This window comes from Mytilus edulis, chromosome 9, assembly GCF_963676685.1.
Source record: "Mytilus edulis chromosome 9, xbMytEdul2.2, whole genome shotgun sequence".
Taxonomy (NCBI): domain Eukaryota; kingdom Metazoa; phylum Mollusca; class Bivalvia; order Mytilida; family Mytilidae; genus Mytilus; species Mytilus edulis.
Genome location: NC_092352.1, coordinates 54,645,729 through 54,762,687, shown reverse-complemented (window position 1 = coordinate 54,762,687; position 116,959 = coordinate 54,645,729). Strand labels below are relative to the sequence as shown.

The window sequence follows — 116,959 nt, the reverse complement described above, 5'->3', positions numbered from 1 at the left end:
AGCGATGCAAAAAAAAAAATGTACTTAGCTTGTTAAAAAAATATGTTTATCTCGATCCAAAGAGGCCTATATGCAAACGTCTTCTATGCCCTTACTGAGCAAGCAAACTTAGTACACAAAAGGGTGCATAAAAACTGCAGTGTTGCACGTGAAGATTACATTTCACGCAAGATATGTGATATTGATAATTACAAAATCACATCGACGAAAAAAGAGATGAAAAATTTAAGTCAAATTTAAAAAAAAAAAAAAGGTCTTATATAAATAAAAATGGATGACCCTCCCCCAAGTGACTATGTAGCCAAGATGCCATATACGAGATGTGTTTCTCGTTTCTCGTTTTTTATATAGATTAAACCGTTGGTTTTCCCGTTTTACACTAGTAATTTTGGGCCCTTTATAGCTTGCTGTTCGGTGTGAGTCAAGGCTCTGTGTTGAAAACTAATTTTGACCTATAATAGTTTACTTTACAAAATGAGAGTAGGATGGAGAGTTGTCTCATTGGCACTCATACCACACCTTCTTATATTTAGTTGAAAAGCAGATCTCAAAACTTAGATGCACCTCACATTAAACAACGATTGCAACAACTCATTCAGGGACTCGTTATAGACATGCTCATGAAGGAGGGGGGGGGGGGGGGTGAGGGGTCATGAAAAACACGAAAGCACGAGGTCCAGATTTTAAATAAATGTAAATCCCGACATCCCGAAATTCGAAAAACGAATTCCCGGATCCCGAAAGGGTCAAACCCGAAATCCCGCTTAAAAACACCCGATCATGGAGTCCTGATAAAGGTCCTATCCCCCTCATGAAACAGAATGGTAAAGTTATTGTTATCCTGAGCATGTATGAAATATTTGTCACCGGACAACAATCGATTAATCAGATAACCATTAAGTCGATCACCGACATCATAAATTTTCAATACCTTGATTTAAATTGTGTTAATACCTAAAAGTTTAAAAGTGTGTCGGATAAGGTATTTTTTCCATATAATTTCGATTCTTTCTGATGCCTATATCGTGATCGTCTATTTGCTATTGGAGTTTTTTTTTTATCATAGCATAACTTTACTTTGAACAGTTCAAAAATATAATCCATATTTTCAATACTTAAATGAATTTTGGATATCCGAATACAAAAAGTTAATAAAAGCAAAACAAGCCCCCTCGGTATAGATAAAACTTTTAAAAACAATATTAAGATTCTTAAGACCTTACAGAGTGATAGACTCTTCAGGGTGGAGTCTATAAATAGAAGTATACTATACAGGGCAAATATGGTAATAAATCATATCTTCAAAAATCACAGTGCCGCGGTTGATGATTATATCATTGTATATGTTGAATATATTAATAATTTACAAGATATTTTTCCCCTGATATGTTTCTCTTGGAGATTTAATACGAAATTTCCATAATCAGCTTATATAATTAATCACATATTGAACAAACAATATATATACATAAGATGTTCCATAAATGGAGCCGGGTGATAGATAACTTACACAGCTGCTTAGCGAACGTGGATCAGATTGCACGGTGCTATCTCGCGCATGAGCAGCGGATGTTGATTGCTCTTCCTCGCAAACAAGATAATATTGAAATACCGTCAAATATTTGATCATATCAAAAAGTGGGAATTAAAGCCATATCAAAATGGTAAGTTATATTTCTGTTATGTTTTGATTTGGTTTTTTTAACCATCACACATGTCCATTGCCAAATTGCTGTCTAATAAGCAATACAAAACAACTTTTTTTCATAATAATTTAAGGAAGGTAGGGGATATACATGAAGATTTGATGTGGGTGTTAATGGCTACAGAATAGAAAGTTCATCTCCAAGTAGTAGTAACTGCATGAACATCTTTATGTTCAGGTTCACGAACTTTGAAATTAGTTTTAAAACCATAGTCGGAGAATTTCACTCAAATTGTGTCTATATACTTTTTCGTTGGCCCTATACAGATTTCTTCTTTATTGACATGCTATAAACTTTATGTTTCAGTCCGACTTCAAGGTTACGGAAAAACAGTTTAATGGTAAGTGTTCTTAAATCACAAGACTTCAAATTAACAACTCAGACTCTGTCCCCTCCCTAAGAAATGATGTTCCCTGCGTGCTGAACATCTTTGATGTTTGCCCTTGTATACAGTGGCGGATCCAGGGGGGGGGGGGGGTTCCGGGGGTGCGCACCCCCCTTTATTTTTGCCGATCAATGCATTTGTATCGGGACAAATGTTTTGCACCCCCCCTGCACCCCCCCTTTGCCCTGGGTTAGCACCCCCCCCCCTTTCGAAAATTCCTGCATCCGCCCCTGGTATAATGGTTATCGTGATAATTACGAATATTGAAACTGAGTATTATAGACTTTTGGTTATTCGTGGAAACAGAAACCGGCAAATCGGCATTTCACACATTCATATTTACTACAAGATAAGCAAAAATACGTGTGTTATTCATCCATATTATTGGCATAATTCCAAAAATAATGAGAATGTTGCATGAAAATATCCTGAAAAAAATGTTCTGGAATAAATTGTTTGAACAAGAAGCCGATTTAACCATCTGTTGACAAGAATACGATAATTCATTTATTGAAAGCTAGTATCAATGTTTTTAATTATAAAACATTAAATCGTCTGCATGCGATACATATGTTGCTGCCAAATTTGGGAGGTCACGTGGCAAGACGTGGAATGCGCGTGTTGTAATAATGAATAATAAATTGCAAAATGGAACTATTTTTAAACATTTTTTATATATTTTTTTGAAGTTGATGAAGCGATAAACCTGAAAAGAGGTTCACGAAGGTCTACCGCATACATAAAGTCGCGGAATGTTCTTTTACATTTAAGTCTTTCTCTTTGTGTTAAAAGATGAGAATAAAACGCGTAAATTTTCTGATAGTAGTACGTATAGTTGTAAATAAATAAATTTATCGATAAATGCATGCTGTGTGTTTTCTGCATCAGAGATAAGGAGAAACCGAAAAGTAATACACAATATGCATGATACGCGCACGATAAGCTTCCGTTTGCTGATAAAAACCAGACGTAAACCACTACATGTTTACAATACATAATTATGTTTAGATTATTAGCAATTAATGCAGTCGAAGGCCATTAATTATTCCTGTACATAATAAATTACACAGTAGATTGATTACTGTCGCTTATTTTCGGTATTACTAATTATCCCCAAGTGCGTTAAGATCACCAAAGGCGGTGGGGATGGGTTACGATTTTGTCCTCCCTTTTTAGCCAAAAATATTATTATCTAGATAAAATGAAAATGAACACTGACTTACTTTAGACTATTTGACTACAGAAAAGATCCGAAGAGCCTTCGATGCTACTTTAAAAGAGGGGCGAAAGATACCAGATGGACATTCATACTCATAAATCAAAAATAAACTGACAAAGCCATGGCCAAAAAAGAAAAAGACAAACAGACAAATACTAATACAAACGACACAACATAGAAAATTAAAGAATAAGCAACACGAACACCATGAAACAATTGAAAAGGAGTGCCTTATATTAGTTAATTAATAAAAGATAACAAGGGTGATAGGATAACTGAATTAAAACAGGAAAATAATTACTTCTAAACTTCTAGAATCTGGATTATCTCATAACGTGAAGAAGAAAAAATGCAGCTGTCAGTGTGAAACCACTGCTGCATAAGGTGTGAGAATGAGCGATTTTCCTTTCTATTTCAATATCTGTAATTGTAAAAGATATATCTGTTTTTTGAACATTGTTTAAGGCTTTAAGTACAATATTTCACATTTGAAAATGTTCTGTTCCATAATCGTAGTTTCTTTTGAATGCATGAAAATCTGTACACAATCATATCATGGCAAAATAACAAAACTTTTGCCTCGATCCTTGTTAAATCGAGAATTTTTAAGTTGCAGATGTCTTTAAAATGAACCAATACTATATCAATTACTGCTTACTCTTTGATTCTACAGTGAAGTTTGTTTTTTCATGTCACCAAATTTTCAAGATTTTAAGACAGCTCCACTTCCACTCAACACCAAAAGGGATGTGTTGTTTGTTTCAAGTAATGTTTGTAGCCAGGGGTTGGATTGGGTCTCTCACAATTCTGTATTCTTTAATTTTAGACCATTTTTTCTCTATTCTTAATTTATTCTGAGCAATATTGTCTTGTCAATATTGTTTTTCCTCTTTTCTTTACCCCCCCCCCCCCTTTTTTTTTTAAATTTTTCACCATTTGTTCATAATTCTCTATTCTCTTGCTATTTTGTAATCCCCATCCAGACCCTAATGTGTTGGCACAGTTAACGGTACGTAATATGTCAACTTGTTTAAACAGATAATTCATTTTCATACAAAAAATGTCAGGGTAAAAATAACCTATGGACCCGCAATTGCTGTGGTGCAACATACGCGATTATGGAATGTATACCGAAATGATGTAATATTACAAAGAAAACAGAGATATAGAGATAAATATAAAACAGATGTTGAAGTATCATTAGATCTCCCGTTGATAAGAAAATACTCATATTGTTTTAATCTTCCAATTCATAAGATAGGTGAAGCTAATTTTACAAATGAAGAATAAAAAAGTTCACATTGACAAAAAACGGTTACTAGAACTATTTTTATGAATGAATGAGATATATTAACGATATTAAAAAAAATGAACACTATAGATGTAATTGATGTATGTATATATCTTGAAAAAATACTTAACCCCAAACCGGAGTAATCACAAAATATGATATCACTCGTATTTGTATTTTCCGGTAATTTATACAGCACGTATTAAGAATGGGTGACCTTCAAATCTCCATGTAAAATGCATCTTTTTACGGCAAATGCATAAGAAAACCAACTTGCATGCATTGCTTTAAAAATATTCATGAGTTGACTGAAGAATGAATAATAAAAACCACACTAGATGTGGTCCGATGAAATTGATTTTATGGTGAACAGTATTATTTTCCAATCAAAGGAGGGTGGGCTTACGCCCTCTACGCCATCCACGAATCCTCCACTGTTTTAAGTATTATTGTTTATTCCCTTATACTGGTAAGTGCCCAAGGTGACAACACATGCAATATCCGGGGAACCAAAATCAAATTGTGTCTCGGATAATAGCACTTGTATGGTAGTTTCAATATAAAAGTCACTTAGTGATGTAATAAATTTTAAGTTACCCATGATACAACCTAAAATAAAAAGTTTTTCGACTTGTATCTGTTCATAATCTATATCAATTTTATTTTCAGATGCTCACAATACATTCAATTTATTCGACAAAAAAGGAAATGGACATGTATCAACAAAAGAATTAGGAAACATCTTTAAAAGTTTAGCTTTACAAATTTCTGCAGACAAATTAAAAGAATGGGCAGATGAGGCCGACGAGGAAGGTTTGTTTTTATAGTTACACAAAAAAGTAAGCCTATACATATTCCAAAATAAAATTAAACCATGCAAGGTTTTGTGGTATTGACCTCGGTGAGGTTTTGGAATTTGTGCCAGATGTTCGGACTCCTTGTTTTCTCCCATACGAAACAGGGTAAAATATTTTGCCCCTTAACACCCATTTTCTTTTCAAATAAGACTTCAATCGTTCATTAAATGTAAAAAAAAAATAACAGATTCTTGATTACTTTTCTTTCGTTTTGAGACTAAAAGAATACCAATGCAAATGTAAGGTAAAAGTCCGAGTCAGCTTTTCCCCTTCATTTTTTTAAAACTCAAATATCTCGAAAAGGAGCTTCATAACCTATCAATATTTTTAGCTTATTTTGTTCCATAAATAATGCTCTTTCGAATAATAGTATCAATTTTATATTGTTGATTTTTCAAATTTCACCTAATTACATCCTTAAAGAGGACTGCATCGCCCACCTGGCTCCGTGACTATATGTATGGCCAACTGAAATATCTGTCATGACTTGGATGATGTTATGACTTATGAAGAAAATGTACTTCTCATTTCTTTTTCTTGAAGTGCTGATATTTATATGTTTAGTTTTCAATTTTCCATTATGTTTTACCCAAGGGTGACAGGGGAATAAAGATTTGGTTCCATTTAGTCTTTTTCAAACCCGCAGTAAAACACTTTTCAGAGGGAGCGTCCGTTTGGTTGTGCGGGATGAACGAGTACACTGCCACGTCCGGTCAGGGGACGTTAATGACGATAGTGTCATGCTCTATGTACGTTAAGAATTCCTTAACAACTCTTTTAAGGGGTCCGTAGGAGACCGGTTGTAAGGCACAATGTCTGTCCCTATATATCCAATATAGTACACAAGTTTCCAGTGGTAATTCAAATTTACCAACCTGCATCCCGGACGGTCTCTATTGCAGAATCTACCCCTTATATTCATTGTAATTTGTTTCTGGTTCTGAATATGCATGAAACATTTGCCACTGGATATTAAGCAACCAAACAATATCAATTAGTACATCACAGGTTATTTTTTTGCCTTATATATACTTATATATGATATAATTACTCTGTCAGCAAAATGTTAGAACTAAAAAGAACCATACCAAATTAAAGCAACACGTTATAAATTTGATGCGTCAAAGGCCCTTGTCTGGATTTACCTTCATTAGGAACGCACAAAGCCGAATTTATGCGTATCTGATAATATAAAACTATTGTCTGTAGCCAATGTTCCCAATAAAACGATGGCATTTATATATTTAACACCATTAAACACATATGACAATTTTACAAAAAACAAACTGAATTTTTGTAATTACAGCACTTGGTTACATGGAATGGGAAAATTTTAAAATACTTTTTGAACGAAAATTGAAAGAAGACGAAGACGAAAGAGAGTTAAGAGATGCCTTCCGAGTATTAGATAAACAAAATAAAGGAACAATTCCAGTAGATGATTTGCGGTGGATTTTGAAAAGTTTAGGAGACGATATAACGGAAGAAGAATTAGACGATATGATTGCTGAAACTGATACGGACGGAAGTGGAACAGTAGATTATGAAGGTAAATCTTAATGCAGTCTGCTAATTCAAGACAAAATAAAACTTAAATAAGAGCTACTATCTACATTTAAAGAAAAAAATTGTCTGGAAGAACAAGTGGCCATTCACCCATATAGTATTCTCTCAGTTAAGTAGTTTTGGGTTCGCTGAAATGCAACTGTGTGATCGATACAGACATTTGCGGTGCCGATTAAATTTTTTATGTATTTTAGTGTAACGTTTTTATATGTAATATCTATATTAAATTTCCATGATTTTCATCAATATTCATCACGGGTGACGTTAAACAATCATGAAAATGGAGAACACGTTTATAGGTTAACATTTAATTCTGAAAACGTAAAATCAGAAACACAGAATTTATAACGTGCATACGTTATAAATACATAAACATATAATAATGAAACATAAACATACAATGACAATGTGAACACGTTTATACATAAACATTTACCAAAAAAATCAAAAACGCATAATAAAAATGTGAATACGATTTACCATACACATATATAATGCTAAAACATAACAAGTGTGGACACAGATCAGTGTGGATAGTATGGTTGAATGTTTGACCGTGTTTTCTGACAAAAAGAGTTCTCTGTTTTTTCCCCCATATGGTTCTTTATTAAACTGTTGATCAATGACAGCCAACCTTAACCAAGCATTAAACATTAGCAGTGTTGTTTATTTAATATTTTGCTAAAAGATAAATACATACGACAACGTGAATATATATGTTATTGCTACATTTTTTAAAAACGTAAACCATTATTCCATCGTGATTACACAAAAACATTAAAAACACTTATGGCAACTTGAATGCATTAAAACATAAAAATAATGACAATATGAATTCCCTAAGCATAAAATGTGTCAAAGGTCACGTCACGTCACGTTCCCTGTTGGCTTATCGAGCAATGAGGTTCACATAATCCAGAAAAGCTCTATTTCTTGCTCTTGCTCTAGAATTTCAGTAAAGGACGAAACAAGTTGAATAAACTTTTTTCAATATTCCATACCTAGAAACTCAAAGGGGGTTTGGGTTGTCCTATATCCTTCCTGTTTTATATCAAATCCTATCTGTTGTGAATATGTAGTTTATCCCAGAACCAGAGCAGGAATGACATTAAATTATTGAATTAAATGTACCATCAAAAACACTAACGGTTAACCTCTGTAAACAGAGGAACCAATTAAAGCTGCTTCTGTCTAGGTTTCAATAACATTAGTAGGTTCAAAAATATGCGATAACTTTGTTGACAACCATGCAACTGAAATCCATACCATTCCCCCTCCCAAATGAGAGCTTAGATTGGCACATTCGAAACTTTAATACACAACAAATACAGTTTACTGTTATCTAAATGATTATAGAAACTGCAGAACAGTAGAATGCTGTTTTACTTTAGTATCATCCAATCAAAAAAATAGAACTTTCATAAATGCGGGGAATAAGTTTTTTTTTATATTTTAGTTCAGGTTCCAGAGAAACACATGTGTGGTTTTTTTAATTCCATCATCTTCACATCTTATTCTTTGTGTGCTCTTGCCATGTTAGCAGAAGTAGAAATTATATTTTATTTATACCCTAGAAGTTCTATAGCGTTTCAGTTTGGTTTGTTTTATAGAAAAGTTGTAGAGTTATATAGACAAACGTTATTAGAAATTTGATTTCACAAAGTCAAAGTTCTCTTGGTCTTATTACTGCTTATTATAGCAATCTCTAAAAATAAAACATTTTACAAAAAGAACCATTGTAAATTTATAATATAGATATATATTGTTTGGTATTTGAATTTTAAGTGAAAGAGAACCTTGACGTTTATTTTATTAGTTCTTTATTCAAACTATAGTATACCTAATTAGAAAATATCACTTTATGATTAGTTGTGCATTTGCATGATTATTTAGTATATTCATTTTTGTTTTTTACAGAATTCAAAAGTCTGATGACCTCTGATTGAATGATTGTCACATGAGGGAGGGTACAAGTTCCGGTTGTTTGCTACACATGCACGCATGCGTGATTCCAACTGGTCGCCATATATCAATATTTCGTAGAAGGAAGTCATCCTGATCAGTAAAAATATCCCACGTCATATTTGAGCAATTGTCAGCTAGAGACACTGCTGCGTGCCCCATCCTCATGTATTTCAAACAATCTACCTTTTGTATGAGAAAAAGTCGATGTTTATATCTTTAAGATGATTGTGTCTTCCCATCATTCCATATTTAACATGCGCACTAACTGCCTGCTTCATTTCTTGCTCTATATGTCTGTTAGAAAGTCTACTATTGCTTTTTGCATTATGAGCTAACAAGTTAATAATTGCTTGACACTGACTAGTGTAATATATACAAAATAAATTAACATGAATGATACTCATCGGCAGATTCCGTATCGTAGCAAAACGGATTCAGCCGAAGTTTTCCAAATAATTATTTCAACACCGCAATACATTGTCAGGCTAGTCTATCCAGCGTTATCTGCAGCTTGTCTTTGGCGCTGCTGAAATATATTATTTCTTCTATTAATTCCAGAGTTTTATACACTGATGATGGGTTGAGCCGGACGATGGAGAAAAAAATCCTTGCCACTTAATTCGACGTTCCATGGAAACGGAATATTTCGAATAGATTTAAATTGGTTCTCTGAGATTGATGTATATTTTTAAAACATTTAACGTCAATTACATCTAATTGAATCGGATTGTTTCTTTTTCCTTTTCACAGAAAAATTGAAAATTTTCATACACAATTTTTGGTTACTTGTTGAATGATTGAAATTCAGTTGTATACCGAACAGTTTAAAGGGTAAAGGAGTTATCTAGAATAATTACTAACACGAAAAAATTTGATAGACTTAAAATATAGATTTAGCAACAGATACATGTATGAATTAAGAATAGAATAAATAAACATCTTTCTCTAAGGCCAGTTTTTTGTAAATGTTTGTTAAAAGACGATTAAGTGTGTTTTAATTGTTGTTTTATATTAAAATTTATATTTACTTGATTGTATATATATATATTTAAAAAAATTTCCCATCTACTTGTACATCAACCATTTTCACTTGTATGTATTAAAAGTCTTCATGTTCCAATAAAAATGCATTTTGTATATCCAATTTAAGCTGAATTAACCATGCCATTTGATGCTTGGCGTTTAATTATCAGTGATAGAAATCTACTTTATAATTGCACCAAAATAATTTCACATCTTAAACACAGAACGATGCACTTTGCATGAACAAGTACTGCAGACAATTCGCACGAAATCTTTTACTAATGCTTTTTAATATATATGAAAATTACTTCATGTCCGTGTTAGTCTTTCAGAGTCTCTGTAAATCTGGAGAAAGTTCAGTGCATCTTATTGGTCAAAATACCTTTTTAATTTATAATTTTGACCAATCAAGATGCATTATGAGTTAAATTTTGATTAGTTGAATATTTCATGATGAACATATTGCACCAATCAGAATGCTTGTAATTCCACCTTAGAATTCCAGAGACTCATGCAGATAATTGGTGATGTTTCTTAACGTAGTTGTATTTTGTTAATTTGGGAAGACCACAATAAATTCTCAGAGCAAATGTTGTATAACAATGATAATTTATAAAGAGTTCCAAATATATTTATGTCATGTTCTCCTGTGACATTATAATAAAATTACCACGATGATAATATTGTTGTCTTTCTATTTGAACAACATTGTCAAATACTTCAGAAAGAATGTATGTACTGGTAGATTCCTCCGTTATTCTGAGAACCCCTCGAGAGCTGCGAGGGTACAGTGGAATCCGTGTATTTGTGAACAGGACTTTAATAGCTGTGATGTAATTGCACATATATCAGTTCAGACAAAATCCCGAAAACTGCGGATCAATTTCTTGTAACTTAAAAAAATACAAAAAATATAGATGGATCCAATACATCTGTCATTTTCGAAATTGATGTAAGAGCCAACCTGAAAGTAAAGACATGATGGATAGATTTATTTTTAAATGATCATTAGCTTATATTTCAACAATCGTCAAGCCAAGAGCAATTTGTGATATGCATAACAACCATATTTTATACTAAACCTATTCTCTACGTCTCATTTTGAACGCTCTAGCCCAAAGAATGAGTCGTTAGGAAGACATGTTAATGGTGTTATCCTAAACAAATATTATTGTGATTCAGATGCTCTTTCTCCAAAATGACACATGTTTAGCTTAAATGCAGCCAACGCCAATTTTAAAGTCTGGTTTAACCTTGTATGGGAATATCCATAAGCAAGGCTACATTGAGCCCGACAAAGGCAGTCTAAAGGCAATGTACTGCTTTTTAGGTCTGCATGTATTAGGGTTTGAATGGGGTTAAATGATTAAAGAATAATGCCCTTAAAAATGAAGATTAGAGAATAACGGGCAAAAAAAGGAAGATTAGAGAAAAAAGGGGTTAATTTTTTGAAGATTAGGGAAAAAAGGGGTTATTTTTTTAAAGATTAGAGAAAAAAGGGGGTGAAAATTAAATGTTTACAGAATAACAGACCCCCCCAATCCAGACCCTCATGTATCTTTTGACAATTGAGGTTCATGAAATGTTTTGTTTTGTTTGAGTTTCTCTGTATTATTAATAGATGTACAATAGACAAGCAACTGAAAGTTAAAGACGATAGGTTTAAAACAGGAGTGCCCACTTTCATGTTTATTGATATTTCTGTTTGTATTCGGAATTACAGGCACTTGTCTCAGAATTTGTTTCACTATATAGATATAGGAAGATTGGTGTGAGTGCCAATGAGACAACCCTCCATCCAAATAACAATTTTAAAAAAGTAAACCATTATAGGTCAATGTACGGCCTTCAACACGGAGCCTTGGCTCACACCGAACAACAAGCTATAAAGGACCCCAAAATTACTGGTGTATAACCATTCAATCGGGAAAACCAACGGTCTAATCTATATATAAAACGAGAAATACCTTAATATAACACGAACATTTTTTTCTGAGACAAGAACCTGTGTTCGAAAAAAAGAAAATATAGGATTAGCGCAAATGAAACCGTCCTCAAATACCAGTATACTTCTTTGAAGTGGTGCATTTATACATTCCGCGCATCAAAACTGGCACTCTCTCAGCATGGGTTTTACTGCATGGTGAATCTTATACAATATCTCTGTCAACGATTCGGGTTTGACAAATAGAAACACATGTGTGGTATATGTCAATGATACAGCAATCCAACATCAAACGGTAACATATGACGTCATTGATTTTGGATGAATTGATTGGTAATTGTTTTACACCGCAGAGGCACCAAAGGGCTACATCGCAGCGGAAACTACCAGTTTATCATTTTATATATCTTAAATACAGCCATTGAATACACTAGTGTGGATCTAGCCGGCGTTAATATTCATGAGGCTAGCCGTCAATAATATTCATGAGATCAAAACCGCGTTCGATGAAATGTTTTGGGTAGTTATTAGATTGTGACAATAAAATAACTTTTGCTGTTAATATCCATTATGGTTATGCTATTTATAGCAATATAAAGTAATTAGGAAATAGTAAGCCAATAGGTGTCTTCTGCAAGGTCCGCGTCATTTAAAATGAAAGTAAATAAAAAGTTTAATTGCATTGCCTCACACAACACAAAACAATTATGAACATTAAAATGTTGTTATTATTGAATCAATGTAAACTATAGTAATTAAAACAAGATGATTAAATATAGGGTAATAAAATGGAATTAATTGTCATATGGGCATTCCATAATCTGTTCGTTGTCTACAAATATAGTCCAATTCTAAAACTAAAATATACAATACATACGATAGTATCACACAATTAAAAAGATCAGAAAAACAAGAAACATAGTTTATTGAAGGAATATAATAAACAGAAAAATAGAAACTGTCAATTACTATTTCAATGACATAATTCTTCAAAATTACGAAGATCAATAAGAGTCTTTAATCTCAACATTACCAGTCCATTTAATTGCCTCTAAAATGGCCCATAGCACTTATGCCCTAGACCCGTACGAGTTAGTCAGAAAAGGATAAGGGGGGTACCCTGGTATATCACAAATTCGAAAATGAACTATTGCCGGCTGGCCAAACGAAGAGATTCTCCACGTGGGCAATGATACCAGAGGAAGAGGTACTTATTGCCTTTAAAATGGCCCATAGCACTTATACCCTAGACCCGTACGAGTTTGTCAGTAGAGGGTTCAAAGGGGGTATATGGTATCCAGGATACAACGAATTCGAACTGAACTATTGCCGGCTGGTCAAACTCAGAGATTCTCCACATCGACCATTATACCAGAGGTAGAGGTTGGTATTGCCTCTAAAATGGCCCATAGCACTTATGCCCTAGACCCGTACGAGTTAGTCAGAAAAGGATAAGGGGGGTACCCTGGTATATCACAAATTCGAAAATGAACTATTGCCGGCTGGCCAAACGAAGAGATTCTCCACGTGGGCAATGATACCAGAGGAAGAGGTACTTATTGCCTTTAAAATGGCCCATAGCACTTATACCCTAGACCCGTACGAGTTTGTCAGTAGAGGGTTCAAAGGGGGTATATGGTATCCAGGATACAACGAATTCGAACTGAACTATTGCCGGCTGGTCAAACTAAGAGATTCTCCACATCGACCATTATACCAGAGGTAGAGGTTGGTATTGCCTCTAAAATGGCCCATAGCACTTATGCCCTAGACCCGTACGAGTTAGTCAGAAAAGGATAAGGGGGGTACCCTGGTATATCACAAATTCGAAAATGAACTATTGCCGGCTGGCCAAACGAAGAGATTCTCCACGTGGGCAATGATACCAGAGGAAGAGGTACTTATTGCCTTTAAAATGGCCCATAGCACTTATACCCTAGACCCGTACGAGTTTGTCAGTAGAGGGTTCAAAGGGGGTATATGGTATCCAGGATACAACGAATTCGAACTGAACTATTGCCGGCTGGTCAAACTAAGAGATTCTCCACATCGACCATTATACCAGAGGTAGAGGTTGGTATTGCCTCTAAAATGGCCCATAGCACTTATGCCCTAGACCCGTACGAGTTAGTCAGAAAAGGATAAGGGGGGTACCCTGGTATATCACAAATTCGAAAATGAACTATTGCCGGCTGGCCAAACGAAGAGATTCTCCACGTGGGCAATGATACCAGAGGAAGAGGTACTTATTGCCTTTAAAATGGCCCATAGCACTTATACCCTAGACCCGTACGAGTTTGTCAGTAGAGGGTTCAAAGGGGGTATATGGTATCCAGGATACAACGAATTCGAACTGAACTATTGCCGGCTGGTCAAACTAAGAGATTCTCCACATCGACCATTATACCAGAGGTAGAGGTTGGTATTGCCTCTAAAATGGCCCATAGCACTTATGCCCTAGACCCGTACGAGTTAGTCAGAAAAGGATAAGGGGGGTACCCTGGTATATCACAAATTCGAAAATGAACTATTGCCGGCTGGCCAAACGAAGAGATTCTCCACGTGGGCAATGATACCAGAGGAAGAGGTACTTATTGCCTTTAAAATGGCCCATAGCACTTATACCCTAGACCCGTACGAGTTTGTCAGTAGAGGGTTCAAAGGGGGTATATGGTATCCAGGATACAACGAATTCGAACTGAACTATTGCCGGCTGGTCAAACTAAGAGATTCTCCACATCGACCATTATACCAGAGGTAGAGGTTGGTATTGCCTCTAAAATGGCCCATAGCACTTATGCCCTAGACCCGTACGAGTTAGTCAGAAAAGGATAAGGGGGGTACCCTGGTATATCACAAATTCGAAAATGAACTATTGCCGGCTGGCCAAACGAAGAGATTCTCCACGTGGGCAATGATACCAGAGGAAGAGGTACTTATTGCCTTTAAAATGGCCCATAGCACTTATACCCTAGACCCGTACGAGTTTGTCAGTAGAGGGTTCAAAGGGGGTATATGGTATCCAGGATACAACGAATTCGAACTGAACTATTGCCGGCTGGTCAAACTAAGAGATTCTCCACATCGACCATTATACCAGAGGTAGAGGTTGGTATTGCCTCTAAAATGGCCCATAACACTTATGCCCTAGACCCGTACGAGTTAGTCAGAAAAGGATAAGGGGGGTACCCTGGTATATCACAAATTCGAAAATGAACTATTGCCGGCTGGCCAAACGAAGAGATTCTCCACGTGGGCAATGATACCAGAGGAAGAGGTACTTATTGCCTTTAAAATGGCTCATAGCACTTATACCCTAGACCCGTACGAGTTTGTCAGTAGAGGGTTCAAAGGGGGTATATGGTATCCAGGATACAACGAATTCGAACTGAACTATTGCCGGCTGGTCAAACTCAGAGATTCTCCACATCGACCATTATACCAGAGGTAGAGGTTGGTATTGCCTCTAAAATGGCCCATAGCACTTATGCCCTAGACCCGTACGAGTTAGTCAGAAAAGGATAAGGGGGGTACCCTGGTATATCACAAATTCGAAAATGAACTATTGCCGGCTGGCCAAACGAAGAGATTCTCCACGTGGGCAATGATACCAGAGGAAGAGGTACTTATTGCCTTTAAAATGGCCCATAGCACTTATACCCTAGACCCGTACGAGTTTGTCAGTAGAGGGTTCAAAGGGGGTATATGGTATCCAGGATACAACGAATTCGAACTGAACTATTGCCGGCTGGTCAAACTCAGAGATTCTCCACATCGACCATTATACCAGAGGTAGAGGTTGGTATTGCCTCTAAAATGGCCCATAGCACTTATGCCCTAGACCCGTACGAGTTAGTCAGAAAAGGATAAGGGGGGTACCCTGGTATATCACAAATTCGAAAATGAACTATTGCCGGCTGGCCAAACGAAGAGATTCTCCACGTGGGCAATGATACCAGAGGAAGAGGTACTTATTGCCTTTAAAATGGCCCATAGCACTTATACCCTAGACCCGTACGAGTTTGTCAGTAGAGGGTTCAAAGGGGGTATATGGTATCCAGGATACAACGAATTCGAACTGAACTATTGCCGGCTGGTCAAACTCAGAGATTCTCCACATCGACCATTATACCAGAGGTAGAGGTTGGTATTGCCTCTAAAATGGCCCATAGCACTTATGCCCTAGACCCGTACGAGTTAGTCAGAAAAGGATAAGGGGGGTACCCTGGTATATCACAAATTCGAAAATGAACTATTGCCGGCTGGCCAAACGAAGAGATTCTCCACGTGGGCAATGATACCAGAGGAAGAGGTACTTATTGCCTTTAAAATGGCCCATAGCACTTATACCCTAGACCCGTACGAGTTTGTCAGTAGAGGGTTCAAAGGGGGTATATGGTATCCAGGATACAACGAATTCGAACTGAACTATTGCCGGCTGGTCAAACTCAGAGATTCTCCACATCGACCATTATACCAGAGGTAGAGGTTGGTATTGCCTCTAAAATGGCCCATAGCACTTATGCCCTAGACCCGTACGAGTTAGTCAGAAAAGGATAAGGGGGGTACCCTGGTATATCACAAATTCGAAAATGAACTATTGCCGGCTGGCCAAACGAAGAGATTCTCCACGTGGGCAATGATACCAGAGAAAGAGGTACTTATTGCCTTTAAAATGGCTCATAGCATTTATACCCTAGACCCGTACGATTTTGTCAGTAAAGGGTTAAGAGGGGGGATATGGTGTCACGGTATACAACGAATTCGATCTGAATTATTGCCGACTGGCCAAACTATGAGATTCTCCACGTGGGCCATTATACCAGTGATAGAGGTAGACATTTCCTCTAAAATGGCCCATAACAATCATGCCCTAGACCTGTACAAATTTGTCAGCAGACGATTTAAAGGGGGATATAGTATCCCGGTGTACAACGAAGTCAAAGTGAAATATTGCCAGCTGACCGACTAAGATAATCTAAACGTGGACCATATTAGTAGAGGTAGAGGTAGCCATTGCCTTTAAGATGGGCCATAGCACTAACCCTGATTGCGTTGTCAAACATATCAGATGTATGGAATAATGTTGTCTCGAAAATTACCGATGGTTCTTATGTCCTAGACCCGTACCTGTTGAACAGCAAAGGGAAGTACTCTTGTATATCACAAAGACCAAACTAAGAGTTTCTCCTTGTGGGCTAACAAAAAGATTAGCGTAGGTGTTTTCTCTAAAAAGGCCCATGTATCGTATATCATAGATCCGTACGTATTGGTAGGAAAAGGGTAAGGGAAGTACTCTTGTATATCAAAATATTCAAACATACTTTTACTTGCTGGTCATTTTAAAGGTAATTAGTACCTTAACCTCTGTATCATGGTCCACGAGGAGAATCTTTTAGTTTGACAAGTCGTCAATAGTTCAATTCGACTTTGAGATATATAAAGGTGCCCATCTTTCTCTTTGCTGACTAGGTCGTACGGTCTAGGGTATAGTAGTATAGGTCATTTTAGAGGCAATTCCTATTTCTTCCTCTGATATAATGACCCACGTGGAGAATTTCTTAATTTGGCCATCCGGCAATAGTTTTTTTCGACTTCGTGATAAATCGGAGTACCACAACCCTTGTTATCCCCTCCTGACAAACTCGTACGGGTCTAGGACATAAGTACTATGGGCCATTATACAACTACTACATATACCTCTTGTGTCATGACCCATGTGGAAAATGTCTTGGTTTGGCCAGCTGGCAATAGTTCATTTCGACTTTGTGATATATAAAGGTACCAACCTTATCCTTTCCTGGCTAAGTCGTACGAGTCTAGGGCATTAAAGATTTTGGTCATTTTTGAGGCAATGGATACCTCTCCCTCTGATATAATGACTCGTGTGAATAATTCTTTCTATTCAAGCTCTAATGTCAACATGTCACACATGTTACAATGAATATGGGCAGCGAGAACGTTGCGTTTGTGATTTTGCTCTTAACATACTTGGGCCGCACATGAATTACTTTAAAATAAATGAAAGTGATCACAACATCAATTATTAAAGTTCTTATAAAATAAATTACTAGTAAAATTTTAAAGTTTATATGTAAAATATTTAACAGCCCACGGTTTAAATTCATTTTAATGTCCATATGCTAATCACTTTACTTTTCACGATTTATATTTAACACATGTTAGTCTATGTTTTTATTTTCGTCTTTTCCTCACTCTGAGCTGCTATATTTTCAAATTCCAAAGAATTCAAGTTTGATGATTGGTCTAGATATCAAACCAATTTTTGTTCGAATTATGGCTGATCGTGTAAGTCCATCTTTGCCGTAAAATAATTTGTCAATGATCGCCAAAGTCCAATTTACTCTAGATACATAGTCCTGAATCTGAACTACATATTTCCGACGTTAATGTTCTATGTGTTTCGATCTGTGTATCGGTAATATTTCCTAAGCGAATTTATGTATTCCTGCTTCCATCTTTTTATGTAGTTTTTAAGAATTAATGAAAGAAACTTCGATTGTCTAGCCAGTTACTGGTTCATGCGTAGTGTCTTTGGTTCCTGGTTGTAAACTACAGTCTTTAAGGCCGTTATAAGGTAGCGTCTTGGTCCGTTTTTAATATGACAAATGTGACGGAGTAAGGGGTTCGTCGTCCGCGTTTGATCCGATGACACGTATGTTAGTGGGCGATCACTGAGTAAACGTTCTACTTCAGTCATTATCGTGTTGAATGTTTTATTGTCCATATGTGCTCGTTTAATGCAGTTTTTCGTTAGTCCTCTCAATCTCTCCCACCATCCACCGAACAAAATTGTTCCATAAGGATTAAGCTTCTCGGTCACATGATGATTTTGATAAATGTTCAATTTCTTATGCTCTCGCATCATACAAATCATTTACAAATACTAAACGTGATGCATGGAAGAAGTCTAACAACGCTCTTTGTTAATTAAAGCTCGATATAATATTGTCAACATACAAGTATTTCTTTAACATTGCTGTCCAGTCTGTTGAATTGCAGTCAAATGTTTACGTATAACAGCATTTAGGATAAACGGAGAGAAAGTTGCTCCAAATTATACTGACTTGAATCTGTTTGCGGTTAGTTGACTATTTGGGTCATCCGGGTTACTACGCATAAGAGAATCTGGTAACATCACGATCCTCTTCATCCAGCCCATAATAAGTAAGGCTTTTTTTCTATACCTGTCGAGACGGCGTATTTGTGCATTCTAAATCGGACAAAAATTCCGGTTAAATCATTAAAGTTTGGCCAAAGATCCATCAAACAATCATTTAAGCTTAGATTAATAGGTGAAGGTTTGCAGCTACAGTCAAATACAATTCTGATTGGCGTGGTTGACGACTTTTTACGGAAATGATGGTGCGGTATGGAATGAACAATTGTTTTGGCTGATCGTTCATCAACTCTCTCGATAAATCTACGTTTTTCTTGTTCATTAATAATTTTTCCGTTTTTCTGTAAAAGTGTAAGTTCACGATTAAGACGCTTAATGACATTTTCTGTTCTCCGTTATTCAATACTTCTGTTGTCTAGTAAGGTGTGGTGTTCCTCCTTACAAGGTAACTTATCAACATATCTTTATGTTTCCATATGGTAACCTCTACCATTTGTTGTCACTATTATTTATACTAGCAGCTTCAACTTCCATAAATTTCTCCAAAATAAACGTTCTACTCTTCAACTTTGTGACCTACTAATATGTTCATCATTGACGTAAGTGTGTGATCTGGATTTGCAGGTATTCAATTGATTGTGCCGGACAGAAGGTTACGGATTTCCGACTTGACGGTAGTAGGTCCTGTTCCTCATACTATTCTATCATCAACAATTGACCAGTAATAATCGAATTAGATATAATTCAATAGAGAATCTTCAACCATTGGGTCATGTGAGACCGGATGGTCTAATTTCAAGCCAAACAAATACTTTAAATTTGTTATATTACGTACATAAGTCTTCATTGGTACAGCCTTTTCTGGTACAACCAAAACGTTGATAGGTAATTTGCCGTTGTCTGTGCCATCACTTGTGTCACAAAATCCTGACAAGTTTATGGTCTTCTGTCTGGTAATTGTCAAATCAAGCTCTGTAGCTTATTTTTCTGTGATGAGGGCATCTGTGCGCCCTTGTCAAATAATGTGTTTGTGTAAGTACATTGAATGCCCGAACTTACTTGCGCTACGACAGTTTTTATTCTGTGTCTTTGAGTGAAGAACTGTACCCGTTTTCTTCGCGTTGTGTTGTGTTTACTGAATTGTGTTACTAGTAATATATTCATTAGTGTTACTCTGTTTTTCATCTTTTTAACCTCGTCTTTGCATAAACTAGTATGCTGCTTTATTTTACATTTCCTGCAACTTTTGTGTGATTTGCAATTAGCTATATTGGGGGTCAAAGACAGTTAAAACATAAACGATGCTGTTTAACAACAGAAATATTTGCTGTTTGATCAATTATCTTAGTGCAATTAACGGGAACATGTGATTCGTTACAAAAGTACACATGATTTTACGTTTATTTGTGTTGATTTATTTTGTACGTACCTTTGCATTGGTGTGAAATGCTGCTGTAGTGGTTTAAGTTTCCGTATGATCAGAGGAATTGCCTCTCTCCATAAAGTTGAGTTCTTGAGATAGTATATGTAGTAGTTCATTTAATTGCCAACTATTTGACTCATGGTGTCTTGTAAGATTTATGCGTACGTCCCCGGTAACTTTTTCAATATGATTGGGACCAATAATGGGTCATATGTATTCTCTGTCTGACCAAGGGATTCTAAACCACGTACATATGTTTCAATTTTGTCGAAAAAAATAACGTAAGCTCTTGTATGAAGGTATGTAAAATTATGCATTCATGTACGTTTGCGTGATGTTGCGAACTTGTGGCATTTGTGTTTAGCGTTGATGTTTGTACTTAGATAAATTTTGCTATTGGCTGTATTTTTTTTCTAGATTAAGTAAATAATCATCAGAGTTAACGATTTCTGTTTCGAAGGTTATTGGAATCAACAAGTTTTGTGCCGCTCTCCCCATTTTTCGTCGAATTTCTGGAATATTCCGGAGACGGCACTACTATGTCCTGCTAGTATCGATTTCAGCTGTAAATTCATCCTGGTCACTTGACACCAATATCGTTAAGAGGTTCACTTGACACCAATATCGTTAAGAGGTTACATCGGACAACTATATAGCTAACAATAACAAAAGCGAATAGAATGTATGTATATCTATTTTGACTCTAATGTCAACACGTGACACTTACGTAACATTACAATGATTAACAACAAACTTGATCAATTACTCCTTAACATATTGTCTAAGTATCGGTACCCAATACGATTGTAGTACGTAAGTAAGCGTAGCATTGAGTCCGAATTAAGTGAACGCTCGTGTGCGTCTGTCACTATCAGTTTGGTAAGTAAATGATTCGCAGGTAATAAATACGGAAATTTGGTATTCTCTAAAATGATTCCGCTGTGAATCCTTCCATTGCATCTCAAAAAGCTACCGTCATCTATGAAGAGTCACAATTGTCTAGTGCTAGGATATTGCCTTGTGTTTTTATCTCAGATGTTTGGTATATCGGTATATTGGTAGTTACATATGAATCGCTGAACGTAAGCAGTTACTCAAATCACTTTCCTGAAAATTTCAATATTTCCAATTGTCTATAACGTTACTGATATCATAGTGATCAGTATGAACTTCATTGTTTAGAAATTCCTCGTCTTCGTTTTTTTCTGTAATTGTCAATACCGTTAACTAATTCTGTCTTTTTTTTTAAAGGACACTATCGATGTATTGATCGACGTCAATTCCTCGAGTTAAGAGATTGGTTGGGTTGCATTCTTTTGGGCAATATCTCCATTAATGTTGATTTTGTAGATTTTGTTATTCCTCGCGCTCGATTCACAATAAATCGTTTAAACAGTTTCGATGATTTAACCAGTGCAATACTATACAGCTATCCGACCAGAAAGCCACGTTTTTACATTAGAAGGTCGATTTTACATGAAAAGCTAGTCTAGTTCCAATAACTGCGGCCATAAGTTCTAGTTGCGGTTATGTAAGGGTTTTCACTTGCGCTAATCTGCTTTTCGCAATCACTAACGTAATTTCGGTTCCGTTGTTCAGATAGTAAGTCGCAAAATACGTGTAGTTCAAGGTATACCGAAGATTAGATGAAACAAAGGAGAATACAAAATTCGATCAAGTAGAAGTCATTACAACACTAGGAAAACTTGTGCAAACACAAACATTGTTTTAGGACTTGAATGAACAAATTCTAAAGTTAACGGAACCGGAAGATGTGGTAAATTAGATTATTTCATTCAGATGAATTTTCGGTTAATATGATAACCTTGATTTGACACGTACGTAAGTTCATACAAATGTCCAAAATCCTGCAGTCCCGTCACATTGAATCAAATACTAAAGTACTAGAACGCACACTTTAAATCCAAAAATTATACCGTTTGTTTCAACGCAAAACATAGCAAACCTACACAACGCACTGTCGTTTGAAAACCAGTTTGCCCAAGCTATTCTCACAATCAACAAGCAATAAAGTACATTTCCTGCAACTTTTAATCAGAGTAACGTACCAAAACTTACGCTTCCAACTTTCGAAGGCACGATTTCAGAATGGCAAACCTTCTAGGACTCATGTGAGTCGTCCGTACATCTTAACTAGCTACTTACAAATGTACAAAAGTGTAACTGCTTGAAAGCTAATGAAGTAGAACACGAAGCACTAGATTTAGAAATTCCTTGGCCTATAAATCAGTAAACAAGCTTACGAAGTTTTTTACGATCAAATTGGAGGTAGCGTCAAGGTCTAGAAACTTTGGGTAAGACACATGAAACATACGGCACACTAATTCTTCCCATTATTGTCAACAAATTACCCGTTGAAGTCAGAAAATATCTCGCGCGAGAACATAGAACAAAAACGTTGGTATAACGGACCTCCCTGAAAGCATATTAGACGATATCGTTATACCGGACACAGGACAAAAGAGTCGACATCCGAAATTGGTGAAATCTAAATCTTACAAGAATATTGAGACTAGACCTAGCGTTTAATGTCACGAAATACATCCACCAACTCATTGCAGTAAAACAGCCGACACATAATGCCGTACGAACAAATTTTTATCTTTAACTACCTTGGTATACACAGACTAAACGAATGTAAATCTAAACGCACATTGTAATGAGAAACACCACACAAACTAATGTAATGCACGTTAAACCCACTATCTTCGAATTCGCCCAACGTTCAACTCGTGAATGACATTGATGATACGGAACATAATACTACTATTTTGTATTCTCAACGGACAGAATTGCAATCGAATGTACTTTTGAAAACTGCTGTGGCACAAGTAGGCTCAAATCAGTTCTTTATCGATACGGATATTCTTTTTGACGAAGGAGGGCAAACATCTTTTGAAACGCAAAACTTAACTAAATTTACAGATAGCGGGAACATAAATAATATATTAATCGGCATTTGGAGGTGCAGAGAAAAACGTGAGACACAAAGAAAAGTCAACAATCTATCTGAAAACCGATGTAGGACACGTATTGTCAATCAAAGTACTGATAGTACAGATGATCAACATGCCTATACAGAATCACATACGTAATATTGATACACAGAACGGTTATTTGCGTGGTTTAAAGATAGCGCACACGGTGACAAAGCACGATTCATTCGAGATATCGTTGCTGGTAGGCGCATATCACTACGGGGACATTGCTAAAGATTATATAGTCCGTGTAAACTATCCGACCGCCGTGAAATCCAATATCGGATAAATGCTTTCGGTACTTACATACGGTATGAAAACAAACACGTCGAAGACTAGTATGTGTAATGTTCTAGTATCACACAAAGTTAAAGAATTCAATCTGGAGAGATTTTGGAATTTAGATTCAATAGGAATAAATAGTAGGGAGGTAGACGAAGACGACAATGCATATATTTAAGTCTATCAGGACAGATCAATTGAGTTCTGAGAAAACAAATATCCCGCTATGTTACCTTGAAAACGTGATGAATTGCCTATAAATTAAGCAGTCACGAACAGAAGGACAGAAAACGTCCTTCAAAGATTTACTCAAAACTCAGATAGGTTAAAGAAGTACGGGAACATTATACAAGAACAGGAACGAAGAGGATTCATAGAGAAGGTAGATGAAACAGATGAACTTAAGAAAAGTATCACTACATTCCTTATCATCCTGTACAGAAGGAATCAAGCGCTATGCCTATCAAAATTGTTTACGACTGCATTTGTCGACATCGCATAATTCGCAAAGTTTGAATGACTGATTTGTATGTGGACAACATTCTGTTAAGTTTACAGAACGAGGGTGGGCTGACTATAAGGAAGGGAGATCAATGATGGAGGAAACTGGATTCTATCTACGATCCTGGACGTCAAACCGTGTGGATATACGTAAGCTAGCTAAAACGGAAAAAAGTACTACTATATGCGGACAAAACACAAAAGTACTTGGTATGTTATGGAATAGCTGATTCGATGATCTGATGTATCAGAAATTAATACGGCCGCTTTGTGAAAAATTGTGCAAATCATGCTACAGGAATAAAATTTGGCATGAACTCAGCTCAGCTGTTACTCTTTTATTCAAGATAAGGAGGCATTTGAAAAAAATGTCTCACATCCGGTAAAAATCTTAAATGGCCGACATCATACTTAAATCATCCAAATATGAGAGGCTAGTGTAAGTGTGTGAAAAGCGGTTTTTATAATGCTGATATAATAATATTTGGAACAAACCTTTGTTATGTACTACTTTTGGATATTTTATATAGATTAGATGTCTTTTAAAACCCTACTTTCCGTAAAATCCGACATGGCGGACATTGTACAAAAATAAGCTTATTTTTAAAGGAGGGTATTGCTACTATCATTAAATTGTTCAGGAACCTTTCTTTAATGCTGCTAATGGATACAATACATAAGACATATGTCTTTAAAAGCATTACTTCCGGTTATAGTCAAATTGGCGGACATGAAACATCATTATTTTACTTTAATGTTCAACTTTATTTCAAAATGTAAAGAAACTGGTTTTTTTTGTGCTGGTCAGTTACCATTTGGTTTTGGCTTTAAGTTATCTTCTAAACCACCTATTGTATTCTATAGATAATGATTAAATACAAAGCTAACACTTCCGGTATATAAAACCAATTTGGAGTAAATTTCAAAGATGAGTCCTCAGTCCATATCTTCGAAATAGAGCTTTTATTTGGATAGATTGATGAAAATAAGATAAAATCACTGTAGTACTAAAACATCTTTAAAAGTACAGATCATTTATGGCCGCAAATATTCACAATCGGAAAGCTGATTTTCCTCATTTACTAAGACAGCGGCGGTATCGGTTTTTACATCAATAATGTACAAGCTCCTGATAAGGTGAAGAGGCCTCACAAAGAGTTGTCCAAAGGGGTTCCAATGTTTCATATTTTCCCCGCAATTATAAGCGTCTGGAATAGTAAGCATAGAAACCAAATCTCAAGCTTGTTACTCATCCACACCCGCCATGGTATATTGCACGTTTTACATGATGAAAAACATTAGACCGAGTTGTTCAAATCTCATCAATAAGTCTTTCCACTTTCAAAAACATGTTTTCTTGCTTCGTAAACCCCATCTGATAAGTTTTTTTTAACCTTACTACAAAACCACGTATCGTTTTATCAATGGCATTATCAAATCCATATCTGGTGATGTTGGCTGATCAATCATCATTCTAAATCATTAAGTCACATCTTCAAACGCCATCCATGTCAACAACGAAGTTCCCTTTCAAGTAAACGTGCACTTGAAAGGTCACGGATAGATTATATCTAAGGCTTTTTCCACTTCCAAATACAAGCCAAAGTTCATCTGCCCCCATGTCACGGAATAATGACACAGCAATGACAGCAGCATCAGTATCGACTGTTCAAGTCATGAGTCAGTTAAGTCTGTGAATCACTGCATCAGACACATGTTTTTTTTATATTGATTCTATAGTATAAGCCTATTCATTTTAACATGGGGCTAAACTTGAAACACCATCATGTGGTGAATAACACAAAACATCCTGAGCATTTGTTGCTACAACAAACTCTTCCTCAAAATCTATTGAGCAAGCGCCTGTGAATAAAAACTAAAAAGTTCTTTTTTAATGTCGTCATCTCTCCGAAAACTTTACCAATTTTGAGATTTGTTTCGACTCTGGATTCGTCTTTGTATTCTCTTACCCCTAAGTGTATTTCTTTTTTTCTTGTGGCAGCATTCAAACTACCGGTATTTTCTATATATGCATTCATCCACTGTTACAGTTTCAAGTTGTTTCATAACGAGTATGCTGATAGGGTATTATGCCCTTATCTTAAAAAGCATGAAACTATTATGATAAAGTCTTGGATGCATATGACAGTTGTAGCAACACATGTTCAGGATATTCTATCTTTACCGCCGTGATACGTTTCAAGTTAAACACCATATTAATACATATGTATTAAAAGGCTGACACTAGAATCATGGTGCATGTGTCTGATGCAGTGAAACACGAAATTAAACAATTCATTATTCGAACAGTCGTTACTGATGATGCTGTCATTACTGTTTCGCTATTCCGTGACATAGGGGTAGACGAAGTATGGATTGTGTTTAAGAGGAGGAAAAGCTTTGGATAAATATCTATAAATGACCTTCCAAATGCACTCGCGATTAGGGATAACACACATATATTGTGATCCATTTTCCGGTTGTGATACGGTTCTCTGTTTTCTTTAAAAGGGGGAAAAAGACTGTTTGGGAGACATTGATAGCATTTGAAGATGTGACTTTAACTTAAAGAATGATAATTGATCCGCCTAAATCACCGGTGTTTACTGTAAGATAGCAAAAAATAATCATATGGGGTTAGCATGGTTAACAAAGCAAGAAATATCTATTTACGCAAAAGGGTAGGTTAATTGAGGTTATCAACTTAGTCTAGTCTTTTCCAGCATGCAAAATGTACAATATACTAAGACAAGTGTTTAGGGGACGAGCCTGAAATTGGCTCGTATGCTACCAAGTCCAGGCGCTAATGGATGACGACGGGACAAAGAGGATCACTTTTAAAAAACTCTTTCTGAGGGCTCATCATGTTGTCAGAAGCTTGCACATTGTGGATGTAAGAAAGGTTGTCGCGGTTGTTTTTATGAGGAAAATCAAGTCTCCCGTGCCCTGCGTCGTGTGCATGTGGTGGTAACTGGGAATTTACAAGTTTTTTTTTGCCAAATAGTGGTAATTTTTAAAAGGTTTAGTACCTAAGTGATTTTATTTTGATTAAATCAATCTATCCAAAGCTCTACATCAAACATATGGAGTGAGGACTCATCTTTGACATTTACGCCATATTGGTTTTTTTTTACCGGAAGTGTTAACTTTGTATTTAAATATAAACTACAGAATATGATAAGTGGTTTAGAGGATAAATTAAAGCGTAAAGTTGATGACCACCACAAAAAAAAACCCACTTTCTTCACATTTTGAAAAAAAGATAAATATCAAAATAAAAAAATGACATATTTATGTCCTCCATTTTGAATATTACCGGAAGAAAGGATTTTTAAGACATATATCTTATACATTGTATCCCTTGGAAGCATCAAAGAAATGTTCCTGTACAATTTAATGATAGTAACAATACGTTAAAACACATTTCAATCCCCCTCCCTAAAAAATAAGCTTATTTTAGTCAATGTCCGCCATATTGGATTCTACCGAAAGTAGGGTTTTTAGAGACATTTTATCTATATAATATATCCAAAAGTATTACATAACAAAGGTTTGTACCAAATATTATTATAGCAGCATGCTGATAGATCCTTTTCACATACTGTGGATTCATTATTATTCGTGGGATACCAATTTTTCGTGGATTTTGTTGGTACAGGCAAACCACGAAATTTGATGTTCAACGAATGACAAATTTTACAAAGGCTTGTACTAGTATGCAGACTTCGGTTAAACCACGAAATTAAATATCCACGAATATGTAAGTTTCCCTGAATTCACGAAAATTGGTACCCACGAAAATAAATGAATCCACAGTACTAGCCTTCTATATTGGGCCGATTAAAGTATGATGTCCGCCATTTTTTATTTAACCGGCAGTGAGACATTTTTTTCAAATGCCTTCTTATCTGAAATAAAAGAGTAATATTTCAGGAAGGTCTATGCCAATGTTCATGCTTATATCAGGATGTGCACAACTCGTCTGAAATATACTTGTGGCCGCCGGACTAAATGTGATATTCCAATACTAGATATTGTAACAAAAAGTGAGATTTTGAAAATTCTTCGAAAAAATACGATCCACTTAGAATTCTTAGCCCGGTCACAATACGAACAAAGAAGCTCATACAGGATCTATGGAAAAGTGGATTGAATTGGGATAAACACGTTTCGGAAAACTCTAAGGATTACTGTAGCAAGCGACTTTGAGAAAGCGACACACAACGTATTTCCGAGATATTATTTCTCCGGTAATTCTATTTCGGAATAGTCTGGTAACAGCGCTTCTGTCTTCTGTTCTCCGATCTGACTGATTTCATTTTTTCGAGATCCGGGTCACGGTATCATAAATAAAGATGATAGTTAAGGCAATATGTACTACAACAACTGTTCAGCCAGTACATTAAATATACATATTCGTATTCCAAGGCGAAGTCACTGACAGTACGACGTCGACAATGGACAAGTACAATAAATCGGACGTTATGCTCCCGCGATAGGTTAACCAATAATGGCTAACGTGGAGAATCTCTTAGTATGGCCAGTCAACAATAGTTAATATCCATTTTTAACCCTCTTCTGAAAAATCTTACGGGTCTAAGGCATCAGTGCTATTATCCATTTTAAAGGTAATAACTACCTTTGTCCCTGTTATCGTGGCCCTAGTGGAAAATCTTTTAGTTTTGCTAGTCGGCAACAGTTCAATAAACCCCTTTCCCTTTGCTAACTGACTCGTACGGGTCTAGGGCATAAGTGTTTTGGGTCATTTTGGTATAATTGTCGATGTGGAGAATCTCTTAGCTTAGCCAGCCGGCAATAGTTCAGTTCGAATTTGTTGTAAACCGGTATCCCATATCCCCACTTTTAACCCTCTACTTACTTACTCATACGGGTCTAGGGTATAAGTGCTATGGGTCATTTAAAGTCAATAAGTACCTCTTCCTCTGGTATCATTGCCTACGGGGACAATCTCTTCGTTTGGCCTGCCGGCAATAATTCATTTCGAATTTGTGATAAACTTAAGTACCCCCTCCTTATCCTTTCCTGACGAACTCGTACGGGTCTAGGGCATAAGTGCTATCGGCCATTTTTGAGGCAGTACCAACCTTTACCTCTGGTATAATGGTCGATGTGGAGAATCTTTTAGTTTGGCCAGCCGGCAATAGTTCAGTTCGAATTCGTTGTTAACCGGAATACCATATCCCCCCTTTTAACCTTCTACTAACAAACTCGTACGGGTCTAAGGTACAAGTGCTATGAGCCATTTTAAAGACAATAAGTACCTCTTCCTCTGGTACCATTGCCCACGTGGAGACTCTTTTCGTTTGGCCAGCCGGCAATAGTTCATTTTCGAATTTGTGATATACCAGGGTACCCCCTTCATCCTTTCCTGACTAACTCGTACGGGTCTAGGGCATAAGTGCTATGGGCCATTTTATAGGCAATACCAACCTTTACCTCTGGTATGATGGTCGATGTGGAGAATCTCTTAGTTTGGCCAGCCGGCAATAGTTCAGTTCGAATTCGTTGTAAACCGGAATACCATATCCCCCCTTTTAACCCTCTACTGACAAACTCGTACGGGTCTAGGGTACAAGTGCTATAGGCCATTTTAAAGGCAATAAGTACCTCCTCCTCTGGTATCATTGCCCTTGTGGAGAATCTCTTCGTTTGGCCAGCCGGCAATAGTTCAGTTCGAATTTGTTGTAAACCGGTATCCCATATCCCCACTTTTAACCCTCTACTCACTTACTCGTACGGGTCTAGGGTTCAAGTGCTATGGGTCATTTTAAAGTCAATAAGTACCTCTTCCTCTGGTATCATTGCCTACGGGGACAATCTCTTCGTTTGGCCAGCCGGCAATAATTCATTTCGAATTTGTGATATACTTGGGTACCCCCTCCTTATCCTTTCCTGACTAACTCATACGGGTCTAGGGCATGAGTGCTATCGGCAATTTTAGAGGCAGTACCAACCTCTACCTCTGGTATAATGGTCGATGTGGAGAATCTTTTAGTTTGGCCAGCCGGCAATAGTTCAGTTTGAATTCGTTGTTAACCGGAATACCATATCCCCCTTTTAACCTTCTACTGACAAACTCGTACGGGTTTAAGGTACAAGTGCTATGAGCCATTTTAAAGGCAATAAGTACCTCTTCCTCTGGTATCATTGCCCACGTGGAGAATCTCTTCGTTTGGTCAGCCGGCAATAGTTCATTTTAGAATTTGTGATATAACAGGGTACCCCCTTATCCTTTTCTGACTAACTCGTACGGGTCTAGGGCATAAGTGATATGAGCCATTTTAGAGGCAATACCAACCTCTACCTCTGGTATAATGGTCTATGTGGAGAATCTCTTAGTTTGGCCAGCCGGCAATAGTTCAGTTCGAATTCGTTGTATCTTGGATTCCATATCCCCTTTTGAACCCTCTACTGACAAACTCGTACGGGTCTATAGTACAAGTGCTATGGGCCATTTTAAAGGCAATAAGTACCTCTTCCTCTGGTATCATTGCCCATGTGGAGAATATCTTCGTTTGGCCAGCCGGCAATTATATATAGTTCATTTTCGAATTTGTGATATACGAGGGTACCCCTCCCCCCTTATCCTTTTCTGACTAACTCGTACGGGTCTAGGGCATAAGTGCTTTGGGCCATTTTAAATGCAATACCAACCTCTACCTCTGGTATAATGGTCGATGTGGAGAATCTCTTAGTTTGGCCAGCCGGCAATAGTTCAGTTCGAATTCGTTGTATCTTGGATTCCATATCCCCCCTTTGAACCCTCTACTGACAAACTCGTACGGGTCTAGGGTATAAGTGCTATGGGCCATTTTAAAGGCAATAAGTACCTCTTCCTCTGGTATTATTGCCCACGTGGAGAATCTCTTCGTTTGGCCAGCCGGCAATAGTTCATTTTCGAATTTGTGATATACCAGGGTACCCCCCCCCCCCCTTATCCTTTTCTGACTAACTCGTACGGGTCTAGGGCATAAGTGATATGGGCCATTTTAGAGGCAATACCAACCTCTACCTCTGGTATAATGGTCGGTGTGGAGAATCTCTTAGTTTGGTCAGCCGGCAATAGTTCAGTTCGAATTCGTTGTATCTTGGATTCCATATCCCCCTTTTGAACCCTCTACTGACAAACTCGTACGGGTCTAGGGTATAAGTGCTATGGGCCATTTTAAAGGCATTGCGCACGTGGAGAATCTCTTCGTTTGGCCAGCCGGCAATTATATATAGTTCATTTTCGAATTTGTGATATACCAGGGTACCCCCCCCCCCCTTACCCTTTTCTGACTAAGTCGTACGGGTCTAGGGCATAAGTGCTATGGGCCATTTTAGAGGCAATACCAACCTCTACCTCTAGTATAATGGTCGATGTGGAGAATCTCTTAGTTTGGCCAGCCGGCAATAGTTCAGTTCGAATTCGTTGTATCTTGGATTCCATATCCCCCCTTTGAACCCTCTACTGACAAACTCGTACGGGTCTAGGGTATAAGTGCTATAGGCCATTTTAAAGGCAACAAGTACCTCTTCCTCTGGTATCATTGCCCACGTGGAGAATCTCTTCGTTTGGCCAGCCGGCAATAGTTCATTTTCGAATTTGTGATATACCAGGGTACCCCCCCCCCCCCCCCCCCTTATCCTTTTCTGACTAACTCGTACGGGTCTAGGGCATAAGTGCTATAGGCCATTTTAGAGGCAATACCAATCTCTACCTCTGGTATAATGGTCGGTGTGGAGAATCTCTTAGTTTGGTCAGCCGGCAATAGTTCAGTTCGAATTCGTTGTATCTTGGATTCCATATCCCCCTTTTGAACCCTCTACTGACAAACTCGTACGGGTCTAGGGTATAAGTGCTATGGGCCATTTTAAAGGCATTGCGCACGTGGAGAATCTCTTCGTTTGGCCAGCCGGCAATTATATATAGTTCATTTTCGAATTTGTGATATACCAGGGTACCCCCCCCCCCCTTACCCTTTTCTGACTAAGTCGTACGGGTCTAGGGCATAAGTGCTATGGGCCATTTTAGAGGCAATACCAACCTCTACCTCTAGTATAATGGTCGATGTGGAGAATCTCTTAGTTTGGCCAGCCGGCAATAGTTCAGTTCGAATTCGTTGTATCTTGGATTCCATATCCCCCCTTTGAACCCTCTACTGACAAACTCGTACGGGTCTAGGGTATAAGTGCTATAGGCCATTTTAAAGGCAACAAGTACCTCTTCCTCTGGTATCATTGCCCACGTGGAGAATCTCTTCGTTTGGCCAGCCGGCAATAGTTCATTTTCGAATTTGTGATATACCAGGGTACCCCCCCCCCCCCTTATCCTTTTCTGACTAACTCGTACGGGTCTAGGGCATAAGTGCTATAGGCCATTTTAGAGGCAATACCAATCTCTACCTCTGGTATAATGGTCGGTGTGGAGAATCTCTTAGTTTGGTCAGCCGGCAATAGTTCAGTTCGAATTCGTTGTATCTTGGATTCCATATCCCCCTTTTGAACCCTCTACTGACAAACTCGTACGGGTCTAGGGTATAAGTGCTATGGGCCATTTTAAAGGCAATAAGTACCTCTTTCTCTGGTATCATTGCCCACGTGGAGAATCTCTTCGTTTGGCCAGCCGGCAATAGTTCATTTTCGAATTTGTGATATACCAGGGTACCCCCCCCCCTTATCCTTTTCTGACTAACTCGTACGGGTCTAGGGCATAAGTGCTATGGGCCATTTTAGAGGCAATACCAACCTCTACCTCTGGTATAATGGTCGGTGTGGAGAATCTCTTAGTTTGGCCAGCCGGCAATAGTTCAGTTCGAATTCATTGTATCTTGGATTCCATATCCCCCCTTTGAACCCTCTACTGACAAACTCGTACGGGTCTAGGGTATAAGTGCTATGGGCCATTTTAAAGGCAATAAGTACCTCTTCCTCTGGTATCATTGCCCACGTGGAGAATCTCTTCGTTTGGCCAGCCGGCAATTATATATAGTTCATGTTCGAATTTGTGATATACCAGGGTACCCCCCCCCCCCTTATCCTTTTCTGACTAACTCGTACGGGTCTAGGGCATAAGTGCTATGAGCCATTTTAAATGCAATACCAACCTCTACCTCTGGTATAACGGTCGATGTGGAGAATCTCTTAGTTTGGCCAGCCGGCAATAGTTCAGTTCGAATTCGTTGTATCTTTGATTCCATATCCCCCCTTTGAACCCTCTACTGACAAACTCGTACGGGTCTAGGGTATAAGTGCTATGGGCCATTTTAAAGGCAATAAGTACCTCTTCCTCTGGTATCATTGCCCACGTGGAGAATCTCTTCGTTTGGTCAGCCGGCAATAGTTCATTTTTCGAATTTGTGATATACCAGGGTACCCCCCCTTATCCTTTTCTGACTAACTCGTACGGGTCTAGGGCATAAGTGCTATGGGCCATTTTAGAGGCAATACCAACCTCTACCCCTGGTATAATGGTCGGTGTGGAGAATCTCTTAGTTTGGCCAGCCGGCAATAGTTCAGTTCGAATTCGTTGTATCTTGGATTCCATATCCCCCCTTTGAACCCTCTACTGACAAACTCGTACGGGTCTAGGGTATAAGTGCTATGGGCCATTTTAAAGGCAACAAGTACCTCTTCCTCTGGTATCATTGCCCACGTGGAGAATCTCTTCGTTTGGCCAGCCGGCAATAGTTCATTTTCGAATTTGTGATATACCAGGGTACCCCCCCCCTTATCCTTTTCTGACTAACTCGTACGGGTCTAGGGCATAAGTGCTATAGGCCATTTTAGAGGCAATACCAATCTCTACCTCTGGTATAATGGTCGGTGTGGAGAATCTCTTAGTTTGGTCAGCCGGCAATAGTTCAGTTCGAATTCGTTGTATCTTTGATTCCATATCCCCCCTTTGAACCCTCTACTGACAAACTCGTACGGGTCTAGGGTATAAGTGCTATGGGCCATTTTAAAGGCAATAAGTACCTCTTCCTCTGGTATCATTGCCCACGTGGAGAATCTCTTCGTTTGGCCAGCCGGCAATAGTTCATTTTCGAATTTGTGATATACCAGGGTACCCCCCCCCTTATCCTTTTCTGACTAACTCGTACGGGTCTAGGGCATAAGTGCTATGGGCCATTTTAGAGGCAATACCAACCTCTACCTCTGGTATAATGGTCGGTGTGGAGAATCTCTTAGTTTGGCCAGCCGGCAATAGTTCAGTTCGAATTCGTTGTATCTTGGATTCCATATCCCCCCTTTGAACCCTCTACTGACAAACTCGTACGGGTCTAGGGTATAAGTGCTATGGGCCATTTTAAAGGCAATAAGTACCTCTTCCTCTGGTATCATTGCCCACGTGGAGAATCTCTTCGTTTGGCCAGCCGGCAATTATATATAGTTCATGTTCGAATTTGTGATATACCAGGGTACCCCCCCCCCCCCCTTATCCTTTTCTGACTAACTCGTACGGGTCTAGGGCATAAGTGCTATGAGCCATTTTAGAGGCAATACCAACCTCTACCTCTGGTATAATGGTCGATGTGGAGAATCTCTTAGTTTGGCCAGCCGGCAATAGTTCAGTTCGAATTCGTTGTATCTTTGATTCCATATCCCCCCTTTGAACCCTCTACTGACAAACTCGTACGGGTCTAGGGTATAAGTGCTATGGGCCATTTTAAAGGCAATAAGTACCTCTTCCTCTGGTATCATTGCCCACGTGGAGAATCTCTTCGTTTGGTCAGCCGGCAATAGTTCATTTTTCGAATTTGTGATATACCAGGGTACCCCCCCTTATCCTTTTCTGACTAACTCGTACGGGTCTAGGGCATAAGTGCTATGGGCCATTTTAGAGGCAATACCAACCTCTACCCCTGGTATAATGGTCGGTGTGGAGAATCTCTTAGTTTGGCCAGCCGGCAATAGTTCAGTTCGAATTCGTTGTATCTTGGATTCCATATCCCCCCTTTGAACCCTCTACTGACAAACTCGTACGGGTCTAGGGTATAAGTGCTATGGGCCATTTTAAAGGCAACAAGTACCTCTTCCTCTGGTATCATTGCCCACGTGGAGAATCTCTTCGTTTGGCCAGCCGGCAATAGTTCATTTTCGAATTTGTGATATACCAGGGTACCCCCCCCCCCCTTATCCTTTTCTGACTAACTCGTACGGGTCTAGGGTATAAGTGCTATAGGCCATTTTAGAGGCAATACCAATCTCTACCTCTGGTATAATGGTCGGTGTGGAGAATCTCTTAGTTTGGTCAGCCGGCAATAGTTCAGTTCGAATTCGTTGTATCTTGGATTCCATATCCCCCTTTTGAACCCTCTACTGACAAACTCGTACGGGTCTAGGGTATAAGTGCTATGGGCCATTTTAAAGGCAATAAGTACCTCTTCCTCTGGTATCATTGCTAACGTGGAGAATCTCTTCGTTTGGCCAGCCGGCAATAGTTCATTTTCGAATTTGTGATATACCAGGGTACCCCCCCCCCCCCCCCCCCCCCACTTATCCTTTTCTGACTAACTCGTACGGGTCTAGGGCATAAGTGCTATAGGCCATTTTAGAGGCAATACCAATCTCTACCTCTGGTATAATGGTCGGTGTGGAGAATCTCTTAGTTTGGTCAGCCGGCAATAGTTCAGTTCGAATTCGTTGTATCTTGGATTCCATATCCCCCTTTTGAACCCTCTACTGACAAACTCGTACGGGTCTAGGGTATAAGTGCTATGGGCCATTTTAAAGGCAATAAGTACCTCTTCCTCTGGTATCATTGCGCACGTGGAGAATCTCTTCGTTTGGCCAGCCGGCAATTATATATAGTTCATTTTCGAATTTGTGATATACCAGGGTACCCCCCCCCCCCCCCCCTTACCCTTTTCTGACTAAGTCGTACGGGTCTAGGACATAAGTGCTATGGGCCAATTTAGAGGCAATACCAACCTCTACCTCTGGTATAATGGTCGATGTGGAGAATCTCTTAGTTTGGCCAGCCGGCAATAGTTCAGTTCGAATTCGTTGTATCTTGGATTCCATATCCCCCCTTTGAACCCTCTACTGACAAACTCGTACGGGTCTAGGGTATAAGTGCTATGGGCCATTTCAAAGGCAATAAGTACCTCTTTCTCTGGTATCATTGTCCACGTGGAGAATCTCTTCGTTTGGCCAGCCGGCAATAGTTCATTTTCGAATTTGTGATATACCAGGGTACCCCCTTATTCTCTCCTGACTAACACGTACGGGTCTAGGGCATAAGTGCTATGGGCCATTTTAGAGGCAATAATATGAATTGTTAATAATGACTCAGATTGGTCTCCATAATTTTGAAGAATCATATGTCATTGAAATAGTAATTGACAGTTGTTATTTTTCTGTTATTTTTATTTCTGCAATTAACTATGTTTCTATTTTTCTGATATGTTTAAATAGAAAATACTGTCGTAATATTGTATGTTTTAGTTTCATGATTGGACTATATTTGTAGACAACGAACAAATGACCATCAATTCTCTGTCCTTCCTAAATTTCTATATTTAATCAATTTTTTAAATTTATTGTAGCTTACATTGATTTAATTATTACAAAATTTTAATAAGAATTGTTCTTTACTTTATTTGTTTGTTGTAATGTCCCGTTTAATTTCTATATCTAATTATATTTTTTTAAAACTTGTTATTGCTTTAGTTTACATTATATCTCTAATCACAGAATGTTAAAAGACCATTTCTTTGTTTTATATTTATGGAGGCATTTACATTGTTTTTATTACATTTACAATGTTGTTTAAAGACGCAGACCTTGAAGAAGACCCAAAGTTGATTCAATAAACGCGGACCTCGAAGAAGACACCCATTGACATGCCTATTTGAAGTAATATCAAATATAAATAGGAACGTTATTTAATTATAATTATCGTTCATAGTTTCTAACAACACTTCTTCGAACGCAAGTCATCTCATGAATATTATTGACGGCTCATGAATATTATTGAAGGCTGGCCTCATGAATATTAACGCCGGCTGCTATCGACGGCTAGATCCACACTAGTATTGAATACTCTTAGAATACACCACACATACATTAGTTGACTGCAAGTGATGTGAAAAAAAGAAGTAAAATCACAAAAATACTGAACTTAGAGGAAAATCAATACGGAAAGTCCATAATCACATGGCAAAATCAAATAACAAAACGCATCAAAAACGAATGGACAAGAACTGTTATGAAATTTAAACAAACATGTACTGAATTTAAAGAAAAAGCTATACCAGAACATATTTCACTTGTTTCTTAACTACTTTCATATCTTGTTTTCCAAGACGGTCAATCAGAGTTTGTTCAGCAGACGTTGACTTCATTTTGCTCTAGAACTGGTCATAAATCTAAGTGGTGGCATAATAGATGTAACTTTCAGTTGGTTAGTGGTTTATTTAGAAATTGATTTACATCAAGATAAATTGAGTGTGAAGGTAAAGGTAATATCTTTGGTAAGCTTGCTTGCTAGCTAAACCATGAAATCATTATTAGGTAAAGTATTCTACCATCCTTTCGGATTAGTCTAGTCCTACAGTATCTTTCGGAGTAGACTTCTCTTAAAGATGGGTAGTGTGCCTGACTTGACCAGTGGCGGATCCAGGGGGGGGAAGGGGGGGGGGGGGGTTCCGGGGGTTGGAACCCCCCTTTTTTGGCCGATCAATGCATTTGAATGGGAGCATATAGTTGGACCCCCCCCCTTTTACTCTGTGTTGGGACCCCCCCTCCCTTTTTAAAATGGCTGGATCCGTCACTGCTTGACGGTGCAGCATTCAAACAAGCTAACCAAATATTTTTTTAACCTACACTCAAGTCATTTGGCTGTAACAGAGGTGGATTAAGGGATTGGATCTTTTGATTCGATAAATTAAATATGTGTTTTGAGTACTTCAACAGAATAATAAGAGGGAGAATAAATACAGGGGACAACAAAAAACTAGTGATGGAAAACAGACAGTATCATGGCCCAAAAGAAAAATAACAAAACAGACACAACTTAGGGATTGCATCTTTAAATTCATAAGGTGTAATGAACTTCAAGGATTAACAAAATAAAAAGAGCTAGGGAGAATATATCATGGAGAACAAAATAAAAAGAGGGAGAATATATCAAGGAGACCAATATAAATACAAGTGAAGGAAAACTCACAGTTCCACGGCCCAAAAGAAAAATAACAAAAAAGGCAAACAGCAGTCCACAAAATACACACTACTACATAGAAATCAAAAGATTCACCAACAATCACTAAAAAACTAAATGTAATCTAGTTGCTCCGAATGGTAAGAAGTTCTTGCTCCATTAGATATACGATTCGGCATTGTAGCTACGACAAGTCGAACATATCCATAAATGTATATGAAATCATAACTGCGTCCTGAAAACATTCGACGGGATAACTTTAACATGATCATCTGGACGCTTTGGTTCAATGGCTTACTGTTTTACAACAACACTCTTTAAAAGAAATCATGATTCTGGACTATCGTCACAATTAGGCAATATATACTCCATATGCAAGCGCTACTGAAATGTTGCTACGTAGAAATGGAAAGTTCACAATAGAAAAAATGACATCTTTTTGACGCAAAATTTTCGGACTTGCCAAGTGACAGACTGCTTGCAAAATCTGAATGTAAGTTAGAGGATTTGTCTCAACATTAGTATTTTTATAGGGTAACTTGTAAAACGTCATCACCTTTTTAAAAGGCATTTTTGACAAACACATTTTGTTTACTGTATGTTCAGTATAGATATCTGGTATGATTACCTAAGTGAAAAATTTCCACAAAACAATAACAGGCCACGACACAAAATTTAACAATAAATCAGAATTAGGTAGATTTTATTTGGAGTCTGCTTATATAAAAACTCAAACACTCATGTATTTTAATAGAATAAACTGTAAGAAAGTAATCCCCTGGTTAAAGAATCTTTACAAACAAATATAAATGTACATTCCGCAGGAATTTATTCTTGGTACTCATTTGCAGATAAATTTTTTAAAGATATGAAAATAAACCTAGAAAATTACTCAAATATTAATGTACCTTTTAAACAATCAAAAAATGTGTTAAAATATAATATTAAAAAGTGTGTTTCAGAGGAATATGAAAAAACTACTTTCAAAATTGGATTCCTCATCCAAACTTGTCTTTATGGGAAATTAAAAACTAATTGTCAGTCTGAGGAATATTTAAATTGCAATAATTTTATACATAGGCAGTTACTCTCAAAATTTAGACTTAGTGATCATTCCCTAGGCATTGAATTGGGAAGGCACAGAAACATTCCAAGAGCACAAAGATTATGTAAAAAATGTGGAGTCCTAGAGGACGAATTTCATTTCTTGTTGTATTGTGACATTAACATATCATTGCGTTCTATTTTTTTTGCTTATCTAAAAGACTATGTACCATTATTTCAACATCTTGATGCATTTAAAACTACAACACATTCTAAACCCCATCCCTGAACTTGTTTGTCATATTGGAGTCTTCATTAAGCAGTCTTTAGAACTGAGGGGATCAGACCCATGTCAGACAAGCTCATGATTGTGTTTTATACATCAATTTATAATTTAAAATATGTTCTATTATATTGTATTGTATTTCATTGTATTGTAGTGCATTGTATTTAAAATGTATAATTGTTTGTTTGTATTGCTTGACCCGTATGGGTGTAATTTTGCAATAAAGATTATAATAAATGAGCTGAAATCAAATCGTATTGTGAGCTAAAAAGGGAACCGGATGTCAATAGTTTTGGCTTGAAATCGACCAACAACGTAACCCGAATAATGTCAGTCGTTGTATTCCGCTGATCTCCGTCTAATCTCCGATTGCTACATTAACATAAACTCGATAGGCTATAGGCCGCTAGAGGGCACAGAATTATTCGAGTTACCAACAACGATATGTGTGCGGACATCAAACAAGACAACCACTGCATTACAGCCTTCTGGCTTAGAAGACACATACATAATCAATATGGTGGGGTTTAACATCTGTGTGAGCACTCAAACATCCCCTTATCTTAGACATTGATGTAACAAAAGACAAAAGACACAACATCCTGATATAATTTTAAAAATATGTTTCGATGATTCTATATATATAAAAAAGCAGATGTGGTATGATTGCCAATGAGACAACTATCCACAAAAGACCAAAATGACACAGACATTAACAACTATAGGTCACCGTACGGACTTCAACAATGAGAGTATGGTATACCATAATTCTATTTCGTATCTTTTGAAGACTCAGACTACATTGTCTCAGTCTTTAACAATAACATTGTAAATCCTGTGGAGAAAAAAACCCAACATTGTATTATGGACATTCTGTAGTTTTTGTGGTTTTGTAATCTCTTTTCCAAAACTATTTCATATTTCTACAATATAAAAAAAATAGACAGAAGATATTACCAAAATGTAAGTCTAAGTGAAATCGACTTCAAAAAAGCAAAAAACACGACGAAAGACGAACAGCACATGATTCTATAAATATTATCACTACATGGAAAACTGTACTGAGCAAAACAAACCCCCACAAAACTGAAGCCAGGATGATCCAATCCCATGTTTACCAGGTTGGTTAAGGCATATCAAACACCACATGACTTCCACACAGTTTTTTGTTTGTTTTTATTTTAAACAATTATAAAGCTCTTACTATACTACTCTCACCAAACTATTTTAGGGTTTGAATTTCAAACAGTAAGGTGTCGTTACTTTATTAAAACTCCAGGAAGAGAATATGCCATCATCATTCAGCGTTTAATTTCTCAATCGTGCAATACTTTCATTTTAACAGTTGATTTTCTTGACTAATATAAGCTGCATAAACGACAGAGTTATCTCTCTTGCAGTTATACAGTATGATAGAAAATCGTTGATTAAGAACATTCATCCAATCTAAAATACTTTCATCTGTTAGCAGTTCTGTTAGCATAGAATATTTTACTACTGTTCCGAATTACTCAAATTATACAGGAACAACACCATTCTTTCTAAAAACGTTCCAATCTTTTTCTATATATAATTGATATTTATTAACAATGAAGATGAAAAATTCCATGAGCAAGTAACTGTCATACGTAGAAAATATAGATATCAGCGTCTTACATACTTTTCCTTTGTTCTGTGTTCAAAAAGTAATGAAATATATACTATTGGTTCAACTAGAAGTACAAAGGAGCTCAATATCAAATAAACTTATGAAACATTTTGAATGTTTTTTCTCTGAAATACAAAAAAGTCATATATTTCCGAATAACCTTCATCATGTAGTTCGTGACCGCGTCTCGTAAAAAAATAGTCGTGTACCCATCAGACAATTGAATGCTTGCTTTATGGTTTAAATTCGGCGAGAAAACGTTTGAAATTGTGACAGATATTGGGAGCATCCACTAGGGCAAAAATTCTTATAAAAGTCCACATAGATCTATAAAAGCCGCTACATGTTTTATAAGGTGAAAATTGTTTAGTTCAATTTAAGTTTCACCAGTCATGGCCTGAGAATCACTAACAAATTTGGCCATTCTAAATCACTGGATACTGGATAATTTGTACCCTCTGGTGATGAAAATTTCACACCAGCAGTATCAATTCGGTGTTGTAGTAATATACGAATTTATGCAAGGTTACGATCAAGACGATCAATATACAACAAAAAAAAAAAAAATGAAAACGAGAGTTTTCATGTGTCTGAAGCGCTTTTCTGGATTCACCATCATCAGGAACGGCCAAAAAGGAATATTTGAAAGCTATAAAGATTTATAAGAACTGAAACAGTGGAAAGGCCATAGGACCAAAACAATTACCAATAATATCCAATCAATCGAAAGTCAACTTTGTCTTTGGGATTTAAACCTTAGTTTCTTAATAATTTACAAATTAACGGACATTTTTACAGGGGGTTGTTATAAATCATGTCAGTTCCTACGTATTAACTCATGGAACAGGTGACAACCTCTGGGACGGATGGTTCACTAACAGCGTAGAGATGAGCGTCTGCAAATATCTGAACAAAAATCCGCTATACAAAACAGAAAATCTAAGTAATACATTTTGAGGGATTTCTAAAAGTTAGGCATTCGTATGATAACTTTCCGAAGGTACTAGTTTAGAATTTAAAGGCAAGTATTTCTAAGGGGAAAAATACTTATCTATAGATATAAAAATCGGTACTAGCATGAAATCATTTTTTATTGACATTTTTGTATTGTAGAACCTAGACAGTCAATCCTTTGACATATGAGAAAATGTATCTCCTTGGGAGTTTTTTTTTAAGGTTTTCTGCAAGATTTTCTATAAGGAAGAATCTGCTTACTCTTTCGGACCCCCTGAGATCATCCCCAGTTTTTGATGGGGTTCGTGTTGCTTTGTCTTGTCTCGACTTGTGTACTATTATTTGTCTGTTTGTCTTTTTTCTTGTTAAGCCATGGCGTTGTCAGTTTATTTTTCGATCTATGAGATTGACTGTTCCTCTGGTATCTTTTGTCCCTCTTTTTTTTTTTTTTTTTGTTTAACTTGAAAGCTGTACGTGATAAAGAAATACAGTGACACGGCCGTTCTAATCTTAGAAACAATCTATTGATACATCGAATCTAGAGTTAATTTGACTGTAATGCAATTTGGGACGGTTCAGCCAACCGCTTTCATATGATAAGTGATACGAAGTCAAGAACAATACGTTTAATCATCAAAATTTGACAAAGTAATCGCTGAAATCATGTATGTTTTTGTTATTCCGTATTGGCGGATTGGAAACGAATGAGTTGCATCTAGGTATTCATCAGTTCCAAGCAGTAAACATATTGATCAACCACAGTGGATAAATTGAAGTTGTTTTTTTTTTGCTTCACTGGATATTACGACAAAACGTTAAGGAACTATGGCACGGGTGTCATTCGGTTTATCGAGAGAAATGATCGTGAAAGAATATCTAACGGCGGTCAAGTATTGAGAGACGATCGTGAAAGTTCTGGTAACGGATCGTGAAAGACATTTAATGTACATTCTAGTTCAGAATCTTTGAAAAAATCGCTTAATTTTCAAAACGCAGAACATATCCGAACAAAAAAATATGTCTGTCAAAATGGTTTAACTTCCTCAACAGAACTGTGAAAGAAGATAAAAAAAATTTGAAGTACTTTTTGAAAAAACACAAAAGGCGCAATGCGTGTCTATGAAATTAATTACAAATAACACGCTTTTTGTACCTATAATGGTGATTTTTCAGTTTATCGGGATATATTTGAAATTTAATCTTTGGTGTATCTGATAGTACAGTAAAATTAAGGTATGTTCTTCTCTTAAAAGCATTAATTTGTATATGAAAACCTTAAATTTGTTGAATATCCATCAAACTTGATCGTGAAAGCTCAGGCAACGCATTATTTTGATCGTGAAAGATAATGCGTGACAAGACTTCTTACTAGTAATCAGAAATCAGTATTTCTTTTACCATTTGATACACCTGCAACTGGTTGAAGCCTGTAACTATTTTAATGAGGATGAACATTAAAACTATTTTTTTCTATTCAACACTTTACCTCGAAAGTTAAAAAAAACACCAACTAAAAACGTCTCTAAATAAGTTTGAAAGATTTAGCTCTGAGAATCGGCCAAGTGCAATTCAGGCAGACCGACACTATTTAGCCAATAATATGGATGTGCAACGTTTAAACCAAAATGATATCCATCAAACAAAAAATTACAGCAAAACAGCGCTAGCATCTTTCATGAGTAATTTGAGATTGAACGATAACCAACATTTTGCGCAACAGTACTTTCTTAAGTTCTGTATATACAACGCAGATGTGGATTGATTTAACTATATACTACAGACTATAGAATACCAGAGCACAAATGCTGTAATGTCTCGTCTGCTTTACTTATGATAGTTAATTTTTGGAACGTCTATAATATCAAGGGTTTTACTAGAAGTGTCAAATGCGATTAATGCACTTAATGTATTTTTGTCCATCTGATGAGTTACGCCTTTTCAATTGATTTTTATAGTTCGTTTTTATGTTGTACTGTTATACCACTGTCTCAGGTTAGGGGAGGGTTGGGATCCCGCTAATACGGTGACCTATAATTGTTAATGTCTGTGTCATTTTGGTTTTTTTTGTGGATAGTTGTCTCTTTGGCAATCATATCACATCTTCTTTTTTTAAATTATGATTGTCAATGGTTCATAAAAAGAGTGCAAGGTCAGATGAACCATGACATACAGATCTCTACAAATATCCCGTAGACCAAATAAATGTGTTCCGATCGTTACAGTGCCTTAGAAACTGACAAAAGTTATGCTTGGCAAATTAATTCGAAACATAAGGTCAAAAGTATATGAACCCTGACCGACAGCCAGACATAGACATCTTGCTATTATTCAATATATCAAATACAATTGACGTCATCATGGTCATACATGAAACATGTAGACAGACATGTACACCATACACGAAATAACATGGCGCTATAGCATACAGGTATATATCCAAAAGGCTAGACAACATAAAACGAGCATTGCCGAATGATGCATGATAATGAGTTCGATGTTATTTGAAACCTTGCAGAAGTCGAAAATGTACACCTCACAATCATAACAACAGACAGTTATCCTAAAGCTTAACGAATCCGCGATACGGACTTGACCACAAAAATGAATCTTCATCCATGAAATAAGGCAAATTCGGGGTCAGGTAAATCCTGTCTGACGGACATGTAGTTTATAGGATCCAATATACAAAATGTGGGTATCCTATAACTCGTAATAAGTGAGTACTTCACATAACAATAAAAAGCTTCATCCTACAATCATCCAACTATTTTACATATTTCATTTTCTGAAAATATTAATACTTTGAAAAGCTTAAACCTATTGAGGATGTTGACCTATATAGCTTTTCTCAATATAAATAACAAATATTAATTATGATATAATTGAAGAATAATTTGAACGTCTTCGTAGCATCAGATCTTTCACGATCACTTTCACGATCTTCAAAAATGCGGTACGTGATCTTTCACGATCCGAAAAATCAATTTTTGTGTAAATAGTACTTTATTTACCAAGTTTCAGATTATGTTTATACAAAATAACTATGAGAACCATTTGATTAATTCAAACAAAATGCCCTTGTTTGTATTAAAGTAGTTTTTCTAGTTGAATTTGTGAAAAAATCATGTTTGTTTACATTTTTTATGTCACTGAAATGTCGAGAAGCAATCTGCCTTTTGTTGTTTTGTAATAACTATGTACTTTTAAAACTGGATATTCTCACATACTGATCATAATGTTGAACCATTTTGACAGACAGTTTTATTTTGTCGTAAATTTGTCTGTGTAATTAATTAAATTAGAATATGTATTGACCTTTCATATGTCTTCTCGATTAAATGTCTTTCACGATCCGTTACCAGAACTTTCACGATCGTCTCGCAATACTTGCCCGCCGTTAGATGTTCTTTCACGATCATTTCTGTCGATAAACCGAATGACACCCGTGTATGGACAATTAGTGCGAATATACAAGGCACGCTGACTGTGTTAACAAGTAAAATGTTGACGCGTGAATTGAACATTAATAGTAAAAAAACCAGGTCAATCATGGATTTTTTTATAAAGTACAAATGATATTGATTCCTGCTTCTCTGTTCACCAGAGAGGAATGCATTGATTTCAGCGTTAGAAAACTTATACCCTGTGGTTTTAATCTTTGTCTGAACAACCATTTTTTTTCTAATTTATCTTTCTCGAAGGGAAAAAGCAATTTGCTGGAGCTTTTATTTAACAGATGTGTTCCTTTTAGATTTTAAGCTCTCTCATTAATTTTGCCATAAGACAACCTGTATAGTTAATATGGTGTAATAAAGTGTAATGTGATTGCATATTCGTTGTCATATGCTGAGAATAATTAGTATCTTAATGGCGTCCAATATCAAACATATTAAAAAAACAAATGCGGGCATTGGCACTTGTTGGTCGGAAAAAAACCCGGAAAAGGTGAAATTGGGTTTTTAAACGGAAGAAAATAATAAAAACTTAAATGATTTAAGGTAATAATTTAAGAGTATACATAGGATTGCGAAAATATGACCAATCATTTCTATATGAGTATAAGGAGATATACTGTATGGTAATAACCGTAATTGCCATGATTTAATAATAAGATTTTTTTATCATGGCGTCAGCTGCTGGAAACACATAAAATTTGGCGGGAAAACCAACAAAACAAAGAGGTTAATTACCAGGAAGTACAATTAAAAATGAATTAGTTGATATTTTAAAATGAAAATCTCAGGATTCCTGCAGTATTTGAAAATTAATTTATAATATTTTGAAGAAAATTACGTTAAAAAAGATATATTTTTACGTCAGAAAACCTGAGGGAAATAAATAAGAATAATTGACGGGAAATTTTATATAGTCTTTTAAGTATGATGATAGAATAAGCTATAAAAAATAGTAAGGCTTGGTAACTTATTATCAGTAAGATCCCGCATTCTAGTTTAAATACTATGAATGGCGATAAGAAAAATCCTACTGATTTTTTTTTAATATGTCACCGGGCATAGCAAACTAAAAGAAAATAAAGAACAGGAAAACACAAGAAGATGTGGTTTGATTGCTATAATGAGAAAATTCTCCAACAGAGACCAAATGACTTTGAAGTTAAAACAACTATTATAGGCCAACGCACGGCCTACAACAATGAGCAAGAGACTAAATTGACCGATGCATATTTATGTTTGTACCATGTTTTCTACTCTTTAATCGGGTTGTTGTCTCTCTGACACTCCTTATTTCCATTCTTAATTTAAGAAAGAAACAGTTTTTGGCTGTCAATAGTGCTACATTTTTCACTGACAGCAGCAATTGAAGGGGAAACACATAGTTATTACGAATTCTATTTATACCAGCTATTTTTGTTCTCAAAAATGCGCGACTCTCACTATTACGTAACAGTAATACATGTGCATAGCATACACGAATAACAATTAATCTAAGGATAAATCACAACCAATATTATATTTGTTAATAGAATGTTATGGCATACTTCAGTACTCCACACACTGATGAAGATAGATCATATGGAAACCAGCCATTAGCAATTAATGTTGTAATGGTCAATACCTGGTTTACCATGGTTTCTCACGATTTATAAATAGAAATCAAGATTTATTCATAACATAACCTCAGACACATACAGATGTACAAGAGGACAATATAATTCCAAACATACGATATTAATACGCAGCGAAACAGGACAGACAACACACATTGACAAATACATAGTATGTCATAAAAGATAATTTAAATATTTCATATATCTCGTCATATATCTTTTACGAAAACAAATAATTTCTTTGTACTTGTATGTTTCATTTAGACAGCAAACCAGTTCTTGTTTGGATTCATTACATAATAATATTGTTTAAACTTTGATCAAAGAGCATATAATATATTGAGCAAAACCTAGTAAAAATCCTTTTGACCTTCGAGTGAAAAGATTTAGTATCAAAAGAAAATGTACATATTTGAAAAATATATTGTAAAGTACCTGTGACTCACTATCAGGTACTTGTGTAACATCTGATAAAAGTTATGCATTTGTGACAGGTATTGTTGAGTAGTTCACATTGCGACATTTTATTCTCTTTCCGTGCATGTTCTTGATGTAGTATAAGTGGATAAACACGATATTCTTAAAAAAAATATGATGCAGTGTCAGATAGAACGACTGTAAAAAAACAAAACAAAAAAAACCCCAAAACCAACCAGCAACATTATTAAACAAACATGTCAAACAAACATGTAAATCTGATTCTCAAACAAAGCGTGCAACAGCAAATGATTTGGAAGTTATTTATGCGAATAAACTCGAAAAATTCGAATTCCTAAAAGTGCAAGTTTAGCACATTAAACCGGTTACAGATCCCAATGATGTTTTGAATCTCTGAAACTGGTTTCAAGCAGGCAAAATTAGCTGTAATATAGTTTGATCAACCTTATTTCAGCACAAATTTCAGTTCTGCTGTACCTGTTGGTAATGGCTATAAATTAATTTATGCCGTGTTCTTAGAACTTTATTTGTTTTTAATTGTATAATTTCACATTGTTTTTCTCATCTAGAAGCTTGCTTTTAATGTCATTAATATTGAATTAGCAAATATATCAATAAATCAAGGTAATTCCATTTTTTTTTATAGCTCTCAAGACTTCTAAGCACGGAATTGAAGATCAAACAAGATTAACTAGCTTAGGTGGAGTGGCGCGAATATTAGCAGACGACAATTGCTTAATGACTTGATTGCATGCTATATGTATCAGGCTATGTTTAAAGTCATTTCAATTTAGCATTTGTTAACTTAACACTTGTAGTATAAGTCATAAATTTTAAAACTGATAATATTTCTTTGTCAACGCTAAATCTGAAAACCATTCATTAAAACCACAAAAATAGTATCTCACAGACAATTTATCTCAATAACAGAGTATTAATATTAGCCGAAGAAGAAGAATTTTAAACAAGAACGAAACTAATCGAGTTTGGTGTGAATGGGGAAAATGGATATTGATCCATTCCGTGATTGACACAAACGGATGCAATGTCGCGCGATGAAATGAGGACAATTGTTAAAGGTGTTTCTTCGAGTAAGACATCGCCATCAAGTAGAAAATTGTTCCGTTAATAGTTACATCAATAGAGAACAGTGATTAAGGGGAAATGTTATGATTGGATAATGTCAGTTTCGAAACATGATACAATCGCAGACGAACACTCAAATATACGGCTGCTCTAAATCAGAGACGAATAAAGGTGATGCACCGAAATAGATAACCGAATGTCAATCGTATAAAACGAAATTGATTGGATTTACATAAAATAATGATGTTTTATCGCTGAAATATACAATTTTAATTGATGGTTGAGAGAAAAATTAACATAGATAAAATCATATCATTCCAAAATCGTGAATTTTTTTATACATAGCATAAATTTTCACTGGAAAAAGTTCAAGAACAGAAAAACTTGTAACTATGGTAAGTTGATTTATGATTTTAATTAATATGCATATCAAAATTGATTTGTATTATTTGATAATATCTTTGCTTCAAAACTAATGTCACCATGCTTTCTATTTTTATCACTGGTAAAGCTATTTAAAGAATATATTAATTTATATCTACTATTTTAAGCGATGCTATTTGTGAATAACAGTTAGACCATATCAAAAGTATTCAATGGTTTTGTTTTGCAATGCCTATGTGTTTTTTTGGTACTAAAGTTACAAGTATCATGGTAATCTTCATGGAGAGAATAATATATTGCTCATTGTTGAAGGCCATTCGGTGACCTATAGTTGTTAATTTCTGTGTCATTTGGTCTCTTGTGGAGAGTTGTCACATTGGCAATCATACCACATCTTCTTTTTTTATATGATAGTATTATTTTTATTGATTATTGAGGGTTTAGGTTTATGACTCTTCTTAATTTTTCTGTAAGGTGTTAAATTCCTTAAAATTATAATTGTTTTGTTTTAAATAATTCCTTCGGACATTTATTTTTTTTGTATTCTTTGAGAAAAGGGACGTTTGCAGACAGCATTCCCATTTGAAACAACTAATCTCTTATTTAATTCCTTCGGTATTTAATTTTTTTTTGTTTTCTTTTCTGAAAAAGAAGTGGTTTTTTTTGTAGATGTATATTGGACAGCATCCCCAAGTATATTTGGAACCAGCCATTTGAACAAAAAAAAGGGGGGGGTCCAACAATATGTCCCCATTCAAATGCATTAATTGTCAAAAAGGGGGGTTTCAACCCCACAGAATCTCCCCACACATATCTGCCATTGCCACATATCAACGAAACATAGCTTTAATTGATGTTCTTTATCGTGACTGTCACTTGGAGGTTTTTGGCGACTAGCTCAAAGTACCGTATCTTGACTTACGTGTAAGCAATTCCCTAATTTGTTTTACGGATAACTTCTTTTTAATGTTTTAAAGTAATTTGTACATGCATAATCTGCAAAAGTTTCTACTCTGATTGTGTGAATACCTATGAATGAACCTTTCAGGTAAAACAGTTTTTGGACAAATTACTACCCCATTAACCTAATAAACTTCAAAAGGATAACGTATCACAATTCTTAGTATATCAACTGCAACTGCAAGCTCGTGAATGTCGTATCAGCTGAATAATCTACACTATATACATAAGAATAGAATTAGATAAGAATAAGAGTAAGATTCTTATTGTATTTGTTTCGCGTTTCACTAATGACTTAATGTTACAATTCTATGAAATCGGTCAATATTACAATAAAACTGGGAGTCTTCAAGTATGCAAATGTTGTAAGCAGATTTTTATCAAAGAAATATACAGACGTCTAAGTGATAGTTTTGCTTAAAGGGCGATAGCAAATATGTTGACCATGTTGACCAGTTGGTAACTATTGACTTCAGCTTGGTAGTATATTGTAATACCCTTTATACAGACGATGATTCGAACCATCTATAGCTAACAGTTGAGTTTCATTTAGGGATTTGTAAAACATAGTGGCATAGAAAATAGGCTTTGTCTTGATTTTCGTGTATTTAATGTGTGTTGCTTGTGAGAGATACACACATTGCTCTTATCTATGAATAGCAACATCAGTTCGGAGAGATGATTTATCACTCACTTATTAACTTCTATATTATTCATATAATATGTGTTAATAGGTGATTAGAATCTATATAGTATTTCAACCGATTTCGGCCAGTTAATGCATTACCCTATTTCTTTCCTTGATGATTATTAGTTGGCAACTGGATTGTTGACATATGCATTCAATGACGATTAAGATCTTTTTTTTAACATGAGCATTACGTTAGCTAAAGCGTTGATGGGCTTCAGATGAACAGTGCAAGAAGGGCAATTCTGTATCTGTGTTTTCCCCTAAGCGTATTCTCAGTGAATTCGTATACATTTGTATTTGGGAAACTAAAATAATAGTTATCAATGGTACCAAGATTATAATTTAGTAATTAAATAATTATGAACAAATAAATTGAATTTACCATTTCATTTAAATTTTACTCTCAACCATGCATGGTCCACCATGCATTGGGAGTCTTACTAGGCAGAATAATGTCATTCCAGGCAAAGAATGAAAGAATAGTTTAAAAGGGTCGTGTGAGGTATTGCCATAATACTTTTGAATAATGTATGAAAACTTTTCCCTTTTAATCTTAAACCAAAATTAGCAGGAATAATCATATTTGTAAGTTATTCACAATATTTTTTGGATTTGGGTCTGAAATTTATTGTTGCAAGGGTCAAACTGTATTCTGATTACTAGTAAATGAAATTGCAAATATCTTTGAAATTCCTTGCATATTTATCTAAAGCATTGTAAAAATTATCTATGATAACCTTTTATCAATTTTGAGTAAAATGAGTTCATGTTTCAAATCAAAATGTAAAATGGCGACCACCATCCTCTGTGCTTTCGAAAATTTATTTTAAAGGTGATTGTAGCACGCAGTCGTCTATTTTCACAACTCGAAGCAAATGGGCACATTTTTTTGTTAATGCCTAGAAAGCGAGTTTGTTTTTCTATGCTGTAATGTGTAATGTAACACTACCATTTCAGGTTAGGATGAAGGTTGGTGCCTATTAAAACGTTTAAACCCGCTGCATTTGTTTGCATCCGTCCGTAGTCCGGATGTTCAATGTTTGTTGTTTGTTGATGTGGTTAAGACCTGGTTCTAGTTTCTCTTTTTTTTTATATATATATTAGACCGTTGATTTTCCTGTTTGAATGGTTTTATGAATGGCGAACTAAATTATAATCCTGGTACCTTTGATAACTTATACTAGTCATTTACGTGCCCATTGTAGCTTGCTGTTCGATGTAAGTCAAGGCTCTATATTGAAGGCCGTACTTTGACCTAATAGTTTACTTTTACAAATTGTGACTTTGGTGAAGAGTCGTCTCATTGACACTCATACCACATCTTCTTATATCTATGTAACTTCAATGAACTTGCATATTGGTACTCATACTGAAGTATCGATAATTAATTCAAGTTCAATGATTCTTGCATACAAATATCAAAGTTTTTTTTTCTTAATTTCATTTGATTCATACACAAGAAATTAATTAAGTTCAATCCATCTTCTTTTAAAAAGATTTAATATGTCAAGGATCAATTCATTTCAACTGAGTGCATCACGTCTAGCATGTAGAAAAAAATAATTATGTCAAATAAATTTCAGAGTTCATTCTTATTTTTTGCGGAGAAATAAATTGCTTTGAAGCAATGTTGTTCATCATGGAAAAAAGGAGAAAGAAAAACAAATTTTCATTTTTCATCCCATGTGTTTTGATACCGAAACATAAAAATCCATTTTAAGTACTAATAGATCGTGTAAAGAAGTACCGATATAAGCCATTCACCTGTTAAGGGAGAGTTTTGGAATCTGACGAAGTTTGAACTGGTTGAAAACAAAAGGCTGAACACTAAAAGTATAATACACTCCGAATCATACGACAAAGGTGCAGATTTCGTCATCAATTAAATAGATATGATAAAGAAGAAACTTTTATACATCATTACTCAGCAGGTTTTCGATTATGTAAGTATGAGTGGGTGCTTGATATACTTTGACTACAATTCATCATGCACTTACAATCCTGTGCTGTTTAGGTGTATATAGTTATGTTCTTCTATATACGCCTTTGAAATACAAAATTGGTTACATAATGGGAAACATTTCCTATGGTAAATTGTCTTGATTTCAATATAAGGCGTTAACGAAGGACCTTTTACTAACTTATTTTGTGTTGTTTTAAAATGGTAAAGAAAACTTTTATAGAAGATAATGAAAATGTTGTTTAAATGTGTCACCATAATCAAAATGCATACCAACCAACCAGCAATAAAAATTATAATTTCTATTAAGTTTTAACGATCTTCATAATTCTAGTTCAAAGGATCCACAAATCATTGAGGAGCTCAATGATTGACGTCCCTCTTACCACATCAACAATAAATTGTTGATATATATTATCTATCAACGGATCATGATTCATATCAATTTTGAAATTTGAAATGTTGGTTTGGTTAGCAATGGCCTTTTTTTTTTTTAATTTTTCGATACATACTAAACATTAATTTTGCCGAAATCATTAAACTTGTACTATTTAGCCATCTATGTTTCATTATAGTACGCTATTTTGATTGGCTCACTGCAAGTTCGCGTCATTCTGAAATTAACCTCTATAAAATGTTAGATTCATAATGATATGTAATCTTAAACAATAAAATGCATCGTGTTTTTGTAAACTAGCAAAAAACATGTAATTATAAGTATTGAATGCTTCTATTCACGTTTTAAGGGCTGTAAAAGAGTTGGTCATGCGTGAAATAAAATCAAGAGAAATTCACCGATTACCCTTTTTAAAGGACTATTGTGATTTCTGGGTGGCATAAATCTAAATTTACTACTAGTTGTTTACTTATAACAAAATACTTAACTAGATATATCTACAATCAGCGAAACTGTATTTATCAACATTAACATTCCTTTCGTAATTCAATGTAGGTAATGCAACACAGATAATTACAAATTACTCCTTTTTTATCAACTGAATCTAATATATAATTCTAGGTATATATACATAGACCTGTTAGTGATATAAACTCTTTGGTTATTCTTTGTGCGAAAATAAAATTCGTGCATATGAAATAAAAGAGATAGGGAATATACATGTAAATGATGCGACAACTCAATATCATTTGCTACATAACTAGGTTCAATCCACCGTTTTCTACATTTGAAAATACCTGTACCAAGTCAGGAATATGACAGTCGTTGTCCATTCGTTTGATGTGTTTTATTATTTGAATTTGCCATTTGATTAGGGACTTTTCGTTTTGAATTTTCCTCGGAGGTCAATATTTTTGTGAGTTGACTTTTCACAACCCAAAATATAGAGGTGAACAATCTCTATATCGCACCGTGCTCTAAATATCCTTGTGTTTTAACGAATACTTCATATGACCACCAATACCGTATCTTATTTATAATAATTGGCCACCACCACACAAATAGTTTAGGTTTAAAACGTTCTAAACAATGAATATTCAACAAATGACGTAACGTTATTTTCATTTTGATGTACGAACAATTAGATTACCCATTTTCATTTAAAAAAGATCCATCAGTAACGTTCGAATCAAAAAAGTTAAGAAGGACACATGATATTCTACAAAGTTGAATAGCAATGAGGACCTAAATATAGTAGATAGTAAGATGTTGACATATACAAACTAAGGTCATCTATTCCTTGGTAGAAAACCCTTAATATTTCGAAAATTCATAGCTTTGTAAACAGTTTTATGTTGAATTGTATCAAATGTAGGTCTGTTTTAGGTCCATATTATATAGGTAAAGGAAGATGTGGTATGAGTGCCAATAAGACAACTCTCCGTCCAAATAAAAATTTATAAAATTAAACCATTATAAGTCAAGGTAAGACCTTCAACACGGAGCCTTGGCTCACACCGAACAACAAGCTATAAAGGGCCCCAAAATTACAAGTGTAAAACCATTCAAACGGGAAACCAACGGTCTAATCTATTTAAAAAAAAACGAGAAACGAGAAACACGTATAAATTACACCAACAAACGACAACTACTGTACAACAGATTCCTGACTTAGGACAGGTGAAAACATTTGCAGCGGGATTAAACGTGGAACCAAACCTTCTCCTTTTTACTGAGACAATAGTATAACATTACAACATAGAAACACACGATAAAATATCAATTGGAAGGCTTAACTCAATCAAAAAACGTATATTAACACATTAAAAATGAATAAATTTGAGATGCGATACCTGAATGCATATACATAGTTAATATAGTTATTAGGGATAAATATTTAAGGTCAAAAGAAGTGTTTGTATTTTCCTTTCTATCAGTTAAACAGGAGTTATCACCTTTAGGGGCTTATAGAAATACAACACTTGGATTGAAGAAAAAAACAACAAACGATACCATGACCTAGAAAAAAAAGATAACTAAGACAAAATAAAGAAGATGTGGTATGATTGCCAATGAGACAACTGTCTTCAAAAGACCAAAATGACACAGACATTAACAAATATAGGTCACCGAACGGCCTTCAACAATGAGCAAAGCCCATACCGCATAGTGAGCTATAAAAGGCCCCAATAAGACACTGTAAAACAATTCAAACGAGAAAACTAACGGTCTTATTAATATAAAAAAAATGACTAGTTGACCAACATGTTTTTGTTCAAATCCACCTAGTGCAGTCCTGTTTTTCAAACCTGATTAATTTTTTTATAACCTTTTCTTCTGTACGGTCGGTTTCTAGTGCAGTTTTGAAATATGATATAATTACATAACCAATAATTACTGCCAAATGGAAATTGATAGATTGATTATTTTCCTTCACGTAAACTCTTTTGAACGCGATATTTCGAAAAATTGTATTATTCTGTAAGACTAATGTAATATAATAACTGTAAAGTAATACTGAAGAAAAATAATGTCACATAATGTTATCATCATTCTGATAAATACTGAAAAAATAATGTCAGAATATATTCATGATTCTGATAAATACTGAAAAAGAATATAATATTATCGAATTTTGAGTACAAACAAATGCGTTCCATCACCACTTATATTTAGGTATGATCTAGTTACCAATACCGTTATGCACGGACTAACGTGATTTTGAGATATCAATTATACATGAGGATGTCACTTGCACAGGAGTCAGCACTTTTGTGTTGATTAGCATGATCATGGATTTGGTCATACATATAGATAAACTGTCTACAAAACTTGGAATATTTCAAAATAGTAAGGATTTTCTTCTCAGAAATAGATTAACTTAGCTTCTTAAACCCTTTTGGACTTTTGGGTTCTCAAATATTGTATTTGAAATAATTTATAAATTTATAAATTTATAAACTCCAGCTCAAACTGTTCAGTTAAGGGCTTTTTGGCTATCATATGTTTGGCCTCTAAATATTTTGGTCACATAATGATTAAACTGTTCTTTAAAACATTGTCGTGAAATGAATTCGATTCATACCTTTAAATTTAGATTAGATTTTCACAGCCTCATAATCATTTGAGAAATGCTCCACCAGGAGTGATTTGATTTCACCCAATGTTACTGTGTCATAATATTCAAAGTTTAGCATGCAACATGTGGCAAACAATGCAATCGATTTCAAACATCTAAAATGATATCAATTTTCATAGCTTCAATATCTTTTACAGCAGTGCTAAACCAAGAGTTATTTCACTCAATGTAATGATGTCATAAGATTCATCGTTTAACATGTTCGTCTAGATCTGTTCTACTTCGACATAACTTTCCCTCGCGTTTAACTACGTGTATCAGCCTGAAAAATCAGTGATGTTTCTCATTTTTGTTATACAGATTGTGACGTTGGTTTTCCCGCTAGAAGGATTTTACACTTGTCATTTGTATAGCTTGCTGTTCGGTGTGAGTCAAGGCTTCGTGTTGAAGGCTGTACCTTGACCTATAATGGTTTGCTTTTATAAATTGTTACTTGGATGGAGAGTTCTCTCATTGGCAGTCATACCACATCTTTCTTACATCTATAAAGGAATCTTAAAATGTTCAAAGATGAAGTGAAAGAACAGAAGATATTAAACAATGGCCGAGTATATATTACACGTATGTTAGACAATATATGACCATTAATTACGTGATGTATCTGTCAGCCTGACCGAATGATGGCCGCGTAATGATTCTCTTATGATACCTAATCTATGTATTTATATCATTAACACTGGTTATTCTCGCGTTAAAGATGTTTGATGAAATCCGAATTCGATCAAATAATACGAACATATACCATTTAGATATATATGGCATAGGTCGTTTTCAACTGAGACAATTATCGGAACTGAGTTCAAGGCTTTGATTTTTTTTATCAAACTTAATGCATCTGGTTTTTTTTCCAACTAAGAAAGATAACGTTTCCTGCATGATAATTAAACACTAGAATCAACAGTGGGAAGCATATCCCAGATGTTTAGTCTGACATAATGATTTGCAAAAAGTCTGAATAGTATACAGATATGTATACAATCCAAATGGTTATGCCAGTTATATTTCAGATCTACCTTGGATGCACATTTAGATAATAGTGCAATAAATGGACAAATGTTTGCACCTGTCCTAAGTCAGGAATCTGATGCACAGTAGTTGTCGTTTGTTTATGTAATTTATACGTGTTTCTCGTTTCTCGTTTTTTTTTTTATAGATTAGACCGTTGGTTTTCCCGTTTGAATGGTATTACACTGGTAAATTTGGGGCCCTTTATAGCTTTTTGTTCGGTGTGAGCAAAGGCTCCGTGTTGAAGGCCGTACATTGACCTATAATGGTTTACTTTTATAAATTGTTATTTGGATGGAGAGTTTTCTCATTGGCATTCACACTACATCTTCCTATATCTAATCAAAGTTAGAAGAGTTTATCCAGTATTGAATTTACCCAAAAAGAAACAATTTTAAAGAAGCGATTCTAAAGATTGAAATAGGCAGTACACTATCCTAAAATCTAAGGAAGAATAACCTTGAATATGATATGATATGAATATGATGTGACTATGCATATGCTATCTAAGATTATCTTAGGGCAGGAAAATGCAGCAGCCATTAAAATCCTTGCAAATAAGTAAACAATGTCATTCAGTTTTATTAAAAAAATACCTAACTAACCTATTGTTCAGTGTTTATTAATTCCAAGATATTCTATTGTAAAAATAAAAGCAACATAATATTAATTCAATTCCTGGTATTTCGTGGTAAATTCTTATTATTTATACCTAAAACCTACAATGCAACTGGTTTCAAAATGGATAAATGATACTTTAATGAATTAAAGGAATTTCCAGATAACCCTAATCCTTCAGTGCGTGTACTCATCTAAAAGTAATCGAAAATCATTGCCGACAATCGGATTTATTTTCTTCCGATATGATCGATCAACTGGGAAAACGATAATCGGAGTAGAATATTTTTTACGGCCATTGTCTTAGTAATTAGCTATAACTTTAGATTCTGATGAATGACCGAATCACCTAAGGTCGATTTTAAAAGATTTTGGATGCTGAAACTTTCTAAATTGAGTTCATATGAAATGAGATTTAATCCACCATTTTCTATTTTAAAAAATGCCTGTACCAAATCTGGGATACGACTGTTGTTATCCATTCGTTTGATGTGTTTGAGCTTTTGATTTTACAATTTGCTTTGGGAATTTCCGTTTAGAATTTTCCTCTGAGTTCGATATCTTTATTATTTTACTTTTTTCACACCTATCCTATAATACAAAAAGTACTGTCGGTTGTGAAAACATCAAGTGATTATCATTCAAGAAAGAAATTTGACGCAGTAAACCCTAGTTCATCTAGGTCAACCCTTAATTTATATGGTGTTTAATACATGCATATTAGGCAAAGCCTAACCTTTCGACATACCAGGTTCCATTCCGTTTCAAGTTCGAGTGATTCCAACAGGTTTCTCCCTTGGTGTGTATGTTATCAAAATTGACGCAAGAATTTTGAACGACTGTAAACCTCTCAGGCCTTTTCTTTATAACTGCACTTGGCACACATTTAGGACTTTGATTTTTGATGCTCTATTGCTTTGCTTTATGCACATGAAACCCGCCACATCTGGTGTATCAAATTTATAGTCAGGTATCCTCGATAGGTTTAAACCAACACTGTCATCTGAATATACCTATATATTTTATAGACTATGATTTGTATTTACTAGTCGTCCCAGGTTTCCTTTAAAAGAATTGACCATAGTTGACGTCAATTTAAAACCATCAGCGGAAGAAAAATCGATATACATGGTTTTTTATGCCAATCTTTGATAAATAACACTTTCAGACGTATAATCACAGTTCGTTTCGGTTTAAACTGACACTTCACATAAACATGATACAAACCCAATTTTCTGTTATTTTGCGCGCTAAACAAGAAATACCAAAATTGTCGAAAAAAAAGCATGATATGATCTGATATATAGAGTAACTGATAACTGAATGTTGGACACACTTGAATTATCTTAGCGAATGTGTCGCATTCATTTAAATTTTTACAGGCTTTAATGCTATGTACTTTGGTTATCACAAGTGTCAGCAACGTTCTGAAAATCAAATTTAATTCAATAATACAGTTTAGTCATTAAGTTTTGAGAAATTTTCATGTACTTCAAAGATGTTAATTTTGATGTAAAAAAAAGTTTTCGAATTCAAAGAAAGCAAACGGAAGTTTTAATACATAAAATGATTCACTTTAATTGTTTTCAAAGACAGCAAACAAATGCTCATAATTTCATTTGTGAACAAATGATAAATTACAGAAAGTTTAAGATAAGTGCACATGTTACATGATCACACTGTTGGATTACGTAAGCATATATTACAGATCATTACACTTCAGAAAGCATAATCGCAATTCGATTTGGCCTGAAATGACATGTTGCATAAACAATGTTCAGGCTTAAAAATAAGTACTTAATTGTCGAATGTGATGGAACTTGTATATTCCTTCTTCGAGCGGAATGTCGAAATACGCTAGAATTTATTTATAAATAAGTACATATAATTCGGAAATCTTCACAATACCTTAGTATAACGCTCCATAATTTCAGATCTAATGTAAATATATAAAATGACGTTTACGTCAATAGTCATTTGTGACAGATGAATCTGATTCAAGTCAGCGGGTAGAAATAAAATTGTCGGTCTAGAAGGTGATATAACTAAATAATAAAAAATACCTCTTTAACTTTTTTTTCTAATACACATTTCGTAAATTGAACTCTCATCAAGGTTAATAAAATATTTTTTATGTGCTTATATCCTTTATGAATATTGTCAGTATTTGTTTCTTGAGACATTTATATCATTTGAGAGTGTGGTGTAAGTTGATTTCATTTCAAAGTAGTCTATTCATTTCGAAATGCATAAACTCTGTAAATATGACTGAAATTAATAATGTAAATTAATACCCAGAAGAACAGATGTTATTACAAATTGGTGAACAAATTTGAAACAGTTGTCAATAATTCGAGTTCATCGACCATTTTGAAAAGGGACAGTTAAAAAAATGAATCAAAAAGCAAATAAGATTAAAAACCAATTCTTCAGAGAACAACTGAAGGTCTTTCCACCTCGATAACAAGAATGAAATTGAAAAACGATGTTAGAAAATGTCACTCCGTGTTGATGTAATGGGATAAATCAGACTGATATATAAAAAAAAGATTAATAAGTTTATGCAGTAGACTTAATTGTTTTATAATGAACTAGAAAGAATTTTTACCAACGGTCAAAATCAAGAACATCAAATTGACCTTTGACCTTGACCTCAATTTTGAGGTCACAGGTCAGTGATCTCAAATCAAAAGACCCCAGGTCAATCACTTGTATGGTTGTGGAGAAATACTGATTTCAAATACATAAGGGGAGAAAACTCCTATAAGGGTTAACCAAAACTCTTCGACTTAAATAGGTTGAAGTTGCGCCTTATTGTAAACAGTTATTTGGCAAACACATTATATCATTTACTGTAACAGTTTCTTTTGAATAACGATAACAAGAAAAATTTAAAATTTATAACATGACCTTGACCTCTGACCTTGACCTCAATTTCCTTCAAAATTCCCAAGGACTTCAAGACCTCTCCGGGGGATAACTCCTATAAGAATAAGTGTTCGGTAACACAGTGTGAGTTTTTGAACAAATATACTAGTTCAGTGATAATAAACGCCACACTAAACTCCAAATGATACACAAGAAACTTAAATTTAAAATAGTACAAGACTAACAGAGGCCAGAGGCTCCTGACTTAGGACAGGCGCAAAAAAGCGGCGGGGTTAGACATGTTTGTGAGATCTCAACCCTCCCCCTATACCTCTAGCCAAATGAATGCAGAAAAGTAATACGCACATTAAAATTCAGTTCAAGAGAAGTCCGAGTCTGATGTCAGAAGATGTAACTAAAGAAATAAGAGACTTTCCTTTTCGAATTTTCCTCGGAGTTTTTGTGATTTTACTTTTTTCATATCTGTTGTGATTTCAATCAATATCGAGGTATTTTACCATTCGACACTCGTTATGAACTGTTTTTTGACAATCTTGACGTCTGCTTTGGCATACAAATTTGTTTAATTTGAAATAATGGCAGGAACCGTAAAACAATCCAACATGATCTGCTTGTTTGAAAGGTTTAATTAGATAGTGACCAAGTATATCACATCCCTGTTGGACAATTTTTAACCAACAGTAACGGAATAAGGTGACGCGGAGTGATGACTCTCCTAACCGAAAATTAACTGTTACTTTTTCTATATTGTTATATCATTAACACTTGGTATTCTTGTAATTACGATATGTAATGAATTCAAAGTTCGATAAAATTACGCAAACAAATACCATTAAGATATATTAGCCATAGGTCATCTTCAACTGAAAAAAATATCGAAACTTAGTTCAAGGCTTTTGAGTTTTTAACAAAGTTATCGCGTTTCTTTTCAAGAAAAGAAGATAATGCATGATAATTAATATTCTAGAATCTACAGGGGGAAGCATATCCCAGATGTTTAGTCTGACATAATGACTTGCAAGAAATCTAAATAGTATATACAGATAGATATACAATCCAAATTATTACGACAGTTATATTTCAGACCTACCTGAGTAAAGCTTTTTTAAACTAATGTTTACATTTTATATTTGTTTTGTGCTGTTACACCCCTGTACGCTCACAAACATGTTTAGCCCCGTCACATTCGTAGTCAGAAGTCCGTGGTTCAGTGGTTGTTGATTCATGTATGTCATACATGTTTTTCATAAATTGTTTTGTAATAAATCAAGCACTTCGGTTTTTTTTTTAATTATACATTTTTTTTTCAAGTCGAAAAAGTAAAATAACAAAAATACCAAACTTCGAGAAAATTTCTTAATCGAAAGACCCTTAAAAAAATTGCAATATTAAACTCTCAAACATTTTACATCCGACTATACGGTAAAAAGATTTCTCATTGTTGAAGGTCGTATGGTTGCCTTTAATTGTCTACATCTAAATCATATGAAATTTGATGGATAGCTGTCTCATTGGCAATCATACCACATCTCCTTCCCTTTTATATGAAATATGAATTTTAAGCTCAGGAAAATGTAACATCGTAATTTGCTATTTTCGAACAAATGACTTTTGACTCCGGTATATAATTATTCGACAGGTAACTTTCCCTGCTGAAGGACATTCCGGTTCTCGTTCAAATAAGAGCAAATAAAGGGAGATTATAATCGGTGCAATATGGAGAAAAATGTGGAGTTAAAAGTACAATTACAAAACTACCAACTTTCAAGGCATTGCACTTTGTTTATTACATGTGTCAGCAATTTGTCTTAAATCAAATTTAGATTAATTATTGGGTTCATGTCATTAAACTTTGAAATAATATTTATGTAGTTCAAAAATGTTATTTTTGACGTAATAAAGGTTTGGAAATTTGAAAATAACAAAAAACGGAAATTTAATCCAAAAATTGATCATCTTTAATTGTTTGCAAAGACAGCAAATCATATTTCATAATAAAATTTGTAAATGGTAGATAAATTAAAGAGAGATTAAGATAAGTGCAAATGTAACATAATGGTACTTTTCTTTTACGTAAGCATACATTACACGTCAGAACGCATGATCACAGATATGGACTAAATAACATGTCAAATAAATCAGTTGGCGGTTATTATCCGCGCCAAACAAAGGTACAAAAAGATTGAGTGAAGTTTATGAATGGATTACTGCGAGCAAGAATACGTTTTATTTAATACAAATATTTTTTTTGAAAAAAAAAAATAAAATCTTCATAGTACCTCGGGTTTATGTTCCGCAATTTCAAATTTCATATGGTAATTTTAGTTTTCAATGCTTTTCAATTTTGTAATTCGCCTTTTCAGAATCTAAATGACTATGTGCAATCTCATTGTTCGTACACCAAAATGAAAATAACGTTACTTTATTGGATGGATTTCAATGATCTTCAATTGTTTAGAACATTCTAAACCAATCACAATGTTTTGGGGTACGCTTTTAAAAATATTTACCCAGAATGCATTAGATTCTGAAACGGCGAATTGATATGGCCTTCCAATTTTTCTAATAAAGTGCCATTGGTAAGCCTTATAAAGACAAATTGTGTCACGTCTGGTAAATCACATTTATAGTCACATATCTTTGATTGGCTTTAACTAACACTAGATTTTGAATATACATTAACATGTTCGGGACTACGATTTGCGATCACCATTTGTCCAAAGTTTTCAGAGATCATTGTGGACGTCAATCTTAAACCATCAGCGAAAGAATGATTTTTTTGTTTTTCGTTCAAATGTCTGTTTTTCATAGGCTTTAACGGAATTCCACTTTTTTATCACATATGTCAGCAATGTTCTGAAAATCATATTGAAATAAATTATTGAGATAAATTAATGAAATCTGAGAAAACCCGGTATTCATGTATTTAAAAAAATGTTTAATGTATTTATGTTGCATTTTTTGTCCATCATTGAGTTCATGTCAATAAACTTTTGAAGACTATTCATGTACTTAAAAAGATATTTTTTTATGTCAAAAAATTTTAAATAAAAAAAAACCGGCAATTTTAATTCATAAATTGGTTTGCTTTAGTTTTATGCAAAGACAGCTTACACAAAAATGAACCATAATTTCATTTGTAAACAAATAATTCATTATAGAGAGATTAAGGTTTGTGCCAATGTTACATGATTACACTGTTGCATAACGTTTGCATATATCAGAACGGAAATCAATGTTTGACATGGCCTAAAATTCTTCATTCTAGTACTCGGTAAGAGCAACTAAAACAACTAAAAATAAGGTGAAATCGATTGAAATTGGGGGTGGGATACAAAAAATATGCTTAAGTGCACGTGCCTTTACCAAGTCAGGAATATGACAGTTGTTGTCCATTCGATTGATGTATTTTATCATTTGATTTTGCCATTTAATTAGGGACTTTCCGTTTTGTATCGGGGATCAGTATTTTCGTGATTTTACTTTATTTGCACTTTTCCTATCAGTTAAGAAAATCCTCATACGATTACGATTTATTATTGAGTTCATGCAAATGAAATTATCATGAACTTCAAAAGTGTTAAACTTAAATAAATTCAGGTTGATTTAAAAAAAAATGAAATTGATAGACCGCGGATCGGGGTATTAATTCATAGCATTGTTTACTTAAATTGTTTGAAAAGGGAGCAAACAAATTGTCTATAATTTCATTTGTAAATAGATGATTAATTATAGTAAGATTAAGGTAAGTGCAAAAAAATTAATGTTGTATTATTTAAGCATACATTAGTGAATGATGCGAGTTTATCAACCTTTCGTACAGGGGTCAGGGAAAAAAATGTAATCGATAATCGACATAGTTAATAAAATGAATCAGAAACAGAGATGAAATTATAGAATGTACTATACAAATTGATTAAGAGAGAAAACGGTTGTCAAGTTTATCATTATAGCCAAATTCAAAGTTCTTGAACGGTTTCCTTTCTTGTCTATTTTCATGTAACACGGTTTTTTTTTCGAAGGATGACATATTGACTCCTGCGGATGTATACACGTGTTTTCTGTTTAGTTGCCTTTCACATTTTTTCCCTTTATATACAAATGATATGTGAAAATTTTATTGGTTTTGTACATTTTTGTAAATTTTTGTCAATGTTGTAAAGACCATTACTTGTTCGTCCAGTTCAAGAAACGATAATTTGCAACCATGAGAAATAACTGTTGACCTAGTACAAAATACGAAAACACACAAATTAGATAATATTGTTTTAAATTGAAACTCCCGCCGTTATAGAGTTAGATTGTGACCTTTCCACACTCAAACGAGTTCACATTGACTAATACTATTGTACTTGTACTTTTCTTTATTTCTCTTTTATTGTGTTGTTTTGTTCGTGTCTTAGCGACGCACTGACCCACACCTTCTTTCATTTATACTTTAAGTAGTCTCACGTGGACTTGCATTTTTTGTAATTACTAAGTACTTTGATGAGTATGAAAGGTAGATGCTCATGTTTTGTACTGAGTGCCAATATCCGTGTTTAATGTACTATTTATTGATAAGAATCACACCTTAATCATGTCTAGTGCAATTTACTTCCTCGTACATCTTTTGGCTCCTAAAAACAGACTACTATGAATCATTATCTTCTACGACAGACAAACATTCCTCTTTATCAAGATTGTCATAAACACTAGTATTAGTATAGAACTTCATTTACGATACAGCCATGAAGAAAGCTAAACAGAAAAACAAAGCTCATATGGACGATATAGTCTACCTTAAAATTGTAAGTTAACTTGTGATATTGGAACGGATTAGCACACTGTAATATATATTTGTATTAAACATGTAAGTTCTAGCTAAGTTTAACATAGAGGATCATGAACGTTTGCATATCTTTTATAACCGTAGATATATAACATCTTATCTAAATTCTTTTTTTATATTAAGTACTTTAAGACGAATGGTATGAAGTGTTACATGACTTGTTTATGCATCTTTATACTAAGTAATACATCTTATGTGAAATACATGAAACGACAAAATTCAAAGAGATTTGAGAATTGTGCTTAATAATTTTGGCTTTATAATTTTTTGTAAAAAGTTAAAACTTTAGTCTACTTTAACATATACAGCAATGGGTTAAAAGCAATCTAACTTCTTTTGTGTGCTTTATTTTCGATTTTGTTGACTGATTGTATAAATGCATTTAGGCAAACTGGAATGCTTTGAACAAAAATTTTTGCCATTATTGTTTTTGTTTTTATTGTTTTTAAATCTACAGAGTTCAGTTATCAATACAAATTTCATTACTATTATGATAAGCATACATGTATATATTTTGTGTAATTGTGGTCTGGAACAGGATCTGCTTAACCAATCTGCAGCACCTGAGATCACCCCCGGTTTTGGTGGCGTCCGTGTTGCACAATATTTAGTTTTCTATATTGTGTTTTAGTACTTTTGTTTTTCTGCTGGTCTTTTTCTTATTTCGCAAGGCAGTGTCAGTTTATTTTCGACTTTCAGTTTGACTGTCCCTTTTTGTATCTTTCAACGCTCTTTAATCTTATAGTCAAACACTTCCATGGACAAATTAACTGGCAAACTAATGATAACAACAGTTACACTTATTAAACCCGGCGTATTAGGGAACAACCATTTAATTTTAGATTCAGGATATGTTTAAGTCCTCTGCTTGAACAGAATATTTTTTCATCAAATTAAGGATAGAATATTTGCTCAGGAAAAAAAATATACCCCCTTTTTGAAATTTTGGTTATTGATGTAGAAACCGGCGTTATGTGCAATTAAGGGGGCAGACCTTGGTTCAGGGAGATAACTCTTTAAATCAGTTAAGCGTTTGTAAAAGTCAAGTTCATCAATGTAATTTAAGCATTTGCCTGAAACAGATTGAAAATAATCTATGTAACCTAGAAGCTTAGAATATATTTTTGATAATGGTTGACACAAACGTATTGATGATTTTAAGAGTTATTTCCCTTAACCTAGGTCTACCTCCTTAAATTGTTCTTGTATGTTGATGTTTCATCATGACTGTAAATGATTTCAAGACCTTTTGTAGTATTAATTTTTAAATGTTTGACAAATTCCAAATTATAGTTATCAATCAATGTATAATACGTTATAAAAAAGTAAAATAGCATAAAATACCGAACTCCAAAATAATTTCAAACCAAAGTCTTTTATAACATGGTAAAATCAAAAGCTCAAACACATCTAACGAATGGAAAACAACTTTCATATCCTTATGTCATTTGCTTATGTTGAAAATTGTAGACAAAACCTAGTTTTATAGCTAGCTTAACCTCTCACTTATAATGCATACAATAACTCGGAGAAACCTATACTTTAGTATATACCGAATACAGATTCTGAATTATAAAGCAGATAGAGAACTTTTACTTACTTAATCATGTATTTATAACTGAAATAATTTTGGAAATTACTAAATATCACATGAGTATATGAAATGAATATGCGTTATTGTAAGTTTCATCTAAATGTGTGTAAGCAAAGTTTGTGTGTCCTTTCCTCAGAACCCAGGTTACTCCGAGTTCCTGAGAACCCCTCCTGCACTGTGTCAAGTGCACTAGATCACTTGACCAACTAGACTTTATAAAAAAAAAAGTCGAGTCATGCCTTTCCTAGTCGGCTAATCTAGAGTTGTTATACAGTAAATGATATATGATTTCATTTAGACAGAATGTCATGCTGATCGGCTAATGAGTCTGTTGTAAAGGATCGTGATACTTACATGTGTTCACCCCGTTTCTACAAGTCTGAATTAATATTTAGAAAAAATGTTCTTTGATGTTTTGTTTTCTTAATCATGTTGCAGATTGAATTTTCAAAGCGATATGACAATAACAAATTTGTAATCAGATGACATTATAATCCATTAAATATTGGTTTCAAATTTACTTGTACATGATATAACGACAAAGAGTTTTGTAAATGCCGTTTGAAATCATATTTCTGTGGAATGTATTTATCACGACCAAATGAAATTCGAATGCAATCTTGTTTTTTTTACAATTGAAGCTATCGTTCTTATTTCAAAAATGAACCGTCATGAATGTCTATCCTTTTTATTTTACGTAGATATTTAATCGGTCATGTCAACGTATGTCTGTCATACCATAACCAGGAATTGCACTAATAAGAAACACAAGAATTTATCTCAGGGGGTACTCTTGTCCTGAATATTTCTATTTCATCCATGTATATATCCAGTTCTCCAGTGATAAGAAACATTGCTATTATTAAAGATTTTTGAGATATTGGTAAATTAGACGGAATAATTGCTTGTTTTTCAAAAATTCTTTTTAATTCTTCTAATTGAATTATCACTACAAAAATCTAAATGATGAGATTAAGAAAAATGTCTACTAAATTATGTGACCGCTTTTAAAAAACATCAAAATCGGACCAGATCAGGTAGACATTCGGAATAAGGTTAATTGATTGTTGTTTGCTTATCGTCCAGTGCAAATATTTCATGCACATTCAGGACGAGAACAAGTTCACATTAAATACAATAGGTAGGTTGTCATAATGGAGGCCATTTGGGATGATGGTCGGGGAAATTCGGAATAGGATAATTCCTGAAAAAAGTATATGTTAAAATTGTGTATGGCTATTTATGCATTTAAACAAGAGGAGAAAGATACCAAAAAGAACATTCAAACTATAAAAAAAAACTGTCAACGCCATTGCTATAAAAGGAAACAGACCATGAATCAACAACAATAAAATATTTGATCCATTCGTTTGATGTGTTTGAACTTTTGATTTTGCCATTTGATTGGGACATTCCTTTTTGAATTTTCCTTGGAGTTCAGTATTTTTGTGATTTTACTTTATATTTCACCTATTCTTACACTAACCTTGTTAATCTCGTTTCAGAACGCAGACCAGGTGATAGCATTAACAGAAGAACAAGTAGCAGGTTAGCTTTATTATATAAATACGAGTGGAACATTTCTTCACTGAATAACACCATACGCAGAACCATAGTTTCTATGTAGTTGGCGTTTGTTTTTGTTGCACTTCAGTGTTCCTGTTGTTCCTTTGTTTTCCTCTGACAGTTGATGTGTTTCCCTCGGTTATAGTTTGTTAACCGTATTTGATTTTTCTCAATCGAGTTATGACTTTTGAAAACCAGTTGCATTTATTTGCGTTTATTAAGTTTAAGTTAATTGCATAACATTACATGCTTGCAATGCATGCAATTAATTTTGTCATAGACATTGTTATCATCGCCAAGTGTATGGTCTGATGTTGAGAGCTATCCTTTTTGCTCAAATCCTCCGATTATTAATTCAATCTTAAAACAATGATTTGTGTTGCTAGAAGTTAATATTATAAATGATAATAATATCCTACAACCTAGAACTATTCTATGGAAGCGTATTGAGGGATAGCAACAATTTAAGCTATCTGAACCTCTTCTCATGCATCGTTTGCTGTATTTATAGGACAATGATATTTTGTATTTGATCATCGGTTTTCATCATAAATTGATGCCATTTATACCATTTACCTCGATGTTTTCGGACGACCTTGTTATCAAAAAATTTATTGGGGAAAATGTGCTTAACATTTGTGAAATTCATTTGCAAAGGCAATACATTTTTCACAAATTTTTGTTCAAAATTACGCTAGGTTATATGTCACTGAATTCCTTTGGCTTCAATATGCTGATGATTTTGATGTGATGTTCTATCGAAGTTTCAGAGTCCTTTTATCTTGAACTGACGACCGAATGTTAAATGTTTTCAACTAAATATGATCTGCAAGCTAAAAGAAACAAGATATATTCACCTTTTGAGGATACAATGGAGGTCACATTCACTGTACCTACATCACCACCAGATATATCTGGTAGACAAGAATTATACACCTTTGTGTTCACTTAATCATTCAATTGCTCTCTGAAAGTAAATATAATTCATTTCCGAGGTATCTGATTAATGACGTAGATATAAAGTAAAAGCAGATAATCAAATAAAACCAAGTGAAATCTCGAAAAAAAAAACGTAATTGTAGAAAATGACAAGTCTCGCGAGACGCGGTTGCTTGAACGTTGGAATTCCCAGAAGTCTACGTTTCAATCTTGATCTCCATTATTGTTTATCATTACTGTACAAATACTTTTCTAAATTGCACAGAGCTAGCAGTTTTTAGTTGGACTATACAAAGTAATTGATTTTTATTCATTTACTTTCATTTGTTGTTGAATTGAGTAAATTTTAGAAGACCAAAATTCAGATTCCTTTCAAAAGGCTTTTATTTAAAAAATGTCAAGTGTATTCGATCTTCTTTCATTGAAATATCAATTCAATTTATTTGATCAAACAAAAAACAAAACAAAAAAATGCATTGTTAATGAATATATTATATACACAGAAACATTCGATAACTTAACGCTAGAATAATCTTACCACTTCCACTAATTTCCTTGGAATACACATTTTTATTACATATTTTTTTTTAGAAATGAATGAATTGAGTCTAAATTTCGGCACGACATTTTGTGGAAGCTATAAACATAAATTTCTATGAGAAACAAAATGTTTTCTTATAGTGATTTCAAAAACAATGGTGAATGTAAACATATACATATGATTGACAGAAAACGTATAATTACACTTGAGCAATATAATGTCTCCCAATGGAATTTTCGGTCATTTTGAGAAATCTATAACTCATATATTATCCAGACATATAGATTTTACAACTCTATTAAATGTGAAAATATACTTTTGGTAGAAACAAATACAAAATAAACACGGGAACGATTATTCTAATGATAAGTTCCTTGTTTCTGTAACATTTGGTTCATTAAAGATATCAATTAGTTCAAACTGAATTTGGTATAGTTTTTTGAATAGGTGTTCAACGCTTTGAGAAAATCTAGTACAAATGTTTGGGTTTCAGCTGGTTCACACTCAACTCCGAAACATATAAATAGAACAATATTTAAAGAAAAAAAAAACCCACAAGACTAACAAAGTTTAGAGGTTCCTGACGGGACATGCGCAAACATGCGATAAAAAGAGGGGTTAAACATGTTTTGTGAGTTCCCGAACTTTTCCTTTACCTCTAGCTAACATAGAATTCACAAATACACATAAAATAAACGCTAAAATTCCATTGTAACCTTTAAGGAAATTAATAGATATATTTTTTTACAATCCTCTTTCAACGTTGTCCATGTTCAAAACACCTTTCTGAAAGGCAAATTTAAATAAAGCATTCCTATTTGAGTAAGACTTACTGGTTATAAAACTGAATATAAAACTGAACCTTTTTTAACAAATTTTCATATCCCGTTTATGTTTCCCTCACTTAGTTGATTGACAGGAAATGCATTTGTGCTTTTTACGTAGTTAAAACATTTATAATTAGATAAAAAGAATACAAATGAAAAGATGAAGGAAATTCTTGTCAGTATAACATTAATTACATCCGTCTTATCATTTCTACAGTGCTGGTTATTTTCATACATCAAAGCGAGGCTCTTACAAATATTTTTTTAACATGACATTCACATAGAAATCAGTAATCGCCTGCTGTTTTTTTATATATCATAACCCCTTTTAAAAAGTAAAGTTCATAACAATATAGATTTTCAATTGTTAGTTGATTAACTTGTGTCCAGTGGCAAATATATCATGCATTATCAGGGCAACAAAAAAATAACAAACAATACAATAAGCAGGACCTGTAAATGGGTGTCCGGGATGAAGGGTTTGGTCTGCCACTGAAAAATATGGGTGAATAAAAAAAATAATATACAGATATAACAAAAAAGCATTGCACTGTATTAATTCTTTATTTTTTTTTTATATTTTTGCAGAATTTAAAGAAGCATTCTCGTTATTTGATAAAGATGGCGATGGAACCATCACGACAAGTGAACTGGGCACAGTCATGCGCTCTCTAGGTCAAAATCCAACGGAAGCAGAACTTCAAGATATGATTAACGAAGTAGATGCTGACGGTAAGTTAAATCTTGATATACAGAAGAAAAACTAGAATTGCACGGTCTGTGTTCTTGCTTAAGATAGCTTTGATCAAATGTATTGTTAGTCAGTCTTAGAAACAGCCGCGTAACTTCCAAGCAAGGACAAAAGTTCGTACACTCAGGACTTCGGAGAGCCGACATCCATGGCTGCTGATTAAAACACCAATAGCAGTATCACTTATTTCAACAAACATGTTCCGTAGAAAACCAGGGAAATACATTTTACTGGAATTAAGATGCACTATTTCAGAATGAAATATCGTATTTATTTCTATTTCTTTGACCAAATACGTTATCTTTCATTCATTAAAAGGTTTTATGTTTTTTAATAGACAAAAGAAAATTTGGTATGAAGAAAACAAAAGTAGGGAGAACCCTAATGGTTTCATATTAATTGCTTTGCAAATTTTGCATGATATTGACAACTCGATAGGTAAACTAAGTACATATCAATTAAAATCGTTCAATTAGTTATTTTCAATAAAATAATTTGCTATTTGAGAATTTTGTCAATGATTCCATGCACATTGTTAAAGTACTAATAATATATTTAAACGACTAAAACGATACATTTCCCCGAGTAAAATATTACTTTAATGACATTTTTTTTATATTCCGATTTTTTTTCGGTGGGAATGAATATTTTTGTATTGGTTTAAGTATTGAAAGCTAAGTCGTATTTTTCTGAACCGATTTCTTTTCTTAGTATCTTTGTCGGTTTTAAGGGATTTAAACATTTCAATCCAGTCATATAATATAGTTTAACACGATTAAGGTCAATTATGCAGTAATACCTAATAACAAACTAGGTACGCTTATACCAGCTGTTATGAATGTCACCCTATTTGCCTTTTCTGATAACATTAACCTTGTTAGAAATTGTCTGTAGTAACACCTTACAAAAATACCCTGTGCTTACATCAGTTCTTTGTAGTCTATGTAGAAAAACAAAAAGATTATCAGTTTTAGTTTTGTCTCTTAATTATGGTTGAAAATAAATATTTCATTGAGAATTCCTGATTTAAGGGTTGCTGAAGTGTTTCACGTGAATAATAGACCATTTTCATATTACCGACATTTTTAAAATGCAACTGTTGTTCTTGTTTTTTGAAGCTTTTGTCGACAGTTTTCTTCCCTGATGATAGGCCAAAAAATCTTATAAAAGTTATATAAAAACGCCAACAAAGTTCAAGATTGCGATACATCAACTTATATACGTTGATGTTTAATGCTTTCTATACATGACTAAATCATCCGAAAGCAGTCAACCCCCCCCCCCCCCCCCCCCCCCCCCTTCCCATCATTGGATCGTTTATATATTTGATTTTACTTTTTGTGGTCGCTCGGAATTGACCGAGTACCAGGATGTCTTACCACAGGGGAGGTAACCTGTCGAAAAAATATATATTCCGTAGTCAAAAGTCGGTAATATCAAATAGACTTTTGGCTCTATCACTTCTTCAATATGTCTCTCATTTACTAATTGATTTTTGGCAGTCTCCGTCGATATATAGGTTGATGTATCACAATCTTGAACTTTGTTGGCGTTTTTTATATATTTTTATAAGCTATTTACATCCGTAAGCTGTTAATTGCATCGTCTATTTTTGTCGTCTAAAACCATTGAATTGTTAACTATAGTTAGCTACAAGATCCTGTAGTAAACAATTAAGCCTATTCTCTGGGAGGAAAAAAGTCGACAAAAGCTGAAGAAAAGCAAGATCAGTTGCGTTTTGAAAATGTCTGCAATTATTTGATGTGAAAATTTGGCTTTGCACCTAAAAAATTTGTACGTCTTATCAAAAGTCCTTAAATGTTACTGTTACAACGAAAATAACACTTTATAAATTTCGAGTGTCCTTTGTTCCGAGGAGCAATATACTTTTGGCATCACATGCATATATACAGCTGCTTAAGATGATAACACAATGTTGACTGCTGTACCCCTATTTTTGACATTTTTACCTATTGTGTCTGTTTGTTTTGTTCACGCATCGGTGACAATATAATGGAATTTGATGCGACTGTCATACAAGTGAGAGGTTTAGCTAGCTATAAAACCAGGTTCAATCCACCATTTTCTACATTTGAAAATGCCTGTACCAAGTCAGGAATATGACAGTTCTTGTCCATTCATTTTTGATGCGTTTTGTTATTTGATTTTGCCATGTGATTATGGACTTTCCGAATTGATTTTCCTCTGAGTTCAGTATTTTTGTGATTTTACTTTTTATGACCTTATGTCTATACAGACACACTCTCGTTTTGCATGAACTATTGCAAACAATTTTTACTTCTAAGTGGAAAAGTTATCCCTAATCACTATTTGACAACATACGATATGTCAGAGTGAAAAAAGAATAGCCTTTAAACTATTTTGAAAACAATTTAAAACAAAATAGTGAGATATTATAAGGACGTGTCGTATGCATACGATTAATAATGAATGCAAAAACTATGTATGCGTCCAATTTTTTTTCTTTTTTTCTTTTCGAGTAAATTGTTTATTTCAATCTGTTTCAAAATGCCTGTACCAATTTAGATTATATGACAGCTGTTGTCCATTCGTTTGATGTGTTTTATCATTTGATTTTGCCATTTGATTACACTGTGTCTAAACCACACCGGCAGAATTTGATCGGACTCGATGGTATCTAACATCCGGCACAATGACGGAACATCAATAGACAGAAGAAAGATAGGTTTCTCCTTATTTTCTTATTTTTTTAATGATATCGAAGAATATATATACATAAACAACTATTTTCTATTGTGATATGCAATATTTTCTACAACCGTTCTATATTAACGGAGAAATAAGTCAAAATGCATGTTAAAATGACGAATTGAGTGAACCTTGCCTCGAAATTGTTTAATTTCTCTTTAAATTGTTCACATTGTACGGAAAGAAAGGTACGGGAAGATAGATACTGACACAGAGATTGCAAAACTAGTCATTATGAGCATCTCAATACTTGTATTTATGTGTATGGAACGAAAGAAATAGGTCATGTCAAATAAAAATACACCGGTTTCGTCATTGTTGTTTACTACACAACACCCGGTTTCGTCTATATATATCACCCGGTTTTTTATATTTTTTTAAAACCAACAATTAATGAAAAGCAACGTTAACACGGATCTGAACATTGTCTTTCGAAAGAAATTAAATATATATGTATTATAAAGTAAACTTGGCGTGTTTACATTTATTTACATAGGTAATTATAGTACTACACATTTTCCTAATGAAAGTCGTATCCGTTATTTCACTGATCTTCAAACTAATTTTAAATGGAATATAAATACTCAATAGCAAACACTGATATCTAATTATTTTTTTAACATTAACATTATGATATTTTTTTTATATAGGTTTTGAGATACATCGCAGTATGTGACCCCCTTTTTTTCTTTTTTTTACAAAGAAAACCTAATTAACGCTTAAAAAACAAAATTTAAAACATCACCATAAAGTATGCAGAAGTTAAGATTTATATTACTAAGAAGTGTGTAAAGTTTGATGCAATAATGATAAATCATTTTGAGATATGGCGCGACATGTTAACAAAAAACACACTCCTGTTTTACTTACAAAGTTCTGTAACTCAAAAAGATTTAATTTGATTTTCACTAAAAGGTTTACAAATCGTTTGACCATTTCAAGAAATAACTTTGTTAAGTTTCATGAAAACTAGATAAGCTCAAGTTACGGTGCGCCATGTTTACGCTGGACATAAAGATAGACGGATAGCTAGACGGACGGACCGAATGACTGATAGATGGAGGAACGGACGGATGGAAGGACGGACGGACAGACGGGTGTTTACAATAATACGTCCTGTCAAAATTGGTACGGGCGTGTAAAAACGCAAAGAAATGAAAAAAAAAAATCGTAATTAAAGGTCAATAAGTTTTATTAGAATATCGGCCAAGTCGATTTAGTATCGAATTCGTAACAGTGTGGCTATGGACATTGATTGGCGCACTTTAATATCCCATTGACTGGGACAGATTAGGTGAACGTTCGTCTTTAACGTCCATTGCTCACGACGTCCTTAATATAAACATTTAAACCGTGGGGTCACCAAAGGTTCTCAACGCCTATATAAAATAATTCGAAATACTAATCAGGAATTTGTGTTTTGATTTATATTGATTAATTAAACGTCCTTTACTTGTGTTTTTGTTATGTTTCGACAATCAATTTTCATAATAAGATATCGCAAAGCCATGTTCTTTCAGAAAAAAAGAATGACTTACTGAATGCATTTATTGATTGATTATCTTTTTCGGATTTAACAATTGCGATTGTCGAGTTATGTAATCTTTTAACTTTTATCTGGTCTAATTTTATTTTAGAACGAATGCATAATCCACTTTCAAAAGTTGTGCAAATACGAAACATATAGACAAAATATACTTCTGCCCTGTCTTTTTCGTACTTGAAAGTTATTGGATAGTAAGAAAGCTATTTGGATTAAACCTTGTGAAATTTGAATGCATTTACGTTATTGTATTGGCAAAATGTATCATTTGGTGTATATAGGAAACTTAAACCGTTCTGCTATACTGCTACTATACTTGTGAAAAACACTTGGCAACAGAAACGCATTCATCTTATCTATATAAAAAAATCGACCCAATTTACATAGAAATGGACGTCTTCGTGCATTTGTGATGGCAAATAAAATATGTTCCGGACCTTATGAGTATTTGGACCATACGTGTATGGTTGGACCATATTAGTATACCCTTATGGTCATGATATATGCGTATGGTCCAAATACTCATATGGTCTGGAACACATACATGATATTCTGTGCGTTGTCGGTCGTCTATTAATTTTTTTCTTTTGCTGATGGATTTGACGTCTTTCTGTGAGTGATTATTTGTTCATGACTTAAAACTTACTTGCAAATAATTTAAAAACAATAGATATAGGAAGATGTGGTGTGAGTGCCAATGAGACAACTCTCCATACAAATAACAATTTAAAAAGTAAACCATTATAGGTTAAAGGACTTGATTTATAAAAATGTCCAAACAAACCATGATTTTTTTTTTAACATACATCACATCCATTGCAAAAGGCTAAAATTCGCCAGGTCTTTAATTTCAACTAAGTGAGTTGACTAAATTAATGTTGCGGACCATTTTCCAATTTCCATGCGGTATCCCTATTTTTTTTCTCGCTCATCTTTTATGTTTGTTTTTTTCATCCCAAGACCTCTTGGAGCTTTCATTCTATAAAGTGTGTATTTTGCTAATGGTCGAAGGCCATACGGGGACCTATTATAGCTTGATAACGCCTGTTGGTCCCTGGAAAGAATGTGTCTGATTGTCTATCACACTTCATATTCTTATTTTAACATGCATTTATATCTATGATAAGAATAAAAATTGAATTGTCATTGAGACAAAAACCCAACCAAAGAGCAAAAAAAAAAGAAAAAAAAAGCCCAAGGCAACATGTAGATCTTTCGTATCAAGGGAATTGCTATAAATATATTTATTTCAGGTTAATAGTATTAGGCCATGCTCAAGTTATAAAATAGATCTTGTCGTCAACTTTTGCAACCAGCTTCTATGTTTCTATAATGCACTGTTCATCTTTTTTGGGTGCATTTTTTTTACAAAATCATACAAGTAAGGAGTCTCTGGCCTTTGGTAGTGTTGTATGTTAATTAATGTTTGTTTATTTATTTGTTTAGGAAATAAGTATGACGTACATTTTCACTGAACTAGGACACTTTTTATAATAGTTTTTCGATATCGCTCGGGCAAAAATAATCACGAATATAATGCCTACCCATGTTAAAACTACAATAAAGTATAGTTTGCATCAATTATTTCTTTAACCTACCATTTTTTTTGTCTGTGTTGGATTTGTGTGGCATTGAAAAAAACGGGTATAAACTACACAGTGCAGCTTCCAACAAGAATACAAGATTTATTGATTTTCAAAATGCGACCAAAATTAAAAATTTGATCAGTTAAAAATTCAACAGTTTGATTTTCATTGAAATAAAATAATTGTTATGATTTAAACACCGTTACTTTTTCCAATATAAATATTCGAACTATTTTGTTTGTTGTTTCCTTTATAAATTTACATCATTTTTAAAAAGACCACGCGTCTTCGATATTTAGAAGACTATAAAAGCGATGTTCATTATCTTTCTTCTGCTGTAAGTTTAATTTAGTTATTTTGTGTCATAATTGCCATCTCGTATGTTTTAAATTTGAATAAAGAAGATTCAGGTTGTCTTATACGTCAATGATACACACAAAAAAAAAACGATAACAAATAAAATAAGGTGCAACGTTCATTCTCCATGAAAAGAATACATTTTTGTAAGAAAAATACCAATTTCGTGAGAAGTTGTGTGTTGGACTTGAAGAGCCAAGGCAAACTGACAAATATCTGAATGAACGAATCGATTTATTGTATATAAAAAAAACAAAGCCCACATGGTTAGCATTGAATAAATAGAAGGCCACTCTTAAATGATCACAACGTAGAAGTTTTTGTTCTCTTAATCAATAAGATATTTTCTGAAAAAACGCGGGTCCCTATTAACTTAAAAGTTTTTTTGTTTTTTTTTACCATGAATACACTTTTTTTTTATTATTATTATTTATTGATATCAGCTCTGGACATTAATATTCTTAAAAGTGAAACTGTTGTAAGTGATGGTATAACAATTATTTAAAATAAATTCCTTAAATGATTTGTGAAAAGAAAGTTTCATTTTATGTATCAAAATTTGTAACAAATGATTATTTAAATCCCCACTTGAAGGCCTCCGATATACTGAGTGAGCATAAAATCATCGCCCACGACAAACAAGATAAAGGTAAACTTTTCAGTACAATTACTAATAAACGTTTTACTGTCGACCACACTGTTATGAATTTCGTTCTATTTGTATATTTGTCTGCCTTATCATTTTCCTATATAACTTTTATATATATTTGAGAAAAATGTATAGAAATCGATAAAAAGAACTTGATATTCGGCATTTATTATAATAAACATAATCCAACTCACATAATCCGATTTCCCGGGTGTTCCTGTTTTCTCATTTCTTACAATATTTTAATTCGGTATACACTTTATAAGATAAGTTGCGAATCTAGATGACGTATAGGTTGCACGCCCCGACCCCACCTTCGGTTGCCAAAACTATATTGATTCCTGTATTTAACGATTTTGTAAAGCAAAAAATAATCAAAATATTGTTCGACTCGCTACGCTCGGCGGTATGTAAAGGTTGTTCGAAATACGCCCACTTTGAAATAAACTGAATCCGTCTGTCCGTATATATTGTCAAAATATATTGACCAACGTCAGTGTACGATCATCATAACACAATGGCGACAGTACAGACTCGGTTTTTTTAATAATGTTAACAAAATAATTATTATTGAATTTTATCGATGACCTGAGACTATTATACTAATTTGTACATAGCAGTATAGTTACAATTAGTGATAAATAAATTTTATTTTAATGCATGGTAGTTGTAATCCTACATTCATTTTCTATGTCGATTATGCATGCATATACATTTGTCTTATTATCAACGTTTATCCTTAGGTAGCACTCCACAGTTAGAAAATAAAATTAAAAATGAGCCACAAAATGTTTTATCATCTCCTATTCCTGGATTTCTAATACATTAACCTAACTGTTTGTGTTGTACATGTGCATATGTATGTAATCAGTATATTCCATAGATTTGATTTTCAAAAGTTAAAAGAGTGAAGATTAATTCCTTTTATGTGTATCCATGGCAACATTCTGCATTTATTTACCATAAAATATTGCAAAAAGGGGGGTGGACATGTCACATATCCCCCCAAAATTTGGATCAATCTAGAATTTCAATGCCTTTCAGTGATACCTTTTTAGAAACTGTTTTCATAAATCTTCCTAATGATCAAATAAAAAATGGGTGTCTTTCGCCTCATTTTTTCGTAAAATCCAATCACAAAGTTCGTGCGATAAAAAGTTGGAAAAAAACATTACAATAATTGCCGGACCAATGTATGGTAGGGACATGCAAATACGGACTGTCATACAGAAAACAGCCTATATTACATACATTACATAATCTTGATGATCATATAAACCCAATACAAAGGCTATTTTAATACTCAGCTATCCAAAAATGAATTTTATTGCACACTAGCTCTCATATTTGAAAAATCCACAGGGGCCAAAATGCGAAACTACACACCTAACTGTGGAGTGCTACCTTAAGATGATTTATTTTTAACGATGGTAGAAAAGATTACATACATGGAATGATTAGATTACTTATAAAGGTGTCCATTCTTTTGTGCGAGAAAATCACATATCAATTGTGTGTTTCGATTTTTAAGACCGTAAACTTTAATTTCAAGTTTAAACATGTTCAACATATTTTCCCATAACTCATATAGAAAACGCATATTTAGAGAGCTTTAATCTCAATATGCTGTTAAAAAGTTCGGAATGCAAAGTAACATTAAAATATTTGTGTTCTATAAGAGTAGGAATTTGCTTATTATTTATTTGAATCTGAGACTCATATAAATAATAAGCCGCTGTCCGGTGAACGAACTTGTTTTCGAACGACCCACAAAACTCATTTTGAACGCTGAAGTTAAATAATCAATTATAATGTAATGCGATTATGATTTTTTTTATTTGACCAAACCGGGTTGTGCATTTTGAAATCTACGACGAAACCGGGTTGTATACATGGACGAAACCGGCCAGTTCCATTTTGACATGACCCATTTCTTTCGTTCCATACACAGAGTTACAATTATTGAGATGCTCATAATAACTAAATTTGCAATCTCCGTGTCAATATCTATCTTCCCGTACCTTTCTTTCCGTACAATGTGAACAATTTAAAGAGAAATTAAACAATTTCGAGGCAAGGTTCACTCAATTCGTCATTTTGACGTGCATTTTTACTTATTTTTCCATTAATATAGAACGGTTGTAGAAAATATTGCATATCACAATAGAAAATAGTTGTATGTGTATTTATATTCTTCGATATCATAAAAAAAATAAGAAAATAAGGAGAAACGTAGCTTTCTTCTGTCTATTAATGTTCCGTCATTGTGCCGGATGTTAGATACCATCGAGTCCGAACAAATTTTGCCGGTGTGGTTTAGACACAGTGGATTAGGGACTTTCCGTTTTGAGTTCTCCTTGGAGTTCAGTAATTTTGTGATTTCACTTTTTCTAGGACGGTCTTTATTTTCACTTTTATTTACATCGTCTGGGGCAAGATTATTTCTTTCAGGTTTTACCAGTCCAAAATATAGATAGGATGGTATTGAACAGATATATCATGTTATGGAGGGGTATTTGCGAAAAATACAAGTCGAGGGACTTAAATTTCCCGAGCCGCTAGGCAAGGGAAATTTTGTCCCAAGACTTGTATTTTTTGCAAATACCCCTCCATAACATGATATATCTGTTTAATTACACCGAATGAATTTTAATTAAAACTCTCTGTACTAGGAAAAGGAAATATTTATTTGAGGACAAGTACTATCATAAAATATACCGCGGGAACTATACATGACTTGTACTTATACGCGTTCGCGCTGTCTTTATGTAACGTCATATCCGAAAAATTGGCGGGAAAATGCTCGAGAGGGTAAAAAAGGAATATCCAAAATGGCAAATACCATGGTATTTGAGGCATATTCACCGGCAGTCGTGAAAAACAGTCAGATTCGTTTGAAATGAGGAAGAAATGTTAGAATATGCGAAAAATACACTGGCTATCAGCCAATCAAAAGCTGGCATTCTAATATAAGGTGTAATTATAAAGAATAACAAACTGCAAATAATTTTTTCAATATAGTTTTAAATATAACAGCCCAACTATAATTCAATAGTTTGTTGCATAAATTATACAAGCATTTGTAAGTTCTAATGAAACTGACACTTTACATAAGTCCTTCATCATGAACGCTCAAACCATATCATTTAATAGTCAGGGATGTACAGAAGGTAAAATCACAAAAATACTGAACTCCAGAGGAAAATTCAAAACGGAAAGTCCCTAATCAAATGGCAAAATCAAAAACCCAAACACATCAAACGAATGGATAACAACTGTCATATTCCTGACTTGGTACCTGCATTTCTTATGTAGAAAATGGTGGATTGAACCTTATTTTTATAGCTAGCTAAACCTCTCTCTCAAATACATACTTGATGAGTTATTCGTAGAAATGGTAAGGGATATATGACTAAAACGGATTATAAAATTAATGTCAACCTTGCCTAAGGGAGTCGCCATTTTATATTTATAAAACAAAAACCAACACAGCGGACCATATGTTCCGCACTAATTTATAACCTCTTTGTTATAAGCTGTAGCATTTTATGGAGCAATGCAGATAAACTGCTGCGGAATTGGTAAGTGAATCGCTGTATGAGAGTGAAATAATAGCTCTAGCAGTTAATTGTCTATAGCAGTTTAGTTTTTCTAATGCATTTGAGGTGGTTGGAATGGAGTGCTGCATGAAGGTTTTCAACAATTAATGGCCGCTGTGTTTCCAAAAGACATAAATAGTTATGACAGTTTACTGAAATACCGAACAATGAAACATATATATATATATAATATATAATAAGCAATTATTATATTAATTATATTAATAGTACTTAAGCTGCAAAGAGGTTTCTCTAATACAAACCAATGCCGACCGTAAGACAAAAATCTATATAATTTTCGTTAAACACTTTTCACAACAATATGTACCTTATTCTTTATGATTTGTTCCAACTTATGTCATTTTTCATAGACGCTTATTTCATTTGATTATTTTCTGGATATATTTTAAAGCTCATTTGATCATTAAAAAAGACAAGAGTAAAGACACAACAGAGTCAAATCATAAATGCACCATTGACTTCAAATGATGTTTTTTATCAACACGACGGGTGCCACATGTGAAGCAGCATTTGCTTACCCTTCTGGAACACCTGAGATCACTCCAGTTTACGGTGATGTTTATAATGCTCAGGCTTGAGTAGTTTTTTTGTTTGTTGTTGTTTGTTTGTAGAATTATTGAGATTTTTATTCTCAATGGCATTGTCAATTCGTTTTTCACTTTCGAGTTTGACTGTCCCTTTTGTATCTTCTGCTTCTCATCTTTTTTCAACTTTGCTGTAATTCTATACATCGGCATTCTGTTTAAAAGGCGTACTTAGTTGTTTTGACACTTTTTTTTAAACTGTCTTAGATATTTTTTCATTGTGGATGTCATATAGTTATTTGAATATGCTTCATTTGGACTGTATGGTATACTAGTAGTCGACTTTTCCTTGTTTTTGTAATGCGATTTTTTTTAATGACAGCAAGTTAATTACTCTGGAAATGAAAATACGAACTTTTGATAAAAAAAACCCAGATGAAAATAGACATTTACAGCAAACAGCAAAAGACAATAAATGAGCTTGACAATATTTTTCTCCGATTTATGGTTATGATTTAATTCATATATTAGGGGAAATTGGAGTTTAAATGGTCCATCCGTTTTCATGATCCTCTTTCTCCTGGTCGAAAAAGGTCAGATTAAGAGAAAACTGCGTTTACAACATGTAGTTTTCAAGTCAAAGGTCTGTGTCAACGATGACTTTCATATCGTACCAGACTTTATACAACTTGAGGAACGATAATACGATTTGTTTTCTGGTTATTTCATTGAATTATATGTTCTCCATTTTATTTTCTTCAGTGGTCATTTGACGTGTTGGTCTTTTTCATGTTTTACTTGTGTTGATTAAAAAGTCTTGTATTCATATAATGAATAATTTACTGAGAAGGAAAGAGAATAATAATAGTCTTGCAATCTTTTTCCTAACTTTAGGTAATGGAACAATCGATTTTGAAGAATTTTTGCTTATGATGGCAAGGAAAATGAAAGACACTGATAGTGAAGAAGAACTTCGAGAGGCATTCAGAGTTTTCGATAAAGATGGGAATGGATTTATAAGTGCGGCAGAGTTAAGGCATGTAATGACAAATTTAGGTGAAAAATTAACGGACGAAGAGGTAGATGAAATGATAAAAGAAGCAGATTTGGATGGTGATGGATTAGTTAACTATGAAGGTACATTTCAAATTCCTATTTGACACTATGACGGCTGTATATTATCTCCCTTAGCTTTACTTCCTGCTATGAAAATGAATGTCGTTTTAAGAAGACAATAATTGCATGAAATCATCGCTTTTTCCCACTAACATTTGAACGCATTCTTTACTATGCAAGGTTATCTATCTTAATTGACATAGAAAAAAAAATCATAGTTAGTTAATCGGTGTGCATTTATTCCAACACCTTTTTGAAAATGGATTTAAGATGCTGCTTGGTTGCTCTCAAATTGCTTTTATACTTATTTTAAAGGTTAAAGCACCTCAAATATTTTCTTATTAGTATTTCAGCTTTACTATTTAACAAAGAAAAATCTTGAAATGGTAACACATGTTGTTTTCAAAATTAAAATTTCTAATGCATCTATTTATTCATAATGCATTCGCTGTTGCAAACAGGAGCTCTTTAATTGCCATCTCTTGTTTTAATTGAAATTAATTGCACCATTTATTGTCCTCAGTGCAACCAGAACAGCATCAGTATGAAACAGCTTCAATGAAATGCCAAATATTTCAAATTTGTCACTGAAATTTTAACTTTCCATCTTTTTCGAAAGTGATAATTTGAGATTATAAGTTTATAATTGTTTTCAAACGGCTGTTGAATGCTTTTTGCTTAATTAAACACAAAAATGCTTTCAAGCAATTTACGTGTGTATGAAAACTTAATTTTCAGTATGAAGCTTTTAATGGTTTGACATGGTATTGCATTCAAAAGATAAGGAACAATTATCTTACATGCGTTTAAGGTTTTAATGCCTTTTACAATTCTATATTTTACAGCATTTTTGGTTTCCAATCATAATGTTCAATGGATTGCCGTTTAATGATGTTCGACAAATCATTTTCAACATTCAATGATGTTTTGTTATGTCCTGGTGTAGCTAAATGGCTCATGGTTTTTTCTATTGTCCCTTGATATCTTATCTAACTAAGAAAAAAAACTATATTCTAATTTTAGAACATCGATAATAAATTGTTGTTTGTATTCGTTTGCATATGTCGGAGTAACATTTAAAACTATTAGCGTAAAAATAAATACGTCGCAATTTAGAGAGTAAACAGAAGCTTCTTTGTAAATTATTTGCACTTTTAAGATTCGTATGAATTTTTTATTTGTTTAACTTAGTTTTCATACACATGTTTTTAAACTTCTTTTTTGTTATGTTTTTGGTGTCTTTCGTTGTTTCAATTATTATAAAAGTAGGCTGAAACTTTTCAGTTTACTTTCAGATTTTATGGGATATGCAAGATTAATTCTTTCTCGAAAGACAAAAAGATGAAGATCTTCACCTACCAACATGCTTCCTTACCATTCCATCTCCTTGTGTACGCCTTGTGACGTCACTTCCTGTTTGGTGCCATGTCATACCAAGTCTCTGATTAACAATGAAGGAGTGCACGTTTTATTTGCTTTACGCATGTTTGACTAACTAAAATGCTAGACAAGATATGCATCTATTCCAAGATTGTACTTGGTGTTTGATATTGTAATTTCATAATTCCAAAACTTGATATAAATAAACATATCTCAAGAAATATAAAAACGCTCAGATGATTTCACTTAAGAAGCGAAAGTGTTTTATTGACAATTTGTTTTATACTACATTGTAAATTTTTAAAAAGAAATATATCATTTATTATATTATTATTAAAATAACATAAAACATAACGGTTGTTTTGCTTTTTACTTAGGGCGAATACATCAGACATATTACTTTAAACAAATGTTTTTCTCTTCTACAGAATGTATGACTTATACAACCATCATCATAATTTATCTTAAATGTTCCGGAGGACACTTATTTTGTCATTTCGGAGCGTTTTAAATCTTTCTACACAATATGGATTTGTTCATTGTTGAAGGTCATACGGTGACTTATAGGTAGTAAGAGCCACGTCACTGTTTGGTGGATTCTTGTCTCATTAGCTATCATATTACACCCGCTCACTTTTATTTAGATTATGACCGAATCTTCTGAAAAGGAACAAGTCAAAAATTGAAAGTCCATAGAAGAGGGTCTGAATGGGATCTACAGTATAGGTCTCATGGGAAAAATCTATAGAAAAAATGGAAAAACATGAACAAAGTTAACAGAGTGCTTGAATATAAAGAAAAGATAATAACGAGTAAAAATAAAAAGAATAGAGAATAACGGGCAAAATTTATATAGAATAGAGAATAATTAGCAATAATTGAGAAAAATTACATATTTTTTAAAATACAGAAACGAAGGTCTCCCTCTTCACAATCAAGACCTCCATCGAACGATATCAATTTAAAATGAAAGAGACGAATACGGAAAAACACAGGAACACAGGAAGAGCAAAATCAAAAAGATATGTACGAGCTTTGGCAAATCCAATTGACAGCATTGTTTTGCAAGGTTGATACAAATCGCACATGCTATCAGCATTTTAGCATTAAATATAATATAAAATTGAGAATGTAACTAGGGAATATGTCAAAGAGACAACAACACGACCAAAGAGCAGACAACAGCCGAATACAAACAAGAAAATACTGTAATATTGTTTGCTATAGATATGCGCATCCACGGGTTGCGGGATTTTCTCAGTGCATTTCCAATTTTATTGAAGACCCATTGTTGACCTTCAGCTGTTGTTTATTCTTTGGTCGGGTTGTTGTCTCTTTGAAATATTTCCCATTTGATATTTTCCGTTCTCAATTTCATTATAAAATATTAAAGTTAATGGGGTTATTCAGAAGGATGATAATGAGATTACATAAAAAGTATAAAGCATCAGATATGCAATTTAAATAGAGTCATCATCAATAGATTCGTCACAACTAAAAGAAGCATAAAGGACATAGTAGACAAATACATTATAATTTTCTACTCCTTACATTACAGTTGTCGTGTCATTATTGTGCTTGTAATAAAACAAACCTCGCAATACTGCATTGTATATAACTATCACATTAGCAAATTTTGATGTCATAAAACCACACTTTGTGTTAAAGATGCCGTGTCTGATATGTCAAAATTATTCTAAAATAACTTGTTTTTCTGTTTTGTTAACCGAATTTTTCGACCTGGTAAACGTTTTGAACGCTGTTACAATATGTTCGGGTTTTTTTTTATCTAGTGTCTTGATAGACATATTGTGAGAATGTAAAAATTATTCATTTGAATGTTTGTTACACAAAGATCTTTATTAAAATATATCTATCAAATGGAAACTAAATCACCGACCACGGTCTTCAACAATAAAAAAAACCATACTGTCTATTCGACATTATATTAGCAACAAATCTTACTTGTCCGTTTATAAATTTTGAAATTATATAGAAACTAAGGTTTAAAATTCCTCAGACAAAATAGATCTTAAATGGATTTGGTAATTTTGTTATCTCCTTTTTTTGGTAATATAGCATTTCAGCTTTACTGGTTCGATTCTTATACATGCTCATCTTGCGCTTTTTCTGATGAAGGTAAATCCAGAAAAGCGCTATTTTGACATTTTTACCTGTTATGTCCGTTTGTCTTGTTCACACATCGTTGTGAATATAAAGGAATTTTATACAAGTGAGAGATTTAGCTATAAAAACAGCTTTAATACACGATTTTTTTTATAGGAAAATCAGGAATATAACAGTTGTCATTTGATAAGGGACTTTCCGTTTTCAATTTTCCCCGGAGTGCAGTATTTTTGTTATTTTCTTTTTCCGGACGCAATTTATAACGTCTTGTTTTCATTTCTTAAAAATCTTATATCATCATTTTTACAAAATTTTAACCTTTCAAAAGTGGTATTGGCCTTAATGTCACTGTTGCAATGCAACACTGTATTGCAATATCTTTTGATATGCAGATTTAATGAAACTGTATCATTTAAACAACTTTTCAATAAATATTGAGATTTCAATAGTACCTTTGTGTATAGCATAACTAATTAAGTCGTCCGTCTTAAGATTTAATGGACTCATTTAGAACAGTTTTAGCGTAATAATTTAGTATTAACCGAATTCTTCTTGTTACTTAATAAAAGCATGATAATAAGTTAATGGACGTGTTACTGGTTATCTATTACGTCTAGGCTACAAGAATAGTTAAAACAAATTCAATCATGAACAGAAAAGAAATCATAATTTCCCTATTGATACTTTTATCAATAGGGAAATTATCTTGATTCAATTTATAAAATCTTTGTAAAGCTATTTGACAAAAAGTTCTTACTTTGCTGGGAATTTAGTACGTAGTGACATATTGCTTCATTCAATGTCAAAAAAACATTATTGGAAGATAATTAAAATTGTCTATTTCGAAAGCAAACTTTTAATGATCAATATATGTAATGAAAAGGCAGGTATGTTCAACTGTTAATTTAATGTCAACGTATAATTAATCATGTATACAATTTTAACCTCTATAGTAATTAGAACTTCATTCGAATTTTTTTCGAAAAATGATTCCTGAAACCTTGGAATTAAACAGATGTTAAAACCAGGTTTAATGAACCATTTTCTACATAAAACATGGCTGTACCACAACAGGAATATGACATTTGTAGTCCATTCGTTTGATGTGTTTGAGCTTTTGATTTTGCCATTTGATTGATGAATTTCCGTTTTGAATTTTCCTCGGAGACAATATTTTTATGATATTAATTTAATTTTTTTCCCATTCAGAATAAATTTATTAGATATAAACATCGGTAAACCGTTGTTCCATGTGACCGTATAAACGTTGCGCAGTGTTATTGTAAAAACACTATATAGAGATAAACCTGTTGACTGTATTAATATGAAAGTATATGTAATATCAATTTTAAATCAATTACTCGTTAAACTATAAATCCAAGAAAGAAAATCACGTTTTAAAGTAATCGCATGGATCGGTATTATACAGGATGATACAATGTCTTCTTCGATAACAGGAGAGCCTATTATGTGGATATAATTATGTGAATAGCAGTTATTCATCACTTTACTAGTCTTTCTTAATTAAAGGTACCGTCCATACATGCCAAACATAACATACTCGTAATAACTGCTGGCATCTTTTAATTAATATGTTGTCTGTATGCTAATTATTGTTATTAGAGGAATGCAGTCCGCATTGCGACAAATAACTAAATTCCTTGATGCAATATGACATTTTCTGTCATTAGATCACAAATAAACAGAATCGTAAAAACACGTTTTTTTTAACAAATGAGCGGAAAATGCCGAATTACGACGAGTGCATGGCGCAATGCGACATAATAACGAAAATAGCTTAATTGCAAACAATAGGGTGGTACTTCAACTGCATTCCTAAATGATGTAAACCCAAGCCTTCATAAACAACACTCTTGTATGTGTAAATATATGCTATGATGTCGCTCGACAACTGTCAGTCATTAGTAATAGCAAATATAAATAACAAATCCAGATCTCAAAAAAAAATTAAGATAAATTAGGGAACCATGACAGTTCGACAATTTTGCTCAGTATTTGTATAGTCATTGTCAACACATTAGAAGTTTTAATTTTTAGCCATGGTGTTGTCAGTTTATTTTCGATCTATGAGTTTGACTGTCCCTATGCATGGTATCTTTCATCCCTCTTTAATACATTCGTAGTAAGTTTACATGGATTATTTCAGGTATTTTGTTCTATTAGCTAAGCTTTCTTACTCTTTCTGTGGTCACGAATGATAGTATTGTTTAAAACACATCTGATGCAGTAATTGAAGATAGTACGGCAAAAAAACAACGAAAGGAGATTCCTCGACCTTTCTGTCAAGTCTTACCATGATTGTGTGGTAAATAGTTTGTCATCGAACTTTATAGGTTAATTCAGCTACTGTTAAAATAAAGAAGGCACAGAATGGGATGTTCTTATGATGAATAAGCATGTTCGTAGTACTAAATATATTTACACCTCGTGTACAACCGCTCCGAATCTCAACTTCAAATCGATAAAAAAAAATCATATTGATAAACTATGCCAATGGTAATTACATTTGTTTCTTTATATGAAATCGATATGGTGTACTTTCTCTAATTGAACAAACGTCTTACATGGATACGGCTCTCGAAAAGATCCAATACAGAAAGTAAAGGTGCATATCTTCAAATAAGTAGTACATATTTTTGATTCATGGCATTAGTCATCCAGGATTTACGGAATCATTAAAAAGAGATTTCAATGCAATTATTTCTAATATCAATTAATATTATATAGCTATTTTTTTATATCATTAAGCAGCAATTTGCACTGATGAGGGTTGACTTCACACTTGCATAGTATTATCACTTTTGTGTACTATCGGTTTATGATGTTTCAATATTGTATATTTTTTGCATTGTCTAAATATTCTTATTGTTTACATTACTTCTACTCCCAGGGGTATTGATTTGCATCTCATTGATAAGTAAACATTAATGAATAAATTTATTTATTTGAAGTATTCCTTTTGTATTTCAGAGTTCGTGACAATGATGACGGCCAAATGAAGTTACAATTTTACTGTTTACAAAACTTTGTATACCTTTATTTGTTTCGAATGTTCTGACAGTATGGAGAATAAGAAGAATGAATGCGGCATCTGGTTAAACTTTTTTTTATATTATTTATTTACTTTAAGACATTTTTGTAATCCATGACACATATTTCATTAAATTCTTGTTCAATGTTATTTTTTTTTATGTATATCATACTAATTGAAAATCGGTAAACTAAACTTTTGATTGTTTAAAACGGTTTTGCAATAATTTGTTGTTTATTACACACAAGCTAACTCGGCACAATTTACGAGTGATTTCCATTTAGATTCAATACAAAAGTAGACCATAGTTATAATAACATTTTGTTTTGCATTCATCAAGGACGTATAACTAATCTAATATACGTCCTTGCATTCGTGTATGACCTTATTATTTGTGCAGAAATCTTTCCTTAGCCAACAAATTAAGCAACTTGAATTAGTTGTCATTAAACATAAACGATTGATTTGGTGAATACACCAAATAAGTGATAGCAACTCAACTACCTTAAAAAGACAAAAACCTTTTACATTTTGCTTTGCTTTGTTGGTTTTGTTTTATCTGAAATATCTTGTTTACAAGCTTCTAGCGACTGTATTAAAAAGATATGTGTTTTTTTAAACACTTAATAGATTACACTTAGGTGTGGATTTTAATGTTGGAGAATTACGCACGGTGTCATGTTAAAAAAACTTAAAGCCACACAGACTTAGACAGGTCTTTGATTGACCGACGTCTGCATTTATACTATTTGTTCTTACTCACACAAAAAATACGTCAACAAATCCAAAACACACGGCAACTTAGAATTTCTTTGCAAAATGGTAATAATTCGAACAGAACAATCCTTGTAAACTCAGTAATGACCACAGCAACTTTTTATGTCGACGTGAAGTATGAATACGTAGACAAGTTAGAAGAGTTTCGACAAAAAAAAGATCGCAAACAGTGTAGCCAAATTCATAAGTCAATTTTGATCGAGTAGGTGTTTTTTAATAGCCGACCAACCTTGCTTTTTAACTTCTAGCTCACTATATTTCCTCAGTCTTTACTGTACTGCTATGGCAAATGACAGATAAAGGCAAATCGAATAAAAAATCTCAGCAAAGATGCCAACTCGGTTTCTAGTCATGTGGCATGAAAGTGAATTATCAAGAGAAATGAAAAAGCTAAATAAAGTCGATTACGCTGTATTAGAATTTTACAACCTTGAATGAAATATTTTGTCTTTAAATTCAGGAGCATCATAAAGGCATAGTTTTTTTTTCAAGCACATTATTTTCAATTTGAAAACAGAAATCATTATAAATATGTTCCTACTAATTTTTACAAATATATTTTTTTATGCATTTTGTATTACGTGAAAACAACAGGTTAAAACTATTGATAAATCCATCAGAGTTATCTTTCTTTCTACAACGATTTCAACATTTAAAATTCCCATGGTATATTGCATCTCTCTTCTTTAAAAGCATACTAAATTTTTGTATTGCAATTAAGATGTTACACGTAAAAAAACAAAGCGAACAAATAATTTTTTGACCAGGCACATGTCATCAAAAACAAATGTATCATTCATTTGTTTATGATTTAATAGCTTCCTCATGACCATGACCAATAAATGATTTTCTGCATTTTACATCACCAGGATTGCTCACACATATAAACATTAATGTATTGATACATATATAGCCCGGGTGGTCGTGTGGTCTAGCGGGACGGCTGCAGTACAGGCGATTTGGTGTCACGATATCACAGTAGCATGGGCTCGAATCCCGGCGAGGGAAGAACAAAAAATTTTCGAAAGCAAATTTACAGATCTAACATTGTTGGGTTGATGTTTAGATGAGTTATATATATATATATATATATATATATATATATGTTAGGAGCTATATGACCAAAAGAGACATAAAATGAATAGAAATATTCATATAAGTCGACTTTGCCTGAGGAAGTAGGACACTAAATTTCTCTAATATCTTCATTTTTCAACGAGGAATTTTAGAATAGTTGTCTATGTTGAATCACTCACTACTGGACTGATGATTATCTCTTAGACTCACAGTCAATTAGCAGCAGTATCGACCCATGGCTAGTCTTAAGTAAATAAATATATAACTTCATAAGTTTCGTGCGCTCGAAACTCTTTTCTTTATTTATCTTCATTAGGAACGACAAACAAAAACATTTGAAAGCCAGGGTTATAAAACAAATAGATATGTTGTGAACTATAAGGATGCTGAAAAGAATAGCCATATCATCAAGGTCAAATTTGTTGAAAGTACTAACTTACATTGTACAAGCTTTGTCTACATGTTGCTCCTTATTTTATACGAGTATGCATATGTAAAGTTGTGATCGGTAGCAAATTAGATTTGTATACTTTTTCGTCAGTTTTCAATCAATTTCTTGCCACTGATGAGCCGTATTTACATCATCTAAAATATTAAATTTGAAACCAAGCTGGTATCGTTGTTGATATTTTATCTTTTAACTGGTTATTTGATGATAGAATTGAGTTAAGACAGTGGAAATTTGTTAAGCTTGAAGTAAATAAAATGTGTTGTTCGACCCAAAAAGTAAGGTTACTGAAAGAGATCTGTATTAAAAACTTCCCAATTTACCATATAAGAAGACAATAACAATCTAAACCAAGGAGTAAACAAAGACTAAAAAAACCAAAGAACATTTACATCAACAGTTATAAAAATAAGAAATAAGAAACAACACGAACTCCACTAAAAACCGCGAGTGAAATCAGGTGCTCCGGAGTGGTAAGCATTTCCTGTACGGTATACGACACCCGCCGTGTTATTTCTTTGTTCAGTTCGGTAATGATGGAAGATTATTATGACTGAGGAAGAATATCAGATATGATTTCTGACACACTTTTGTCATAATGGCCAATCAGCTCATGATGGCGACCGTAAAATTTCTTAAGTGAGGATCTTAATTTGATTGATTCATAGCTACACTTTGTACGTCTCTTTTTGTGAAAAAGCTGCTAACGTGTCCACACTTTTAAACACCCCTTGAATTCAATTGTTTAGGTTTGATGAATATATATCCAGAAAAGCGCATCGGAGGCGCGACATTTCTAAAGTGTTATATTTTATTTTCAATCACTAGTAATGGGTCGATACCGCTGTTGTTTGACCGCTTGTTCCTCAGTCATCAGCTCATTTGTCAGTGCTGAAACACTGATCTGGTAAAAAACCACGTTTTTCACAGTTCTCTGTTGATAACTATCAAGAAACTAAAGTTTCGAAACAAATATAAATACATACATTTGGTACACATCTTTACAAATACACATTTTAATGCAGATTTTTTCGAGTAAAGAAAGCCAGTACATAAATATATTAACGCACACTAGAGTTATCTTTCATTCTACAGTGGTTTGTAAAATGAAACGTAAGATACCAGGACATCCAAATTCATAAGTCGAAAATAAACTGACAACGCCATGGCTAAAAAAACTATTGCATTGGCGTTATTATATCAAGGACACTTAATAAATGTTCAGTGTTTTACTGTACTGCTATGGTCAAGTAATAGGTTAAAAGATGACCACACGAAAACAAAAAACTCAACATAGATACCAGCAAAGTTTTTAATTTGGTACCAAAGATGAGCTTTTCTACATAACTCTAATCAGTGACATAAAAGTAAATTATCAAAACTCACGAAAGCGAAAATGATAAATGTGTACAGCATTGGAACTTTACAATACAAAACCAATCAAGCGAAACAAAAAAATAAAACAGTTTTGCGATAAAAAAAAAAAAAAACAAAAAAAAAAAAAACAAAAAAACGTGCGATTATTCAAAAACAGAAAGACATTATGCTTGAAAAATGTTTCAATTAACCGTATCGTTTTTTTTCTAAAAATTTTTACTGAACATAATTAAACAAAACAACCCAAATATGATTCTAGTGAAGTAAACATTGAATAAAATAACCCGCAGTGAGCAGCTTCATTTGACCACAGAGATCAAACCATGAACAGTTGGGACAAGTATGGACACAGCATTCGACTTGATACAGCTTTGAATTTGGATAGTGATTAAATATTTGACACAGCATATGTTTCTCACACTAAAAGAATGTGATAGAATTAAAAAAAAAATGAAATTGGACATTTACTTATAGTGATCCAATATTCAAAATCTAAACAACTTTCAATTTAAAACCTCGATTTGGAACCAACTTGAAAACTGTCTCCAAAATCTTTTTTTTTTATATATTATTTAGTTTCAGTATTTCAATCAAACCCAACAATTATTTTTTGTTGAAATCAAACAAAGTTAATTTTGGACACTGTGGTCCTTAATATGGACACATTTAAAAACGAGAACCAATATGAAATTCGAAATAAACAGTAAGATTCGATATATAAAAGAACCAAAAGAATTAATTATTTGTTAAAAGTTAAATTTTGAACCCTTTGGACATCAATGTGTACTAATTTAAAACGGGCTCAAAATCCAAAATCTTAATACACGAATAGATTCAGCATAATAAAAAACCACACGATTACAAGACTTTGAAAAAAATGAAATAGGACAAGAAATACTTAAGCAACTTATACAAAATGATTTAGGCATTGTATAGGCACCTTTTCCTAGACTGAAATGCCATACACCTAAAATAAATTGCAACATTCCTATTGTTATACAATTTCATAGAGACCCATACACTTATAATCAAGTTATTGACTGGAAACCAGAAAATTGTTTTGTCCCTTTGTGTTCCCTTATTCCTAAACGGTTTGGGACATTACCCCCAAAATCAATTCAATCTTTATTTTGAGGTATGGAACATTTTGGAACAAATTCTTAGCGATCCATACACTTATACACAAGTGATTATCCTGAAACTAATCCCCAAGTTCGATTCCAAAAATCCTTATGAGGTATGAAATGACGACGACATACCATACTTAACATAACCAACTGCAAAAGTTTGTGGTTGTATAAAAACTAATGATCAATCTCTGCTACAAACGGTGTCTCCATACACTTTCTCATAATGTATTATCATGTTCTGGGTGCTTTATGGTTATCATTTAACAAGATAACCGCCATTTCCGGGTGATCACAAGACTGATTGGAAGAGAGTACTATCCTAGCCTAATTTTTCTTGCTTACTTCGTAACGCTCGCACTAATTCATAACCGTTCCTGGTTTTTGGTATTATATACTTACCAGTCATTCTGTCCAAACGAACTGTGTACGAACTGTGTACTTGGAATACTGATACTTTATATATGTATACTTACATGATAATAGTGTATTATTGTCGTGATAAAGTAAATAAACTATTGGACTTAAGTGATACTATTTCTTAACCTCAACATACCGTTATATATAGATAATAAAATTTCAAATCGCGATTTAAATCTTTTCATAAATAATATAATGTAGCAAGATTATATTTTTATGGCGTCATGGTAGTTTATGTATAATACGGCATAACATTAAAATAACAAATAGCTTTTCAAATCTATTCAAAATAAATTCAAACATTAAGTGAAATAAATTTCCCCCTTATTCTTTGTAGTAAAAAAAGGCCCCTAAGAAATCAAGCTATCTAAACATTCATTTCATTAAAAGAAAATAGTACATAACATTGTGTTAGTTCATCCCTCCTTTTCCTCATCCGTAGATATAACTGTGCCCCACTAAAAATATTTCTTTGACTTACCTTTATAAATTTGTCGCAATCCACAAAAACCACAAAACATTACCAACGCCGACAACCTTAAAAGATACATCGACGGGCATCAGTACCGTATTGTGGTCTTTGGGTATCCGCACCTACCCCTTAGCCCATTTCTGGGTTTGCGAGGTTGCTGTGGTGTGGGCCCAAAAACCGGGAACGGTTCCCAGGTTAGAAAACCTAAGAGGTTACGAAGTAAGCATTATCTTTTGAGAAAATTTGGTGCTTGGACAGCACTCTCTTCCAATCTGTCACAAACATGGCCGATCAGAAGGGGAGTTTCTATAGTTCCGACTTGATAACGACTGATACACAGTATATATACATGTTGTTGACGTCATAACGGATTTATAAATAAACCCGGTCATATCTATTTTTAGATTACAATGATGACAGAATATTACTTTTACTAAATGTATGTGAATTATTAAATGCTGACGATGTTTAATGTTAGTTATATGTAATTTTAAATCAACCGGATGTACTGATTATGTTATGAAATGACTGATTAAAGTGTAAGTTAATAATAAGACGTTTTATTATTAAAAATGAAGCAACCGCATTAACGTTTTTATTTTAATTTTAATTTGTATCCACTTAGTACAAGTTATACACCGAAAAAATGTTGATAAATAATAATCTTTATTTGTCATATACGTAACATTATACTTGTGACATAAACAAAAGTAGCAACAACAATTAAATAACTGAGTTGAACACACTCATATCTATATATAATAATATACAAGTAAAACTAACTAAGAGTCCCCTGTCCTCAGTTCTAAAGACTGTTTTATAAAGGAACCTGTTTTTGTCAATTGGTTTAAATTAGAAGGATTTAGTAGGACTACTAGTTTTTCAGTATCGGATAGATTTGGAAATATAGGATTATCTATTGCAATGTCATTAAAAAGTTTTATACGTAACACATTATTAATTTGACAGAGCGGGATGAGAAAGGGATTTTCATCTTCTAAGGTTTTACAAGTTGGACATGTTCTATTGTCTCGAGATATAGAACAGTTTTGATATCTGCAATTTGTAAGCATTCCAGACATTAATAGCAAGAAAAGTCTTTTTTAAATTGGTTCCTGAATGTAAATAAGTGAGAAAAATACGCTTGTATTAAATGAGTTTTTCCCCAACTCATCTTTAATATTCATTAGATAATATTCAAATGGAAACAATACTTACATTATTACTTCACTATTTACAAATAGACTGTTGCATTTAATTTTAAAAAAACGATGACGCATATTTTAGATTTTACATTATCTTAAACAAATTCACTTTTAAACATGCACATTGTGTTTTTTTTCTCAACCATATACTGATTTTGCGTCGCTGATGAATACCACATATATATCCATTTTTTTCTAATACATGATGCACTGTTTTATAGATTTTATTTAACGTTTATAGGCTTGTGGTCATACTTCTGGATATTTCTAAACATGGTATAGCCCAAAACGTGTCTACTTTTTTTTCGAATAGCTTTTTAAATTTATTTTTAATATTAGACTCGCTATTGATCAAAGGATAAGTCTGCACCAGAAAAGATTCCCCTTACTTTAACCTGTCATTCATGTATATCTTTCTATACAAATCGCATCCTAGATTGCTAAGAATTTTGATTATCAAAGAATGTTGTTAAATTGATAGATCATGACAACCTCCTGTATTCTTTATCGACCCAAAACAAAATTCGACTTTTTAATTGCATTTGGTCAAGTATAGTACGGTGACCAGAAACAACATTTTTGAGATTTAATCGTCAAACATACTATATAGCTATATTACATTCGGCAAAATGAATACTTTTGAAATATCGATGTCGTCAAAAAAATTTGTGGTAACAGTTTTGCATAAAATAAGGTCAAAGATCAAATACTGTTTTCATTTTGTTCTTCAATTTTTTCAACATTTAAAGATATATGCAGACATATATATTACATTTCATGTACTGACATTTTTTTCATTAAGAAATGACTATATTTTTTTTTCTTTCTATGAAGAAATACCATAAAACAATGTGGTGCACATTGAATAACCCGCGTAGTAAACCATGAAAAAAACGTTGATGACGTCACGGTCACATGACTAAATTATGTCTATGAGCTTATAAACAAAACAACGTCAGCCAATCATAAGACGCGTTACGTCCAAAATTAAATTATAATCAATTAACAATGTATTATCTCGAAAATATAAAAAAGGAAATAAAAAATTGGCGTTTTTCAAACTCTTGTTCTATTATACAAGATCAACACAAATTCCGTTAAAGTTACAGTGGTTACCTTGCCGGGTGACTACAACCTCAGCAATAAAATGATAAATATTTTTGTACTTGAAGCCTACTATGCTGAACGTGTATTTAGCAAACGCTGATGCATTTTATTCATTAAGACCCAAAACAACGTAATACTTAGAAAAAAATTACAGTGAAAAATCTCATGACAGAATTCAGCCAGGAGTGTCTTCTAATTCATCTATCAGGAACATGATTGGGAATTTCTACATAATTCTGAATAAACCTTATTGTGAAACCTCTGCCAACCCTGTTAAATTGCTTCCCAGTTAACATTTGTTCGGCTGTATAACCTGCATTAACACCCAAAGTCAACCAACAGACCTCCCTTTGCCCATAACTTACCTAATGATGTTATGATACATGTTAGTGTATGAAAACTACCAAGTCTTAGAATATGAGATTCAAAAATATCGGGTATTTACCATTTAACCCGCTGCACAATGGCACAGAGCTGCTGATCAAATGATTGTATGTCATATGCTTGGCCTGCTTCATTCGACATATCAAGACACTTCTTCATAGCAGTAAATACTGTAGAAAATCAGTGGGTTTAGCATCTATTAATGAAGGATATGTTACAAGTGCACGTTTGAACTCTTTTCAGACAGCAAACAATTAAAAACTGTCCAGAAAGGAACTGTTTGTCCTGTTCCTTGGTAATGGACTGGAAAGTCAATAATATTCCTCGACAGAATCACCGACAGTATTGCCTTTGCCATAAACTCGCGTCTTAATTTGGTCAAATGGGGTTATACGAAGAGGTGGTTTATAGAAAGATAAAGTATTTGTCAGATAGTCTGTAGTGTCATCCATAGACAGAGATTTATCTTGATTGCGTTTGATGCGAGTCAAATTTTCAAGAGGATCATTAAAGGACTTTGTTTGAAACATGCTTTAGCTAAAGAGTGGAAAGTGTTGTTACCATCTGTAGTTTCTGTGTTAATTCCGATGTAATCTAAGCCTTCCTAAATGAGACGACCTCCTTGCAAAATAGAACAAATACCTCTAGGAATGTAGCGTCACCATTGATTTGACTAGTCTCATGGTTTGTCACAGTAGTTCCATGCAAGTGGCGCAAAATCAATTTGCGTTAAGAATTTCAACAAGACTCTTTGGGCCAAACTCATGATTTACTTGTACAGACAATCCAATGAAAGATGAAAAGGTGTCAACATATTTCTATTACTAGCAATATTGCATTCTGATAATGCCAAACATTTTCTCAAGTTGTCGGTTCGTATATCAGACGGATCAACCCCATTGTTAAAAAATTTTCACAAACAAACCAGGTTAGTAACTTATTGAAGTAGAATATTGCTCTACTTCACAACAAATGATTTTTACAACGGTATGAAAAAGTTGCTAAACATAATGCTTGACATGCCCTGACCTTGTTGTGTTTGTATAACAACATAACTGCCGTAATGATTTTTCGACCAGCGCTGAAGTCTGCGAATTGTAAAACTTTTAGCTACATTTTCAGGAAAGTAAGAGAAGAATATTTCCAACAATGATGATAATAGAAAAGCTTTCTTGTTCCCCTTATTATGAAAGGAACTTTTAAAAAGCAGTTTGGTAGTCAGAAATATTTTCTGACATGGTTGTTCATCAACTTCTTTCAACCCTAAATATTTAGTAATGCACTGATTGTGGTAAAATGCACTTTCTTTAATTTCTACCTGACTGATTTTACTAATCAAATAAAAATCAGAGTAGTGGTGGGCTGCACTAAGTATTCGACTTACTCTGTCATCAGACTCTGTTTTGATGAGTTTCTTATATTTTTTGGTAGCTTTGTAGGTACAAATAATGAATGTGTTTTTAAATAGAATAGAAATGATTGTGAACGAGTACGTGCACCAGGGACTCTACTTTTTGTTGTATCTTCGTCCAATGCCTCTTTAGGTTAGCCTTATTCCCAACAGATGCAGAAAGGTTGTGTTTACTTTTATAGTATTATAGCAACTTCTGTGGTAAACCATATTCAAAGAGTCTAAAGGAATTTCAGCGAACGACCCATACTCTTCCACACATTCCATAATTACGTCTTTCAACTAAACTAAGAAGTTATATTTACTCTTAGCAGTAAAGGAAGTGACTGATTCATATCTGCTTCTCTAGCAAACGATACACTTTTTTTTGGCGTTTTTGAATTACTAGGACCTAATTGTAAACATTTCCGGATAATCACAGGTTCAAATCCAGATTTGGTTCTTAATTTTATGTTTTAAAATATATAAAAACAAAACAAAAACAAAAAAAACTTTACTCTCGTTTATCAAACAAACAAAAAAAAAGGATTTTTGTTAATAAAAATCTCTAAAAATACGATAACTAGCACGAAATGGGAATATGAACACACGAAATAGATCGAATTCAACAAATGTTATCAATGAAACATCGTTGTGTGCAGTATAACTCATTATAATTTGTGCTTATTGCTGCTATATTAGTCCCTACTGAAACGAATTTGTTAACCATAGATTGGTTTCAACAGGTAATGTACATTTTATTGTGTTGTATATTTCTCCGCCAGATGTGAGACCTTGTTAAGGGTCCATTTTTTTTCAATATTTAAATCAAATAAATAGCAAGAACACAATAAACAAAAATTGATAAGTTGTTTTTAATGGCAGTGAAAAACAATAATAGTGTATTGTCTAGAGCATCGCATTTCACCGTTTCTAAGCCTCATCCTAAAATCGTTGATATGTCAACTCAATACACTATTATTGTCTATCAAATGGAAAACAAGCAAACATATAATGGATGTGTTTAAATGGTTATTTTCTAAATAAATAAAACAATTGTAGGCAACATTTTACATATTTTATTTTTATTGACTTTATCGTACATTTCTGTAATGAATACAAGATATGTTGACAAAAGAATATTCTTTAAATGCATTGCGTATCACTATTGTTAAAGTGCTAGATCTTTACAGACAACTCAAAATCCTAACTGGACAGCTGCAGCATGATATCGCTCATATGTTTGCTTATCTATTTTATAGTTTTACCCTCAATAAAATGTTTATTGATGCAAACCGGTGTTGGCATAAAGAATACAGACTTTACAGATTTCAAAATTACAGAAAACAATCTTAACCTCAGAGTTGCACGAAATTTGATTGGTTGCAGTGCCCGTTGTCTTGAACATCTCCAGTGTCTATCGTTTTCTTATAACCAGAAAACAAGCATGTGTGAAATGTGGGACGAAGATTTCATTCATATTAATGCCACAGATGGATCAACAGATATTGGGTGGATATATTACTATATACTCAGAGGTAAGAATATATGATTAAAATATGTTAATTAAATATTTAAGTTTAAGGATGTACTTAGATTAGGTTTTGTTAATTTCAAAAAATCAAGAATTTAAAATTGATACTATAAGTCAAAAGAGCATTGGTTAAGAATCAAAATAAGCAAAAAATATGGATAGGTCATGGACCTCCTTTTCGAGATATTTGATATTTAAAATATGCTGGGAAAAAGCTGACTCGGACTTTTACCTTATATTTCATGGTAATTATTTTGGTCTCAAATCAAAAGAAAGAAAATGAACAAACAATAAGCTCTTTGAATGGCCCTTTTATTAAATCATGTATCAAAAATTAAATGTGTTATAGGAAAAATATTTTACCGTGTATCGTATGGAAAAACACCAACGAGTCAGAATATTTGACACAAATGCCAAAACTTCACCTAAGTAAATCCTTAATGAAACATGATACTCCTAAATTATACAACCCGATGTATTGTGTTGTGAGGCTGTTGTCTATTTGATGCATACCAACTAGCAGGCATCTCTTTTTATTCATTTATGGAAGTAAAAATGTCGAAGTTAATAGACGGAATACATTTCAAAGCCTAAAAGCCGACTGTCCTGAAATAAACGCATACTAGTTTAGTGATAATGCATGTTACCAACTTTAAAAGGATAACGGAAGTAGTTTCAGAATTGTGAGGTCTCTCTGTGACCATATCAGTCAAACTCGAATTTCCAGCTTTACCACATCGGAATCTTATGTGGAGCATACTTATCCATCAACAGCATCTAATATCATTCCCGTTTTTTTGTGAGGGGTTGCGTTGCTCAGTCTTTAGTTTTGTATGTAGTGTTTCGTAGGCTGCTGTTAATCTTTTCGTTTTTTTTAGTTTTTTGTCATAATTTTGTCGGTATGTTTTCGACATTTTTTTATTCTCCTTCTTCTATTTCATTTTTCATTCCGGTCTGCCTTCTTAAATTTTGTAAAGCCTTTACATTTTGATAAATCGGCTCAGAAAACACTAAAAATTTCAATACCTGACTGCATAAGCTTTATTGGCTAACACATCAATTTCGTTTTTTATAAAGTCTCCCAATTGTTGTGTAAACAGAAAGGGTGTCTGGTGCTCTAAATTTAAGACTGATGTCTTCAATTAGTTTTTGTAATATACAATGCGTATTTATAAAGAGTCATTATAATGTCACAAACGTCACAATATTGTACGTATCAAGTTAAAGTTGACTCAAGATGGATTTGGCTATCAATTTTAGGTATTTTGTCATATAGCTCTTAAACGGTTTCAGTACTTATACATCCTTCAAATGTTTGGCTTTGAGCATTCCTAATGAGGGTAAATCGAGAAAAGCGCTTCCGACGCATTGTAATTATTAAACGTGTTGTTTCCAATGTTTTAAAGTTGCATAATTTATTAATTACTAAATATTTTCACCAATGTGAAAATATATTTATCTAGAAATGAGCTTGACGGCGGTTTGGTGTTTGCCTTAACTTGGTGTAGTTACTCTATTGAAATAATTTCATTCATTAACGAATGGAAAGCGAGAAGTTAGCTAGTTGATAGTTAAGTCTGGACGACGTTTCTCTTCTCTTAGATTATTATTTATTGATCTATTGCTTGACTGCTGCAGCATGTAAGTAGAAACCCGGTGATAAGTTTAATTCGGTAGGTCACATTCGCGGAAAGGGGGATAGGATTGTAGTTACGACCGTTGAAACAAATCCGCTATAATCTGTGAAAGGGTTATTCCGTAACGGTTAACCAACTCGATATGGCGTCAGTAAAATTAACGAAGGGATGATTTTAACTTTGCCACGAATTCTTGGTTTAATAGCTTACTGGTGAGCAGCAGCTCTCCATGAAGGAAATGATGATAGGAGATTCAACAACTGGAATATCGTATCAACTGTCAGATATCTACTCCGTATGCAGGCAATGCTGGAATGTTGCTACAATAAAATGCAAAGTTCACAATTGAGAAGTTTAAGTTATCTCTTTTGTCGTTTAGTTTAGTTTCCAGCCGACCCTTAATGGCAATGTCTTGATGTAAGTTAATATATGAGGTAAACTGTATCTGATCTAGAGTGTGGCATTCCAGAGTGTGGCATTGCAACAGAAGACTGACTTCCACATAGTGAATTAGTCTTGTTTTGTCATAGACGAACATCAAAAACAATATTATCAGAATGCTTTAAATATTTGTGTGTCTTACAACAGATATCTGGCAAAAGTAAACAGAGGATTTGTTATACTTACACTTGAAAATAAATAAGGTCCTTTAACATGTTTAATAGACAATTTAACCATAAGGCTAACCATAAAACAAGCTTGTTTTATTTGCATTCATTGTACGATAACGTTCGTTCGTACTTTTAATTAATTAAAGGAATACGTGCAAAATATTACTTTAATCATGAGTCAAACATAGAAGTGCTGACTTCTGGGCAAGTGTTACCTAACTGTTTTGAAGTCAACATTATCCGATTGAGGTGCAGACTTAATTTAAATACAGTCACATGATATAGATAATCATAATTTCTTATTGTTCATATTAGTTAATGTCTAACAGTTTGCTTCTATTCTAAAAGCAAAATCGGGACTTGCACTCTGCTAATAGAGACACCAACTAGTCCTAGACTAGTTAGACTTTATCAAGTACTTTAAGACTAATGGCATTATGATCAGGGTAATTTGCTCTGATTTCAAAATGTATATTATCTGCGGAAAATGCCTATACCAAGTCAGAAATATGACATTTTTTCATACGTTTCATTGATTGATAACGTTTGGTTCTGTCAATTTATATTGACTTCCTCATTTCTTGAAGTTTAGTATTTTTGTTTTACTTTTTTTTTTTACATCGACCCGGACAATTATGCCTACTATAAGTTATATGGTTCGCTACTGACCCCCTACGGATCCATAGAGGGTAAGTAAAATCCATAGGGGGTAAGGCCGGAGGCAGTAGTTAACCGTATAACGAATTTATCGCACGCTCGACATTTTCTGTTGCTTTTTGTGGAAAAATAAACAATGAAACACAACTACATTGATAGATGACGTCACCATTAACGCGTCACGAACCCCCTTTGAAATTTAATAACCCCTACGATCTCATACGGGGTCACCACGTGACGGCGGTAAACCAATCACAACGTGATAATTTTACCCGCGGTGCGATAAAACCATATCTTATCTCTGATTAACGTACAGTTTGTTTGTTTTAACTAATTGTGATTTAGAATTTTAGTATTTATAATTGTCTAAACATAAACTTAAACTTGACATTAAACTTATTGAGGAAACTAAAACTTTAAAACAGACTAAAATGTTAAAACCCCAATTAAAAAAAAGTTATATCAACTATTATCAAACTCTTATTGATGATAAAATAAATAACTTAAATGAAAATAATAAAATATATCTATATAAATTTCTTAAATTTAATGTAAATAACCAAATGCAATACTACCTATCACACCCAAGTAAAGAGACAAGAAAAATGTTAACCAAATTTAGAATAAGCGATCATTGTCTCTTCATAGAAACTGGACGATATACCAAAAAATACCACGAAATGAAAGAAAATGTAAAATATGTAATATCTTAGACGATGAATTTCATTTTTTCTTCAACTGTAAAATAAATAAAAATATAAGAGAAATCTTTCTTAAATATTATATACAAAACTATGTAAATTTTAATACACTTAATTTTACTGATAAACTCGTGATAATACTTAATCCATCAACACCAAATGATGTTAAAGCAGTTGTTTCTTTTATTAAAGAGTCATTTGAACTGAGGAAAGGAGAACAGTAACTGTTTTTATCATATTTCTTATAATATTGTCGAGTTTTCATTATGTTTCATTATGTTTGTTTGTCAATGTATTTGCCACAACCAAAATTGGTTTTTGTATGTTTTGCAAATAAAGATAGTAATTATTAATGCGCTGTGCGTATCTTATTCATTGTTGTTTTATTTGTCTTTATTTGGTTGTGTTGTCAAATTTCCGTTTCATGACATTTAATGTACATCTTGTTTATTCATATTTATTTTTCATCTCAATATTGACACTTACTTAACCTACAATGGATTTTAAAGTCGCCAATATTCTTCTTTTATTCTTAGATTTAGACATTTTAAATCCTGTATTCCTTAGTTGAAGGTAATTAACACTATCTATTAATGAAATAACAACATATAGACACTTAAATATTGATTGACTTATAGGGTCTTTGCATCGGAATTAAACACATTTATTTAAAAACCTGTTGTTGGCATGACACGGGTTATGTTCTTCTCATATATTTTACGATGGTATAATACTAAACCCCTAACGGAGGGGATTGTGCCTGATATTCATATGATGAAGACATAATCTTTCAATCAGTTTAATTGCGGTCTGACGCTGGCATGTCAGTAACTGCTAGTAGTCTGTGGTTGTTTATGTATTATTGTCATTTTGTTTGTTTTCTTTTGTTACCACTTCTGACATCGGACTCATACTTCTCTTGAACTGAAGTTTACTGTGCGTATTTTTATGCATTTACTTTTCTACATTAGCTAGAGGTATAGATGGGGAGGGTTGAGATCTAAAAAAAACATGTTTAACTCTGGTCTTGTTTAGTCTTGTATGATTTTTAATTTTAGTTTCTTGTGTATGATTTGGAGTTTAGTAAGACGTCCATTATCACTGAACTAGTGTATATATTTGTTTAGGGGCCAGCTGAAGAACGCCTCCGGGTGCGGGAGTTTCTTGCTGCATTGAAGACTTTTTGGTGACCTTCTGCTGTTGTCTGTTCTATTGTCGGGTTCTTGTTTTTTGACACATTCCCCATTTCCATTCTCAATTTTACTTAATTACATTATCTAACAACAACAATAAAAGTAATTATAATAGATGTATATGTGTTTGTCATAATATGACGGTTTTCTATTCTAGTTATCTCCTTTCAGATCTAGAGTGTGGTATTACAAAAGAAAGCTGTCTTTCCCATAGCGGATTTTTCTACACAACTTGTTTCTGTCATAGACTCACATCAGCACAGCTGTTCTATCAGAATGCATTAGATATGTGTGCATCCTACAACAGTTCTCTGGCAAAAGTATACAGGGGATTTTTTCAACTTACACTTGAAAATATATTAGGTATTTTAATAGAAAATTGTGCATTTGTTGTATCTTAACTATCACACGTTTATTTGCTGGTATTTAAATGAACACTGATATGATATTGCTTTAAAAAAAAGAAGGGCAGAAAATTGTGCACTAGATTTTTGGTGTAAAATCCAATGTTGATATGCATCTTCTGACCTTATCATTTTTCATACTTTGATATTACGAGTCACTGCAAAATCTTTGTTTTACAGTATGTATCAATTAGGTCAAGAAAGTGCTAATGATAGTGTGTGTGTGGTTTGGATTGAACCTTTTATTTCGGTTGAATCAGAAATGTGAAAGTTATTGTGCATTAAAAAGGTTCAATTGATAGCTGAAAAATATTGAAGCCTTTGCGGTGGGTTTATATGAACATGAAGATTGTTTTGTTTTCATGTTTTATAGACCATTTTCTGTTTGACAGTCCGTATTTTCATATAAAAATTCCCATGGAAAGTAAGGTGGTACTATTCTATTAGGAAGTATTTCCGATATTTTGCACCAGATATTTCATTGGTTTCAATGTTTCTTATATAGGTTCCGTGGGAAATGAATAGGCGACACAAGTCAGCTGTTTTCTTCAACAAATATTTTATGCTCGACTTTTTCAATTCAACTTTATGGAAAACTGAGGTTTTGATTTTTATTCAACCGTTTGATAAATAAATGTCAATGGTTTCAAAAACGTATCACTCCAATTGATTGAATTTCTACTTTGGACCAAATTTAGGGTTACTTGCGACATTTTCTGTTCCCCCTTTTTCTGTATTTTGTATCAAATAAATGCAGATTTTTGTCATGGTTATACCAAAAAGAGATTATATTTCACAATTTTAACTATCAAATCTTTGAAAGATGATGTTTCCATAGATATGCACATGCATGATAACAAACAGTAAGCTTTATTGTTAGCAAGCAAGCGAAAGACTGTGGTTGCAAATTATATATATGTGCCAATATTAAGGTGTTTTACAAACTATGTTTTGCTAATTACAAAATATATTTCAGCACAAATAGTCGATGGTGAAGTAAGAATTCAGGGCGATCGTGACAGTGTAACCTCAACATGGAGATTTAACAATGGAGACTTAATGAAATACTTTAACTGGAATACACACGACAACCAACCAGACCTAGGACCGACTGAACTATCCCTTATTATAAGGAAATCCAAAGGATATCGCTGGCATGATGCTTTAATAGAACAAGCATTTGGTGCTGTGTGTCAGATCTATTGAATTTTGAGAGCAATGAACTTCCTAGCGGTTGTCTTTTAAGTTTTTGTGTGTGTTTTCGTTGATAAAATATGAGCAAAAGAGACCAGAGAGACAATCAAACTCATTGATAAAAAATAAACTGACAACGCCAAGACTAAAAAAGAAAAAAAAACCCCAAACAGACAAATAACTGTACACAAGACAAACCATAGAAAACTAAAGACTTATCAACACGAACCCCACCTGGAGGTGATCACATGTGCTCCGGAAGCGTAAGCAGATTCTGCTTCACATGTGGCATCTGTCGTGTTGCTCGTGTTAGTTTAAACCCGGTTTGTAGTCTTATTTGGTAGGCCTCATTCGTGAAAAGGGAACGAAATTGTTGTACGACATAAGGAACATATCCGATATCATTTGTGAAACGGATATTCCATAACAGTAAACCAACTCGTGATGGCGTCCGTTAAATCTACGAAGGGATAATTTCAACTTCATCCTTTTGAACTCTTGGTTCAAAAGCTTCCTTGTGAGCAGCAATCCTCTATCAAGGAAATCACGACAGGAAATACAAGCCCAGGAATAGAAGAATAGGTATCAATTGAATACATATCTTTTAGGGTCCCTTTCAAATTCATTTGGCTCTTTTTTTTAGACTCGATTGATTCAGATGTTGCTATTTTGTATTGACAGAATAATTGTTGAAGGCCGTAATGTGATTAACTTGAGAACAAGACACATTTACATTTTTACTTATCGGAAGTGTACTTTTCCCGTTTGAATGGTTTTACACTAGTAATTTTTTGGGCCCTTTATAGCTTGCTGTTCGGTGTGAGCCAAGGCTCCGTGTTGAAGTTCGTACCTTGACCTATAATGGTTTACTTTTATAAATTGTTATTTGGATAGAGAGTTGTCTCATTGGCACTCATACCATATCTTTCTATATCTATGTACATAAAAATATGTTAATTTTCTAATAATAACTACAAAAAGATTTTTGTTTGTTTCTTTGTAAGATTTATTTTTATGTTTGTTTGCATTTTTAATTCTATTGTGTTTGTACAATTGTGATGTATATTTTTGCTCTTTGGTCTCAATTCTATTTTTGACATATTAACACATCATACATCATATCTGTTTGGGTTGCCGGCCCAATTTTGTCAATATAACGGAAAAAAACTATCATAAGAGGGAGATTATTAAATAACTGTCATACAAGTTGGAGATTTATCTAGATCTAAAAGCAGGTCTTACCCACCATTTTGTTCAGGAAATGGCTGTAGCAGCTAAGATATATGACATTTAGTTTCCATTCGTTCCGTTGGTTTGTGTAATCGAGCTTTTGATTTCGGCAGGTTTTATGAACTGTCACCTTTCTGAATTTACCTGGGAGTTTAGTAATTTTTTAAATTCTTGTTAACCAGTCTTTTAATATCACCAGTAGCACAATCTGTGGCTGTAGATGATAAACTGATATTAAGGAAATTCGCTCCTCATGTTTTTTAATTTTTGCCAGATATTCGGAATTCTCTGGTTTTATCCATGTAGTGCCATTAAAAACTTTTGCCTATTAACCCCTACTTTTCTTTTCATTATTTGATTAAACATAGTTTAAAATATCTTCTTTGAAAATCTTATAAAATCCTTGTTATTTTTTCATCGGTTTTGAAAGAAAAATGGTGTCAATGTTAAATATATGAAAAGTCTTGAGAAAATTATTTCCCGCCAAATTTTCAATGGCTAATATTTCGAAAACGAACACACTGACTCATAATTATTTTTTTTTTTTTTGCTTTTTCTGTTTCTTTATTTATATACTATCAATATATAATAGTCTTTTTAAAAGCTTGTTATTTTGAAACAGAGTATCAAACATCCTTAATAAGAGAGATGACACCAGTGTCGTTAGTAGAACAGAGACTGTGTACTCGTCTGGATCATATGAAAAGAAAAATGACAAAAATAATCCGAGGAAAATTCAAAAAGGAAATTCCTCATCAAATGAAGTATATATAATTACATTTGATCTGATTTGGAATCGGATGCAAGAGGAATCTGTCTTGTGTATCTTGACATGACTGAATGGATTAGCACGGTATATCGTGACAGCGTCTGAAAGTCTGAGAGAATTTTGACTCTAGCAGTCAATCCAGTCGATTAGGACTTGATCAGACCAAAATGTCCGTTTCAGACTTAAATACTGCATCTAGTGTAAATACAAATAAACAGACGTTAAGAAAGACAACGTGTGAATATACATTTTTATAAGGACAGTTATAATGACCCAACACGTAATTAAGAAATTGATATGAATAAGTAGTAAAGAACATCTTTTTCGAGATAGAAAAAAAAGTATTGATTATCATTTCAAACATTTTATCTATTTTAATATTTGAATATAATAAAGCCATAAAACCTGTTTCAATCCACTATATTTTTGATAAACTGGTCCGTACTAAGTCAAGAATATCACAGTTAACTTTCTACATTCCGTTTCTTTGTATGTTGGCGTTTCCTTTAGTTGTAGTTCAGTCTCGTGTTTCATTGTTTTCTAATTATAGTTGATGTGATTACTCCGTTTTAGCTTTTTGCACAGATTTGTTTTTGTTATTTCGAAATAAAACTATTGAATAGTGGCATAATTTTGTTGCTTTAATTTACAACTAATTATGTTATGCCATGATTAATGCTAATTTTAACATGAGTAGGCGTTAAATTTGCAAAAATATTCCCGTCAATCGTTCGCGAATTGTAAAATGTTGACAAATATAATGCCTATCCCAATATGATCATATAGCATATATAATAGAATTATTTTGATTCTAATAGAAACATCAAAAAGTTTTATAATTCCCAGCGGACAAAAAATACACTTTCGAATGCCAAAACTAGCGAGCAACGCTTATACTGTCACGGCCAGAAATCGCTTTTAAGTTGTAGCCAACAAAAGACACAAATCAATAATAAAATTTAACAAGATTTATTACACAAAAGTTTACAAAAAATATTTCACAAATATTACTGTCAACTTAACTGTCAAAATATGAGTCCAATCTTTTATCTTTATCTGTATCCGAAAATCTTCTCGGAATCCACTCTGAATAGTACATTCACTACTAAGGTCATAATCCAGTTTGTTGTTTGAAGAATAAAAGTGTCAATCCAAATGTTGTGAATACTAATGTCTATCGATGTCTAAGTCTGAAAGTTTAACTTTAGTGTCTGTATATATATACATTGTGTAGTTGTCACGGAAAGTTCTAGAACACTCTAGGAAAGGAAAGTCCTAGCAAATTACAACGGAAGTTTCTAGTAAAATGTAGAAGTTTAAATAACGCATCTTTTATTAGGATCATTCTGGAATCATTATGTAAGTCAAATGGAAAGTTCCAATCATTCTGTGATTGTTCCAGTGATTTCTAAACTGTTCAGTTATTAGATTATTTTGTAGACAACTATCAGGCCACACAACACAAATTAGGCCAACATAACAAAATATAATAATTACAATATCATAACAATACCAACATCTAATTTTGTCTCCTGTTTTGTTCAAATTACAACTGACGTTTCGGCTTCTTCCCATGTCATGTCAAGCTCCTTCAGTTCTGCTATAATTGTTCCACGCAAGGTGGTTTTAAGTCTTCCTCTTGGTCCCTTCCCCTGGGGGTGTCCATATAAGAGCTATACTGGTTATATTGGATACAGACATCATTAGAACATGCCATCTATAGCGCATCTGTTGTATTTATTTCAGGACAAATGTGGATTTAGTCATTTCAAGGAGATGTTAATTTGAAATATGGTTTAGCCAGAACATTTTGCATATTCGCCTCAGACAATTCTGGTGGAAACTTAGGAGAGATCCCATATCTGTTTTCGTGACTGTCCAGCATTCACTTCCACATAGGACAGATTTAACAGTACTGTTATAAAGTCTTATCTTTGTTTTCTTGTTGTATTGCTGTGCTAATGTGGCGTAAAACAACCAACAATCAATCAATCTTGTTGTATTGTTTGGACTTCCAAATAGGTCGTCGTCTTTGAAATGCAGATCTTGCCTTGGCTAGTCTACTTTTAATGTCTTTTTGTGTTGGATCTTCTGTAGTAACCACAGTTCCTAGTTAGTAAATGTATCTATCGTTTGGATTTCTGTGCCCTCAGCTTTTAGTCTTATGTTTGATGTTGTGTTAAATTGCATTCGTTGAGTCTTTTTGGTGTACAATTCTAGTCGAGTTTGGCTTGTAAAATGGCCGAGCCGATTTGTCTTTTCCTTAAATTGTCTTGTTTAGATGACAGGGACATTGACCATGTGATGCCTCTCTTTTTGTCACTGGTGGTCTTCTTCATCACCCAGTCAATGGCAACCAGGAATAAGAGGGGTGAGTTAATGCAGCCCTGTCGTACCTAGATTTGACTTCAAACCCGTCATTTTCCTTGTTGTTAAGTATCACAGCACTTCAAAGTTGGTATAAAAACATTTTATCAGTGTAATAATATTGTGTGGTATTCCGTATGATATAAGGATTGTCCAAAGAGTCTCTCTTTAAATCGACAAAGTTGATATATAAAGGTGTCTTCCATTCTATACATTGATCAATGATGTTTTTAAGAGCAATATCTGATCAATGCATCGTTTCCTTTTTCTAAACCCAGCTTGTTCCTGTCTCAACGTGTCATCCAGTTTAGAGTCTATCTTGTTTAACAGTATTCAGCAAAACACTTCACTTCGGAAGTAAAGTAAAGTCTTGTAATTCATTAAAATGCATTTCAATTTGACAGACGTGTTTTCAAAAAACAATCGAGATTCTAATCAAAACAAACTAATTTTCTCTTTTTGTCAATCTTTTCCATTGTTCGCCTGAGTAAAATTTTGTACAGAAGCTTCTACATGTTATATTGAAAAACTATCAAAAGCTATCATTATTGTGACATTGTATGTTTAAGGTTTCGTATGTAACACATGTAAGATACTACTGTAGTTTATGGATGTACCTGGTTATTTGTTTTTATTTTCATTTGTGTTTCCTTGAACTTGTAAATCTTGTTTTATATTACATATAGGATTGATAACATTTTGAAACTGATAGAGAAAAACACCCCTACCTCTATTAATTTGTGACTTATATTAAATGGCAAGAATGATGTGAACAAAGTTTTTTAAAAAACCTCTCGAACTCAACTAAAGTTTAATGTTGTAGAAGGTTAGTTTCGGAATTTAGGTAGCATTGTATACATATATGCTTTAGCTGGTTTGAACAAGTGAATTAAAAAATTACAGTTTTTACAATTCTTTGAAGTGTTGGTTCGTGTTGTTATCTATGGCTTACTTGTTTTTAAGTTACATTTTTACAATTCTTTGAAGTGTTGGTTCATGTTGTTATCTATGGCTTACTTGTTTTTAAGTTACATTTTTACAATTCTTTGAAGTGTTGGTTCATGTTGTTATCTATGGCATACTTGTTTTTTGTGTTACATTTTGTTTGAATCAAGTGTATAACAATGTAAGACAGCCGGGCAACTCTTATTTTCATTTTACTATGAAAAAAACCAATATTTGATTAACACATATACCTGATTTGCAAAGATATTCAAAATGAACGTCCTTTACAAAATGACAAATTTCGTTTTGAATTCTACTTAGGTTTCGCTTGTTTTTTTGGTTTTTTTTAAACTGCTGCTATTCTTATAGTTGATAGAAGTAAGCCTGGTTGTTTTTATGTTTTTATTGAGAAAATTAGAATACATCACAATTTAAACAAATATACATTTCAAAATAACATTGACAAAATGTTTACTGACAATAACATTACATGTATATGTATATCACAACACACACAACGATAGTTTCAGCTTTAGATTTTGCATATACAAGATACTGTGCTTTACACTATTAAGTTTGACATTACTAAACCTGAGAATGCACTTTTATTGCATGCAATGCTTACAACTAAAAACGGAGATAATTATCTATTTAATATCACTGCCTCTTGTATTCACTAAAAACGTTTAGAATTGAAATACATGCTGTTGTCATTGCATGTCTTCATTTCAAAATGTAAATGAAATCGCTCGTTCTGATTATAGTCTTACTTGAACCTTTACATGGAGTTCTGTCTAATATACATTTATAAAACTTGTATTGTTAGGCTGATATTTAGACGAGTTGTATATATATATGCGGACGCAATGTTTTTGTTCTTCCCTGACCGAGATTCGAACTGATGCTACTAAGATATCATGGCACCAAAACGGCTTGCAATGTGACCGACACGCTAGACACCTCGACCGACTAGGCTCTACATATACTTATATGTATGTGTGTGTGTGTGTGCTTAAAACCATGTGGTATACATTTACATATTTTGAAAATGGCCTTTTTCGTGCGTTGATAAATCATTTTAGTTGGATTTTGTTATGCAAAAGGATTTTTTTTGTGATACATGATAGCAGCAACAACAACCGATAAACAATCTCGATATAGAGACTAGGCTCCTTTTAAATGTTGTTTAACTTTTTTCAACTAGTCTTGAAATTGTAGCTTGGATTACAGTGCAAATCATGCATGCTTAACTCAATTACATTTTGCGAAGACAAGGGCTGTTTCTTACATGATAACACCAATAAGTTTATCTGCAAATATATGACAAGATGTAAGATGCATTTTAATTATATATGAAGTATACCTATAATACAACTTTTTTTCAATTGGACACGTTTGTATGATGTTAGTGTATAGATAAAACATTGACATCGCAACGGCTTAAAACGGAAAAAAAGATAAACAGACAAAAAACTATGCAACAAGAACCCTACCAAAAACTTCCTATCTACATCTGATTATTAGTCTGCTTGTTGATACATATTCAAAATCTGTCTTTTGGAGCCTTTTGTGCTTCTGGTGCCCTTAGACACAACATAATTGCATTGAACGCACTGAGAGCAAACTGTGCCATAGAAATAGTAAACGAAATTGGACCCAAAAACAAATTGATCTGCGCACGTAAACTGAAGAACAATTTGAAGTGGACAATACAAAGTGAAATACAGAATGATAACTATTGAGGCGATAAGCGATTGCGATTTTTGTGACGCAGACCTTGTAAGTCTTCAAGATATAAAAAAAAAGATGTGGTATGATTGCCAATGAGACAACTGTCCACAAGAGACCAAAATGACACAGACATTAACAACTATAGGTCACCGTACGGCCTTCAACAATGAGCAAAGCCCATACCGCATAGTCAGCTATAAAAGGCCCCGATAAGACAATGTAAAACAATTCAAACGAGAAAACAAACGGCCTTATTTATATAAAAAAAAATCAACGAAAAACAAATATGTCACACATAAACAAACGACACCCACTGAATTACAGGCTCCTGACTAAGGACAGGCACATACATAAATAATGTGGCGGGGTTAAACATGTTAGGGGATCCCAACCCTTCCCTTAACCTGGGACAGTGGTATAACAGTACAACATAAGAACGAACTATAAAAATCAGTTGAAAAAGGCTTAACTCATCAGATGGACAAAATACAAGTGGACGTGGCCGGGTACTTATACATCCCGACAAAAAAGACACTATGGACAGATCTGAGAGTACTCGCAGTTATCTGACAGCTAGTTCAAAGCAACTAACAACTAATAAAAAAAATCATGCATCTAAGACTAAATTATGCATACTTCTGAACTGTTCCGGATAATAAAGCTGCTGATAATAGTAAAACTACCATAAGATTACTAACAATGAAATCCACATGTGTTTTCAACTTAGTATACCAATCATGATTTAATCTACTAAGAGCGCAATCACGGACACCTTGAACCCCCATAATTATTTCAATCAAAACGCATGCAAAGAAAATACAGAAAATACAAAAATAAACCGACGAACATATGTCTTTGTTTGATGCATACGTGCCTTCAAAGGAAATATAGATATATAAATACGTTGACAAGCCAAAAGATTCAGATATAAGCTCCTAATATTTGCAATAAATCCCCCTCCACAGCAAAATAACATACACGCGAATGCTGAATAACATTTACAAACAAAAGTAGTAATACAGATCTGAGTTAAGCCGCTTTGTCCTACAAATATCACTTTAAACTATTAAAAATTAAGATAACAAAAATTCAAAACGAAAAGTCCTTTATCAAATGACAAAATCAAAAGCTCAAACACATCAAACTACTGGAAAATAACTGTCACATTCCGGACATGGTACAGACATTTCCTAATCATACATAGTTTTTAATTTTCGTGGCCTCATAATTCATACAAGATTCTTCAAACCATTTTTAATACAGTCAAACAGGGTGATCCAAACAAGTTGTAAAAGGATGAATGTATTCTACTAGCAAAAATTATAATAGTCGGATGTGTATTCTTTAAAATTACACAAATTTACTTGAACGTATAGTACAATATCAAAACGTTTGAATGCTCTTCGCAATACGATATGTAGTTCTTCTGATT

At 33.7% G+C, this 116,959-nt stretch overlaps 3 protein-coding genes across 7 annotated transcripts; all 3 read left to right on the top strand.

The window, feature by feature from the left end:
• Window positions 1–1,492: 1,492 nt before the first annotated feature.
• Window positions 1,493–10,693, top strand: LOC139488600 (troponin C-like). 2 transcript variants are annotated; one of them, XM_071274324.1, is made up of 5 exons: window positions 1,493–1,664; window positions 2,013–2,046; window positions 5,271–5,414; window positions 6,765–7,007; window positions 8,942–10,693. In XM_071274324.1, exons 1-5 carry the CDS (start codon window positions 1,662–1,664, stop codon window positions 8,968–8,970), a joined length of 453 nt encoding a protein of 150 aa, XP_071130425.1. In that variant the 5' UTR covers window positions 1,493–1,661; the 3' UTR covers window positions 8,971–10,693. The 2 variants fall into 2 exon arrangements, with proteins under 2 accessions (XP_071130425.1, XP_071130426.1); XM_071274325.1 differs by having other exon boundaries at window positions 1,523–1,664; window positions 9,548–10,693.
• A 38,442-nt stretch (window positions 10,694–49,135) lies between these two features.
• LOC139489783 (calmodulin-like) lies at window positions 49,136–90,920 on the top strand. 4 transcript variants are annotated; one of them, XM_071276610.1, is made up of 5 exons: window positions 49,136–49,389; window positions 68,968–69,010; window positions 71,924–72,067; window positions 83,990–84,232; window positions 90,710–90,920. In XM_071276610.1, the coding sequence occupies exons 1-5, from the start codon at window positions 49,387–49,389 to the stop codon at window positions 90,736–90,738; spliced, it is 462 nt and encodes a 153-aa protein (XP_071132711.1). In that variant the 5' UTR covers window positions 49,136–49,386; the 3' UTR covers window positions 90,739–90,920. The 4 variants fall into 4 exon arrangements, with proteins under 4 accessions (XP_071132711.1, XP_071132710.1, XP_071132708.1 ...); XM_071276609.1 differs by lacking the exon at window positions 90,710–90,920 and adding an exon at window positions 85,507–85,942 and having other exon boundaries at window positions 49,152–49,389; XM_071276607.1 differs by lacking the exons at window positions 49,136–49,389; window positions 90,710–90,920 and adding exons at window positions 65,667–65,827; window positions 85,507–85,688.
• A 10,902-nt stretch (window positions 90,921–101,822) lies between these two features.
• LOC139490367 (uncharacterized) lies at window positions 101,823–108,543 on the top strand. The gene is made up of 3 exons (XM_071277177.1): window positions 101,823–102,092; window positions 107,059–107,250; window positions 108,268–108,543. Exons 1-3 carry the CDS (start codon window positions 101,843–101,845, stop codon window positions 108,495–108,497), a joined length of 672 nt encoding a protein of 223 aa, XP_071133278.1. The 5' UTR covers window positions 101,823–101,842; the 3' UTR covers window positions 108,498–108,543.
• Window positions 108,544–116,959: the final 8,416 nt, after the last annotated feature.

Excerpts from the sequence above, each read along its gene's own strand:
- LOC139488600 (XM_071274324.1), top strand. Across the intron at positions 2,047-5,270 it reads TACGGAAAAACAGTTTAATG|ATGCTCACAATACATTCAAT; the intron begins GTAAGTGTTCTT and ends TTTTATTTTCAG. Across the intron at positions 7,008-8,941 it reads TGGAACAGTAGATTATGAAG|AATTCAAAAGTCTGATGACC; the intron begins GTAAATCTTAAT and ends TGTTTTTTACAG.
- LOC139490367 (XM_071277177.1), top strand. The coding sequence starts at position 101,843 with ATGCAAACCGGTGTTGGCATAAAGAATACAGACTTTACAGATTTCAAA. Across the intron at positions 102,093-107,058 it reads ATATTACTATATACTCAGAG|ATCTAGAGTGTGGTATTACA; the intron begins GTAAGAATATAT and ends ATCTCCTTTCAG. Across the intron at positions 107,251-108,267 it reads TACACTTGAAAATATATTAG|CACAAATAGTCGATGGTGAA; the intron begins GTATTTTAATAG and ends AATATATTTCAG.
- LOC139489783 (XM_071276607.1), top strand. The coding sequence starts at position 65,768 with ATGAAGAAAGCTAAACAGAAAAACAAAGCTCATATGGACGATATAGTC. Across the intron at positions 65,828-68,967 it reads ATATAGTCTACCTTAAAATT|AACGCAGACCAGGTGATAGC; the intron begins GTAAGTTAACTT and ends ATCTCGTTTCAG. Across the intron at positions 69,011-71,923 it reads AACAGAAGAACAAGTAGCAG|AATTTAAAGAAGCATTCTCG; the intron begins GTTAGCTTTATT and ends ATATTTTTGCAG.